General features: G+C 33.7%; 11 protein-coding genes and 5 non-coding genes across 20 annotated transcripts; 10 read left to right on the top strand and 6 right to left on the bottom strand.

The window, feature by feature from the left end:
* Positions 1–1,111: 1,111 nt before the first annotated feature.
* LOC128179730 (swi5-dependent recombination DNA repair protein 1 homolog) lies at positions 1,112–4,499 on the bottom strand. Its single transcript, XM_052847275.1, has 4 exons — positions 4,360–4,499; positions 2,929–2,984; positions 2,069–2,560; positions 1,112–1,522 (listed from the first exon to the last, which is right to left on the bottom strand). Exons 1-4 carry the CDS (start codon positions 4,493–4,495, stop codon positions 1,331–1,333), a joined length of 876 nt encoding a protein of 291 aa, XP_052703235.1. The 5' UTR covers positions 4,496–4,499; the 3' UTR covers positions 1,112–1,330.
* A 166-nt stretch (positions 4,500–4,665) lies between these two features.
* On the top strand, positions 4,666–15,855 carry LOC128179727 (armadillo-like helical domain-containing protein 3). The gene is made up of 27 exons (XM_052847271.1): positions 4,666–4,761; positions 5,203–5,329; positions 5,618–5,674; positions 6,158–6,223; positions 6,338–6,418; positions 6,754–6,861; positions 6,979–7,071; positions 7,266–7,340; positions 7,554–7,640; positions 7,824–7,880; positions 8,113–8,156; positions 8,366–8,426; positions 9,104–9,150; positions 9,864–9,939; positions 10,155–10,236; positions 10,382–10,486; positions 10,652–10,710; positions 10,834–10,899; positions 11,005–11,074; positions 11,215–11,275; positions 11,466–11,554; positions 11,684–11,769; positions 12,028–12,154; positions 12,526–12,601; positions 12,857–12,935; positions 13,092–13,208; positions 14,634–15,855. The coding sequence occupies exons 2-27, from the start codon at positions 5,204–5,206 to the stop codon at positions 14,721–14,723; spliced, it is 2,085 nt and encodes a 694-aa protein (XP_052703231.1). The 5' UTR covers positions 4,666–4,761; position 5,203; the 3' UTR covers positions 14,724–15,855.
* A 222-nt stretch (positions 15,856–16,077) lies between these two features.
* On the bottom strand, positions 16,078–32,398 carry LOC128179729 (protein RFT1 homolog). Of its 2 annotated transcripts, none has more exons than XM_052847274.1 (14): positions 32,139–32,398; positions 31,060–31,145; positions 28,740–28,856; positions 27,324–27,513; positions 26,657–26,758; positions 22,220–22,351; positions 21,739–21,817; positions 21,588–21,638; positions 20,779–20,894; positions 18,891–19,035; positions 18,200–18,305; positions 17,766–17,894; positions 17,363–17,483; positions 16,078–16,513 (listed from the first exon to the last, which is right to left on the bottom strand). In XM_052847274.1, the coding sequence occupies exons 1-14, from the start codon at positions 32,199–32,201 to the stop codon at positions 16,349–16,351; spliced, it is 1,602 nt and encodes a 533-aa protein (XP_052703234.1). In that variant the 5' UTR covers positions 32,202–32,398; the 3' UTR covers positions 16,078–16,348. The 2 variants fall into 2 exon arrangements, with proteins under 2 accessions (XP_052703234.1, XP_052703233.1); XM_052847273.1 differs by lacking the exon at positions 20,779–20,894 and adding an exon at positions 19,469–19,599 and having other exon boundaries at positions 32,139–32,397.
* A 161-nt stretch (positions 32,399–32,559) lies between these two features.
* LOC128179728 (T-complex protein 1 subunit eta-like) lies at positions 32,560–40,335 on the top strand. The gene is made up of 12 exons (XM_052847272.1): positions 32,560–32,617; positions 33,252–33,405; positions 33,630–33,736; positions 33,866–33,991; positions 34,495–34,547; positions 34,653–34,824; positions 35,260–35,424; positions 35,537–35,670; positions 36,762–36,914; positions 37,057–37,208; positions 39,471–39,659; positions 39,771–40,335. The coding sequence occupies exons 1-12, from the start codon at positions 32,612–32,614 to the stop codon at positions 39,989–39,991; spliced, it is 1,632 nt and encodes a 543-aa protein (XP_052703232.1). The 5' UTR covers positions 32,560–32,611; the 3' UTR covers positions 39,992–40,335.
* Positions 35,761–35,838, top strand: LOC128182612 (small nucleolar RNA SNORD35). Its single transcript, XR_008243440.1, has one exon. It is a non-coding gene; the product is annotated as a small nucleolar RNA SNORD35 (small nucleolar RNA).
* LOC128182611 (small nucleolar RNA SNORD35) lies at positions 36,517–36,595 on the top strand. The gene has a single exon (XR_008243439.1). It is a non-coding gene; the product is annotated as a small nucleolar RNA SNORD35 (small nucleolar RNA).
* A 2,025-nt stretch (positions 40,336–42,360) lies between the features above and the next one.
* LOC128179841 (protein FRA10AC1 homolog) lies at positions 42,361–53,295 on the bottom strand. The gene is made up of 13 exons (XM_052847497.1): positions 53,212–53,295; positions 52,235–52,293; positions 51,711–51,797; positions 51,484–51,529; positions 51,256–51,332; positions 51,012–51,089; positions 50,679–50,763; positions 44,763–44,808; positions 44,423–44,536; positions 43,964–44,006; positions 43,031–43,131; positions 42,667–42,772; positions 42,361–42,424 (listed from the first exon to the last, which is right to left on the bottom strand). Exons 1-13 carry the CDS (start codon positions 53,245–53,247, stop codon positions 42,382–42,384), a joined length of 921 nt encoding a protein of 306 aa, XP_052703457.1. The 5' UTR covers positions 53,248–53,295; the 3' UTR covers positions 42,361–42,381.
* An 80-nt stretch (positions 53,296–53,375) lies between these two features.
* On the top strand, positions 53,376–56,388 carry LOC128179842 (exosome complex component CSL4-like). Its single transcript, XM_052847498.1, has 8 exons — positions 53,376–53,517; positions 54,908–55,029; positions 55,161–55,232; positions 55,468–55,556; positions 55,775–55,808; positions 55,931–55,981; positions 56,084–56,165; positions 56,253–56,388. Exons 1-8 carry the CDS (start codon positions 53,490–53,492, stop codon positions 56,366–56,368), a joined length of 594 nt encoding a protein of 197 aa, XP_052703458.1. The 5' UTR covers positions 53,376–53,489; the 3' UTR covers positions 56,369–56,388.
* Positions 56,389–56,713: 325 nt separating this feature from the next.
* Positions 56,714–62,948, bottom strand: LOC128179840 (uncharacterized protein C6orf163 homolog). Its single transcript, XM_052847496.1, has 4 exons — positions 62,708–62,948; positions 61,745–61,947; positions 59,364–59,566; positions 56,714–58,440 (listed from the first exon to the last, which is right to left on the bottom strand). Exons 1-4 carry the CDS (start codon positions 62,838–62,840, stop codon positions 58,023–58,025), a joined length of 957 nt encoding a protein of 318 aa, XP_052703456.1. The 5' UTR covers positions 62,841–62,948; the 3' UTR covers positions 56,714–58,022.
* On the top strand, positions 61,197–70,693 carry LOC128179839 (peroxisome proliferator-activated receptor gamma coactivator 1-alpha-like). 2 transcript variants are annotated; one of them, XM_052847495.1, is made up of 11 exons: positions 61,197–61,452; positions 64,739–64,876; positions 65,493–65,561; positions 65,831–65,873; positions 66,073–67,134; positions 67,370–67,450; positions 67,553–67,679; positions 67,777–67,898; positions 68,103–68,161; positions 68,615–68,701; positions 68,943–70,693. In XM_052847495.1, exons 2-11 carry the CDS (start codon positions 64,768–64,770, stop codon positions 69,065–69,067), a joined length of 1,884 nt encoding a protein of 627 aa, XP_052703455.1. In that variant the 5' UTR covers positions 61,197–61,452; positions 64,739–64,767; the 3' UTR covers positions 69,068–70,693. The 2 variants fall into 2 exon arrangements, with proteins under 2 accessions (XP_052703455.1, XP_052703454.1); XM_052847494.1 differs by lacking the exon at positions 61,197–61,452 and adding an exon at positions 63,132–63,215.
* LOC128182615 (small nucleolar RNA snR60/Z15/Z230/Z193/J17) lies at positions 65,040–65,123 on the top strand. Its single transcript, XR_008243443.1, has one exon. It is a non-coding gene; the product is annotated as a small nucleolar RNA snR60/Z15/Z230/Z193/J17 (small nucleolar RNA).
* LOC128182613 (small nucleolar RNA snR60/Z15/Z230/Z193/J17) lies at positions 67,209–67,292 on the top strand. Its single transcript, XR_008243441.1, has one exon. It is a non-coding gene; the product is annotated as a small nucleolar RNA snR60/Z15/Z230/Z193/J17 (small nucleolar RNA).
* Positions 67,944–68,027, top strand: LOC128182614 (small nucleolar RNA snR60/Z15/Z230/Z193/J17). The gene has a single exon (XR_008243442.1). It is a non-coding gene; the product is annotated as a small nucleolar RNA snR60/Z15/Z230/Z193/J17 (small nucleolar RNA).
* Positions 70,694–73,826: 3,133 nt separating the features above from the next.
* Positions 73,827–90,557, bottom strand: LOC128181938 (sodium- and chloride-dependent GABA transporter 3-like). 2 transcript variants are annotated; one of them, XM_052850522.1, is made up of 15 exons: positions 90,426–90,557; positions 84,647–84,791; positions 82,285–82,419; positions 80,638–80,776; positions 80,475–80,507; positions 80,128–80,260; positions 79,129–79,347; positions 78,721–78,827; positions 78,277–78,401; positions 78,038–78,141; positions 77,351–77,491; positions 76,508–76,604; positions 76,221–76,300; positions 75,412–75,603; positions 73,827–74,852 (listed from the first exon to the last, which is right to left on the bottom strand). In XM_052850522.1, the coding sequence occupies exons 2-15, from the start codon at positions 84,771–84,773 to the stop codon at positions 74,670–74,672; spliced, it is 1,815 nt and encodes a 604-aa protein (XP_052706482.1). In that variant the 5' UTR covers positions 84,774–84,791; positions 90,426–90,557; the 3' UTR covers positions 73,827–74,669. The 2 variants fall into 2 exon arrangements, with proteins under 2 accessions (XP_052706482.1, XP_052706481.1); XM_052850521.1 differs by lacking the exon at positions 90,426–90,557 and having other exon boundaries at positions 84,647–84,870.
* Positions 90,558–92,844: 2,287 nt separating this feature from the next.
* Positions 92,845–110,011, bottom strand: LOC128181653 (uncharacterized). The gene is made up of 4 exons (XM_052850127.1): positions 109,737–110,011; positions 105,840–105,979; positions 98,163–98,212; positions 92,845–94,354 (listed from the first exon to the last, which is right to left on the bottom strand). The coding sequence occupies exons 1-4, from the start codon at positions 109,814–109,816 to the stop codon at positions 94,226–94,228; spliced, it is 399 nt and encodes a 132-aa protein (XP_052706087.1). The 5' UTR covers positions 109,817–110,011; the 3' UTR covers positions 92,845–94,225.
* Positions 110,012–124,703: 14,692 nt separating this feature from the next.
* LOC128182385 (cytoplasmic dynein 2 intermediate chain 2-like) lies at positions 124,704–133,987 on the top strand. 2 transcript variants are annotated; one of them, XM_052850991.1, is made up of 13 exons: positions 124,704–124,846; positions 124,963–125,047; positions 125,774–125,912; positions 126,035–126,114; positions 126,274–126,326; positions 126,791–126,972; positions 127,265–127,407; positions 127,565–127,644; positions 127,978–128,162; positions 128,492–128,521; positions 131,188–131,345; positions 131,860–132,083; positions 133,745–133,987. In XM_052850991.1, the coding sequence occupies exons 1-13, from the start codon at positions 124,704–124,706 to the stop codon at positions 133,875–133,877; spliced, it is 1,635 nt and encodes a 544-aa protein (XP_052706951.1). In that variant the 3' UTR covers positions 133,878–133,987. The 2 variants fall into 2 exon arrangements, with proteins under 2 accessions (XP_052706951.1, XP_052706952.1); XM_052850992.1 differs by lacking the exon at positions 128,492–128,521 and having other exon boundaries at positions 124,761–124,846.
* Positions 133,988–143,833: the final 9,846 nt, after the last annotated feature.

Genomic DNA, 143,833 nt, shown 5'->3' with positions numbered 1-143,833 from the left:
GTAAGAGAGAGAGAGAGAGAGAGAGAGAGAATACACAACTCTGACTCGTTAATACAAATGTAAAGTATGGAGGTTCTAACTTCATCAGAATGGGCATCAGAAAGTTTGATACGTGGTATATAATTGAACTATGCAAATCAACAAAGTTCATATTCTAAATTGTTTAAATTGTGACATTTGGACTAATATTGGGGTCCCAAATAGGAAATCAAAGTATATAATAGCAATACAGTTTAGATTTTCTTTGAATTGTTCAAACCATAGCCTTCCTAACTAATACTGGGGTCTATGGAGATGTTAAAAAACATGTACCAGAAAAGTCTTTAAACACATTTTCAAGATCTTCAATGGAATACTATTATGTATTATAGCATCTTGGTATTGTTATTGTTCTGAATTGTTGAAAAACAACACTGTTGCCTAAAGTGGGATAAATGATTAATATACACAAATACCTGGATATAATCTAATTCTTCGTTGTTTATATACTCCACTACATCATCCTGATATTTTTTGTATTTAACTTTATAAAGCTGCTTTGATGAAAGTTTTGACCATTGTCAGGTGAGCGATGTGGCCCCAGAGCCTTATGTTTATATAAACAAAAAATAAAAGAATTATAACTCTGGTATCCAGGGGTTTTAAAAAGATTTAGCATGTCTGCTGTGTTGAACTGAAAATGCAGAAAATGTTTTTAACAGTAAACAGCATGGTCAAACAATTAATGGTATGTTAACATAACTTTTTAATAATTGATTTTTTCACAATTAATAAATGCCGAATTTATTTCGCGAAAATTAAATTTAAGACTTGCCCAAAATTATTGATCTAGATACCGTTTATCTTACCATAATTATGTGTATTCATGAATGATAAAAGATCTCATATATATTAAACTCAAAAAGAGAACTCTATAGATGTATGCATTTTTTTAATAGAAAAATCATGCACATCATACTGGAGTCCATATTAACACTACTGACTCTTATACATGTACCCTAGTCATACTGAGCATTCAGTGATGATAGGTATATAAATAATTGTAGTGAAAATGAAAAAATCTACACTTTTCAAAATGCATGTAGTTTTTTCTTGGAACTATTTACTTGTACTGAATAATTTATACGTCAATCTTATCTGTCAAAAAAAATAAAAACATGAAATTTTTCTTCTGAAGTAGTAACATTTTCTTTATTTGTATGCACGTAAAATAATTAACAAATTAAAAAAACAACAATGCACAACAACAAAAAAATGAATCAAGTCAAGTATTTCATACATAAATATAAAAAAGCTTTCTCTGCAGTGTGGGACATGACAGTGGCCATTTTCATTCTGTGTAGGCAGTAAATGATTGGTCCTCCTTGTTATAGCCAATCATACTGTGGTCTATGCCCAGGTGATCTATCAGCTCTGTCAGCTCGGGGCGGGGCTCCGGCATCAGGTTCAGTAGATCCACTAGCCCTTCCTGACAAACTTGGTACCACTTTCTTATCAACTCCTCCATCTTTCCAAGGTCATGCTAAAAAAAACAGAGAAAAATTAATATAAGTCTATTTCTGCAATGATATATCTATATTAAACAAATTCAACCATGTATTAAATTTATTAAACATTAAATTACAGTGTGCATGAATGGGGGCTGGGGGCCGGGGGTTGGGAATTTTTAAATTACAGTGTGCATGAATGGGGGCTGGGGGCCGGGGGTTGGGAATTTTTCTGCCTATAATGACTTAATATATAAGTGGCTATTATTGCATTTCAAACACAATCTAGCTATAAGCTAGACCCCCTGATTCCCCTTCTACTTGTTTATTTCTTCCTTCTACTTCAATTTCTAGAGACAACCAGTATTACTGTTACTGTATTCACATATCATTGAGAACTATCTACCAAATAACAGATAAAACTACTAGTCTCTTGAGCCAATTGTATTAGAATGAAATTCAAAAGCTAATTTGACAACTTGAAAACTTACAGTACAATTGCCCTTTTGTGAACTGGCCTTGCTAAAAGCAATACACATTAATTCAAACAATTTCAAGCAGTGGCCTGAGAAATTACAAACCTTGTTTTCATAAAACTGGACAAGTCTCAGCTTCCTCAGCACATCTTCCTTTTCCTTTATTGCTGCCTGAAGCTGTTGTCTCCTTTTACCCTGCTCCTGTGTCTCACTGTCGGCAGACTCATTCATAATACTAGAGGAAGCCATCTTGTCACAGACCGGGTGATCCTGGGAAAAGTCTAATCTGTGTGGTCTAACTAATCCCGACACAGCGGTCTTGTGTCCAGAATCAGGATCAGAGGTGTGAAGTTTTTTTGTGTCAAGTGAACAGTATGAAGGACTAAGGACATCCATAGATTTAGAATTCGCACTGACTGAAACTTGGCTTTGTTCTTCACCTTTTTCTTTCTTAAGAGTCTGTTTGGTGCCATGTTGCTCAGCAGTGGCTAGCAGAGGGGAGGTGAAATGTGTCCTTCTTTGTGCATTCTGTCCCATCACTGGAGAGGAATGGTATCTGCCACATCGTTTTAATCTTTCTTTCAAACCAGAGCTCATCTGAGAACATCAATGGAAAAATCAGATCATTTTTACAGATTATCATACAAAATATAGGTAAAACATACCAAGTAGTGATAACAAATACAGTAAAACATGCTTATAACGAAGTCCGAGGGACGGGTGATTTTGCTTTGTTATAAGCATAATTCGTTATATCCGTCCAGTTTACAACAAGTAATCAGGTCACAGGGAATAAAAATCACTTCGCTGTAAGCATCAATTCATTATAAGCATGTTTGCTATAATTATAACCATGTTTTACGGTTACATTGTTCATTTAAGTAAAAACATTGTACATGTTACATGTACATCTGTTTATAATTGTAACATGATTATTCATAGAGGCATACATGTCAAAAGACTACCTGAGATGCGGAGCGATGTGGGGTCAAATGGTTTTCCTCTGTCATTATGTTATCTTCTGAAAAAAAGATACAATTATACAAACTGCCTGCTATGTAATTATCTACAGTATCATCATTCATCACAATTTAATTTTTTCCACTATTCATGGTATAGTGTTGTCTACTGTTTTTTTCCGAATTGTGCAGTTAAAGATATTGGGAAGGACTCTCTAATTTGTCAATTAAGTCTGGTATGGCAATACTGAATACAAGTTAAACTTATAAATTGGCTCCAAAATTTCCATTCTGATTGCTAATACGGTATATACTACAAATAAAGAATTAGAAAATGACCAAATTCCCTGATGCAGTAGTCTTGTGTAACGAAGCTTAGTAAGTTGAAAGCTGTACCATATGTAAAGGTAACATCCAAGACTTTTTAATTAATTGGCATGCATGTTATATATGTGTATTTGCATGTTCTCCTACTTTTTGACTAATCTTTTCTTAAGCAGTATAAAAAAAATAACATACAAATGATGTTTCAGGCCAAATGTATACCGTATTATACACTAAACAAATGAGTGCAATTGTTTTTCACTTGACCAGATTATAGGAATATTGACAGTAGAGTCCAGAAATGAGGCCATGTTGTATTTTAAATAAAATTGATCTTTTTGAAGACAGATTGAAACATAAATTCAATGTACATTAATGTATGTGACTTTTGGCATGTATTTCATTTCAATCTTTTTTTAAAATGTCCCATCAAGAAATGTCAGAGTAACGTTACTCTCCCCAGTGGTAAATATCATGCGCTTAAAGCCTTTGTCTTCAGAAAAATGTAATCACAAATGAACAAAAAATTACTTCCATATGGTGGTAAAATACACGTAAGTATACCATAAAAGTGTTTGACAATCAAATGGGGGTCAAACCACCAAACAGCTCTGCCTAAACTGTTTCACCTGTGTTATTTTAGGCCTACAACGCTTGCAAATGGCTTCGCACAGTCTTATCAATAAATTCGCCCAATATTCAGTTGTATTAAAAGAAATATAAATTTGAGACATTGGAATTCTTAAATTCACCGCTGACAACGAAAGCGAAAATTAAACGGGGCGAACCTTTTCCCTCTATATACAAGTACAAGCCAATTTGAACACAAACATACGATTGACTGACTTCTCCCATCTAGAAAATCAATCCAGTCTGACATATAAAACATTATACTAACGTCATGCGTATGGCTGGTGTCACAAAACTCTCACAGCATATCATAGTATATTTGATTACATGTTGTGTATGTCTGATAAATTACATCCATGACATCTGTAGTATATAGTACATGGCCACAATTAGCCAGCTGCTTGGTGTTTTGACCAATGCCTATTGGCGTTCGAAGATTAAACTCATTATGCAAAATTGTGTTTTGAAATGTATCTTTCTAACCTGTGCATTCTTTTTGAAATATTCGATGTTGAAATCTGTTTTCATTTTTGACTTTGCCGCAAAAATCAATGTTAATATGAAACACGTTAAGTCCATTATGCATGGCCTTTTTCAAAACGTTTTTCTGACGCCACATTTTCGATGATTAAAAATCATCCATTAAGGGTATTAAAAACACAATTTTCTAAGTAACTTACTACATGTATCGCACAACATCACTAACTGTTTATATATTGTTTATCTTTGATTATAATTATTTTATTAGGAAATGTACCGGAAAACGTTTTTCCGTATACAACACTTTAATTTTAGAACATCCTCCTAGACAGGAAGTTGCAGATGATGCAGACACCTAAGCCAAAGAAAATCATTTAGACTTTTGTTTTAAGAAAATTCTTATATGTAAGTTTAGTTATAAATAATCTGCTTTTAGAATAGCTTTTCTTTTGCATACGCCTTCCAACCAAAAGATTAATGAGTTTCTCTATGATCCAATTTATGCCTTAGAACTGTAGCATAAGACGTGTTTTGTGACTATTTAAGTTTATGATAATCATAAATACATAATTTCACACCGGCAGTTGTTGTGTATAAGAAAGTTAAATCATAGGTATTTTGTAATTTGTACAAAGTCTGTACCCAGTTATCAGATCATCCGCTACACTGAATCTAAATTAGACTGTAAACAGGTAAAGGAGTATGGTCATTATTTATCAATTTATGTTAAATATCTACATACTGAAGTATAACGTTACAAAGTGAGTTATAGTTTGGAATTTTGATTTACAATTTCTCACTTAATTTCAAAGCATGTACAATTTGCAAACATTTGAATTGTTTAAGAATGAGTCAAGAGGCTACAACGGACCTTAAACGTACCCATGGACACGCAGCACTGTTACGCAAAGGCTCCTCAAACAAAATGGCCCTGAAGGAGAAAATTGTTCAGATATATGAAGCATTCTTTCAGGTATTAGTCAATTTCTGATGTTACTTAAGGTATTGTTGTTTTTATAATTTTCAATCTAAAGTTACAAATCATTTCATGACAAATTAATTTTTCATTTTAAATATTCTTTTAACTTTAGATTGAAAATTAGTAAAGAACAAGATTTAGAATCAACACTTTCATTAAAAAAGAACAAGAAACTGATTGATAGATCTGATTTTTCAGATTCATACAACCTTCTAACTTAATTTTAAAGAATATGATTACATTTAATTCTGTAATATTTATTGGTTTCTTTGCTGGTAATAGGGAGAGGACCCTTCTTCAGGCAACCCCAACTTCTGGGATGAATTTTTCTTGCTTAAGGTATTGTAAGCTATGTCTAGATTTTAGTTTTCATAATTTTTTTTATTGTTTACTATAGTTCTTCATCTTTTAAAATTTAGCAAAAGAATGTTATAACTCTTTTCGATATTCATGACTATTTGTGGTAAAGACAGCATTAAAGACCAAATGTTTGGATAAACAATACTGAATATATTAACAAAATGTTTGTTATATGAACAATTATTCAGATAGTAATGTCTTTCATGCAGACCTTGTAATATACCTGCAGATAAGGGGCCATGGGTTTTTTTTTTATTCTGGTGCAGAGAAATTTTAACTGGCACTGAATATTTTACTGAAGTGTGGAAAAATTTTACTGCACTGGCTCCTGAACAGTGTACAAAGGCTTATAGAGAACAATTGTTTAGAGTTGAATTTCTTGCATTATTTCTCTGCATGAATATATTAGAAATTGGTTGCTTTTATCTTTCATACAAATTTAATTCCTCCCTTGATTTACAGCCAAACATTCCATACATTGAAAGCGAATTTGACAAAGTCAGTGGAGAAGGACTCATGATGTTAAAGGTGAAGTATCATTTCCACAGTAAATCAATTAATGACAGAATATTTGACCTTTTCCTACTTCGTATTTCTTTTGTGTATATGCAATAATTGTAAAACATTGTTTATTTTTTGCAGGAAAATCTGAATGCTCTGTTTTACAGAGCTGTGGAATCTTTAAAGGAAGACAATACCATACGAGTAGTCAATGCAATTTATGTAAGTAATTAAGTCATACAAAGGATTATACAACATCATGAAATGATCTTAATCACTTCACTCAGATACTGGAATGCATTTTCTTGCAATGTTCATATCTTTTAACATTACATGAACTATTATTGTTAGAGTTGATACCTACTGTGCAACTATTATGCATGCAAAAATTACAGTGAGATTGTAGTACGTGCAATGAGCACGAAACCAAGTACATGTATGGGAAAGCTGTGTGAAGACATACTTTAGATTATTTGACATATAAAACAATAGAAAGATTAATGAGGGCAGTTATAACTTAAAACTGATTTTCCTGCTGTTGTTGTTTTTCTTTCCAGACAATGGCGGCATTAGTTCGTGGGGTATGTAGAAAGAATTTTGGAGATTTTGGATTTGATGTTATCAATATATTGATTGGCTTTGATGCTGCAGAAACTGTTATGCAGGTAATTTCTCCTTGATTATGGATAAGATAGAATCATGCAGATGGATATTTTTTTGTGATTTACACCTTGGGTCTGGAATCATTCATTAACACGTGTACTTCTTTTATTTTATATAAGGAATTGGTTGAAAATTTGAATCAAATCCTCAATGGAGAATATCCAACAGCTTTAAAGCAACAAGTTCTCAGATTCATTATGGTTTTAGCAACAGTAAGTGTTCAGATCTTTGGAGATAAATCTTAATTAGGAAATTGAATGAATGCATGTTGATGAGAATTGGTTAATATACCTTTCTTGGAGGACTTTGAACTATACACACATTTTAAATGCTTAATTTTCTTGTGCACATTGTGTGTACATGTACACACTTTCAATCTGTTTATATGAAATTCTTTCTTTATTAGGCAGCTGATAACATCAGTCTGAACACTTTACTGGAGTACCTCATGATTAACAGCGTCTTCGAGTCCCTAATACAGGTATCACTACAAAAGTACATTGTAGTACTTCCTGTGAAGGAAAATGGTGGTCTGATACTTTATTTCATAAGGTTCATAAATTATGGCACAGTCCACTCTTCTGTCCTTATCATGTTTATCACCATATTGTATTGACTTTGCGAAAACCCCAACAGATTAGAAGAAAAAAATATGTCTGTGTAGATCGACTTTTACATCTCCGGTTTCCATTAGATTTTAGGAGATGTTAACCTGAGACAGATGCTGGGAGGTGATGCTGTGCAGGTCCTTACTCTGCTGGTGCAGTATAGGAAATACGAGGTAAACGTTAATCACTGAAACGTTTATTATACCTGTACTGGGGTAACTAATTTCCTCTTTTCAAGACTTTATAAGGATATAAGACCCAGATCATACCCAGATCAAATTGTCCACATCACAAGCTTTGGGATTTGCAGTAATCAGTTACATACTTAAATTGTGTCTTTTTCATCTTTATTTCAGTCGGCAAATCCTTACATTGTTAAACTTTCCATTTTGGATGACGAGTTAGCATTGACTGTGAGTATGCATGGACTAGACCTTTGTTAATTTTGGTTTTCATTTAAGTAATATATTAAAGGAAAAATACACACCAAATAGCTATATTAAGTGTAAAATTGCAGTAAAATGCTCATGGTAATAGTTTTGAAACTTTTCTATTGTTCAGCGACCTGAAATTATATTTTACATGTATATAATATTCCATTTTTTGTTTAAAAACAAAACACTAATTATTTGCTGTATGTTTCAGGGTTATGCCCAAGTTGTACTGGGAGCTTTATCAGACTTTAACAGGTAGGTATATTGCACACATATTTGTTTTGTACATGTATAAAAAGTTACTGTGCTTTCAATATATTTTTAAAATAAATGCCAACTTAGATGAAATAATTTGTCATTTAATTGAAATTTTTTATTGGACAACATTGGAAATGTATGAAGATATTACACGTGAAATACTTTGGTACATACCAACATATACCGATATTTATTTTCAATTACAGGGAATACCACTGTCATAGTACCGAGGCTCAAGCAGGCTGGTTTTCTGCATTTGCAAGCATGGTAATTAATTTTGGTGGCAAATTGTGATGAAATTATTCTATTAATTTCAGGTTGGGAATAAATTATCATTTTGATAGAGTTATTGTTAATGAAGGTTCTGTGTTGAGTCAGAAGGTACACATGCCTAGCGTAACAAGCCGGCGGCATGTCTCATGCATGGAGCATGTCCCCACCAGTCATCATGTAACAGAACCAGAAGGTTTCATTAACAAGCAATCAGTGGTGTCATTTCTGGTTATAAAATTTTTGACATTTATTTTCTCATCAGGAGGAATAATTAACATATAGGAATGCAAAATTCAATTTTTTCTGAAGAATTTTCTGTCAATCATACCAATTATGACATCAGAATACACATATTCATACAAATTAAATTATGGTTGAAAAAAGTGGCAAAATACTTGAAAAATGAGGAAAGTTCATTTAATTTTGGTCATTGAAAGATCTGTATTAGCAAAAAACCTGAACCTTGATAATGTTATATGAAAAAATCAAATTTTATTTTCTCATAAAGTTTTGATTAAGTCTAAGTTTATTGGGATTTTATTTTAATTACATTTTTATCTTTTGTTTTTAGATGTCTACTCTCTCTAGAGATTACCAAAAAAATTGATTTAGAGGATGTCGAAGTCTTGGTTTTCTGACAAGGGAAGTAACTCTTAAAATTGTCTTTGTAGGTTGGAAACATGTTTGTACCAGATGAAAAGCATATCTCAGCTGTAAGGTATGCATTCTTTTTATATGTATGGTACATTTACATCTATGTACTGAAAATAACTTTTATTTGTTTTGAAGATATACCTATGTATGCATATCTTTGACTTTCGTGTTTTTGATACATATACATGTATCAGTTAGTACTAAAAAATTGCTTATATCGTAGTTTTAATTGACACCCTTGGATAAAAATGAATAGGTTGATTTCATCTTTATCTTGATAACAAATACATTTACATGTATATTTAATTTCATACATAAATGATTTTTTTTTTTGGTGAAATTGCTTTGTATATGTATATAAATGATCCTTTAACATCTATGAATAAAAAATATATACCGGTATACGGTATTGAATACACCAGAATTGAATTGTTGGCCAGTAAACTCTGTTTGAAAGAAGAATATTCATTTGGTAGTATTTTCATCAGATTTAAACACTATCTTTCAGATAATATAAAATTACTGTATTGTTATATAGATATATCACTCCTTAAAAATTGTAGTCTTTAATAGTTATTTTTTTGGCTTTCTTTAAAATTTACAGTATTTTCAAACATTTTTAGTTTCCTCAACTCAAATATGATCAGAAATCCATCAGAGGTGCATTGCTGTTTAATATATGAAAAGAGAATACCAACTTGATAGACAGAACTTGAAGAAATTATAAAAACACTGGAAAGAAAGTTTATTTAAGATCAGTTTGTTTTTTCTTTGTAGGGCAAACGATTTAGTTCTACTAGCACTGTATGAAGCCATTCACCTAAACAGAAACTTTATCACAGCTCTCACTCATGTAAGAGGATTTAATTGATTCAATGGCACTGAATAAATATCAAAATTCACAAGATTTTATAGTTATATATCCATATTTTTTATGACTATTTAATGGAAAGTGACTTCTTAAAGATTATAAGTAAAAAAAAAAAAAAAAAAAAAAAAATTATTGCATTGCTTGCATGTTTCATATAGCTGTCATCCTTTCATGTAATTTTTTTTCAAATTTTTCAGACTCACACCCCATCAACACCGACCACACCCCCTTCCTCCCCCACGGTCCCAGTGTCCAATCCCCTTAACGACCCCGCCCCAGGTAGGAACAGAGCCATCCCATTCATCAAATGTTGTGATTGAAAGACATTTATATATTGTAATACAACATAAAAAATTAAATGCTACAGTATTAGTAAATGCTACATGTACGGTAAATGGTTTGTATATTGTTGTGTTTTGCTTAGAACTGCATAAAATTGACAAAGCCCTTCTGGAACAGTCTAGTCACCCGACCAACCTATTGGTGACGTTTCTAGAGTACAGTTCCATCATGATGCAGGATACAAAAGGTCAGGCATAAAATCTTGTACATACAAATTGAAATCTGTGTAGATGTTCTTTATATTTTATATTAATGCATCCTGCTTTTTATGCATAATATTTGTGTACATGTAGTTCTGTGATTTTGGTTAATGGAAGATCTAGACTTGACAAAATGGTGGGTTTTTTTTCAGATGAAACAAAACACAGCAATGCCAAACTTTGTCTAGTTATTCTAACATGCATTGCAGAGGTAAGAAAAGGGGTTTTTAAATAGATACCATTACTGATCTTTGATAATATAAATCTGTTTTAAGTATTTTCATAATCACTGAAGACAAACTACTAGTACGGTAGTTTTCATTTTAAATTTTAGGACCAGTATGCTAACTCTCTGATGCATGATGTAAACATCAATTTCCGGGTCACATTACACAGAATGGTGGGTAGATTATTTACAATGATAACACTGTCATATCAAATACATGTACAAAAAATTGGGATATCAAACAATGAGAGGGCTTATCTCAAAATTCTTGACTTTCAGCCAATGAGACATCGGAAAATGAAAGTGGAAAAAGACACACCCTCTCGCCCACTTGTTTGTGCCCTATTAGGTAACAATACATGCAATTATTTCAACAATCACTTTCCACATCCAAGTAGAGAGTTAAGAATTTGCTCAAAAAGATAACTGAATTTAAGATGAAATATTGCCTATAGGGTGTTTCACTGTTTTAGTTTTAATTTGTTCCAGATTTAATGGTTGAGTTTACCATGAGTCACATGATGAAGTCATTTCCTTTAGAGCTGTACAAGTAAGTGGATCATATTTGATTTCTTATTACAGAATAAAGCCTTGGGTTTTTTTTGCATATTCAGTTGCAATCATTTTGTTAAAACTGAGATTTTCTATGAAATTTACCTTATCATATCAATTGGTTGGCATAAAGAAAAGAACATACTTATTACCAGTTACGCCCAATACATATGCATGATCTCTTTCAGCCGATGTTTGGGAATCATACAGCGAGTCCTGTGTTATCAGAAGAAGTGTCGAGTTCGTCTGCAGTATCCCTGGAAAGAGCTGTGGACTGGTGTGTGTTAAAGATCTTATTTCAACTGTTATAAATGTTGGCTCAGCAATTACGCTAAGTGTAATGACCTAAAAAAAATCATTTTAACATATCTCAGTTTGTAAAGTATAGTCGTACATTTGTTTTCAGCTCTTATTAATCTCCTGAAGTACCTGTTGTCTAACGAGTCCAATCTCCTGAAGAAGCATAATAACATTTTTCACCTGTCATCCAAGGTAAACTTCTCTCTTGGTAAATTACATTTTGTTGTCAAAATTCACAAACATGTACTGAATAGTTCATATTGCTTTTATCAATATATATGTTATTGTACCATATTCAAAAACTTTACATTTGTATTATACATGGAAAATATACACATTTTCATGGGGAAAATTATACACATATTTGTATATAAGATATTATAGAATTATTTTTTCTTTATTTACATACAGTTCAGTGCTCTTGCAATTGAAATTGTTTCACATCTATAGGTAGTTAACATCTTCAATTTGTTCATCACCTATGGTGACACCTTCCTGCCAAATCCCAACAGCTACGATGAATTGTATTACGAGATAATCCGGATGCACCAAGTGTTTGATAATCTCTACTCCATGGGTAAGCACCATCATAGAAATTATTTTGCACAACTTTAAACAAATACAATTATAAACTTTACAATAAATGAGTTCAATAGCATTTATTATGAATATCTTTTAGTTACATCCTTATTGGATATAATGCTTTTAAATCCATACTCGATAACTTTTAGTAACATCATTATTGGATAACATGCAGTTACATCCTTACTGGATGTCTTTTGGTTACATCCCTATTGGATGTCTTATGGTCACATCCTTATTAGTAATTTTTTTTAAGTTGCTTGTACATCCTTACTAGTTATCTTGAAAAATACAGGTGTATTGATAAATGATAGATTTGTTGTTTCTGGTCATATTATTTTAAAGTTCTGTTTGTCTTTTTTACAGCATTAAGGTACACCACCAGTGATGGCGAAAGCAAAGAATCTGCTGCCCGACTAACCAATCACCTGGTCAATGTCAAGTTAGTTCAGTTTGTGTTATATTTTTTTTTTTTAAAAAGTGGTTTGAACATTCATATTTAAAAAAACTGTTCAAGAAAATATCCAAATATTTACCATGTAAGTTCAACTGAAATACATGTAGTAAATATTTTGATAATTTCAAGAAAACCTGTTGGACATGCAGGTATAATTTGCTAAGTGTCTATATAACAGGAGAGAACTTCTCAAACTGCACTTGTACAAAATGTATTACTGCTTCATAACTTTCTTCTCAGGGCGATCATCAACCACTTCTCTCCCAAGGTTGACTCCTGGGCAGCAGCCAATCAGCTCTCCTCTCTCACCGAGGAACAGGTAAAACCAAGTGGTGGTTATCAACAACATTACTACTTGTACTTTAAATGTTAGATACAATATTTTATATAAAGTATCCCTGGAAAATTTTTCTTCAATAGTTACTTGCATTTCTTTGATTATATTTTGTATGGTACTTTTATTATTTGTCACAAGGTTCTTGATGTGGTGAGAGCCAACTATGACAGCCTTACACTTAAACTACAAGACAGCTTGGATCAGTACGAGAGATACTCGGAGAAACCAAGGGAAAACGCTTTCTTTACCAATCTAGTGAGTCAAAATCTTTTCATTATAAAATTGAGGATTTTTAAAAGCTTATTGTTGTGTAATTTTCCTGATAGAGTTGTTCAACAAAATGATCGTTACATTATATAATAATAGACTGTTGGACACCAAACGTGGAAATTGTCTTTTTTTTTTTTTTTTTGCAGTTAATCTTCATTTGTTGATTATAGTTAAAACATTAAGGGTAGGAATGGGGGGAGCAAACTATGACCTACTGAACATGTTAAATATGCATGTAATATGGTACATTATTGCTTAAGGACGTTGTTTACTCAGGGTTTGAGTTCTAAAATTCGGATTCTTACAAAGTTCAATGTCATGAGTAAAATTTGTTCTAAACACTAAAAGTTTTCATGAAATGAATTATTATTGACAAACCATTTAGTATTTTTACTACATTATGCAATTAGGCTCAAACAAAGTTTTACTTTTAGCAAAACAGAGGAAATTCGGACTGAAATTTTCAGATTTTATTTTTCACTGAAATTTTTTTGGTAGTACTGTCATATTGAAAGTGAAGATTTTATCTTTTAGTCAACATAATTTTGCACATTTTCTGCTGGTTTTATCTCACTATTTTGTTTAGATATTCGAATGGCACACACTACAAAAATATTGAAAACTGCTTAAAAACGATAAAATACACCATATCCCAAAATTTTGATCATTGACCTCATATAACTTTTATGCCTGCAGAGTAAGGTCAATGTACCTAGTTTAATGCTATTAATGTTTTAGTATTATCATCATTCAGTTTTTCGTAAAATTGAATCAAAAAGGTAAGGAATTTGAAAACTGATAGAGGAAATTCGGACTGGAATATTCATAAAAATTGTGAATGAAAACTTAATGCTTTGTGTCTGTTTAGTGTTACTGATATTCATAAACTGTATTTAATTTCTAAAAGAGTTTAGCAATTTGTATTATTTTCACAATTAAGAAAAATTCAATGATACTCAAAAAGTTTTAGGGACTTTACTTAAAATATAAAGAAATAGTCAATGGCCATTATCTCAAAAAGTAGGTCATTGACCTACTTTTTTGAAAGTGAAAAATAGCACTACCATGATAGGTCTTTAACACACAATAGATGGTTTTTCATTATCATCAGTGGAATTTTTTTTCATTCTGAGTAAACGTATACCTTAACTGAACATGTACTAGTAATGATCCTATTGACCTGGTACAGATGATGTTGATAAATCACTTGTAGCACATGCGCTAGTAATTATTACGAAGTTGATAATTTACAAGGATTATTATGTGCTGATTAATTACCTGTAGTACATGCTTTGTTGACTTTCGTACATTGACTATAATGTGCTGATGAATCACTTTAATGACATGCTTTAGCAATTAACTCTATAGAGCTTGTACACATGTTGTGATGTTCTGATTGATTCCCTGTAGGTGCGAGCGGTCGTGATGGATGTGAGGAAGAGTGTGAGCAACCTAAGCCAGTATCATCAGCACGTCTTACAGAGTGTGTCCGAGATGTGAGGATCCAAAAAAATAGTGGAAGATTGTCGGACTGGTGGGATTGGGCGAGATGTGAAGATCCGCACAGAAAACGGTGGATGTTTGTCGGACGGTACAATAACAATAGCATTGTTCATTAAATATTTGTTGGGCTTCATTATGAGAGAGAGAAGGATGACTGTTTCATATTTATTTTTCTTACATTGCACTGTACATTTTTTGTGTATTGGGGTTTCAACTATCGGTGCCATATGTACCTAAAGAATTCTGTTGATGTTGGTATCAAGAAACTGTATCAATAATAGACAAAACAACTTGGAATATCATCAAAAGATGTAATAATCAATACTGTTATAAAGTACCACAATGTCAAAACTTGTTATTTTTACTGTTGTATGTATTTAAACGAAATTTAATGGCCATTATTGCTACCAATGTTAAAGCAAAAATGTTACAACCTTCTTAACATTTTGTGTACATACATGTAATTGTATCAATTAAAAACAATGTACATTCTAATCAGTGTACTAGTCTGTACATAGTTACAATACTGGAGAATATAAGACACATAGACATTGCATATTTACCATTGGGCTTTCAAGCGGGTCTTTTCTTCTCTTTTTGTGATTCCTATTTATGATTCAGATTGTATGTGAATTGTACCTTTGATAGTAATGAAGTACTAAACTTGTTTTCTATGAAAACTGATACTGGATTGATAGAAAATGTTACTTGGAAAATTCAGTTTACAGGTCATTGCTTTAATAATATACCTGTACTGGTAGTTGTTATTTATGAAAAATAGTTCAGAGATGTTCATTGGTTTATGTATGTTTTTTTTGTGAGTTATGGCTGTTACAGGTTAATATGTAAATAAATGCATTTACATGTACATTAGCTTTTGACTCTGTTGACTATTCATACATGCAAATCTTATTCACATCTGGTCAAACTATGAATGGGAAGCACTCTGTATTATATTATGTAGATGTACATAGTATTGAATCAACCTGTCTTTATTTGTTATGCATGGCAGTAGGCTGTCTAAATACATGTATGCATAAATGTATTGTGATATTGAGACTGATAATATTAAACCTCAGTGCAATAGATAAAGTCTGTGGTCATGCATGTATTTTATAAATGTTGATGAGTGTAAAAGTCTCTATTGTTTGGTTCAAATGTTAGAAGGAAGATTAGTTGTAGATATACATGTACAGTGTACCGGTATATAGACAGGCTAAATCTAAGTGGTACCAAGTCCCAGATTTTATTAACCATAAAAATGTTCCATTCTGTTTGATTTTGCTCATTTAAATTGACACTTTCAACGTACATTTAGTGCAGTGTTGAAGCAAGAGAAGAAAAGAAAACATTGAAAACTTAAGAGCCATTTATTAACTTTTCTCATACATGTATCCAATTTAATACATGTTCAGATATATTTATTACATGTATTAATTCATGTACTGTTACTATACTGAATGCTGGAATTCTCAACTGAGGTTTACATGTATGAACTGACTAGATTCCTATTGGTAAAGCCAACGACTATCATCTCTGATATCCTGCAGAATTGGCAGATACATTCCTCTAGTTTTGTACCAGTTAATTACACCAACATAAGAACCTAAACATAAAATTTGTTAGTTTGTCTTTCCTATTTTGCGTCCCCATAACCGTGTTGTCACAAATTGTACAAGTTCTCTCTCCCTGATTACTATGGTTACCAGAACACACAACAGACACAGTCCTCCGATGGCAATGTGTAGAAGTTTGTAAAGATTCCCACCATCACAGCAGAGGTAGTACTGTAAAGAAAGCGTGTACTAGTCAGTCTTAAAATAACGCAAAACTTTACTATGGTACTAGATCTTTAAAACAGTAATGTCACTGTTAATTTTCATCACATTTACACCTGCTGTGATATTCCCAAGACAAGGGTTTCTGATCTGCTCTGCTCTACATAAAACCTTGACCAAATAGGCAGAGTCTGATGGAGTTAAAAAAAATTTAACCCTGTTCTCTGGTTGGTCTTATAAAATTCTGCATGACTCAATTCAAATTAGAAATGTAGTTTCAAGAATGATATTGTGTTTTGATCAATGTTGAGCCATTGTCAAATAAATTTGACGCATACCAGTAATTGACTTACAGCTATTAGTTTTGAGTACAGGTGAACCCATCTTTTTTTTTTACAGATTCAATTACTTTTAACAACTTGTTCATTGGAGCTGCTATATTGCTTTAGATTTGTTTAATAGGCATTTTCTGATATAAACAGTTAAAAAATCATTACTCTCACTAGATGACACAATTGTAAACCTGCACATTTTGTATGTTAGGTCAAGGGTTGATGTAGAGCCCAGCAGATCAAAAACCCTGGACTTGGGGAAAATAACCTGCTCTCAACAAATTTAAAATGGAACTTTGAGTTGCAACTGTGTTGGGGTGACACCAAATTTTGAGTAAACGTAAAATGATTCTGTATTAATCCTGTATTGTTTAAAGTAGTCAATCAGTCTCAATCTACACACCAATGAAATGGCTTTTAGTAATCTTTTGTTTTTTATAAATCAATTTGAGGAACTAATAATACATTTACTTGTTATTAACTAATAATACATTTACCTGTTACTCTTGAGTATGAGATAACGTACCTCTGACAATGCTGTTGTACAATAAGCAAGAGCCAGGGCTCCTAGTACAGAGAATGAAGGGAGAAATCCCTTCAGTGGCTGGTAACTGCTGTCCTTGTAGAAGTTATGAATAAACCAAACACTGAAAGGGAAAAAAGAATTGTGTCTGAGCACAAATTTTAAAGAAGTTGCAAATGTAACTCAAAAACACTAAACACATGTATATCTATCAAGCAAACTGTGCTAGGTAATAGGATTGGATTTCAACATCAATATCATTCAGGTAACATATTCAATATCATTCAGGTAACATGTTCAATATCATTCAGGTAATATGTCAATATCAATCAGGTTACATATTTAATATAAATCGGGTTATATATTCAAATCAATCAGGTTACATATTCAATATAAATCAGATTACCTTTGAAGAATTCTACATCCTATATTAATGCTGTTTGCTAGAACAAATCCAACACTGCCAAAGATCTGTGTTAGGAATAGGGAAGATCCCAACAGAATGACAGAGAACAGCAGCATTTTGTGGTTATAGCTGTAAAGACATGAATTCCTTCATTAATATCTATTGGATCAATGAAATCTTTAAAATATCTACAAAATAACAAGATCAGCAAACTCCTTGTTATAATGGTCAAATATGTTCATAATTTTTTTTTAATGTAAAATAGTGAAAAACACAAGTGCAAACATTTTTACTATTTTCACAGGAGTTGCACATTGTTCCTAATTTGGGTATTTCAAAACCATCTTTGATCCTACAAATGCATGTATACAATTAACAGAAATGATTCACATTATGATTCTTTCCCCCATTTTGCACATGCAAACACTTTTTACCTATCAATTTCCTCTTTACTCATAATGGAGAAGTAGAAACACTCTGTGATGCCATTGACTGCCAGCAGCAGGACATACAGACAGTACCACCTCAGTAACAGGGGACCTGCAATAGATGCTCCTAAACTGTACAATTTATAGCAACACAGATACAGCAACTTATAAACATTGATAGCAACATGGAAACAGCAACACAAAATACTAGTCTCGTACATGACGGTACATTTATATAGCAAAACAGATACAGCAACTTATGATCCACAAAATACATAAAGTGTACATAAGCAATTCAGAAACACAATCTCGTGAACATTAAGAAATAATTCAACCCATGAACTGCAATAGTAGCAGCAACTCATGAACAGCAGAAAAAAAAGAAACATGGGAATTGCAAAAGACACAGTGACTCATGGACTGCAAAATATAACGTAGAGCAACTCATGAACTGTGATAGTTAGAGCAACTCAAGAACTACCGGTACAATACATGTATATAGAGCAACTCCTGAGCTGCAATAGTAAAAGCAACTCATGGATTGCAATAGTTTTAGCAACTTATGAACTGAATAGAACTTCCTGTACAGAGTTCTAAGGACTGTTACAAACAAATAGGGAGTAACTGCTCCAAATAAATAATCATGTCTAGTCACCATGTCCCCTAATCATGATACTACAGATGATAAAAAACACACCAGCCCCTGAGGAGAGTAGAGATCCTCCATACAAATCGAGCGCTAGGTAGGCGTAGGGCTGACCAAACACCAGGATGATACAGCCAATCAGAGTGACTGTCTTAAGGAGATGTTGGAGTACACTGGTCACCAACTCTATGGAGTCCTGTAATGCGGACAAATGCTCATTGAATTCCTTGTTCATAAGTCAGAAAAATTAATTCTTATGAAAACATGAACAAGTAATAAGTTAGCATCTGAACATTTAAAACAAGTGCATTTGTATATTTTCATGATACATTTGACATGTGGTAAAAAAGAGAACGGACAAAAAAGTGAATTTTTACAATGAAAATCTAAATTTCCAATATTCAGACATCAAAATTATTTTTATTTATTTCATTATTTCATTTGCTTGTGACAATTGTCTTCTATCAAATGGACATATATGTTGCATGCCACTACAAATTAATAGTACATTTATATAATTGTGCAAGTAATTTTTCAATGCATACAAGATTTGACAAAATATATGTATAATACATGTAGTAATATTAATATAAAATAAACCACGAAGATTTTAGTCAGAACCTACATACTTTGCTTTGTAGCTGCAGACTTTGACCTCGGGTAAACAAGCTGGAGAAAAAGAGACGGCCGCTCTCTTCTATTGGTTGAAAAATAAATCGGGGAGCCAGGGAGCCCAAATTGTTAATGATGTCATACACCCCTACAAACAAACATACCACCGGTCAGCATGCCACATTCTGGGAGTAAATTTAATCTGTACTGTCACAGATTCAACAGGTCACAGGTCAAAGTCACCTGCTGGGAACAATATTATAGCTTCCAGGATTTAGGATGCTTTATACACTGATGAGGAATGGGGGGAGGGGGGGGGGGGGGCTTCTGCTATGATCTTCACCTCTTCCCTAGAAACTTGATTTTAGGTCATATAGCACATATCACATCTAACTATAATTCTTTTCACAACAAAATATGAAAATCTTACATTTGCAATGCAAATTGCAATCAAAGTTATAATGAAAGATGTACTTCCTTCTATATTTGCACTCATGCATAATTTTACTGTATATGCTGGAACAAACTGTGTATGTATGTACGTAATATATTTCCATACATCTTGCTATACAATTTTCATCTATTCTAAAAAATACAATCAAAACAAAATGTTTTATTGTGTTACATCTAACCTAGTTACTTCTACCAGACATGAACCAGTATATGTACCCCCTTCCCCTTAGACACATATTGTTTATTGTTTTCTGTACTGGTATATGATATACAGATATACCTTGTACTATACTGTGGAATCATTTAAATACCTGAAGACCAATTTTCATGGATTGAGTTTCTTTTTTGCTTATCTGTGGGGATGCAATTTCATGGATGCCTCAGTTTCAGAAAGATAACTTTAAAAAAAGTTTTTAAGGTTAAGGGGTTTTCGTAGAGGATGTAAATTCGTGGGGGTGGGCTACCCACAACTACCACAATAATTGAGCTACCATGAATTCTTATGATTCCAAAGGATCTTGATTGTATTCAACATCAATTACATCAATGTAAATGGCAGCGAATTACAATAGAGAAGAAGTTTCGGGGGGGGGGGGGGGGGGGGGGGGGGGGCTGCCACTCTCTTTCAAATAAAATATTATGAAGAACTGGTACACAAGTCTTTAATGCTTTTGAGTACTGAAACTAAAATAAAGTGAAGAGTCTGTGGAATACGCCTTTTCTTTTTAAAACCAGAAGTTAACTTAAGTCTGATCAATATGTCAATTCATGATAGATTTATGCACACTGTATCGCTTCAAGAATCAAGACATTCACACAATACAACACAGAGCAGGGTGGTCATGTTAGTGAAGCTTTGATCCGAGAGACATACAGGTGGCTGTGATTGGTGGGGCAAGCCTCGCAGGAGAGCTGGGTAGAAGAAATACTGCAGGGAGTCATCCAGTTCCCTGAACACCACGCCGGTGTTATCAATGATATCATATAAACCTGCAACGTAGACCACTCTCGTCATTCTAAGCTCATCCCTGCCCCAAAAATCTGCTCATTTTATAAGAGTAAGGCCAAAAATCCAATTTTTTAGTTTATTGCTTAAAAATCCTTTTTAAAATATAGTGTATAGCACAGCATGCAGGTATTTTATTTCTATAATTCTATGACAAGATTTGAAAAAGGGGAAATACTCAATTTAATTAAAATTGACAATAAAGTTGAAACAGTGCTGTACGTAGCACAGTGTCTGAGAAACTATAGTCATTAAAATAAATTCATTTTAGCTATTTTGAAGTACATAATTACGTTTCATTGATTTCTTCTGATCGATGTTTATAAAGTATACAAATTTTTTTTTTTTTGGCTATCACAATTTTAAGCTACCACAATGTATGCACTTGTCTATGCATGACAATAAAAGTATGCCAATTTCGTTCTAACAAATGATAGTACATTAAAGCATTTACAAAATCGAAAAATTGCATGCACACCATTTAAAAATGCATTTTTCATTTGTTAGAATATGGCAGATGATAGATTGTTTTCCTCTGATTGCATGACAAAAATATATATTGTACCATTGATAAAAAAAATCTCCATGTACTGAATAGTAATAAAAGGTAAAAAACAAATGAAAATAATTTTTTTTAGACATAACGTGCATATAGATATTTACACATGCTGTATTACCTTGGTCTCCAAAGTTAAAAACTCCAAACACTGTCATCACATATTTTTCACCTGATAAAAAAAGCAAAGAGAATATAAGCATGGTTTGAACATTGTAAACATAATTATGTAACGTAATTTTGACCTGAACGCTATACACATACTAGAATACCTTCTGTCAGTATTTGTTTGAAGATAGACTGCTTAAAGAAACTGCCCGTTAACGATGCTAGCCGCTGATCAATAAATGGCTGAAAAGAGAACAAATAAAGAGATACTCTGCCCGTGTTCTACAGCACATAAACAATAAACATTTCCTGTAAAAGCATATACATGTATATTAATTTGAAAATATCATCAAAATCTAATTTTCTTTAAACTTTTAATATGCATTGTTGCCTATTCTAAAATATCTGGGGGTTGGGGGGGGGGGGGTTTAAACAACAATGCTACTACTGAAAATACATGTTTCTTTGAAACCATCTTTAGATTCATTGAATGTTTAAATAATTATTGCCAACTGTTTTTATCTTCCTCAAAACGCCCAAGCAAAGTTTCGTTTTAAGAGATATACCTCAGTTTTGAAATGACTTAAATTGACCATTGACGAAAAAAAATAGGGGCGACAATTTTTAGCCATCCAGTAGACTTACTTTATCAGGTAGGATTCTGGGAAAGAAGTCCCTGACTGACTGAAATACGAACGTCTCCTCCAGGTCCTTATTCTTAATCATCATGTAAAACACCGCGTAATATATGGCGGAGTAACTTATCGCACAAACCAGCTGAAAAAAACAAACACAAAACACTGTGTGTATCATCACAATATCTACACAAAATTCTTATAATAACACAGACTTAATTACTGAAAAAGTTTGGAGAATTTACTCCTGAATTGGGTTTACCGAGGCTTATACATGTACCTTAAGATTTTAGTGCAGTGTATTTTGATGTGTGTTTTTGTACCATGTAGTTTTATAGTACCAATAATATATCAGTATTAATAATTGGCAAAGTTAGTACAGTCATGTATTAGTCCTGTAATTGTTGCTCATATACCTATCATTCTTTGACTGTTGTGCCCACAGCCTCACTTTTACAAAAAGGATAAACATAGCCGTCCAATAGTATGAAAGTGAGACTGAGATCATAAGTAAGCTTGTCTAAGATGTAATAATGACAAGGTTGTAAATCTTTTCAGCTGACATCACCTTGACCTTCCACCAAGATACTGTTCAAGGTCACTGCATGCCCACACTTTACCCACAAGAACTGTGTGGGTGTGAGCCAGATTGGGTCAAAAAGAGTTTTGTCTGGACAAGGATTTTTCACATGTCTTCTATGATTTTAACCTTTGACCTAACACCTAGTTCAAGGACAAAAGGCACTCAGTGTATGAAGTATGAGTAAATAGTCAAAAAGAAGAGAATATATGTCTCAGACAAGTGATGTCAAAAAAGAAGGACAGACTGATAGACAAACAAGGCTGGATGGTCAAGGCCATTTTGTTTTTGACCAAATCTATCTCCTTTAAAAGAGCTCCATATAAAGATACAGGAAAACATCCAAACTTTATATCTAAATTATTTGGATTTTTCCCTTATTAGTTGATAATTTATGGCCAAAAATATTATACTTTTAAATCTGAAGCCATATCTAATGTGTAATTTGTTGACTATCCAGCTTACTTTTATTAATACCTACAAGAATCTGATAAGTAAACTTAAATTCAGACAATGTAACAAACTTTTGATCGGTGTTCTACACAACAGAATCATTCAACAGATCAATGGAAAGTGCTTAGTCAAGCTAAGATAAATAAAGAGACAATGAAATTCAGAAAATTTGAATGATAAAAAATTGATTTATAAGTCTTTTTATGATCGGCTTTGGCCGATCACTGTTGTGTCCATATGAGGCATCCGGCAAATGCTTCCACGTGCGCACACATTCCGTTTCCATAAGTAGTTCTTATAAAAACTTGAAGTTTGGTTTAGTATTTATGTAACATTTTACTCAGTTTTATTTCAATGCAGATCGAGATGAAAACATACATAAAATACATAAAATAAAATACATAAAATACATAAAATACATAAAATACATAAAATACATAAAAACATACATAAAATACAGTTCGACCTGTTAATTCAAGAATGCACATTTTGTCTCATGCGTAAGAATTTCGATCGAAAGATTCATTCAGTAATGCAGTTGACCTCCATGAACTGACCTCAATCATAAGAAGATGCTCCATGAACTGACCTCGATCTATTGATGTTGCATAAAAGTAGCTAGGAATACGGTTTGATTTTTAAACAAGGTTACATTATAATGCGACCTCAATAGCAAGTTATGATGGCATTCAATGTTTTTCAGTCGCATTAATACAATTAACTCTTTCTTTGTATACGTGTTAATGCTCTTTGAAGAGCCCTACTCAGTATTCTGAAGAAGAAGAAGAAGAAGAAGATACATTAACATTTAATAATTACGTTAAAAATATAAAACTAGACAAGGAGTTTACGTTTGGCTTTCCCCAAATTTATTTCAAAAATAAATTTGTTGATGGTTTATAATGATGAAATTATGGTGTACAGATTCAAATAATTCTATATTTTGTAAAAATAAAGTACTTTTTTAATTATTTTACATCAAACTGATCATGTTGATTGCTTCTAGCTATCAATATATCATTATTGCTGATCATCCCTTTAAAAGGAATGCTTGTTTTTTCAATCCTATCAATTTCATTACATCATCAGAGACACAAATTTTGTGTGATGTGTATTTGATCAGATGGTATCATCAAACCCAATGACAGAATGGCCAGCTAACGTGTTACATGTGATGTGGATGTACAAATATATACAGCAGTCATTGTTTTCCCATCAGTTACACTGGGACAGCTTTTATCTAAAATTTATTTTTTTCATTAATTTATGATAGTGCAATAAACTACTATGTAACCGATAAACATTCGTAACATGGTCAGTTTGTAAAACATTTATCAAAAACTCAATATTTCAATTAGAAACCTTGAAAAAATACATGATGTCACTTTTTTTTTTTACTTTCATATGCATTGTGTTGATGTCGAACATAATATATATTTGAATTCGATGATGACTTTTGAAACCATTGTATAGCCCCTCCTTACCACTGGAAGTTATGGTTGTAACAAAACTAAATATACTATATATACATGTATTTAAAAAAGAAACCCATGGGCCTTATCGGTCACCTGAGTAAATGCAGTGTGGCTGTGGCAATGTACATTTAAGTGCATTATAATTACAAGGCTAAAGAAATCATTTTTAGCCGGGCTCTGCTGAAAGCAGAGTCCTGGCTATAGGCAGGCCAATCAGCAATGTTACTATAAATAGCACAAATAAACAAAAAACCAAACAGCGTCAAGGTAAAGCTTCCGCTATACCAAATAGTTACACATAGTTACACGTTTTGTCAAAAGTGTTGGCATTTTGTGTCTTTTTTTAAATTTCGAATGAATTGTCTTTTTTTTTTAGTTTTCTTATTAATAACGTGTTTTTAAAACATTTTTAAAACATTACTATGCATTTTGGACACATACAATGCGCATGAATTTCCATGAACTACTTTGCTGCATGATGAAGAAACGGGGATTGAATATATAATGCTTGTTGCAAAATTCAAGGCAGCAACTGTTGAACTTTTTAACTTCTACTAGACAGACTTATTTTTTGTTTATAGCCGCTTACAAAATTTGGTCGCTCTCTGATGCTTTGCCGACATTAAAAGCATGAGAGAGAGAGAGAGAAAGAGAGAGATATATATATATATATTTTCAGTCTTTACTACACAATATGCGTAAAGACACACCAAAAGAGCCCGGCTTTCAGTACTTCAGTACTTTGATTAACATTCTGGGATTGTTTAAACCAATAACATTTCTAAATTCTAATAAAATTTTCAAAAAATTGTAGCATGCCATACAGTGACATAATTGAACAAATCTTTAGTACAAAAAAAATAATTGGTCAAAATAACACTACCCACACACACCCTTCCCAAACACCAGAGCCCCTGTCCCAGGGGGATGAAATACATAATTTTGGTAGAGGCATTCTTCTCCATCATAATTATGTACTAAGTTCATGAGCTTAATATTCAGGAGAAAAGGAGAAGATTTTTGAAGAATTAATGTAGTTTTACTACCGGTATATAATTATTAAAGCCCCTACCTAACACCAGAACCCCTGACCCAGGGGCCATGGAATTCAAAATTTTGGAAGAGGCATTCTTCCTCATCATGACTATGCACTTAGTTCTTCTGCTTAATATTGTCCAAGTTTTGTTATTTTGGCTTTTTTAGTACCTGGGAATTTTTTGTTTTAAATCCACCTATTTCATTATTTCCTAGTTATCTCCACTGGAAAGGGGGTCTGACTCTATATTTGAAAATTGATAAATAATTTAAAAGCCCTTTACTTAAGCGTGTTAAGGATGCTTTGAGCCAAGTTTGGTTGCGACTGGATCAGTGATTTTGCAGAAGTCAAAATGTGTAAAAAGTTTTCAGACAGAATGATAATTGGATGCCGGACAAAAGCTAAATTTACCTAAGGTGACTTGTTTTCTTTTTTTTTCAAGTCAATTCAAAATATGTTTATATTGATATACATGTACATGTATTAAATTAATTCTTTATCATGCTTTTCATTTTTCCTCTACACTAACAGGTGTCTAAATATTACAGATTTTATACATGTACAGAAAGCAATAAAACTTTATGGTTTTAACTCTGCTGAGCCTTAAAAATTCAAAGAATGTTACCTATATTATGTACATAATCTGAATATTAATAAGGTCATAGATAAAAGCATAATCAACTCAATTCTTATGGAACTTAGCAATTTTAATTATATTTTAATCAAGATTCTTTCACCCCCGAAAATGAAACTGCTGGGATTATCATTAGGATACATCTGTTACACAGATTAAATATCAATATCAGGTTCTTTATCTTTTAAATGATAAAAATTCCACAAAAAAGAGTTAATACCTCTCTCTCTCTCTCTCTCTCTCTCTCTCTCTCTCTCTCTTACACTTACTTGAGCAATGCAGAAGTTAATTAAGCCCCACTGTGGAAAATAGATGACAAGGAATGCAGCAACAACACATTTCAACAGTTCTGACAATGCCACAGATACAACCTGTAATTAAAAACATATAAGCGCATCTCTGATTGTATATATCACAAATGCTTCACAAACTTATATTAATAATTATCATATAAAGCTAAGAAAAAAGATGTTTGATTTGTTGGTGGAGTAAGTAAATATATGTAACAATTAAGCTGTTCCCTGGGAGGTGGAAAGTTTAAAAATTTAGTTTGTATCATGATAAGCTCTAATACATGTACAAAACCCATCTCCAAATATCCAATTTTTAAATATTCTATAAAGTTATATATATATATTCGATAAATGTTCCCACATTGACTTATGAAAAAAAGTATTAAAAGGGTACTATAAATGCATGTATTGATAATCTTGCTTAGTATAACTTTATTTTCCATGAAAAATCAAAACAATTAATTTGCATGATACAAAATTAATTTTTCCAGCAGTATATCAAATCACATGCAAAATTAAAATTGCTAATCTCCAAGCAGCTAAAATATTGAAATACATGTATCAAATGGTAGTCAATTCTGTCTAAAGTATGTTCCAACCATTAGAAACATGTAATTATGAATGCTTGTAATAATTGACTTACCCTGAGTCTGTTAAACAAGTGGCACTGTCCAATAATGAAGTGGGGCCTGGCTAGTGTAGTGATTATAGTGTTCAAACAGAAGCACAGGACACCAACTCCATAGTAAGGAATGCTCTCTGGATCCGGACTCTCCAATCCATACATCCAGATAGATCCAAATATAAAACACACAACGATACTCATTGGAAACCTGAAATAGAGATAGTTAGAACATAGACATCATACATTCAAACTCTAAACAAATTAGTTCTTGACTCATATGCTGATTAATAAATTGGGGCTGCCATGGCCAGGGTAAGTGTACAAGTACATGCAATCTGTAAGTGCAACATCCACACAACTTTGTTCCATGTAAGTTTAACCTACTGAATATAAAATATACACCACAACATACACATCATTAATTCATTAAAAACTCAAAACCTATGAAAGTATTTTATTTTTAAACGTTAACATAGTAAAAGCTTTCTTTGAACAAAGTTTCAACTATATAAAGAAGGCACCGTAATGATTTCCCTCGAACCAGCATCAGGCTCCTACTATCACTTACTCACATCAGATTGACTATATATATAGCTATCACTTATGTTAGCCACATCAGATTGACTAGCTATCACTTACGTTAGCCACATCAGATTGACTAGGCTATCACTTACGTTAGCCACATCAGATTGACTAGGCTAAGCTATTACTTATGTTAGCCACATCAGATTGACTAGCTATCACTTATGTAAGCCACATCAGATTGACTAGCTATCACTTACATAAGCCATAACAGGTTGACTAGTTATCATTTACGTTAGCCATATCAGATTGACTAACTATCACTTACGTTAGCCACATCAGATTGACTAGCTATCACTTACGTTAGCCACATCAGGTTGACTAGCTATCACTTACATTAGCCACAGCAGGTTGACTAGTTATCACTTATGTTAGCCACATCAAATTGACTAGCTATCACTTACATTAGCCACATCAGATTGACTAGCTATCACTTACATTAGCCACATCAGGTTGACTAGCTATCACTTACGTTAGCCACATCAGGTTGACTAGTTATCACTTATGTTAGCCACATCAGATTGACTAACTATCACTTACGTTAGCCACATCAGATTGACTAGTTATCACTTACATTAGCCACATCAGGTTGACTTGCTATCACTTACATTAGCCACATCAGGTTGACTACCGGTAGTTATTACTTACGTTAGCCACATCAGATTGACTAACTATCACTTATGTTAGCCACATCAGATTGACTAACTATCACTTACGTTAGCCACATCAGATTGACTAACTATCACTTACGTTAGCCACATCAGATTGACTAGCTATCACTTACGTTAGCCACATCAGATTGACTAGCTATCACTTACATTAGCCACATCAGATTGACTAGCTTTCACTTACGTTAGCCACATTTGATTGACCACTTGTCGCCAGTCCTTGTTTTCTATCTTGCTGAGGCAGGCCTGATCGAAGGACTCGGTCGCAATGAACAGAGTGGTGGTGTATAGGAGAGTCAATCTGAGAAAAACAGAATACATAACATTACATTAATCTGTATATAAATATAACTATAGATTGACAGAAAAATGACAAAAATACCATAATTAAAGACCAGTAGAAGGTATTCACCCTGCCTTAAAAGAAAAACACTCGGTTAAAAGTAACGTTACTTTATTTTAATATTTCAAGAGAAGGACAAAATTTGGAGCTCATCATGAGTAAAATTATTATTCATTAATAAATTAGTTTCTTTAAATTGCTCATAATATTTTAAATGCAATATGGTATTAACAATTGATAATTTATAGCATCCCGATAGATGGAGGAGCCCAGAAAAAGTCTAACGTTTAGTAAGGGTACATAAACAACAATATTTTATCTTAGGCACCTTAAAGACATAAGCTAGGGCATTACAAAATACCAAATCTAACTATAGTTTAAGTAATGTTGATTTTTACCCAACAAATAAAATAAATTGAGTTTTATTTTAAAACTCAGCTCAAGAATACACTGTGAAAAAAGTAATTGCTTCCAATTTTAGATAATGCAGAAGATTATATTCGTTGGTTTTTTTTCCTGCTTTGCTTTTTGTGTGGCATATGTACATCATGTATGCTATCTATCTGAATTATAACATAGCAAACTGGCAAGTTGTTTTCATCAAATAAGCTTCAATTTCTGACATTAAAATGGTTGCCTGATAAACCCGTACTGAATGACACATATTATTTAGAGAATTTCCCTTCAAGATGTAGACATGTATGCTTTTAAGAACATCTTTCAATTTGGAAGATAGATAGTTTATTTGTATGTGTGTCAAGACCTTGAACCATACTTCTGGGTTGAATAAACTTATAAAAAATGAGTGGTGTAAATTGTCATCATTTTGTTGAAGATTAATATTTTCATCCATGATTGACAACAAACTTTCTGGGCTGACTATATATACCGGTAGTAATTCAATATCAATCACTAAAATAATCACAATTACTAAATATATGTAGATATGTATTCACTGCTCAAGCTTCTAATACAAAAAAAAAAAAACCATGCGCATGATAAACAAATATATTTATGCTGGGTTTTTTTTTTAAATTCCCCCAAAACATAAAAAAAAACAAAAACCAGCATTTGGGTTTTTCCAAACTTGTGATAGTGATCTCAGCTGTTTTGCCCCAAATTGCACTGATCTGCTGTCAGACTCTTAATAGTTTGATAAAACATGGGAGTTCTAAGATGCATCCTAAATACATCAGGTCATAAGTAATGTCTAACTTTATAAGACTTATATTCATATACTGTGGAATCATTAGATTTCGTGGTGGCTCAATTTTCGTGGAATTCGTGGGTACCTCTCATCCACGAACTAACATCCTCCACGAATTTATAAATTAGGGTAATATAGTCATATTTCCTTTGTAGGTTTTAGAGAATACACGAAATTACGTCCCCACGAACCAATAAAATTTAAGCAATCCACGAAAATTGGCCCCCACGAAATTTAATGATTCCACAGTACCAGGTACTTGTAGTTACTCTCCAAACTCCCTCGCAAAAAAAAAGTCAAACTGTCAAAGAATAGTGTGCACTTAATTTGCCTCACCAGTGCCCATAAGGTAACAAGGATTTTTTTTTTTCTGTCTTTCTGATTCATTTTCCAAATTTATTACGGAAATAGTACACTTTCAAAATGGTTTCATTCCACAGGACATACTTAGGAGCTAAAAAAAATTATCAAGAGTATGACTATTATTCCAAATGGATAATTTTACTGGCATATCAAACAACCATGCGGACTAAATATCAAGTTAAATGTGGGCATGTAACCTAAAAAAAAAATTGATATGGGTACATTGGTCCATTTCATGCTTAAATTCTCAGGTCTAGTTCAATGCCTTTAGAGTAGGCAAACACAACTTAGCTATTAAAGAATGTGTAATTGTATCTTTATGTTAAATTTGTAATATTTTTTTTAATCAACTGGTTCCAAAACTGAAAAAAAACTATTCTTTTAGTGACCATTGCCACAGTGTAAGTCTAAATATATCTATTGATTATTGTTTACTACATGAAGACACTGCGTCTGCAGGTTCAAGATTCCACAAATACCACCTGTTTAAACTGTATCATTGATGGACATGGAAAAGCTCTCTCTCTCTCTCTCTCTCTCTCTCTCTCTCTCTCTCTCTCTCTCTCTCTCTCTCTCTTTCTCATATATTACCTGACATTGACCACTCCTAGCAATTCCTTGGAAATATACCTCAGTACAACTCCATTCAGAATAAATGTCATCATTCGAATACATAACTGAAAAATAGGATGAATCAGTAGGTCAGGATTAGATTCATACACTTCTACTCTGCAATTATTTTCGGTCAAATTTTTTCTGAATTCATATAACAGTGGCATTACAACAGCCTCAGTTTTTTACAATTGAAATCCTGATATAATTAAAAAAAACTAAACTAAAGAGGTCTACCAACATTTAATTCACTACAGACTGGGACTTCACATTTTAATTTTCAAAAATGAATTATATATGAATAATAATAAAAAAAAAAAATTCTTACCAAATAATCTAAATTAACTGTATATATATATTTACTATATATAAGGTATATAAAACTATGAAGCTATATAAAAACATGGAGTGCTGCAGAATTTATTAGGCTGTTCAATAAGTTTATAGAGATAAAAGCACATAGGTACAACACTCTACTTCAATGTACATCAATATTTTTGAAGCACAATTTTTAGCACTGAAGTGGAAAAAACCAATTCAAACTGGTTATATAAATAATTAGCATTGAACACAACTTGCTTTGTTACGCTGTTTTGTGTTTTGTATCTTGAAATTTAATTTATAATCAGATGAAAACTACAGCATCCCTCATCATATACCACAGTATATATTCATATCATTCACAACCCCCCTCCCCCATGATGTTTTCTGTAGGTAAACTGTCAACTTGATAATTATATCATTTCTCCATTTGATCTTAGTAAGATATCAGCACTCACTTTAAAAACATACATCCCCATAGGATATCTCTTGAAATGAGATGCATATTCGAACAAATACTTTACAGCCAAATATATATACCATAAGATGTATTTTAATTCATTAATTTAAAAAATGGTTATTAAAACTGTAACAATTTATTTTTTAATTCAAAATATTTATTTTCTGCTAAAGTAATATCAGTGTATAAATGTGTGAATTTTGAGAGAAATGTTGATGCCTATTACTAATCTAAAACTTGCGTTAAAAAGGCTTATTTATAAACGATTCATTCTCACCTGCAGTGCCATGTTATAAGTAGCCGCTCTGGCTGCACCAGCTAAAAGATCCTGTCCTTTCATATTTTTTTTTTTTAAATCGTGCTTGGATAAAATTATCACAGCGTTAAAAACTACACACTATGCACCAACAATAGCCATGCAAGGTAGAGAAAATCCTTCGAATTTCCTGACATTGCTTTTCTTTGGTGAATGAACTACCAATGACTGCTGATCCAGCTGGCCGATGCCAGCAACGTCGACTAAACTGAAAGTGAAACTACAGGTTTGAACCCGATCTTTAGATAAAATCAGGTAAATAATATTATTTGAACATAATGTTCTTTATAAAATAATAAAATAAAAATTAGTGAAAATTTAATTATTTTTATTCAATTTTGTGGGTTATTTCATTCATCAATGATGATTTTGACATCAACAGTTACTCCCCTTTCTGAAAGAGCTCTTCAGTGTGTTATGGTTACCAGTCGAACATGATGGTAAGTGAAATTGTGTTGTCTTAAAATCCATCCCCATCCTCGATTAGCTTAAACTCTTTATCAAATATGTACATTGTTCTGAACTGCATGTATTGTGATGGTTGAATGTGATCACTCATATATTAATTTTAACCTTAGCTTAGAAAATGATTTTAATGTCTGTTTTGGAAAATATGCAAGTAATCACATGTTGTTCTGGAATGTTCAGAAAATGACTAACATGACGCTGCAATAGTTTAACAAAACTAAGAAATCTTTCTGCCATAAAGAAATTTTGAAATTATTATCATATCAAATGTAACATAGTTCAGCATGCATGAATCCCCAGGAATCACAAGTTATTTTTTGAGAAAATAGTTATGATTTGAGCTGAAGCTGAAAAAAAAAATACATTCCAAACTGTAAAGAAATTAATGAATAACCATACTCAAGAGCTTGTTATTTATCATTTTTGCTGCCTTCTTAATATAATGATAGGAAATGGATTTATATGCAAATATACAGAATTGTGGGGTGGGGGGGGGTTAATAGTATGCATTTCAGCTGCATCAAGTCTTGTTTCAATTATACTTAAAAGTATATTTTTACTTCAAAACAAGGATAATAATATTTTTACTATTTTTTTTAATTTCAGCAACCACAGATCATCTTGCTGAAGGAAGGAACTGACTCCTCTCAGGGGGTTCCTCAGATTGTCAGCAACATCAATGCCTGTCAGTCCGTAGCTGATGCCGTCCGAACAACCCTGGGCCCAAGGGGAATGGACAAACTTATCATCAATGATCAAGGTGCATATTAGTTGGAATAGCTTAGTGTGTCTCAGACAAGCCCTTCATCACAGACTGTAGTTGCAATGAAGCAAATTGGAGTGAATATGCTCCAAACTGATTTTGAAGAAAAGAGTTCAAACTATGCTGCAAAAAAATTCTAAATGTATCTTCACAAATTTTTTTGAGCTTGTGTATTTATATATGTCCCAACATGTGACATACATGTATTCTTTGTTTTGCAGGAAAGTCCATAATATCAAATGATGGAGCCACCATTTTAAAAAATTTAGACATTGTACATCCTGCTGCTAAAACTCTAGTAGACATAGCTAAATCTCAAGATGCTGAGGTTAGTAAATTTCCTAGTTTGAATTTTCTAAATTTACACTTCTTTGATTAAAATATGAAAAGTAATGGGTCTCATTCAGCTATGTTAAAAAGGCCAAATGCATATATAAGTTTATTATTTGATTTATAGGTTGGAGATGGTACAACATCTGTAGTGTTATTAGCTGGGGAATTTCTTAAACAATCCAAACCATTTATTGAAGAGAATGTCCATCCACAAATTGTCATTAGGGCCTTTAGGAAAGCAACAGATCTAGTAAGTTCAGATCTACATATATAATGTTACTGTAAATCCAAAGAAAAAGAAATTTATCCCTGGTTTGCAGCACAGTTCAAATTCTTGTGTGCTTTTAACTGTTTAAGACAAATTTTTGTCTTTAGAGTTAAAAGAAATACCTCTATGATTTTGGGCCTGCTTCAAAGAGGGTAAAGTAATTGAAGTCGTGAGACTGGGTTGACAAACCATGTTGACTCAGTTCGAACTCCTTTGAACACTTGCAGAGATGTGAGATTGTATTGCATCTCGCTTGTGATTTTCACCGGATTGTTATATGTTGTGTGTAATTTAATGGTCGATTCTTATCGCGATAAAGATGTGGCGTATTTTCTGCTTCCAGCATGTCTCTCTACAGCTGGTTTCAATTACTTAATTCATGATTACTTACAAAAAAAATCCAATGTGCTTTCTAACTTTTTACAATTCAGCAATTTGACAAAAAATATCATTGCTCATTGATATTGTATTCCTATTTTCAAAAGGCTGTTCAACGAATCAAAGAAATTTCTGTCAAAGTCAAAAAAGATGATAAAGGGTAAGTAATTTGTGTAAAAGCTTGGAAGATGATTTTGAGGAAAAAATGTTTTGAGTGAGCGCCTACCAGTAGTAGTTTTGATATTTTTAATATAAATATTAACAGGGAACACAGAGAGCTTCTAGAGAAGTGTGCAGCCACAACATTGAGTTCAAAGCTTGTCGCTCATCAAAAGGACTTCTTTGCAAAGATGGTAGTGGACGCTGTCATGCATCTAGATGAATTGCTTCCTTTGAACATGATTGGTGTAAAGAAAGTCACAGGAGGGGCATTAGAGGTAAGCTAGACTAATGATTGTCCAATGTTAGCTATAGTAATATTTTGAGGGAAAGAATGCAACAGATCCACCGATAAGTCAACTACAAGATTTGTTGCCTATACTTGTGGTGTTACATCAGTGGAAAATAAAGAGCTACTACCTCTTGTATCAGTCTCTGGCTGTTTTAGTCAGGATAGATATGTTAGGGGTACAGCTTTCTTCCTTGAGAGTTGGTCTTGTGCTTTTCTCTGAATTAGACCATAGCTTGTGAAGGTACACTCACATTGAGTAGATTATATACTCTGTGCTATTGAAATCAAACAAGTAGTTCATACCAAGCAAGTTTTGAATATAGCTGAATAGATAGGTTACTGGTCATGAAACATGATGTGGAGGAAAATTAGTTTCTTATAAGATGTATTTTCATCATTGCTGTGTATCGTTACTTTATAGGATTCCATGTTAGTTGCTGGTGTCGCTTTCAAGAAAACCTTCAGTTACGCTGGTTTTGAAATGCAACGAAAGCAGTATGAGAAACCCTTGATAGCTTTACTAAATGTGGAACTGGAGCTGAAGGCAGAGAAGGAGAATGCTGAAGTCCGAGTAGACAATGTTCAGGTAATCTATCAATACAAATGTCAAACATTGGTTGATACATGTATTAAGGTAGTGTTAACAAGAAAATGAATCAATGTACTTGTACCTACATGAAAACTCTTTATAATTTTAGGAATATCAGTCCATTGTTGATGCAGAGTGGAAAATTCTGTATGAAAAATTGGACCATGTACACAAAAGTGGAGCCAAGGTGGTGTTATCCAAGCTACCTATTGGAGATGTAGCCACGCAATATTTTGCAGACAGGTATTATTTATTTGGTGGGAGGGAATGTTATGAGCAAACACTCAACTTCTAAGGGCAAGGTTTAATAAGAATTCATTCCAATGAGACAGCTGCAATGATGTTCACTCACGATGGTCTTCTGAAAAATTAACTTGAAGACAATGCCTTATGGCTTTACTGAGCTTGACTGTCTTAATATTAATTGTAATATGGTTGGATGGCTTCACATGTTTGACTGCCAATTTCAACTATTGAATCATAATTTGAAGAATGAGCAACTATACGCAATGTACAGATGATGTACAGATTTGTTATATCATTAGTGTAGTAACCAATCAAGCAAACAAAGTTTACACTTGACTATTAGATTGGTATTAGATGATATAAAACAAAACAACGATAAAGCAGCATGGTTATTGGTAGTTTTTCTAGACATGACAGATGTTCGAATACTTTTATTTTTTGCAACTCTTGGGGTGTTGTAAAATCATTTAAGGAAATTCCTGGTGGTTCAATAATCATGGTTTTTATCGTCATTCCTTGCTTAAAAATTCATACCTTTCACAAATCATGAAACAGTCTAACTCTTTATTCAATATTCATACATGTAAATCCACAAAATTATTTTCCCATGATTCAGTGAAAATTTTACAGTCCTGAAAAATTTGGCCCAAAGAATTTAGATATACAGCACAATAGAGAAAAAAAATGCATATTTATACTGATGATGAAACCACACAAATGGAGAGATCATATTAAAAGATTTGTAAAATTACAAGTTGTAATGAAGTGATAAAATTTTAGACAAGTATGTAAAATAATTCTAATGTTCAGTGATAAAATCATTGAATGGAATTAAGGCAACAAATGCAATGATGTTTACTCACGATGGTCTTCTGATTTGAATTCTGAAGACAATGCCTTATGGCTTTGCTGAGCATATTTGTCTGCTACATCTTTCAATGAGAACTTGTTTTTCTTAAAAAGTTCATCACAAGATTCAATTGCTACTCAATGTACAATATTTTAATTTGATAGTTCTTTGATTTCAATGGGGAAATAACTGTAGTGCACTTGTATGCTCTAATCTAAGTTTACTTCATGTTATTCAGAGACATGTTCTGTGCTGGTCGGGTGCCAGACGAGGACCTGAAGAGAACATTGAAGGCATGTGGAGGATCCATTCAGACCACCTGTCAGAACCTGGCCAGCAACGTGCTGGGGTCCTGTGAAAAGTTCGAGGAAATTCAAATCGGTGGAGAGAGGTAGATTCTTTTGATGTCAAAAGTGATGACTTGAAATTATTTGTAATATGTTATTTGAGTAGTGAATGCAGCATATACCGGTAATTGCCTCACTTTCAGCCATCGTTGTATCATGTTGTAAACTGGTGATTCTCTACTTCAGGTACAATTTGTTCACTGGCTGTCCTCAAGCAAAAACCTGTACCATGATCCTCAGAGGTGGTGCAGAGCAGTTCATTGAGGAAACAGAAAGATCTCTTCATGATGCTATCATGATTGTCAGAAGAGCCATGAAGAATGATGCTGTTGTTGCAGGTGTGAATGTTTGAAAATTTACAATGTAATTAATTTTTAGCTCATCTGAGCTTCAATTAATTGGAATATGGTAGCAATTTTGGACTTTCTTGTTATTGCTTCCAGCTTTCCTTCTGAAATACCAAGTGGAGTCTCTTGTTAAACTGTATGTTTTTCAAGTGCTAATAATCTTGGTGAAAGAAAGTTCTCAAGATTTATGCATGGAATGTCATTTGTATGTGCCATTCCATCACCATATCTTTAGACAGATTAATTGTAAGCTACCATATTTTGTTAGTTGTTGTTAAAGAAAAATCATCCTCCTTGTCCATGTGTCAGTCAACACATTACTTAAGTTTTTAGTATCAACTTTTTAAAGGAAGAGTTCCTTTAATGGAGTGGTTTAGCAAACCAACCGGTACGCGTACTGGTACGTTTAGGTTTCAAGGTAAAAATACACATACTAAGTTCACATTACTTTTCTTGTTTGGCAGTTATTATTTAACGCATACTTTTAAATGTTTTAAATTGTAACTTTAAAGTACTCTCCTTTTACCCTGGGTATTGATAATCGCAGTCGAAATCGGGAGATAGCAAGTGATATTTTTATTGAAAACATTGTTTCATATGTATTTATATTTGTTTGTGTCAACAGTGTGTTTAATTACAGATGATAAAGAGTCATTGCATGGTTTAGCAAGAAGCGATGTGTATTAAAACCTGAACAACACAACACATTTCAGTGAAAATATATCATTGAAATCTTTATATTAGTAGTTGCATTAAATGCTAAGGCTTTAGGAAAACAAAGGATTTTGTTCATATAAATAGCGAACAAGTCAATAGAAACTACATGTTTGATCCTACATGTACTTCTTAATCTTCATTTATGTTCATTCATGTACATATATGCATGTAGAAATTTGTCAAATGTTACAAAAACTGATGACATTCATAATGCAAATGTATTCCTTTGCACACTAACTTGTAGGCGTTGGTTTGCTAAACCTTACCATTATTTCATGTGATGTCTTCCATTGTAAAAATCTACCATGATTTTGATGAATTTTAAACACGAGTAAAAAAGAAAAAAAAAAGAAGACATATCCTGATGAGTGTCAGTAATAGGAATTCTTTTTAGTGTATACGAATACCAAATGGAGTCTCTTGTTGAACTGCATGTTTTTCAAGTGCTAAATATCTTGGTGAAAGAAAGTTCTCAAGATTTATGCCTGGAATGTCATTTGTATGTGCCATTCCATCACCATATCTTTAGACAAAACAAGTGTAAACCAACAACTTGTTAAATATTCGGGAAAAAGGAAGCCCAATACAAATCGCCTTTGTCCTTGTGTCCCTACTCCTGTTCATTCATGGGTCAGTCAACACTTAAACTTTTTTGTAACACAACTACCAGAATAGTTCCTTATTATGATGAGCTCCAACATCATTTCAGTGACCACTTTTTATAAGGCCTAACAAAAAAATAGGTTTGTTTCCGCTTTCAGGCTGAAAAAAATTAGGGTCGGTAGGTCGGCTTTTTTTTTTTTTACTTTCACCCTGAATCTTACATTTCTCGAGCTCAACTGGAACGACATGTGCTGCCATTTGTAAATAACAAACATCTACACAACACTGATGACATCTAAATATTTGATAAAGTTCTATAAGCGTTTTTACGACTTAAATTTAGAGGACACATTAAATTCTTAAATCAGATAAAAACGAAATTTTAACAAAAAACGGATATAAACGGAAATTTACGAAAAAACATGAAAAATTTTTTTGGGGTTGGCGGGTTTAAGTTAGGGTTCGGAAACAAACCTACTTTTTGTTAGGCCTAAGAAGACTTCAATAAAAAATATTCTGCTATAATTATGACAATTTTCAAATGGGAGTAAAAATAAATTTACATTCCGATTTCAAGTGTCAATGATTCGAATTGATTTTAACTCACCTGAGCTTGAAAGCTTAAGTGAGCTCTTCTTCAGTTTCCTTATTAAATACCAAGTGGAGTCTCTTGTTTAACTGCATGTTTTTCAAGTGCTAAAAATCTTGGTGAAAGAAAGTTCTCAAGATTTATGCATGGAATGTCATTTGTATGTGCCATTCCATCACCATATCTTTAGACAAATTGAGTCATTCTTTAAGGTTGTTTTTAAAAAAGCTCAGGTGTGCGCTGGCCCATTTTGCTGCTCGTTAAGAATCTGCTTGGTGTGGTTTTCTGTTCTATGAAATGTTTTTGCAATATAATTCTCATACAATATTTACTCAAATTTGCAGGTGGAGGAGCCATCGAGATGGAACTGAGCAAGTACTTGAGGGATTACTCGAGGACCATCGCAGGGAAAGAACAACTCATGATCAGTGCAATGGCCAAAGCATTGGAAATCATTCCCAGACAGCTCTGTGATAATGCAGGCTTTGATGCTACAAATATACTAAACAAACTTCGCCAGAGCCATGCTGAAGGTAACTTTAGTTTTGAGAGACATTTCTATTGAAATTTGCATAAATGTAAGTTAATTTATCTAAATTATGTATGTGCTCATGTTATTGTGACACATTACTGTCTGTCTACAGGAGCACTATGGTCTGGTGTCAACATAATGAAGGAGGACATATGTGACAACTTTGAGGGTTTTGTGTGGGAACCAGCAGTCGTCAAAATCAACGCTATCACTGCCGCCTCGGAAGCAACGTGTCTCATCCTCTCAGTGGACGAAACCATTAAGAACCCCAAGTCTGGTGGAGACGCCCCCGGGGATCCAGGGATGGGGCGTGGTAGGGGAAGGCCCATGTGAAGACAATCTAACCCTAGGAACAAATTATGAACAAAAGGATTCCTGTCGTTTAACTTGGCAAAGTAGATCTGCAAAGTGGTGATTTATTTCAGAAGTGTATTCAAAATTCCTCCAAAATGACATATACAAATGGAAACGTGAAGTATTCCTGTGTTCAACTGTTCATCTCATCACTGAACATTAACAGCCCTGTTGGGCTCAGTACTTAACTCGTGTGAAATCCCCATTGTGAGAGACTGAAAATTCTGTGAGAGCTGTGATGTACATTAGATTAATGTATGAACTTTTTTTTTTAATTGTGCTTTATATATTTATTATTTTGAGAATAAAATCTACTGAATATATACAGCAACTGAATTATTGTGTACCAGTATGTAAGGAAGCTCCACAGCTCTTAACATATTTGGAGTTAACCAGTGTCATTGCATATTTGTTGTAAACTCACTGGACATATACCTCTTTCACAAAGGTTATTGTGCTAAAGTTAAAAGAACATTAAATATATGTTAATTTAATGGTGTGGTAGGATGTGGAGAAGGTAAAGATAATCTAGTCCCAAGTTGCTGAATTTGAATCGATAAAAATTTCTTTATCCTAATTTGTGTCCCATATATATACAAACTTTCGATCAGTGATTTTATTTTTAAAATGTCTGGTGTAATTGAAGGGTTATGGTTTCAGTACAAGGAATTCAACCTAGCAGCCAACGAAATAAAATTTGATTGGGAATGAGAGGGAATGAAAATGTATTGGTAGTATACGTGCATTGTACCTGACTTAAAATCTTGCATTTTGAAATGGTAATAATGAATACTATAAAGGAAATGTTTGTGTTTAAGCTTCCTGTTATAAATCATGATACTGATGACCTCATCTAGCATGAACTGCCTTAATATGGTGTTGGCCTCTTCATAAGACAGAAGGATGCAAGGAAACATGTCAATGAAGGGAGACTAGCTTGAATAGTTCCTGGCTACTGATAGAGAATTAATGTTGGGGTTTTGTAGCATTTGTTAAAAAGGATCTTGCCATGAACCTTGTTTCTGGGCTTGTGAAGGTGGCTCACTACACTGTAAAATATTTTCTCAAATCAGCAGAAAATTACTTGATTATGATAGATATCATAATGGATAAGAAGTATTTAAGTCCAATAGGCAAAAAAATTTGCAATTTTGGATAAAAAATTACATTTTCAAAAATTTAATTCAGTTAACATAAACAATAGCTCAAGGCAGATTTGAACTCATGATCTACGGTTCAGAAGCCCAATACTTTAACCACTGGGCTATGACGGTATACAACCGAATCGAACGATAAAAAAAGTTAAACATTTAAATCGTCATTTTGTGACGTGGTGTCTTATAAAGTATAAGTCTAGGTGTAGTGAGGTACCTTAAAGATGAAAACTACTAGATTAAAACCATTGTCTGTCTTATTAGGGCCCTGCTCTGCAGGCACCCTACAGTAATCAGTCCATCTGCTTTTCCATTTGTCCATCCAAGATCGCTTGTCCGGAGCATATCTTCTCTCCCCTTGGTCCAATCTGGCTCATACTTCACACACAGCATGCATGTGCAGTGACCCTGAACCATGTTTCTAGGTTGAAGCTAAAGGTCATGGCAGAATTATATGAAAAATCCTTGCCCAGAGCAAATCTTTTCTCTCTTTGGTCCAATCTGGCTCACAGAGTGCCTATGATCAAAGGGTGTGCAGTTATCTTAAATGATGTTTGTAGGTCAAGTGTCATGGTAGTGTTGGATCACACTAAATTATTTTTAAGACCACGTATATTCTAGCTCTCCACTTGGCCCTATTTGGCTCCTACTTCACATTAACAGAGCTTTTGGGTTTAAGATGTGCAGTGACTTGAAAATTTGAACCAAGTCAATGTGAAGGTCATAGTGGATCTCTTAATAATCGGTTTTAGACTGTAGATTATTTCCCATTAGCTTAATCTTGCTCAGGTTGAAAAAAATGCTTGTATGTTTTTTTATAAGTTATAGGTCAAGGTCAAAGAATTCTCTGAAATGCTTTTCATCCTATTGTCCATTATTTCAGTGGGGACTTTTAAGATGGTCACCATCTCAATGTTGTCTAGATTGTCATCCTTTGCCCCTATTCCTACAACTTCTATATAATCCTCTTGCCTTTAAACTGTTTAAAGTATTTTGCTATACAAGTCTCAACTATGTGTATCTACAGGTCTGTAGCTCCCAATCACTGTGTGCTGAAACCTATTTTATGATTTCATATTGATCTGTTGTTTATGTCCTTTTGCATCATAAATCGTGATAATTAATGTGTCCACAAACTGGAACTGTACAGATTACTTCTAACTACTGTAGTTTCCAGCAGAAAAAGATAATATACAAATTGTATTAATATTTTAATCATAAAAACATATCTTCAAAATAATCTTCAAATTCTTCATCCCTATAAAAAAAAAAAAGATACAATGTACTTAAAAAAATAAGTAGTATACAAAAATATACTTAAAAATATACTTAAAATTATTCATAAGTTAATTCATAATGAAATTTCTTTAAAAAATAAAATAAAAACATATAATAAAACTTGAAAAGTTTTGAGCACATGGCAAACATTATTTATATAACTTGATCCCTGTTCAATAACTGCAATAATGAAGTGTGAATCGTTTTAATATCACAAATTACCTAGATTTCTCTTCTGACACTTTGGCTGGACCACTCCAAATGGATTTCTCATCTTCACTAGATGTCTCTTTTTGTTTACTTGAAGAAGCTTCTGAATTGTCTTCATCTAAAATGAATTTAGTAAAATTATATTATACAATATGATTATTATTCCTTATATGCTTTACATTATTAAATAGATTGTATTTGTGTACAAGTTAAACAATTTGCAAAATGTAATCTTTTGAATTTGTAACAACTGTCAATGGATTAATTGAAATACAAAGTACCGTACACATATTTATTGCATCAGTTCAGGAACAAGCTACTTAACCATTTTTGTAAAGGGCATGTAAATTCAGCACCATGTTGATGAGAGAAATACCTGTATCTGGTGTGGGGCTTTCATGGCGAGATTTGTGTTTCTTGTTCTTGGATTCACTTCGTTTGTCCCTCTTCCTTTGTTTTGGAAGAATTTCTTTCTTTCTAAAAATGCATGTAGAAAACTCATACAATGTTTTTATATAAAAACCTACAATTTTGGTGATTTTTTTTTTTTAAGATTCAGTTCTCTATTTTTTAACATGGTTTTTTTTCATTTTTAAAATAATTAGTCTTTTGAATGAAGTAGCCATACAATTATTGTTTGGATAAATGAGTAGATTTTTCAAGTCTAGCTGTCGTGTACAGTTACATGTAGATCTGGGCTGCGTTCAAGATAGTGGCTGCTACGTACACTCTAGCTTTTAAGTCAGATACAGTATCGATCAGACCCAACCTAACACCAGAGTAAACCCCAACTAAACCCGGGTTTACTTTGGGTTTACTCCAGGTTTACTTTTTGAAAATTTGGGTCCACTCGGGGTTTACTTTGGGTTTACTCGGGGATTACTTTGAGTTTACTCAAGAATTGCTTTTGGGGTCAACTGTACGCACTGAGGCATGAAGCAGACCTGTATTTTATCTTACCATAACTGCTTGTAATTTCTGCCCTTTGTATATTCCGAATACACATGTAGTGTCTGCTTTCAGAGGTATATACCGGTACTGATCAGGGTTTACTCTCTGTGTCCACTCTGGATTTACTCTGGGTCCACTCTAGTAAATCCGGAGTAAACCAAGGGTTTAGTTGGGGTTTACTTTCTGTAAGGTTGGGTCAGATCGGTACTGTACATGTACATGTATCTAAGTCCTATTGAATGCACTGAATGAATTAATGCTGTTAATGCTAAACTAGCATATCGTTCACAGAGCTAGGTAGCTGCCACAATCAAGCATGCAGCCCTGTACACATTCAATTGTGCCATCTTCAACTTACTTGTGGTGGTAGTTTAATCTGTATGAACAATCTGGACACAGTCCTAAATAAACAGCAAGTACATGTCAATCATTCTCCAGTAAGTAAATATAAGGTACAGTAAAACACGGTCATAGCGAACACTCTTATAACGAATTGACGCTTACAGCGAAGTGAATTTCATTCCCAAAGACTCTATTTCATGTTTTAAACTTGACTGATAAAACGAATTACGCTTATAACGAAGATAATTTGCCCGTCGCTGGGACTTCGTTATAAGCGTGTTTTACTGTACATATATTTGTTTTACATTTGCATCTCTTGCTCCATATTTCTATAATAAGTCATGAAATTTAATGGTGAAAATCTTTAAGAACATTGAACTTGCCCAAAATATTAAATCTGAACTCGTATAAATACAGTATATGAACAATTTCAACAATGTTGAACAATTCATTCCAGTATAAATCTATAACTTACTTAATTTAACAAGTGCGTTTTTCTTTTCGCCGCCTTCAACATATGCAAAATTAACCTCCCAACTTCGCAGTCCATTCTTTTCATCACATTTTCTGTTTCCACAACTAAAATGACCTACATGTGAAAACAATTCAAAGATGATGCTTTAAAATACATTTATGATAAATACCCTTTTTTAAAAATCACAATTTTTTTTAACAAATGGAAAATTGGCTTGCAACATAAACAAGTATCATCATCATTACTTAAATGTGTCAAATAATATGGTCAAAATATAAAAAGAATTCTGCTTCTATCAATTAAATTGTACAATTAGAGAGTATGTTCACAATGTTTTTACCTTTCCCTTCAACAACTTCTTTTTCAATTCTCCACCTCATGGCAACCTGAAAAGTAGATTACAGTGTATTGAGATCCAAGAAAATACAATTAGAATTTAACTTAATTGACATCTCTGCTTTAGTTAAACTTAATTCTGCTATGACTTTGATATAGAACATGACTCAAGGTTACTGCACATCCTTTACCTGCAGGCAGTCTTTTAATAAAGTCTGAGCAAGAGAGGGCAAAATAGAAAGAAAACACTGTCCAGACGAATTTTTTTTCAAAGATCTGCTTTGAACCTAATTACTGACCAAAACAATTAGTTAAAGTTCACTACACATCCATTTCCCACAAGAGGTATGAACAAGTTTAGGCCAAGGGTAGAGCATATATGGTACAATCGCTGATTTTTCAAAGGTTTTGGTTTAAAGGGACATGGTCACAATTTTGGTCAAAAATTATTTTTTCTATTTTATTGTATACAATGCTTCAGTAAGGCATTTTTGATAAGCAACCAAATTTGGGTATCATTTTTTGGGTCATGAGCAAGTTACAGAGCATACAATTCTTTGCTATGTAAACAAAGCTTTTGTTTACATTTTGAATGTTGAAGTGAAAATTCCAGTTCTAGAACTAAGATTAATGTGTTAAACATTATGAACTGTTTATTTATGCTTATAAATTGAATAAGAAGATAGAAACAAGAGGCCCATGGGCCACATCGCTCACCTGAGGAACAATAGGTATAATAAAATCAGCTTAAGGGAGTCATAATTAATACAAACTATCTGGTCAATGTACAATAATACATGTAGATCCTGTATAAATAAAATCCATTTTTCCTCTGGATATTCTTATGTTTATAATTATTAGTCCCTTTTCTAACAGGATGATTTTATAGTCATATCATATGTTGAGTATTGCAGTTCTCAACAAGATCCTTAACAATAGTTTATATATGGGATATAAAGCTACATCAAACTCTGAACCTTCTTGTAAAGCCAAAGAATTGTCCTGGGGCCAAAGTCTTGACAATTATAAAGAATCATCTGGCTGATAAGTTTCTGAGAAGAAGATTTTTAAAGATTTACTCTATATATTCCTATGTTTAATTTCAACCCCCCATTGTGGCCCCACCCTACCCCCGGGGGTCATGATTTTCACAACTTTGTATCTACACTACCTGAGGATGCTTCCACACAAGTTTCAGCTTTCCTGATCTTATGGTTCATGAGAAGAAGATTTTTAAAAATTTACTCTGTATATTCCTATGTAAAAGTTCGACCCCCCATTGTGGCCCCATCCTATCGCCGGCGGTCATGATTTTCACAACTTTGAATTTACACTACCAGAGGATGCTTTCACACAAGTGTCAGCTTTCCTGGCTGATTAGTTTCTGAGAAGAAGATTTTTAAAGATTTACTCTATATATTCCTATGTTAAACTTCAACCCCCCATTGTGGCCCCACCCTACCCCCGGGGGTCATGATTTTCACAAATTTGAATCTACATTACCTGAGGATGCTTCCACACAAGTGTCAGCTTTCCTGGCTGATTAGTTTCTGAGAAGAAGATTTTTAAAGATTTACTCTATATATTCCTATGTTAAACTTCAACCCCCCATTGTGGCCCCACCCTACCCCTGGGGGTCATGATTTTCACAAATTTGAATCTACATTACCTGAGGATGCTTCCACACAAGTGTCAGCTTTCCTGGCTGATTAGTTACTGAGAAGAAGGTTTTTAAAGATTTACTCTATATATTCCTATGTTAAACTTCGACCCCCCATTGTGGCCCCATCCTACCCCCGGGGATCATGATTTTCACAAATTTGAATCTACACTACCTGAGGATGCTTTCACATAAGTTTCAGCTTTCCTGGCTGATTAGTTTCTGAGAAGAAGATTTTTAAAGATTTACTCTATATATTCCTATGTTTAATTTCAACCCCCCATTGTGGCCCCACCCTACCCCCGGGGGTCATGATTTTCACAACTTTGTATCTACACTACCTGAGGATGCTTCCACACAAGTTTCAGCTTTCCTGATCTTATGGTTCATGAGAAGAAGATTTTTCTTGGCTGATTAGTTTCTGAGAAGAAGATTTTTAAAGATTTACTCTATATATTCCTATGTTAAACTTCAACCCCCCATTGTGGCCCCACCCTACCCCCGGGGGTCATGATTTTCACAAATTTGAATCTACATTACCTGAGGATGCTTCCACACAAGTGTCAGCTTTCCTGGCTGATTAGTTTCTGAGAAGAAGATTTTTAAAGATTTACTCTATATATTCCTATGTTAAACTTCAACCCCCCATTGTGGCCCCACCCTACCCCTGGGGGTCATGATTTTCACAAATTTGAATCTACATTACCTGAGGATGCTTCCACACAAGTGTCAGCTTTCCTGGCTGATTAGTTACTGAGAAGAAGGTTTTTAAAGATTTACTCTATATATTCCTATGTTAAACTTCGACCCCCCATTGTGGCCCCATCCTATCGCCGGCGGTCATGATTTTCACAACTTTGAATTTACACTACCAGAGGATGCTTTCACACAAGTGTCAGCTTTCCTAGCTGATTAGTTTCTGAGAAGAAGATTTTTAAAGATTTACTCTATATATTCCTATGTTAAACTTCAACCCCCCATTGTGGCCCCACCCTACCCCCGGGGGTCATGATTTTCACAAATTTGAATCTACATTACCTGAGGATGCTTCCACACAAGTGTCAGCTTTCCTGGCTGATTAGTTTCTGAGAAGAAGATTTTTAAAGATTTACTCTATATATTCCTATGTTAAACTTCAACCCCCCATTGTGGCCCCACCCTACCCCTGGGGGTCATGATTTTCACAAATTTGAATCTACATTACCTGAGGATGCTTCCACACAAGTGTCAGCTTTCCTGGCTGATTAGTTACTGAGAAGAAGGTTTTTAAAGATTTACTCTATATATTCCTATGTTAAACTTCGACCCCCCATTGTGGCCCCATCCTACCCCCGGGGATCATGATTTTCACAAATTTGAATCTACACTACCTGAGGATGCTTTCACATAAGTTTCAGCTTTCCTGGCTGATTAGTTTCTGAGAAGAAGATTTTTAAAGATTTACTCTATATATTCCTATGTTTAATTTCAACCCCCCATTGTGGCCCCACCCTACCCCCGGGGGTCATGATTTTCACAACTTTGTATCTACACTACCTGAGGATGCTTCCACACAAGTTTCAGCTTTCCTGATCTTATGGTTCATGAGAAGAAGATTTTTCTTGGCTGATTAGTTTCTGAGAAGAAGATTTTTAAAGATTTACTCTATATATTCCTATGTTAAACTTCAACCCCCCATTGTGGCCCCACCCTACCCCCGGGGGTCATGATTTTCACAAATTTGAATCTACATTACCTGAGGATGCTTCCACACAAGTGTCAGCTTTCCTGGCTGATTAGTTTCTGAGAAGAAGATTTTTAAAGATTTACTCTATATATTCCTATGTTAAACTTCAACCCCCCATTGTGGCCCCACCCTACCCCTGGGGGTCATGATTTTCACAAATTTGAATCTACATTACCTGAGGATGCTTCCACACAAGTGTCAGCTTTCCTGGCTGATTAGTTACTGAGAAGAAGGTTTTTAAAGATTTACTCTATATATTCCTATGTTAAACTTCGACCCCCCATTGTGGCCCCATCCTACCCCCGGGGATCATGATTTTCACAAATTTGAATCTACACTACCTGAGGATGCTTTCACATAAGTTTCAGCTTTCCTAGCTGATTAGTTTCTGAGAAGAAGATTTTTAAAGATTTACTCTATATATTCCTATGTTAAACTTCAACCCCCCATTGTGGTCCCACCCTACCCCCGGGGGTCATGATTTTTACAAATTTGAATCTACATTACCTGAGGATGCTGTCACACAAGTGTCAGCTTTCCTGGCTGATTAGTTTCTGAGAAGAAGATTTTTAAAGATTTACTCTATATATTCCTATGTTAAACTTCAACCCCCCATTGTGGCCCCACCCTACCCCCGGGGGTCATGATTTTCACAAATTTAAATCTACATTACCTGAGGATGCTTCCACACAAGTGTCAGCTTTCCTGGCTGATTAGTTTCTGAGAAGAAGATTTTTAAAGATTTACTCTATATATTCCTATGTTAAACTTCAACCCCCCATTGTGGCCCCACCCTACCCCGGGGGTCATGATTTTCACAAATTTGAATCTACATTACCTGGGGATGCTGTCACACAAGTTTCAGCTTTTCTGGCTGATTAGTTTCTGAGAAGAAGATTTTTAAAGATTTACTTTATATATTCCTATGTTAAACTTCAACCCCCCATTTTGGCCCCACCCTACCCCCGGGGGTCATGATTTTCACAACTTTGAATCTACATTACCTGAGGATGCTTCCACACAAGTGTCAGCTTTCCTGGCTGATTAGTTTCTGAGAAGAAGATTTTTAAAGATTTACTCTATATATTCCTATGTTAAACTTCAACCCCCCATTGTGGCCCCACCCTACCCCGGGGGTCATGATTTTCACAAATTTGAATCTACATTACCTGAGGATGCTTCCACACAAGTGTCAGCTTTCCTGGCTGATTAGTTACCGAGAAGAAGATTTTTAAAGATTTACTCTATATATTCCTATGTTAAACTTCGACCCCCCATTGTGGCCCCATCCTACCCCCGGGGGTCATGATTTTCACAACTTTGAATCTACATTACCTGAGGATGCTTCCACACAAGTGTCAGCTTTCCTGGCTGATTAGTTTCTGAGAAGAAGATTTTTAAAGATTTACTCTATATATTCCTATGTTAAACTTCAACCCCCCATTTTGGCCCCACCCTACCCTCGGGGGTCATGATTTTCACAACTTTGAATCTACATTACCTGAGGATGCTTCCACACAAGTGTCAGCTTTCCTGGCTGATTAGTTTCTGAGAAGAAGATTTTTAAAGATTTACTCTATATATTCCTATGTTAAACTTCGACCCCCCATTGTGGCCCCACCCTACCCCCGGGGGTCATGATTTTCACAACTTTAAATCTACACTACCTGAGGATGCTTTTACATAAGTTTCAGCTTTCCTGGTCTTATGGTTCATGAGAAGAAGATTTTTGAAAATTTCTCGAAAATTTTCATAAATTCCTAATTATCTCCCTTTGCAAAAGGGCGTGGTCCTTAATTTTCACAACTTTGAATCCCCTTAGGCTAAGGATGCTTTGTGTCAAGTTTGGTTAAAATTGGCCCAGTGGTTCTTGAAAAGATGTTGAAAATGTGAAAAGTTTACAGACAGACGGACAGACGGACGGACAGACAGACAGACGGACGACAGACAAAATGTGATCAGAATAGCTCACTTGAGCTTTCAGCTCGGTGAGCTAAAAACAGTTTGAAAAAGATTTTTACTGGTATATAGAACCTATGTAAACAAAAACAGGGCACGAGCCTTGTTTACATGACAAAGAAATGTGGGCCCTGTATCTTGCTTATAATTTTACGATTGACTCTAAAATTTTGGTTGATCATTACAAATGCATTCCTAAAGCATTGTAAATATTAAAAACAGAACATAAAATTTGACCAAAATCGTGACCATGCTCCTTTAAGGTCAAGCATTGAACACTTTTTACCCTATGGCACTCTGTAGGGAAAGTACAAGTCAGATTGGGCATATAGGGAACAGCTAGAAAATATGCTCCATACAGTGATGTTGGACGGACTGATCGACGGAAGAACAGATTGTCACCAAAGGGCATTTGCAGAGCAAGTATCATTTCCATATAAGGTATGTACATTGACACTTTATAGTACATATAGTTTTACTATCAATTAAAGTTTGTTTCTGTTTTTTTACATCTTTTTCTAGTTATATGTGTCCTTTCACTTGTTTGTGTGTAGCCGAATACACTGTACTTGTACCTTGTTTTCCTTGTACCTGCTGAGATCTGTGATGCAGTATTCTTTGAATAACTTGTCATAGTATTTCTTTGCCAACCTTTTCTCCCTGAAATATGTATAAAACATAGCTGAGACTTGATTACACTTTCCCATCCAGGAAATGTCAACAGTTTTAACTGATTTTTTCTGCTTTAAGAATGAAACTTTGATTTTTTTTCTCATGCCTATTTTATACACTATTTGTCCCTTTAATTAACTTGTTATTCAGAAATTGTAAAACATAAAAAAATTATGCAAATGAGTTTTAGAAAATTTCTAAAACACATGCAATGTTGATTATGTCCCCTGACTCACCAAGTGTCGGCTTCTTCATCGTCCCACAGAAATTTATGGTTTTCTTTGATCACGTCCAAGTCAGTTTTGTCTTTCGAACTGCATGTATATAAAAAAAAGAATATCATTTCCTTCGTTATGCAGACGTTGAATTATATATATATCTCATGTTACCTAAGTAACCCATACAACAATCTTATAGTCATAATATTTTCATATACATTTATTAATTAATCTAAAGATCTGTACATCTACCGTACATTACCTATCTCTTTTGAAGAATTTTTCTGATCCTCCATAATACTGGATGTAGTCATTGACATACTTCTTATGTCGTGTGTACTAGTCAAACTAAGGAAATTGAATGTCAGCAAACAAATGATACCATTAAAACATCATCTTACCCTATCTTTGACATGCATAAGGGTCAGCAGTTTAATAACATTGAATATGAAATGTTATGATTATATAAAGCAGGAGAAGAAAAGGATACTGCATCCATGCTAAGAATTTGCATTCTATGAATTTTGCCTTCTTCCCTGAAATGGAAAATTAAATTGTGGATGGATGGAACATCTTATTATATTATTATCAAAAGCATTCAAATGCCAATTTGTTTACAAATCAAATATTGTGTATTCATTTCTAATATATGTCATCTCTGAATATAACCACTTAAATTTTTTTTCAAGACAAAAGGTAGCTTATAAAAGCCCTTACCTGCCATACTCGTCCTCAAGTTCCCGTTTGTTTGCGACTTTTTCTGTAGTTTTTGTTTGCTGTGGAATCAGGTCATACCTTTTGGATCTGCAAAGTAAACATGAAAATGCATCAAACATATATATATAGCTGCAGAACTGAACCTCTACAGGAAATTTTGGATAGACAGACAGTAGAGCTACAGTTCAATCCATACCAAAAACTATATTTTATTAGTCACGTACAGTGCACAAAAACTTGCACATGGGTTCTGACTTACATGTATTAATCTTTCATAGTATACCAAAAAATTTCTGAGACATTTTTACTTTACATGTCATTAATTTAATTGCCTCTGAATATCTTTTAAACACCCTCACCAGCCCTTAACATGATACCGTGGTTTGCTTACAGGTAAAAATGCCAGTCCATCAAGTTGAACCTGAATTTCCCATAGAGGTACAATTATGCTGCTACAAAATTTATTGTGAATTGCTTATTCAATGTTTTAAAGATAAAAGTAACTTAAAAAGCATCATTCCTACCTTTTATCCCTCTCTGCATCGGAATCAAAGTCTGAAGAATACCCTCCACCTGTGTGGATCTTTAGAAGTAAAATGACCCAAAAAAAATATATCATGAAAGTTAACCTATCAAAATTAAAGAAACTGGTGCAAGTTTCTAAAAAAAATTTATTTGTGTTATTCCTATTAAATGCCAATTAAAATCTAGTTTTTGTATGACAGTTTCACAGGTTCCAGAACTGTTTCCAATTTTCCTGAAACTATATTACTGTAAACGTATCATATTTGGCGTGTACAATATTTAGCGGAAAATAGTTTTTGAACAAGTTGGCGTGGATTGGAATTAGCGTATTCCTGAATGTGATTATTCTTATACAAATATGCATGGCATTAAGCGATGTACCTGACTTAATAGAAGCCGCATTCTGCCAAAAACGCTAAATAGAATACACAGCCAAATGTAATATGTTTACAGTATATTCAAACATGTGCAGTCATAAATACAGGGTTATCACAATCTGTGAATGAAAAAAATTGCATACCGTATTACTATTATAATCATGACATGGTTCGTCTATCATACCTATACATGTACCTATACACGTATCAACACATGTATGTCTATAATATCCTTGATGGATGTTTCTTTCTATTTTTCTTTTCATCAATAAGTTCATCAGAAAAAATGTTTGCTCGAGCAGTCTGAATTTGCAATTTTTAAGACAGAACAAAAATAAAAGTACTTTTATTTCATTTAAACAGATACCGTGCATATTTATGAGCAAAGACCCACGCATCTGTGGACAAAACAGTACCATGCAAGTGTAACTTCTAAATGGGTTGTGACAATTACAGTAGTCTAAGATTATTATCATCATTCGTGTGTGATAAAATGCCGTATGATTTAAATGCCAACAATACGAAAACGTTTGGAATCGATGTCAAATTTTAAAAAATCATGAAATCATTAAGAATCTCTTGGAATGTTGTAACCATACCCGTGAGAAGTCTACGCTCTCTTGTTCCTCTGACATGTTTACAAAGGAAGTGCTTTGGGTCTAACTCATTAAATTTGATATGTTAGTACAAATTGTCCGAAACTTTTTATTTATGACAACAATCCCTTAAATATATCAAACTGATAAAAATGTACATAAAGGAATTTTCCTACACATAAAATTTGGGTTTTAACTCCAGAATAAGGTCGGTAAAATTGGGTAATTCGTCATTCGTTTGCCTGTACCCCCTGTATGCAGACGAGTTCATTCAGTTCAAGATGGCTGCGCCCACAATTTGTGTTCCAGGTAAAGAAGCAATACTTCATGTCAACTTAATTTTGATATACATACGAAATAATGTTCTAGTTATCTCATAGATAATTGATTGTTGGAATAGAATCATTTGAAGGCAAATATTTGATTATTGATGAATCCACCGGATTCATGATGTGTTTTTCTGTTCATGGGCATGGGGCCTAGATGATTGCTTGTATGTCAAACCCGACTTGAAGGGACAGGGTGTGCTGCACAGAGTTTATAAAGAATACAAAAACATAGAATAAGGGTTTTCAAAGTACTATTTTCAAAAATACCTTTTTTCCAAAACTATACATTCATCCACTAGCATGAAAAAAAGTTCAGAAACGCCTCCTCTATTCCTTCAGTTTTTAACACACAACCAAAAATTAAAAAAAAGGATTTAATTTGCATTGCAAACAACATGAAAAGTATCCTTATGATAAGGTTGAAAAATTGTGCGATGTGTCCTGAGTGTTTTGGAATGGAGATAAGATAAAAACATTTCACATTTCCATAATGAGAAATCTTGGATTTTCCCCTTGTGTCGTTTTCCATTGTACTCCTGAGACAGGTATCTGATGCACTGTATTCTTGTTGAATGACAGGAACAGTAACCTGAGACAGACTGTATCCTGGCGTGATTTGTTCCTTATTTTCTCACACTAAACGCTACCCCTAATGATTGTCAACAACTTTAAAAACTATACTATTTTCAACCTTAGACACAGCATCGAAATTCCTGCCTCAGTGGGGAAAGAACTCGAGATGATGATCTTTGAGTGGAAAGTTCCTTTAAAGAAAGGGGGGGTATGCAGTTTTACTTGTTTAATTGCCAGCTCCAGATAGCTTAGTTTAGTTGGGAGAGCACCAGACTAGAAATTCTGAAGGCATGAGTTCAAATCCTGGTCTGCGCATTCATTAATTCTCCCATACAGTTCATGTACATATACCAGTACATGTACTAAATATTATATGTGATGCTATTGTTAATAAAGGTTGACTGCATATTTTACATATTTAAGTGACTGGATAAAACCTGGACTATATTCATGTAGATAAATATTTAATATAGCCTACTGTAAATCAAATTTGTTTCACAATGTACTAGCTAGTGATAAAGCATTTCACAGCAACTTTGTCTTATCTAATAATGGAAAAACATTTGAGGACTTGTAAGTTGTTCTTGGCAAGAAATCCCAGTATGATAACTTCATAATTTTACAAGATTTATCAGATGTAAATAAATAAAAGTTCAAACACCCCAGACCCACCCGGTAGATCTGCGTATGTAGACTAATGTACATTTTCCATTCAGTAAATACCCATGTATCAGTACTGTAACGGTACACATGTAATGGAAAGTGAAATGTGTTGCACTGTACCTTTGCGTTGATAGGTCAGAGGATATGCCGCTTGGAGGAGACTTGTAAAGAAGGAAATGGAACTTACCTTAGAAATGGCTACATCTACTCAAGTCTAGCAGGGTATTTACATACTTCTGAAGGTGAAGGTGGAAAGGTATTTGCCATAGTGCTATTTTGTACAAGTACTATTTTTTTATGTGTCAATAGCTTCAATTATAGTGATTATGCTTTTTATAGTGTACAAGTTATAATAATTGTTCACGTTTCGTTTTTTTTAAATTCCAGACCCTTATTGAAGTGAAAACACAGGAGGAGCAGAATGTTGTACCCTCAGTAGACGCCATAGTAACAACAAGGGTATGAATTTTGTGATATTTTAAACTCATATGTACAAAACAAAATGCAATATTGTTAAGAGAGTTATTTACTGACTTTATCAAAGCAAAGAAACAAAAAGAGAGAGAAAAAAATTAATACATGTACATGTACAATTTTCAGTTGATAATCCAATAATCTAGCAGAAAATACATGCATCAGTATTTGATTAATATAACAGCACATAAATTATGACTGCTTGCTTTATCCTTTTTAGATAACAAATGTCAACCCTAGATTCTGCAAATGTTTAATTCTAAGTGTAGGAAAGATTCCACTGAGAGAGCCATTTCGAGGTCAAATAAGGTTGGTAGAAGTGGTCCCAAACAATTGCATTAACATGTTACCACCTAAAATATATAAATAATTTTTCAAGCTATTATCATTATTTTTTTTTAATCTACAATTTTAAAATTGTTTTAAAATTCAATCAAATTTGAATGTTATCACTTATTTTTTTATTTTCCAAGAAGTTTGAATAGGCCGAAAGGGGCATAAATATCCATGTTTCTTTATATTTTTAGGAAAGAAGATGTTCGAGCAACAGAAAAAGACAAAGTATTTTTCTCAATATTATCACACATCCTAACATCCAGTATTACTATATAATGATATTTTTAGTTTTTTACAATACAAAGTACTGATACTCATAGCGATTCACTTTTTTCTCTGCATTCTAGGTTGAAATGTACAAGTGTTTTAGACCTGGAGATATTGTTGTCGCAAAAGTTGTATCCTTTTAATTTAAATCATAGAAAATCAAGTTCTGTATCAAAAAAACTTTACAAGTTCCATGCATCTATATTTTAAAAACATTCCTCAATTTATGATAGCTTTCACTTGGAGATGCCCATTCTTATATACTCAGTACAGCAGAAAATGAACTAGGAGTTGTCATAGCAACAAGTGAAGCAGGTGAGTTTCAGAACAAAGTTTTCAGCGTTATGTTGCTTGTATCTTTATCAATGAAATACTGTTTCTAACCGTTTTCTTTTATTTAAGGTGCTACATTGGAGCCCATCAGTTGGTGCAAGATGAAATGCCCCAAAACAATGGCAGAAGAATTTAGAAAAGTAGCCAAAGTACAGCCAAAATATGTACAATACGCAGGAACGTAATAAAAGTTAATAAAAATAAACAGTGTTCTGGTTGGTCAAACTACCGGTATACCCAAAATAAAATGGTGTTAATTCTTTTATTCACCAGTCTGGTCTCATTACAAATCCAGAAAATACATGTAGAATCTGATTTTTCAAGCTGATGAATTTGAAATACATTTCAGGATTTTTAGAAAGACTGGATCGATTTATTCCACCATTCTTTTAACTCATCAAAAACCAATTTTCATTTTTTTTGAACTAGCAAATTAAAATGGATTATGACCAAGACTTGTGAATTAAAGCATACTAAAATGAAATTATAAATGAATTTATAATAGTTTTTAAAATACCAGAAAACAAAAATTAAGAGATAAAGAGCTTTTATTGCTTTGGTGTATAAATTACATGTAGAAAATAAAACAAGTGTATAAAAAATAGTAAACCTGTGACTTAATTGATCAATGGGTTCAGTAAGGCAGGAATACATGTACATCTTGCATGCTGCAATTCACCTACTTGAAGGTAATATTTCCTGAAGTGAACCCATGTAAATCTTAATACAAATCTTAAATTAATACATATCAAACGAAAATTCACAATCCAAAATGAAGAGGCAACATGCTGTACCAAAAAAGTTAGAATATGATTCACAGTTAATGTCTCAAACTTGCATCCACATATGGCAATTATCACAAAAAGAGATGACAGTAAATCAACATTCATAAAACAGGACTTAAAAACTGTTATAGTCTCTTACATCTTTTCATCTTTCTGAAAATCATGTAGTCCTGTGAATTAACATGATAGATCTGAGTGTTCATTTCTGAGTGATCTTGTACCTCAGTTAACTCTTCTATGGCAATTTCAACAATAAATCAAAAGGGAACAATTAAAACATTGTCATCTGATATACATGTATGTTTTTGATGTATCAATAAATAAATACATGAACTGTCATCATTTGTTTATCACAGCAGTATATTGATATTTAAAATATGACTATATATGAAATATATAACAGATATATGAAAGTGACCTATTAAGGCAATCAGCAGTTGTTTAGGTTTTGTATATTAAAAGTGCAAATGATAAAATCAAACATGTATCTCATTAAGCATATTGTACATAAATAGACTTTAGAAAATACAACATCATCAGACATACTTTTATAGAAAAACAATGTCAAATGTACAGGAAATCTACAAGTACATACCAGTACATTCACTTATAAACAAAGGGGAAATAAATAGACAATTAATGCAGCAAACCCTGACCAAAGACAGAAAGATACACGAGTATTATCATTATTCCTTTTCCAGCTTGATATTGTCCGATTTGTTGAAATACAATGCTCTTCTATTTCTTATTGAAGATAATGGCCTTAGGATCTATCTTGACCATTGATGAAAAGTAATTCATGGATAGTTGAATGAAGCAATCACAAGTTAAGACAATTAACATCTTTATCAGTATCAGTTAGTAAGTTGCTCTCAAATAATCGACGATACATGTATCCTAGACAAGACTGCTCATTAAGAATGTTTTCCCCACATTTAGACTCGATACATATTTTCCATGTAACGTTGATTTTTAATGGATAGATCAATAATTTTTAAGGAGAAAAAAAAGACACATAACAGCAGATAGTTGAACCTTTTTCCTCAGAATGCTCCTATATGATGGTAGCCACCCTGCCGATCTCATCAATGTATATAGGTCGGGTCATGTATCCCACCTGCCCTTTGATGGACTCTGGCAAGCGATCAATAAAATCCTGAAAATCGGTTTTCGTATCGTGAAGCACATCCTCCACATTTTTCTTTGCTTTTTCTACACAGATGATCTGAAGATTTAACTTGTCTATGATATCCAGTTTCCCTTTGATTTCCTCTTTTAACCTGGCATTGATCTGCTCGTATTCCTTCTTTAGTTTCTCCAGTTGTTCTGCTGCAATCTTTTTCTGTGCTACCTCCATTTCAGCCACCGCCTTTTCTCTCTCTTTATTCTTCCTCTCTTCCAGTTCTTTCAGAGCTTTCTTCTTCTCTTCTGCTGCAATCTGGATTGCTTTTTCAAATTTTTCTTGTGCAGCCCTAGTAAATAAATCAAAATGAAATGTCATTTAGCCTTGCCCTTTTTTTATCAAGTAATTAAACTACTGTAGATTCCTTATTTTGTGCGAGTACTTAATTCTGCAATTCAATGGTTTTGCATCAAATCACGAGAATATAATATCATGAATGCCAATTTTTCATCATAATTCCAAAGAGTTTAGATCTGTTCGAAAAATTAAGAAAAAAAATAAAATCTGCGGGAAGTGTTTTTTGCAAATACACACAGATATTAGTTCCTCGTGTTTAATTAGGAATTTACAGTATTGTATCCGAGGATCATTAAACTTTGATCTTCATTAAAGAACATTAATTACAGGTAATTAAAAGGTCAAACTACATGTATGTTAGGATTAGGTAACAACCAACCCAACTGACATAGCCTTGTTAAAAAAAATTATCAGTCCTCTCCTAACTTTGTTAAAACTTAAGACTAGGTTGATAGAAAACAATTCAGCATTTACTCACAAGGTGTAATGGAAAAGTGAACATCACCCCTTTAAACCTTTCAAAACAGATTTAAACCTTATTCTTTTGAATACATTTCAGAATGGTACTTTAATTTTGGACAGGAGACGGCAGACATCCAAAAAAGTTGCCTGATCATTAGGCCAAAAAAAAAAAGTTGTGTGTTTAGGGTAACTCGACCTAACCTACAAAAAAGCCCCGATCCTACCTTTTTTAGGTGTCTGTTTTTATCCGATTGTGAATTTTATATTATTTCTATTAAAAAATCTAATTTTAAAATATGACACAAACAAATATTCTTTCGATTCATGCAGAAAAAAATATGATAAAATTAAGAAAATCCCTACTATATCAGTATTACCCTAAACACACATTTTTTTTTATAGGCCTTACAGGTCAATTTAAGATTTACAGAGAAATTGTTAACCATTCCATACTTGGCCACTTTGACAGCCTCTGCAGCAGCAATCTTCCTCTCCTCATCGCGCGCTTTTTCCACTGCTTCCACTAGCTCTTGATGAGCCCGGACCTCTGTTTTCCTCACCGCTTCTTTTAAGCGCTCTTCAGCTTCTGCTCGTTCCTGCTTGACTTGCTCAATAGCCAACTTTTGCATTGCCATCTCAACTTTGAGAGCCTCTTCCTACAAGACAAATCAGTTACTATTACTCATCTTGCTATTACTTAATTTACACAAAAAAAGTTGGTGGTGTCTAATGTTTATGTGTCATTTTCAATATATTTTGAATAATTTAAATGAAGAGTTCAACAACAAAATGAAGAGTTCAACAACGATTTTCAGAAAATATTAAATCTTTTAACTTTCAGCATTTTCTCTGCATATTGGTACATCAGGACTAAAATGTTTCAACTGGTATGGAACAGCTGTCGATATTAATGTGGATAAAAGTATAATGTAATTAGAATATTTTCACTGGTTTAGAATTTAAAATTTTACCAATCTGAATAAAATCAGAACCTTGATGCTCACGCTTTTATGATATGTAGCGACATATTATCAAAACGAGAGCATCGCAGATCTGATTTTAATCAGATTGAAATTTTACATTTCAAAAAATATTTGAAATTTTTGGAAAGGTTAAAATTATTATAATATTCCCAGCAGAATTCAACTCGTGACTTTGAGATTCGAAGTTAACACTCTACAACATTATGCTAGGCTGTTAGGTAACAAATTTATGAAAGAAAAAAAAATCATAACATATACTTGATTTCATCGTTATTTCCATAGGAAGTACTTCACAATATACCTAGTCACTGACCTAAATTTAGTTAATGTATCTTTGAAAAATGACATACATTTTTTACTCTTTTGTATTTTAACCAATTCAAATGAAAAGTATCACACTGAAATTGGAGTGAAAATTTACAGAGCTACAGTATATTTCTGTGGACTGACCGATATGATTTTCCCACTCTTAGTACATGTACCACAAGTGTACATTTGTTCAAGTGAGACCATGACCCTGACATGACAGGTGCAGAAAAAATACAACCAGCCTCATTTTAACAATTTTACATTTTCACTGATATGTATCATTCTTTATAATAGTATGGTCATTTGGGTACTTTTTAATTATGGCAGTAATTAAAAATACTAATTAAAACTTCACATGTACTGTATAATGTGCACACGACATCATGATATGGACTGTGCAGTGGAAATTTCCACCTGCATCAACAGCTACATGTGCATTGTACATGACTGATTTTGTTTACTTTGGCAAAATACAATACATGTACTTCTGAGCAGTAAATTATTCTCCTCAGGGATTTTGAAAAAGGGCAAATATAATGTAACAGATGAGAAGTCAATTAGATAAAATCTGAGTGACTTCACCTATTTGACTCAATTCAAGAAGTTTTAACAAAGTAAGTTGCACAAGGTTATCTCATGGAAAATTAACAAGAAGTCCTTCAAACGGTCACTCAGCTTCACCATACCATGGTTGTCACCTGAGTTTCTTTATCTTCAGGTAAATTAGACTTTAGACACACAGATAATTTTTTGAATAAACATCTTTAGCCCCATGCATAGTAATATGGTCGGTTCAGTGCATACATTCTAGATACTGACTTCATGGTTAACCTGTAGCAACTTGACTGTAGTACAGTGTTCAAGTTGATAAAAATATATATTTCGTACCATTAGTCCTGGGTTTATTGAACTCATTGAGACCTTAATCCAGGGAATGACAGTAAAGAAATTTGGACACTGCTTCACTGACCGACGGAGCATGTAGCATCAATAATACATGTACAAAATCATGGAACAACTGACCTAGTTAATTGATAAACACCTTTATCTGATAAAACAACTTGTACTTGGTCATTCAATGAATTTGTGTAGCAAGATAGCTCGAGGAGGTGATTTTGAGGAATATTGTGGCATGAAATACAGACTGGCAAACAGACAATGATTGTCACAGCAGCAGCTGGTTACCTCTTTAAACAAGGCCTTTGGATTATGCAGTATGATTTAAAACCTATCAACAAATTTTCCGCAGGGTATGACAATGTTTAGTTTAAATTTTACTCTTAATGACAATTTATGTACTTAAAATTGCCCATGACATTAAGCTGAATCCTATCTTTCAAAATGATTGGTGCTTTTTTATTTTGAATATCAATTTAACAATCTGTGTCAGCTTCAAATAAAAATATTGGTTTATAGTAAAAACATGTACATGTACATATTAAATACATGATTTTACTGCTGTTAATTATAAAGATTTTTTTTTATCACACATACAATATGAATAACCAAGCATAATACTAGATGTGTATTTATATCCAATACCTTGAGTGCTTTTTCGTGCTGTCTGTTGATCTTCTTTATTGTTCTCTCCATTTCTATGGAGGACTCGTCCCTAGATTTTAATACAGCTGCAGCCTTCATTTGTTCAGCTTGGGCCCACACAGCTTGCTCTGCCTCTCTAATTGCTCTCTGTTTCTCTTCATCATACTTTTCTTGTACTCTTTTCTCTAAATCACGTCCAATTCCTGCATAAATTTGAAGTGACTGTGTATTAGAATTTTAAAACTTAACTCTTGACCAATGGTGCAGCAATTAATGCATAACTAATGGCATTATTTACATGATTTAGACATTTACACTATCAAAAATTGTGGATTATAAATTACTTTTTACTTATTGGTATGTATAATGACAACATGATTTATGACTGCAGATTCCCACCTTAAACTTCTCTTCTAAATGCAAATATATGAAAAGTGTTCTTTTACCTTAAATAAAAAATGAAAGTTCACAAAAAAAATTTTTGGCTAGAACTAGACTTGGGGCAAGTACACATTTTCTGATTATTTGTTTGTATGACACAAACTTATCAATTTAGTACAAAGGTTTTTAATTAGGCCTACATTAAAATCTTCCTTAGCTTCAAAGATGTCATCATACACAAATACATGTTTTTCATGTGTTGATAATCGATATAATCATGACTACATGCATAGGCACCTGAATTTTTATCATTACCTAATAAGTCATGTATCAAAAAATTTATACCTACTATAAAGTGTATTTATATATAGTAGGGGTAGAAATTTTCGTTATATGACTTAAATAAAAATCCAGGTGCCTGTGCTTCATACTTTTGATATTGTCTTTCAATCAACATGTCATTATATACAGAACACAATACAACATCAAATATAGTTGGCATTCATTAGTTTTACTAAATCAACTAATTATGTAGGCAATCATTTCATCTCTGCAGTGTAAATAACCTTTAAGCGTATTAACCTAAGATTTTTCGATGAGCGTGTCCCTGAATAAAAACTGGTCTTGTTTCTTCGTATCTCCTTGGTATTCCCTTATATCTCACTACACCACTCGAGGATAAAGCAGGTAAACTTAACGAAACTGGATCGGCCATTGCCACTTTTCAATTATCTTAAAATAAATATATTGTCGCTATTAATTTCCAAAATTCATGGTTTGTCTTCGAAATGGCATGCCTTACAACACAGAAGGATGTTATTGCTCATTCATAAAATAGAACCTTGTAAGAATCATTTCATTAGTTTACACTCATTTGACTTCATTTATTTGATAATTTTACTTCTTGATACAATAGGTTAACTGTCAAGTTAACAGATGATTTGGAATCAGTCGTTCAAATCACCAGAACAGATATATTGTTATCGCGGATGAATATATTTTAGCGTGGTTTGTTGCTACTGGAGAAACCACGATTTTCGCGAGAACTCGCGAGATATTTGACGTCATTTTTCTTTGGGAACTTGCCCTGGTAAGTCACAAATAATGGAAGGGTAGTGTTCGTCTTTATTGTGTCATTAATAGGTATGATAGATATACGTTTTATCATTCAGTTGGTTTTTAGACTTTTGATTTAGTCGCATTTATTCTTTTTCCATGTCTCTAGTGTCATTTGTAGTACATTATTGAACAAAGATGTCTTTTGAACCACGTGGCCAGTGGCCTCTTTCCAAAACAATGTGTTTCTTTTTAAATTGTTCATTTTGAATTTGTGATCAATATTGATTCAACTATTTTCAAAAGATTGCAATGTTTTTATGGGCTGTCATTTGAGAATAGTTTCATTTTGCTTTTTATCAAGCATGATTGCAGCTTCTTGACATGCCATGCCCACGTGCACGTGGTTCATGCCATTGCATGGGCCCCTTGCTAAATGATTTGGTACTTCTCTCTACATATGAAAGAAAAATCGTAAGGTTGAAATACATTTATTTTGTTTTGACATTGAGCTTTACAGTGAACAATGTTTGCACATAATTCATAATTTATGTATCGTTTTGTTTCAGTTTTTATCATGGTTGAAACACAGGGGCTCGTCACGAAGTTTTTTCAACCTTTTATATATACCACCTCTATACTATAAAATACACAAGGGAGGAATCAAAACTCGAAAAAATCGCTACCTCCCCATTTCGGTCTCCTCGTATTAATTCTTCTCGGACGTTAAACCCTGCACTCTAGGTATCATTAGATTGGGAAAGGACCATAGTTTTTAGGAATACCTGCAAAATTTGAACATTGGCAACAATTTTAGAAGTTTTCACGCATTTTCTTCCAGTTTACTCTCCGGTGACACTTTCTTCGATCAGATGTTGCGCACCAAATTTATTCATGCGCTCTCATTGGTTAATTTTGTTGATCAAGATAAATCATACGTTGACTCGTATTTTAGAGGGATATTCAAATGATGAGTGAAGAAGTTCTTATTACGTGGTGAGTATATGTATTAATTTTCATATTTATGTAGAAATATTTTAACCATACCTCGGACATTCGGTAGGACGTGACTATGTATTTCTTGCATCAAAGCAAGTTTGAATATCGTTTGAAAATCCCTCTAAAATACAAGTCCGCGTACGAGTTATCTTGAGCAACATTGAATTGACCAATGAGAGCGCGACATCTGATCGAAGAAAGTGTCACCGGAGAGTAAACTGGAAGAAAATGCGTGAAAACTTCTAAAATTGTTGCCGATGTTTAAATTTTGCAGGTATTCCTAAAAACTATGGTCCTTTCCTGATCTAATGATACCTAGAGTGCAGGGTTTAACGTCCGAGAAGAATTAATACGAGGCGACCGAAATGGGGAGGTAGCGATTTTTTCGAGTTTTGATTCCTCCCTTGTGTATTTTATAGTATAGAGGTGGTATATAAAAAAGGTTGAAAAAACTTCGTGACGAGCCCCTGTGGTTGAAAAGTATTTTTCAAAAATAAATAGTTATAAGATAAATGCCAATAAAATATATTAAACAACAGTTTCTGAATCATGTTGCAGGTAATACTCAGACACTGCCAATATTGAATATGGAGTTAGATCCAGACATTAGTTCCGCCATTAGCTTGGCAGAACTTGACTCAGACTTTCAGCCAATTGAATTTCAACTCAATTTTGACATGCCTGATTTGTTGATGGGTAAGAATAATGCATAAAGAAATATAAAAGTGTTGTAATTTTATTAAAAATTATGAAAAATTTTAAAGGATTTTTTTTTAAAGCTTTATATAACCTTTGAAAATTAAGGCTTAATCCATTAGTGTTATGACAATTATTAGAAATTTTAAGATATATATTGGCAGTGATGTAGATGATGAGATCATAGTTCATCAGATTTATAAGTGAAGACCACACAAATGTCTTTCGTTCCTAGCTGATGCACACTGCCAAAGACAAAAAAATTCAAATGTGGAGTGAAAACAAGTTTATGATTTCTCACCAAATTGCATTTTAGGGTTTCATTCCCCATTGATATTGAATTCCATGGGATCAACTATGGCTTCTTTCTTATCATGTTTAGTACTTTGTTTGAACAGATCGATAAATTTAAATGATTTTGTTTTAAAAACATACTATAATAATATCAATACTGACACCATGGAAATAATCAATATTTATGAAGTTGCTGAAAGCTTCATATGGAAATTTGAAAACTCTTTTACCCTATTAAAATCTTTAACCCGCAACTACCAGAATCCTGTTTAGATTGCATGATGGTTTTATCTAATGTAGCTTTTCTTTTAAATATTTTCAGAAAATGATGGTCAAGATGGTGGTATAGAAGCAGCAGATGTGAGTAGTCTTCTGGAACAGTTTGAAGAAGGTTGGTGCATTTGATTCTTCTTGTCTGTCTAACAAGTTATGTAAAAATTATTAGATACAATGTATTCAAGAACAGGTTTGCTATTCTAAGAAGTCTTTAAATGATTCAGGATTTTACTATAAATTGCATAATAGACATGCATTTGAAAGATTTTAGACTTGTGAGGAATATATTAAATAAACTTGAGATTATTTTATTTTGAAAATTGATGGGTTTGTTTTAGATAAGTCTTAATTGTTTGATAATAGTTGTGAATCATTTGATTTCAGCATCAAATTCTATATCAAGCATTGATGATTTAAAGACAAACAAGTAAGAAATGATTTTCATAATTTTTTTCTACCAAGTGTATATTTCTCAAGGCATTCTTTAAATTTTAGGGGGATGACAAATTATGTAGAACTTGTGCTCAGTCACGTTTTACAGTATTGCAAAAAAGAATTTTTAAATCAAACATTTTAAAGCTTCTTCTTTCTGATGCATATAAGAGTAAAGTTATTTTAATTTTCAGTGATATAAAAATTCCTGAAAAAAATATGTTGGTGGTACCTCTGATTGAATCTCCACATAAAAAAGATGTCTTGGAGAAAATAAAATCTTCAAGTAAACGAAAATCAACTATTTTGCTGCCAATGGGAATGCCTTCAAAAAGAGGCCGTGGCCAAGCCATTGCTCTGAAACCTAGCAGCACCACTCCAAGACTGCAGAGAATACTACAGAAATCCTCTGCTGAGATCAGTCAAGATATACTACTTACAATGGAGGAATATTCCCCAAAAAAAGAAGCTGCTTGCATTTCCTCTGATATTCTATCAGAGGAGAAAAATACAGTGAACAAAAATTACTATAAGGATATCTTGGACCATGATTATTGTCAAAATGTTCCAAAATCAGAGGACAAATTACAGGCAGGTTCACCCTCACATCCAGTTGAAGTCTTAGAATTAGAGGATGGGGAAATACTGGAGGAATTTGAAAAAGAAGAAAATAATGACATCAAAAACAAGCATTGTGTTTCTCAAGCAAAAAAGAGTGAATCAAATAAACCAGGCATTTCTCAACAGAAAGGAAAGAAACAAGGTGGCAGGAACTACCGGAAGAGGGATGAGAGTCCAGTATGTGAAAAAGATGATAAATACTTTGACAAAATTCCATCCTATTACACTGCTTTATCTCTAAGTGGTGCAAAACAGTCCAAATCTAAAAAGGAGAATATAGTGCCTAAAGAAAATGTCAATGGAGGTATCAGAATACAAGACTTCTTTGAGCCAAACCCAACTCCTCAAGGAGACAACACCGTTTACAGCAGGCTACCAGCCTACCATAGCTGTTTCACTAACAGTACCAAATATGACACTAACGACGTCTCTTTAGAAAGCAAGTCAAGCAGTGGTTATTCTAGTCGTAGCAGATCTCCAAACCTGAGCAGGCGATCAAGTTCAAGGTCACTCAGCAGGAGCTCAAGTAGGTCAAGGTCAAGGGACAGGAGAGGAAGGAGGAGGAAGAGGAGTGGAACATACGACTCCATCATATCAAGATCTAGGTCAAGGTCCCGAGGCTCCTCTTATTCAAGGTAACACTTTTACTCTTTTGATGACTCGTCCCATTTTTGTAACAACCTTTACAATATATTTTTTAAAATTGACAGTGATGTAGATGATGAGATCATAGTTCATCAGATTTTTAAGTGAAGACCACACAAATGTCTTTCGTTCCTAGCTGATACACACTGTTGAAAACAATGAAACTGTGTAAGAAGTTGAATGCTCATAAGTTCATTAATTTTTAAAACCATGGTTGTTTTCTAGGTCATCTCGTTCAAGGTCCAGGTCATATTCCAGGTCCAGATCATATAGATCAAGGTCAAGGTCATCATCAGTGTCTAGCAGGTAATGACTTCTCATAATGTAAGTGTTGTCTTAATTCTCTCCTCAATGAAATGTGTATGTTTTTGGAAGAATTCTGGATTATTTTGATATCTTTTATTTCAGGTCTCGCAGCAGAAGTAGGAGCAGGAGTTACAGGAGACGCAGTAGGTCAAGAAGTAGGAGTTCAAGTATGTCTCGACGTCACGAAGAGCGACAAAGACTTAGAGAGATTGAAAGAGCCCAAAAAATGGTAGGTATTATTATAACTTCCAAAAAAAAATTCAAGTCTCCATTATGTGTAAATATTAAATCCCTGGATAATTTTGTTGTCTTTGATATTATTACAGAAAGATAGAAGAATTATTTATGTTGGAAAAATTCCAAACAACTACACTAAAAAAAAATTGAGAAAAAGATTTGAATGTTTTGGAGACATTGAAGAAGTTAGTGTTCATTTCAGAGAAAGTGGGTAAGTTATTTGTTTAAGAATTTTTTGGATATTATATAAATGGCAGTGTCATAGATGATGAGATCATAGTTCATCAGATTTTTAAGTGAAGACCACACAAATGTCTTTCGTTCCTAGCTGATATGCACTGTTCAGAATCTGAAATAATACATTGACTATAAAATCTTGAAACAGTCACAATATTGTTGTTTATTTTTATTCTAGGGACAACTATGGCTTTGTGACATTTGCATACACTTGTGATGCTTATGCAGCAGTAGAAAGTAAGTTTTAATTGCAGATGTTTAGTGCTATGGTTATAACTTGAACTAGCAAACAATACCTTTCTGATGCGCCAAAGCATAAATTTTTTTTCCAATTCTGAGCCAGAAAATTTCATTTATATAACTGCTGATAAGCAGAATGCTGTGAAATTGTTGGTTTCTTATTGTAAAACAATAATTGAGTTGACTTTATATTTTCCCTTGTCTATGAGAAAGCATGTTATAGAGATTGCATTATAGACAGTATAGCGGCATGTGATATTTACGAGGATAAATATAAAACAAATGGAAAAAATGAAAAGTCAATATTTTGATGTGTAAAATAATGAATATTAATGTAATGAATAATTTTTTAAAGTAAGAGGTAATGATTGTTAAATGAATAATGATACAATTCCAATTTATTTCATGGCAACATTATTGAATTTATTTGAAAACTTGCTGTAATTTCAGAAGGCAATCAGGTACCTGGTGAACAAGAGTTTGACCTTTGTTTCGGAGGCCGAAGGCAATTTTGTAAAACGGAATATGCTGATCTAGGTAAAGAGATAGTTGCAGTTTTCTTTAAATCAAAAAATCAGCATTCGTTTTCTGGAAGCTTTCACATGGATAACATACTATTGGCTATAGATTCTACACTAACCTTATCCAAAGCAACAGCATTGAATTATGCTTTAGAAGCTTTACATAGAATTCTCAGTGAAATAAAAAGCATTACTGTTTGTACATTTAATCTGTTTTCATGAGGTTATACAATTGTTTTCTTTTTAAAAATTTGTAGATGGAAATAATGAAATAATTGAAGAGTATTACCCACTTGTGAAGAAAAGTGATCCATTGGATTTTGACTCTCTTCTCCAACTCGCAAGGAAACAAGCAGAAGATAAAAAAAAGAAAAATGTTTGACGAAAACGCACATGTTAAACTCGTGATGTTCTCAAAAGCCAAGTCTTTCAAAAACAAATTGACAGTTAAATTTATCAGGGAAGTAGGCCGTTGTGTTGTATTACAATGTACTCTCAAGAGATTTCTGGTAGTTGATGTCTCAAAGACAGTTGCAAAGATCTCTGTCCTACTTGAGCAAGTGTTGTGTGAAATGTTATGCTTCATGAAGTGGAATTCATTAGGTGCTCAAATATGAAATGCTTACAACATTTATAATGCAGTTATTTGATAAATACATGTGGTGGGATTTTGTTTACATGTGATGATACAAAGAGTCATGCACTGTTCATATGTACAGTACCGCGGTATACAGGGAGAGTAAAATCACTTTGTTATAATTCAGTCTCCCAACCAAGTTTGGAGACTGCATGATTTTTGTCTTTTTTTGTTGGTCCACTCAGAAAACCATTTTCAATTTAGTGCACTTTCCATTTGTTTTGTTTATTGTTTTTCCAATCTTGAATTTTCATTAACTGTTACGTGACTTTGGATGCATCAGACATTTTCATCATACACGGGTCTGCCTTTGATCTATTCTTACAACATCAGGTATACATAAACCCTGTGTGAATGTTTTTCATTAGAGATTGTTATGTTATAGGGTGGTGTTTGTCTTTTGTTCTGAAGAAATAGCTGACTTTTAAAGTAAAACTTTGGATGTGTCCTCATTCCGTGATTCATTGCTTTTGTACATTCTGAATTCCCAGCAATTGTTAATTATTTTCTCCAGAATGCTTACAGATAATGTAGTGCCTAATTATCATCCATATTTCTTTGCCTTGTACAAAAATAGTGCTTGACAGATCCTGTGTTCTAAGGAAAGTTAAAGGGTATCGTGAAGGTACAAATTGTGCAGATTTATTCCATATTTTGTATAGTGAGGGTGTTAAAAACTTAGTACGGACTAATTTTGAACCAAGTTTCATCATCATTATCATATGAAGAAATATAAGAACTTTGAAAGTTTTCAGTGAACATACTTGTTGGGCATGTAATCTTTTTGTTTCAATTTGATAAACACATGTAATATTAAGTAAGCTCTAAAACTTGAGGGAAACCCTCCATCTTTTGTACAGTTTTCCAATTGTGTAAATTGATTGCTGATTATTACAATGACTAGTTCTCTTGTATTTGTTTATTGTTAAGCATATTGTCAAGATTTCTTCATCCAAAGAATTTGACTTAGTGATGATTTTTTACAATATCTAAGATGAAGACTTGAAATACTTTTTATTTCATAAACCTTGTTTCAAATCAGTAAAATCACTATATTGTCAAATGATCATTTGGCTCTGTAAGTTCTTAAAGCATTTTATTTTTTCTGTATCATTGTTCACACCTTTAATATCTTTAATCATTATTAATGCCAATGGTGTATCTCCCTCTGTACAAGTATTTATAACCTTGTCAATATTAACATTTGTGAGTAATTGTTAGTTTTGTATATACTACGGTTATACATACATGTACATGTGTAACAAAACCATCCAGTTTTCTTGTATCATGCCAGGATACAAATTCTTGTCTGCACTGCATTTTTTTTTTTGTGCAATATCCGAGATGAAATAAAACTTAATGATTATTCAATTTTGTCTTCTCACCTGATGGCAGTTATTGACCCAATGATGTCAAAGATTTATATATCGGTTAATGCTATAGTGATGTTATGCAAAATGTATACTGTATCAAAAACATACATGGTGTAGGTACGTATTAGAATCTGTTGATTTGGTACAGAATTGAACTGCTTGAAAAATTGAGCAGTTTATATTATTACGGGAAGTTGTCTATCACCGATTAGTAAAATAATGTGAAACTTTATCAGAAGTAAAGTTTTCTTTTTATAATTGACTGCTTTATAACAATGAAATTGCTTAATAGAAAGATTGTTATTGACTAAAATAAAAAAGGTCGACTAAATCTATGTTGAGAGCGCAACATCTTGAGGTGGATCAATTTGCTTAATTCTTCTCCCCTTCTTAATCGCTAAATTTTTACCTAATATGAATAGTCTATTACATATGCCGAGAATAATATCATAATTACACATGAATTGATAATATCAAGCCATACTGCTCTAAATATATTTTTTTCTTCTACATTTTGAGGAACATCACTGAAGATTTTCATTTGGATGCATGTTTATACAATATATTAATTTAATAGAAGTGTAATCCGAAGGACTAAAGTGAAGCTTGTAAAGTATTGAATTGGATTACATGAAATCTTAATGTCTACATAAATCAGATATATATATGTATATATAACATGTAAATGAACTGTGTGATAGTCGAAACGAGGCCCATGGGCCACATCGCTCACCTGGGCAACAATGGCCAATTTAATAAGATATCAGATATATGGATTCAAATCTAAAAAAAATCTGGACAATGTAGGAAAATACTTGTTCCTGTATAAAAAGTTTTCAAACTTTTCTCTTAATTTTCTTATGTTAATCATAGAACCTTTAATGACATCCCAATAGTGATATGACTACGAAATCATCCCGATTTCGTAGTCATATCACTATTGAGTATTGCAGTTTTCAAGATCTTAAATAATTGTAAACCTACATCAAATTTTGCGCCCCTGTTAGGGTCCTAAAATTGTCCAAGGACCACAGTCAAAGCAATTGAGAATCAATAATATGTCAGGTTGCTTACTTATAAGTAGACATACCATGTACATTTAAGTTTTTGAAAATAATAAGAATTTTTTTCCTATGTAAAAATTGGATCCCCAACCCCAGATGACCGCCATTTTGATAATCTTGAATCTACACAATCTATGGATGCTTTCACAAAAGTTATAGTTTTTCTAGACGCTATTTTTATGTAAAAGGTGGCCCTTAATCGAGACCCAAACCCTACCCCCAGGATCATGAATTGAACAAACTTGAAACTACCCTACCTGAGGATACTTCCAAACAAGTGACAACTTTTTTGGCCGAATGGATTTTTAACCGGGTTTTCCGAAGGAAAAATCCGGTTATTAAAATGGTGAAAATGGCGGGCGGGCGGGCGGCTGCCAAAAGGGTACCCTCATTGTACGGATAACTCCTCCTACAGTTTTTAAGATAGGAATATGTTGTTTTGCAGATCAATTGTACATATATCAGAGGTGTGCATATTGCTAGGATTTTGATTTCCGAAAATTTATGAAAAAAATACCAGCTTTTGAACTTAATCATTTTTTGGCAAAATATTGCATATAGGGTACCCTCATTGTACGGATAACTCCTCCTACAGTTTTCAAGATAGGAAGTTGTTGTTTTGCAGATCAATTGTACATATACCAGAAGTGTGCATATTGCTAGGATTTTGATTTCCGATAATTTATGAAAAAAATACCAGCTTTTGAACTTAGTCATTTTTTTGGCAAAATATTGCATATAGGGTACCCTCATTGTATATAACTCCTACAGTTTTCAAGATAGGAAGTTGTTCTTTTAGAGATCAATTGTACATATATCAGAGGTGTGCATATTGCTAGGATTTGGATTTCCGATAATTTATGAAAAAAATACTAGCTTTTGAACTTAATCACTTTTTGGCAAAATATTGCATAGGAGTACCCTCATTGTACGGATAACTCCTCCTACAGATTTCGAGATTGGAAGTTGTTCTTTTGCAGATCAATTGTACATATATCAGAGGTGTGCATATCGCTAGGATTTTGATTTCCGATAATTTATGAAAAAAATACCAGCTTTTGAACTTAATCATTTTTTGGCAAAATATTGCATATTGGGTACCCTCATTGTACGGATAACTCCTCTTACAGATTTCAAGAAAGGAAGATGTTCTTTTGCAGATCAATTGTACATAGGGTATATCAGAGGTGTGCATATTGCTAGGATTTTGATTTCTGATAATTTATGAAAAAAATACCAGCTTTTGAACTTAGTCACTTTTTGGCAAAATATTGCATATAGGGGTACACCATTTCACTGGATATGGGTTGACATGGATTATGGATAAAGTTCACATAAAAGAAAACCCGGTTTGCTGTCACATTGACAGCTTTTTACTTCTTATACATATTCCTTAGTAAAAATTTAAGCCTCCCTTGTAGTCACAACCTACCCCTTGGGATCGTAATTTGAACAAACTTAAATCTACACTACCATAGGCTGCTTCAAGTTATAGCTTTATTGGCCAATTGGTTATTGATAGGAAGATTTTCAAAGATTTTTCCCTGAATATTCCTATGAAAAATTTGACCCCATCCTCCCATTGTGGCCCCACCCTACCCTACGTATCGTGATTTGAACTAACTCAAATCTACACTACCAGAGGATGCTTCAACATAATTGACAACATTTCTGGCTCATTGATTTTTTTTTCAATATATGTTCCTTTGTAAAATTTCGACCCCCCCCCCCCCCCCGAGGATCATGCTTTGAATAAACTTGAATCTACACTATCTGAGAATAATTCCACACAACTTTCAGCTTTTCTGGCCTAAAAGTTTTTGAGAAGTTTTTTTTTTTAAATACAAACAATTTTCAAGCATTTTTAGTTATTTCCTCTTGAAACAGGGCGTGACCCTTCATTTAACAAACTTGAATCCCCTTCTCCCAATAATGCTTTGTGCCAAGTTTGGTTGAAATTGCCTAGTGGTTCTGAAGATGTCGAAAAGTAAAAAGACGGACGGACTGACGCCGGACAAAAAGTGACCAGAAAAGCTCAGGCGAGCTATAAAATAGGAGAAAACAAGATTGATGAGATAAAGATTTTATTTCGTGTTTATATATCACCCATTGCAATGGCATTTTCTCACAAGACAAAACATTTACTGAAGCTTTTAGTTAGACTTGCTTAGGTCTCTGTTGTTTTAATGTTTTATATTTCTTACAAATTTTAACGTTGTTAAGAAATTTGAAAGCTCTATCTACCATACTCAAATGGCATTGAACACGTTTGACATCATCAGGTATAAAAGAATGTGTCTTGGTATTAAATAGAGAGACTTGCAAGGCTAGCTTTTAGTTCATTTCGTAGAATACAAGTAGCAAAGAGATCAATGTCTAAGCAACAACCGCACAGCCTATGATAGAGAAACTAAATGTACCAATAAAATTTGTGCGATGTACAGTCTCCATTTACAAGCTTAAATGAACATGTCTGCAACAGTTAAAAATATAATGGAGTATTACAATCGACCACTTTCTCCTTCATCCGTCTCCAGCCATCGTCTCGAGCCACGGCCCGGAGTCCGCACAGCTCTCTCCTACTAGATGGGAGAAGATCGTACAAAATTAGCCGTTGTTTGCGACGATGTACGTTAATACCCGTGCTTTTGTAACCAGCATATCAAAATAAAATCAACACAACCGTAATTAATGTAAAAGAGGAGTTACCCAAAGATACACAAATAAACCCGTACTGTAAGACTCTTCATTATCTGAAAACTCGCTTTCATTTGCAATACACACATAACAAGTCGAACTTGCATGTTTGCTATGAAAGAAAACTGCAACGATTTGGTCAACGTTTGTAAATCGAAATTCCAAAGACCATATATGATAATACAAAAAAAAAGAATTCGAATTGAACGTTTATTACACTTTGACTAAATCTGAGGACAGGTCTTGGTTGTCGATCACAACTTCTGTGTCTATTTTTGACAACGTGACGTCACTGTTGGATTTTGACGACGTTGTTTGTGGCGTTTTATCCGATACGTCATATTCACTGCTGTCTGCCGTTTGTAGACTGTCCGATTTCAGTGCCCGTATGCATCTCTAAATGGAAAGAAAATTAACAAATTTACAACAATAAGTTAATCAAACGACCCTTTACCCTTCATATAGCAATAACCCCCACCAAAAAAAGCGTTGAATTCTTTTTTTTTTTTCAATAAACAGGTATAAATTAATGTGTCTGTTTAACCTATACGTATACATCATTTACATGTGCTACAGCGGTAACTTATTACTACACTAATCGTTAAACAATGAATCATGGGATTTTTGTCCGTCCATCTAAGATCCGGTATAAAACGTGTAAGGAAACTAGATTCTTTAACCTTATGTAACTAATGCTTTAATCAGGAGACAACGTTAAGGAGACTGAATGATCAATAAATCGACCACTAGTCCTTCCAAACATTTTGAAATATGATTTGTTGAGCTATAAACTATAATTATTTAGTAAAGAAACAATCCACACATTTTATCTATTTTCCTATATTTTCAAATTCAACTCTTCTTCTAAAGAAGAGCAAAATAGTCTAAAAATGGCATCGACCAGCAAACACAATTAATTTGTACGGAAGCAGAAAAAACAATGGTAGATAGATACCTCGGTAAACGAGCCCTTCTCGGTGTAGACGGCGTGGAAAGCCCCCAGTATGAAACCAAAGATGACGGGCCCGACGGCTACAAACCACCCCAAGCACTGTCTGTCGTCACTGGCGACCCCCTCAGCTTTAGGGTCCCTAATGGTGGCGGGGAATGGGTACACGTACACAGCAAAGTAATAGATCAGCATGGCCTACAAACAGGAAAAAAATAATTCTAATTAATTAATTAAGTAACAATTTGTAGATCATCATGACCAGTGCAAAATAAATGTAAAGGCTCTTATTGTATGAACAAACTCAATTAAAAAACAACATTGCCTACAAATTAATGGTATAAACTGCCAAGACCTCAATAATATCAAACTGTCGTATCAATTAAATACAAGTAACGGGTCATATTTTGCACTCCATGCCAGCATTTAAAATGCAAGTACATTATAATTAATAACAACCGTGTATTGTACAATGTATGTATAAAAGATTTACATGTAACAGAAACAGGAGTTATATAATGATATTTACATTCATCAGTGTCTTTGCATGTGTACGTTTGATTTTGTACTATACAGTCCAATAAATTCAAATGCATATAAGTGGGGCGCAAGCGGGGTTTGCTTTTTTATATCTAAATATTTTATCGAACAATTTCTGAAAATTATAAAATCTATCATAAAGCCCTTCGGGCTTTTTTGGATTTGATCACGCCCCGACCGAAATTATCACCTCATAATAACCAAAGAATGATTCCTTATTCCTTAAATAAAAAAAAATCAGAAAGCGTATAGTAAATGTTGACTCCGTGACTGACCGCTATAACAAGAGAGGAGGCTCCATACCACAGACTCATCAGGGCGCGCTCCAGTAGCAGGTACATCAGGTTCTGTTTGACTGCAAGGATACACGATATAGTACTGAATATTCTATGGTGTTATATGCATTGTTAATGTTTCTGTGGTGTTATAATGTTAGAAAAGGTTAATTTTGTGGATGCTTAATATTGTGGTCATACCGACTGTGCATAGCCAATGACTGTGGAGCGGATATGGTTTTATGCTGTTATACACAGTCAATATTGTTTATATTAATTATACTAACTGTAGCCGATGACTGTGGGGACGATACTGACGATGATCACCGTGAAGATCAGACGGTCCAGGTAACTGTTGACCAGCATGTACAGGTAAACGCCGCTCTGGAAAACCATACAGGTAGCAAACATTGAAACTTAGTGACCTGCTTGCTTGCTCTACCACCAATATTGTCTAAATGCGCATGTTTTTTTTTTATTTTCTACTAGTAATTTGCATTATTATAATATGATATGAACTATGCAATTACTGCACAAAACTAGTGTATTTTTGCAAAAGCCCTTCGGAATGTTTTGGCTGGAAAAACGCCATCGTCGGATACCCACGGGTGATCGCGTCTTTTACTTATCACGTGATAAGTAAAAGACGCGATCACCCGTGGGTATCCGTCGATGGAAAAACGCATGCACAAAATAACTACAACATTTGTTCAGAGAAAAAAATTGCACTACAATGAATTTGCATAATGGTCAACATTGCTAGCAAAAGATTATACACGTACTATAAAATTATTCATCACAAGTTTTGAAAGATGTTATGCAATTTCCTATCTGCTATGATATTACCTTATCTCTGTGATATTAGATCTGTAACTCCGGGTCTGAAAATTTTGTTTTAAATTTTTTCAGACCAGGAGCTACAGACCTGCAGCTATTATATGCAATACCACGAATTTTACATTGTAGAAAACAATAAAAGCAAGGAGAAAATCAATCAATCCCTTTCTGAACCCGCTTTTCTGTTACTAACACTCATTTTCTCTAGCTTTAAATTCTCTTTTTTTAAATGGATGAGTTTGTTTTTATTTATACCAACCATAAAAAATACGAAACTACTATGTCAAACAAACCTGGAAACTGTATGGAATGCACAATATGAAAGAGAGGAAGGACAGTATTGCCACCAACGTAGACCTTCTCCGGAAGAACTGCAGTATACAGGTGGGCAGAGAACACAGCAGGGCCTCCCAAATCACAGTCAGATGCAGCACCTGCGTGATTCCGTAAAAACAGTTTTACATATACTATAGTATATTGTGGGGAAAATTACATAATGATCCTCTGTAATGTAGTATTTTTTTTTATGACATGGGTTAAAAAAAATCTGTAAATTTATATAGAATATAAATACGCAACAGGGTTGGGATCGATTACTTTAAAAAGAAATCGATTAAATTACAATTACTTTGTAGACTAAAATCAATCGATTACATTCAACGTAAGAAATAATAAATTTCCTTCTTGTAATCATGATTACTTGTGATTACTTTAGATTACATTACCAGGATTTGTTTTTTCCCCGTTTTTCTTAATTTAAATGTTTAATGTTAATAGGAAAGAAACAATGCATTTTTACTGGAGTATTTATTTTGATATCAAGTCATTTTTCACAAGCTTTTTCATTCAATTTTATCATCAACATTTTGATGAAGTTTTGTATGTGTGTGTGTCCAGTGACATTTTTTTTCTAAACATCTTTTCGATTTGCAGAAGTAGAGAATTGTTTCAAAATTTATGAGAAAAAAGCAATAATATACCATGTGAAGCATCCCGAGGAGATACACTCCTAAGTACAGGCACATTGCAATGCCGGGCACGTGGCGGATTTTACCAAACATTCCCAGAAGAAGGAGACCCAAACCTAGAAACAAATCAACAGAAGTTGTACAATGTTAATTAGCCATTAGTCATTTATGAATAATTCAATACATAGATATTTCGCTTTATCTGAAAAATATTATATCATAAAAGTATCTGAAATATGCGTCTTTATTACCCGGTTTCAGTTTTTCTCCGTATTCAAACATGCCATAGTTTGAATTAGTGGAAATAAATGGAATGAAAGCAATACCGAACACCACGGGTACCAAGCCGTATACCAGGAATAGGATCACGTTAGCCCTGGGAGACGAGAGGAAGAAAAACTAATAATGTTTGTCTTATAAATGATTTAAGAAAGTAAATACATGTAAAGCATACCAATCCGGCAGATTGATTCATAATTCATATGAGGTTTTGATAATATGGATCAGACAAAAAAAACACTGTGTATTGGTTGGTGGGAGGGTAAAAAGACGGTCGTATCAGTAAGCAAGAATTCTTGCACATAAAATGCCATATTTATTTTCCATATTTTCTTTGTCAAAACGTATTCTTTAGTGCTTAAAGAAAAAGAGACTTTTGTAAAAGAAGCTCTCTATAAGTTTTAATACGCACTTACCTTACAATCGTGGTTTTGTTGTTGTAGAGATGGGCGCCGATGGTAGGGAGGACCCCAGACCACAGCCCCAGGGAATAGATGTGCAGAATCAATGCATTCATCCAGGGCTGAAAAAACGCAGAGCAATATAAAACTGGAACAAAGTAAGAAGGAGAATCAACTTTCGAATATTTCCGGAACCTTGCGCAAGATTCTCCAACTTCCTATATTTCAATAGTAAATTATATGGACACTGACTGTCCCGTATTTGATTGTTTAGACAAGGAAATTACGGCAAAGGAAATAGAAGTTTGTATTCACAAACTCAAAACAAACAAAAGTGCAGGGAACGACCAGCTAATCAACGAATATTTTTCCGAATTTCAACTTTTGTTTCCTAACCGTCGTGACTTCTTCTCCTGAGATTACCTGGGGTGAGTAGAGTTTGGCCAGGGACAGGCTCCACACCCCCAATTCTTGATCTTCCTGTTCCTCGTCGATGTTTTTTTCGTGGTAAGAGAACGAACCATTGACCTCCACAAGACTCCCAAATGGCTCAGAGGGGGCCACCGGAGGAGGGGCCACCCAACCATAAACGAGCACCACCAGCAGAAGAATCAAAGCCGTGGGCGATAGGACGAATGCCAGCTGTAATAAAGTGGGCGACATAATAAAGGATAGCTGTAACAGAGTCGGCGATATGATAAGGACCAGCTGAAATAAAATGGGCGACATAATAAAGAATAGCTGTAATAGAGTGAGCGATATGATAAGGACCAGCTGTAATGGAGTGGGCAATATACTGAAGGATAGCTGTTATAAAGTGGGTGATATTATAAAGACCAGCAGTAATAAAGTGGGCGATATAATTAGGGATAGCTGTAATAGAGTGGACGATATGATAAAGGTCAGCTGTAATAAAGTGGGCGATATGATTAAGAATAGCTGTAATAGAGTTGGCGATATGATAATAAATTATGTAATAAAGTGGGCGATATAATAAAGGCCAACTGTAACAAAGTGGGCGATATAATTAATTATAGCTGTAATAGAGTAGGCGATATCATAAAGGGTGGGCAATTTGATAAAGGTCATATGTAATACATGTACTAGTAGTTTGGCCGATAGGCTAAAGACCAGCTACAGTAGAGTGTACATCAATGAATGGAGAGAACTTTTAATATACACCTTGTTTAAGAAGTCAGACTGTGGAGTAAAATGTTTCAGATGTCTATTTATAGAATTTTTTTATAGAGATATCTAATTAAATATGGAATGTGCGTGTATATTTCTATTCTATCATTCTTGATTGATTCATTTTAAAATGCAAATGATATACATGTAGTATTTTTATCGTACGGGTACGTAGTTTTTAAAAGTAAATATGCATTGCACATTGACGCGTATCCTCTGCATTTTTTTTTTTACCTTGTTCATAAACGAAGGTTCTTTAGCTGTGCACATGAAGAGTAGAAACCACGTGACCAGTAGGGCAATGGCCAAATACCACACCATGTTACCTTCCTCGGACAGTCCATCGGAAATCTGGAGAAAATACTCCCTGCAATGAGAGCTAATGATTTGAGTGACTTCATGTTTTTCAGGGGAAAAAATACACAATTTTTTTTTTCAGTAAAACGTCATGAAAAAAATAATATACTAGTACTACAGAATCAATCTAGCGTATTGTACAATTATTGACAATTAAGAATGATAAACTTCCGCATGATGTAGAATACTATAGTATGTTTGTATTTTAAGAAACAAAATCTTACTTGAAGAATACAATTGGCCTCTGGTGACCAGACCTAAAGGAATAAGACACGGGTGAAATTTGCAAAAATTAAATAAATTTTAATGAAACATTCCTGTTACAAAGCAAACAAAATTAATTTAAAGAACAAAATCACAATGAAAACCGAGCTGCGAAATCCATACATTTCCGAGTGGTTTGGGTGAGAAGATTCGTCATACGGGGAAAAGAAGGAGGCGAAGGCATAGTAGAGACAGTAGCTGAGTTCTAGACTGCCCGTCAGGCTCCTGATGTAGGAGAGGATCAGGATGGTTATAGCACAGCCTGTAAAATATCGGGGGTGAAGATGGTTATAGCACAGCCTGTAAAATATCGGGGGTAAAGATGGTTATAGCACAGCCTGTAAAATATCGGGGGTAAAGATGGTTATAGCACAGCCTGTAAAATATCGGGGGTGAAGATGGTTATAGCACAGCCTGTAAAATATCGGGAGTGAAGATGGTTATAGCACAGCCTGTAAAATATCAGGAGTGAAGATGTTTATAGCACAGCCTGTAAAATATCGGGGTGAAGATTGTTATAGCACAGCCTGTAAAATATCGGGGTGAAGATTGTTATAGCACAGCTTGTAAAATATCGGGGGTGAAGATGGTTATAGCACAGCCTGTAAAATATCGGGGGTGAAGATGGTTATAGCACAGCCTGTAAAATATCGGGGGTTAAATTGCTAATTGCACAGCCTGTAAAATATCGGGGGTTAAGATGGTTATAGCACATCCTGTAAAATATCGGGGGTAAAGATGTTATAGTATAGCCTGTAAAATATCGGGGGTTAAATTGCTTATTGCACAGCCTGTAAAATATGGAGGGGTAAAGATGTTATAGCACAGCCTGTAAAATATCGGGGGTTAAATTGCTTATTGCACAGCCTGTAAATTATCAAGGGTGACGACAAAATGCCAAGCTAAAAACCATTTCTTGTTGACGGCTAATGCGTTTCTGTCCTATTTTACGTTAACTCTGCAATGAAAAAGCCATTATGTGAATACTTTTTGAAGAGATAAAAGGAGTTTTGTTTTTCTTCGTAGATGACATTGCTAATGAGATCTTTAATGATAGCAGTTTGTTTTCACAAATTGAAGATAAAAGGCGTGTAACAGGACGTTGATAAACGATTTTCCTTTCCACCGACATTGTGACGTATCGTGACAGGAACCGGTTGTCCTTTACATTTTTCCCGAAGAAAATCAATGAAATTATGACACATAGAAACACGGAAACATAAGCTGGATGTCAAATATTCTAATCCACAATACAATACTGGTATAAATCAAATTACCGAACGTCTTTTGAGAAGGATATCTTTTATACTGAACATCTAGATGTCGTGGAGAATATCTTTAAACAAGCCTCCATGGGATCACTGCATTTCTGAATGCATTCATTATTCAATTATTCACATTGATTCTGAAGTGGAGTCGTAGTTTACTTATGCAAAAACTTAATTGGCTGCATTGTACATGTTAAAGAAATCGATCGTTCTATGAGCAGAATGCATGAGGAAGATGATTTTAAAATCACCTAGACGACATGGTTTTTTCTTTCGATTTCTTCGATTATGCTCACCATTTTCTAACTACTGAGTACCCAATTTCTAGAAAGCAAAAAAAAAAAAATCATTACACGTATAAAGTAAAAGGATGAAATGATTAAAAAACCTGGCAGAACACTAATTTCAACAAGATTACCTAAAATGCATGTCTTATTTGCTCAAACGCAACAAAACCAAATTATTCTGAGGTTTCAAGTTCAAGGAATATTTTATGGTTTACCTTTCAGAATGGGTATGAGCAAACTGTAGATCCCGAGGATATTCTGCCGATAGATGGCGCCGAGCTTTATTTGGACGTAGCAGATTGGTATACAGAAAGAGAGCAGTATGATGTAATGAGCCAGAAGGTACGTCACTACAAGGAAAACGTAACGCAACGTTAGACATTCTATGTGAACATAACGAGATGTTCGCAAACACAGAGAGAGAGAGAGAGAGAGAGAGAGAGAGAGAGAGAGAGAGAGAGAGAGAGAGAGAGAGAGAGAGGCACCTGCTCAGCAATGTGATAGAAGCATACTTTTTTCATTCGCATAATCAATGATAAAAGTTTTTTAATTAGTACATGCATACCAATATCGCAAAAGTCCATTTGTAACAAACCTCTGCCCGCTTAAGGTTAAAGCAGGGGCATTGTCTGCAATTGCTGAACAAGTTAGAAGGATGTTTCGGAGATTTTTTTTTTTACAATATACCGCTGACGAACTTTTAAAGGTTTTGAAATAATCAAAATTGTTTTAATATCAGTATCACATTGACCTACATGTACCTCTCTGTAACTATATGATGAAATAGGCCTGTGATTGACTGTTGATCAAATCATTAACTCAGAAAATTCACTCAACAGTCATCGAGATATATATTGACCGACGGTAGTAAAATATTAACTTTGATATTGACAGCCACAAAAATTTTCACTTGTCGAAACATAGCAGACAAAGCCCCCCCCCCCCCCAAAAAAAAATAAAGCAAACGACGACCGCCATGATTTCAAGAGTCGCCCGCAGAACACCCATTATATTTTTCAGCCGCCGGCCACCTTGAGGCCTTAGGGTATACTGACGTTCGAGTCGTGTCTTTTACTCCACCCCCCCCCCCCCCCCCCCTTCATTGAGCAATAAGTACTCAGAAGGACGGGATGCTAAAATAAAAATAAGTAGCGCGTTGAGTGTCTTCATTCTGCCATGTTGATGAAATAATTACGTTATTACGCGGACATTTTTGTTAGAACAGTTCCGGACGTGCTTGCTTCAATCCAAAATTCTGGTAATGACGCTCAAAGTTGGGTCTATTACATAATTAAACTGTCTGCATTGGAAATGCCAAAAGATGGCTGGGTTTGATAATAAAACATTGACATTAAGGTTCTGAGAAACAGACAATAGTGATTTAAAATGCATTAAACCAATACTCACTAGATGAGGGATGAAGCTATGCGTTTAACAGTCAAAGATCGGAATAACAAGATGAATTGCAAAGATATGGTGCTAACTTCAGGATATCAACAGTTTTCTCTTCGAGCGTCTATACCAAATATACATGTATTTATGCTTCACTGGGGATTTTTAGATATCGCACATAATTATACCGATTTTGATAATACTTAACAGTATATGTATTTACTAGTATACTCGGCAACATGTCATGTAAAGCAATATCTAATTACCGGTAGATATTAATTAAATAAAACGTAGTGCATGTATACAAGATAAAACTAATTTGAAATAAATATATATATATATATATATATATATATATATATATATATATATATATATATATATATATATATATATATATATATATATATATATATATATATATATATATATATATATATATATATATATATATATATATATATATATATGCCTTTCATTTTATTATTTATCCAGAATTATTTCATTGGATAAGGTGGCTCACTACACCTAGACTTATACTTTTTAAGACACTGCGTCACAAGATGGCGATTTAAATGTTTTGTTAAACTGTTTATATCGTTCATTTGGGTTGTAAATCGTCGTAGCCCTGTGGTTAAATCATTGGGCTTCTGAACCGCAGATCATGAGTACGAATCCGCCTGGAGCTTTTGTTCATATTTACTGAATTAAATTTTCATCCAAAGTTGCAAATTTGTTTTTACCTATTTGACTTAAATACTTATTATCCATTATGATATTTATCGTAATCAAGTAATTTTCTGCTGATTTGAGAAAATATGTCAAGGTGTAGTGAGCCACCTTTTTTCAATTTCAAAACAACTTATTTGAATACTAAAAGAAAGATTTTCCATTATTCTCCATTAATTTTTATGACCATATATTTTAATCATTTTCATTGAGATTTTGAATTCAAGCTTTTTCCAAGAGCAGTAACAATTCACGGTTTCAAGATAAAATACAATATGCTTAAATAACTCGAAAACAATCAGCGGAGACGAATTAATAACCTATCGATTTTGCGACAAGAAATGATTCAGCATCAGTGATGACTAAGTCTCCAATCTCTCTGAAACAACACCGATTTATAATCAAGCACGGCAAAGTACAAACAAAAAACCACCCTCAAGTGCATGTCCAACTTACCTGAGTATTTCACCAGGTAATATGGAAGCGAAATACTAGCATGTAAACCGATGGAATAAAAGCAAACCATGCCATAATTGAAGGTGTTCCATTTCGGTATCCCCGGTCCATTCGGAGCGGCTTCCATGATCTCTTGTCTCTCCTTCTGTTCAGATAAAAATAGATACTGAAGCTGTGGAGCATAGGAGCCGTAATGAGCCGTTCTCCGCAGGCATCTGACGGTGTCGCCAGGATTAAACTTTTATATGGAAAATCGAACAAATCTTTGTTAAAATGCCTCACAGAGCTCGATCCACAACTCTCTCTTTCTCTTTTAACATTTTCGAATGGTTGGATGAAGAAAGGTATATTATGCTAATTTGAGAAACATTTTGCTTTTGAAAATGATATTTAAAAAATTTGAAATTTGAAATTCATTCTGAAGGTATCGTTTGCCTGCATTTTGATGGTACGATTTGCCTTTTAGAATGAGAAGTATCTATGAAATGTTTGTTCAGACAATGGAAATATATTACCAATTTTCTCTGAAAACAGCCAAACTATTTTTAACACAGATTTGTTATGATCAGTAAAGATTGGAACTTCGTGCATGTTTTTTTTTTAGGGGGGAGGGGAGGAACCCTTTTAAAAAATTCTAAAATCTAAAATGAATTATATGTCTGTATTGCAAAATTCTTATAACTGTGTTCCACAATAACACTGAAATTAAACCCGCTCTCTCAATATGATTTATCATTATTTAGCGAATGCTACACAGCAAACAGTGCTTGCATGCCAGTGGATGCTGTTCTTATTTTAGATTTGACCTTTCGTTAAATCTATTTGCATTATCAAAACGGAAAAAACAATCGATCACTCCCGATGCTTTTTAATTAATGATATCAATATAATAATATATTTATGGTTTTAATTCACAATCACGAAGATACATCCGTAATATGATGCTTTAAACGTGACAACAAATCGATTGAAGCACTATTCACATTTCTTTGAAAAATAGAGTTACACTTCTTGATCTATGTATTTGTCTAAAACAATTCCGCCAGAGTCCGTTTATACCAAACTCTCAAATTTCGGTGACACGCAAGGAATCATGGGAAGACTGCGGTCTGGGATGGCAAGTTGTACAATATTGTAAAACTTATTCTTCACTTGGTGATCTTTTTTTTAAAACATTCTTGATTCAGATGAAGTCGATATCTGGAGGCTTTAAAATCAGTCAGAGGAATTTTTTGTCTAAAAACTATTTTGGTCATAATTTCTCAAGTTGCGCAAGTTTACTTACTAATATATTAATAGTTACTTCTTTTAATAAGAGCAGTACGTGTGTATAACCTATTCAGCAGTCCACTTTTACTATGCGGAAATGTTACAGCTCATTTCAATAATACTGTTAATAATTATATCATTTATAAGAAAACAATTACATTGGTAAAACCATTTAAAGATAAAAAAAACTTTAAATCGTTTGTAAACATACTTAAGACATACCATCGATCTCTACTGGTCGCCTAAGTTTTGGTTAAATTGTCCTGTATAGCTAAACCTCCTTCTAGTTACGGACATAAAGAAAATACTCAAGTTCTACTCAAGTTACATGTATGTCTTAGATATAAGTACATGTATTACCGTTTATGTTACGAGCCCCAGCTGTATTATTCAATTTCTATTGAAAGCTTTGAAAACATTAAAACAAGAAATTAATATTTGACGATTGTCTCAACAACGTGTGTTGAATGAATTTTGGAACCACACACACAATACTTTCATATATACCCTACTTTCATCAATATTTATGAACTGATGACGCAGGCGAGGACAGTACTGACATAATGTAAGCATATTTCATCGTGTTGTCAGCATATATATTGTATTGTTTATTAGTCAACAGCTGTACAGCTCATAGACATATACAATTAATATACACATGTTATAATACATATACTGGTCACTTGAAAAAGGCAAGTTTATACATGAAGTTTTCTGATTACAAAAGCATTCTTAATATATTTACCTAAATTGCACAAATCCTTTACATTTTGTGTTGACAATAATAGAATTAATTTAAAGACAGAGGGTTTAATATAATAAAACTTCTTAAGGAATTTTTCTCTTAAGTTACAGTAATAGGGACATTTCAATATAAAATGATATTCATCTTCTATATCTAAAGTACATAGAGGACATAAACGTCTTTGTAATGGAACATTGTTATATCTGCCAGTTTCGATGGTAAGACAATGGGATGATAATCTTAATTTACATATAAGTTTCTTATATTGTAAAGGAATTCTTTTTGTTAGATATGACTGCAAGGTACAATGATCAACTAGATATCTATAGATTGTACATTTGGAAGAGGCATTTATGTCAGTTAGTAAAGACTGTTTAAAATTATCAAAAATACGTTGCTTGGCGATCGTTAAAATAATTTCTGGCTTTTCAAAAAATTGGTTTTCCCATAAGTTCATTAGCCCAATACTTGTTAACATATTCTTGATCTCTGCAGCCCAGTTTTTACATTTGTTTTTACCTAAAGTTTCATTATACATACTAAGTATTAACATAACATGAATTCAAAATGCAATTTCTTGATGATAAAAGTTTCATCCAGTATCTTAAAATACGTATTTTTCTGATACATTGCAGAGGCATTCTGCCCAATTCACAATAAATAACTGCATTAGATGTGCCCCTTTTAACATTAAGTATGTTTTTACAATAATTAAGATGAATTTTTTCTATATCTGGGGCAGAATGAAAGCCCCAGACTTCACAACCGTAGTAAGCAATGCTTCCTACATAAGTGTCAAAAAGGGACAAAAGCGTAGTAAAATTAAGACTCATATTACAACATTTCCTTTTCAGTGCAAAAAGCGCCTTCATACATTGTAATGACAATTGTTTCTGCGTAACATGAAATTTGCCATTGTAATTCAACAAAAGTCCTAGATAACAAAAACTGTTCACTACTTCAATTTGTTCACACTTATAAAACCACACATCTTCTGTTCGCAAAATTCCCCCATTTCTAAAAACCATTATTTTTGTTTTGTTTACATTAACCGTTAACGACCATTTCTCTGTATAATTTTCTAAAGTATTTAACATCGACTGTAAGTCAGCAGCAGACTGAGCAAAAATAACCATGTCGTCTGCGTACATCAGTAAAAATAAGGATAGCTCTTGTAATTCAATTGGAGTATTTCCATTGCTTAAAAATTCCATTTCGCAATCATTGACATAAAGGGAAAAAAGGAGAGGGGAAATTATTTCCCCTTGTAAAACACCAAGATTATTCACAAAAAAATCTGATAACTTACCATCTAATAAAACACAAGACTTAATATTATTATAAAGTGAACGTAAAATCTTCAGAGGTTTACCTCTGATTCCATACATTGAAATTTTATTCCACATTTTAACCCTATCCACTGTGTCAAAGGCACGCTTGAAATCTACGAAGCCGCAATACAATCTACATTTTTTCGAGAGATATTTGTTCACAATTGTTTGTAATGCAAAAATGGCATCAACAGTACTATGAAATGGTCTAAACCCGAACTGTGCGTCTGTAATAACATCATTTCTCTCGGCCCTTGACATAAATCTCTTATTCAAAATTGAAGTAAAAAGTTTTGTCATACAACTAATTAAACTAATTCCTCTATAATTGGCAGGATCAGTTGTCCCACCCTTTTTATATATTGGTACAATGAGAGACTCACACAGTATATGTGGAAAATGACCTGTTGTAAACATAGCATTAAAAATTGTGTGTACAAAAGGTAGCAAAATATCCTTGAATTCAATGAAATATTCATTAATTATACCATCCAGTACATGACTTTTACCTGGTTTTAAATTCTTTATAGCATCTTCAATTTCATTTAAAGATATGTCACTTTCTAATTCTTCAAAAATTACCTCTTTTTAAACTACGACTATGTCATTTCCCACAGCTGTATGATCAATAAAAGAAAGGGATTTGAAATGATTGTGTAAATCTACAAGTGAAACATTTACTTTGTTAACTTTTCTCCTACTAAATTTCGAAAAAAATACTTTAGGATTAGATTTCCTTATTGTTTCTAATAAATTGCCCTCTTCATTAAGATATTTTCTCTTGATTCTTCGTTCCAATATTTTATATTGCCTTTTACTTGATTTTAATAATTCATGATTTTCTAAAGATTTACTTTTGTTAAAGTCAGCTAGCGCTTTACGATAAATATCATATAATCGCTTACATTCAGCAGTAAACCATGGTCGGTCATGTCTAGGTTCAACATTATCTATTTGTCTACTACTCTTATTGACATGACGAGGACTGGGCACCTTATGAAAGTCAGACATCAGAAAAGACAATTCATTTACAAAAGTTTTGACACCGTTTTCTAACCCTGTATTACTAGATAAATCATTCTGTACTAAACATTCCTCTAATCTATACACATTTTGCTGCAGTGACAATTTACTATCATTTACTAAATCTTCCTTCCAGCGATATCTTACGTGATCATGACTACTGAATGAATTCCCTTCTGACTGATTCAATGCTATGTTTATACCCGTTCTTAGTTCGATGTGCAATGGTGCGTGATCAGAATAAGTGTTAAAATTACAAACTATGAACTTATAAAAGTAACTAAAGATGTCAGGTGTGCTCAATACATAATCAATAACACTACATCCATTGGCACCACAATATGTAAAATCGTTAGCCATATTATCTACATGTCTGCCATTTAGAATTCGTAACCCACTTTCAATACACATCTGAATCAACTTAAGCCCATAGGCATTCACTGCTTTGTCTGGACACACACGGTCACTTAATCTATCGTCCTCCTTGTAATTACAGATAGGTGATATAAAATCAGAGATTTGTTCATGTACATTATCACATTCAATATAATCATTTAACACCGAGCACCTACTATTCAAGTCTCCGACAATAAATACTTTACCTTTCTCGGAGTATTTAGCAATTTGATTCTCTAATTCATAAAAAATATCACAGTTATATTGCTTGAAAAATGAGGATTTATCCGGCGGAATATAGATACAACATATGTATAAACATTCATTAGACTCTATTACATCACCGTTAATCTTTAGCCAGCAAATTGTGTCGAAAATAACATCAGTTATTGTTATACTTTCATGTTAAATACTGAAATCTGATTGGTTAAGACGCAGTTAATAATATTTACTATTACCCTCAGCGTTAGCAACGCACTTGGCAACGGGTAACATTAAAAAATGTTACATGCGCGAAAATTATGCGCGTACGGTTCGCTGTAGAATTCTCGTTATTCCTATATAAAAGCAGTAAAATTTTCTTAAAAATTTAAAAAAAAGACATTCAGTATAACAAAATAAATAGTGCCTGTTTGGGAGGATAACAGTTGAAATTGACACCCCTCGAAAACCATTGTCAACCTCCGCTTCGCGTCGGTTGACAATGGTTTTCTCGGGGTGTCAATTTCAACTGTTACCCTCCCAAACAGGCACTATTTATATATTGTAATATGTTTCCGAAACTCATCCCTTATACATAAGGCCATCCCACCTCCTTGTTTAGATCTAGAAAGTGATCTTGGTATAAATCTACAAGTAAACCCCGGTACATTAAAATCAAATTCATTCTCTATCCAACATTCAGACAAAAATATAACATCGTATGTACATATAAAGTTTAAAAAAGCAGGGTCGTTAAGTTTTTTCTCGAGTCCCCCATTAATGTTCCAACTAAGCAACTTTAACTTAAACTCACTCTCTGTACACGTTGGTCCTTGGCCCTCTTGTCTGTCCTAACTGGATCCTACCCTCGGGCGTTTGCGATCCTGGCGGTGGCTAGGCGACACAGTGGGTTGATGCGCGGGTTGGTCGCGTCCTTCGCTCGGTGTATACTCGATTCCGTCGATAAAAAGTCTGTCCCGCATCAACCGTACTCTCTGGTTCCGTCTGCGCGCTTCCCGCATCACTGGAAACAGGGCTCTTCTGCGCTGGTCGATTTCGACAGGAAACTGTTCCTGAACATAGAAGTTGGTCCCCTTCAGAGTTTTTGGAGCCTGCTTTCTCACCAACTCTCTGTCCTTAAAGTGCGAGAATTTGGCGACGATATTGCGTGGTCGCGCATTTGGGTTAGAAGGTTTTCGTCCAATTCTGTGCACTCTTTCGAAATTAATATCTTTCCGGACACGCATCTTGTCGCACATGAACCTTCTCACCGTTTCCTCACAATCCTCTGCTTCTTCTTCCGGTATGCCACAGAAGAGTAAGTTGTCTCTCATGGAACGGCATCGAAGATCCAGCATATCCTCCTTTAGCTCGTCACGTACCTCTTCCAGCTCGGCGTTGATACGGCCTATCTAATCACTATTTGAATTTAATTTCGTTTTCACATCCGTCACATCCTTCTTCATGTTTTTTGTTTCTCCTTTTACTTCTTTCTGTATTTCCTTATATATATATAACCAATGTATAATTATTTATTTTCAATTTTTACTAATTCTCATCCATTAGTAATTTAATGCTCCTACATTTATGCATTTGATATCGTACATGCATCGTATAAATCGAGGGAACATAAAAATTATATAGGAATAAAACGTACGGCAATGTTATTGAATTTGCTTTTCACATGATAGCACAGGGGCCAAGCCCGTTTTAACATTAATTATTTATGGTTACATTGAAATTAATGTTAAAACGGGCAAGGCCCCTGTGCATGATAGAACCATTTAAATTTTAATAAGACCTTGGACTTTCGGTAGGATGTAACAATCTTTTTCGTTCGTCAAAACAGTATAAAAAACGCTGGTTTCAAGTGAAGTATACACAGATTGCATAGTCTTAGCTAGAAAGCCAGACAAATCTTGTTGGTTTCAAAGAGCCATGGCTGGGTGACTAGCGATAAAATAGACACACCAACGTCACAGTGCTGTTTGACAAAACTACCAAAAGTCCAAGCTCCTGTTAAAACGATTCTATCAAAAGTATAACACTAATTACTGCATTTGCAAATCCCTTCAGTTTGAGGAATGTTGAATAACGGGACAAAAAAAAGGTCTATATTTTTTGTGTAATCCTGGTTCAATGACGTTGTTAGGAAATAATTTTTGTTTTAGTAAAAATCGAATTAAAACTCATTTTTTTTTTTAATTTCTTCAAAAAGATTGAACATATTTATTAGTGCGTTAACTGGAACAACAATACTTATGGTCCATTTATGTTTTTGTTCTTTTCTGGGCGAATCAATCCATAGCCTCTAAAAAAAATTTACGCCATCCACGTTCTGAAATTCTTGGATCCGCCAATGTTTTCTGATTAGCCTTTCAGTATAGGTATGAATATATATATTCATATTCTAAGACATCGCTTTCGATCATGAAAAGAAACTATGCATTTGCCAATGTCAATGAATTTCTCTCGGAGTTGTGATTCTTGATTTGCTGGCGATTCATATATACGTTAGTTAGGCTGTTGGTCAGGCTGTCCAAAGTTGATTCAATGTTTAACGTCACCCAGGTTTAGAGCTAGAAATCGTCGTTTTCAAAATAAAACAAACCCAAATTTTCAATTTTATTTTTTCTATTTTGATCTAACTTTCTTGCAACTGAATTACTGCAACCTGTAGAAACATGAAATTTTCAGGGTACATTATGGATAAAACAATGGATACCAATTAAATGTATAACTGACGGGGAAATAAAACTTAACGTGTAGCTTGCATGCTCATTGTATATGTGTGAATGTAATTTATTAAAATCATATGTTTAAAAAATTTGTTTAATTTGATTTCATAGCTCTTCCTCGTTGGTTTGGTATTTTGAAGATGACGTTAAACGTTTAAAAAATTACTTTATGAAGCCTAATAGGTGGTAAATATTTTTTTTTTTATCTGTAACAGTGTTACTTGTAGAAATACACTTTTAGCTTCGGACTTCTACAATGCACCACTAGTGTTTCATCCACTGACTCTTCAGAACTGATATGTAGTCAATGGAATACAATTGTTACCTTTCACATGAGAAATCTTTTCTACTGCAGTGTACGTGTACTTTGCATAGCCAGTCTCTCTGCAAGCAAGTCGGAATTTCTCTTCTGATGGAAATTCATTAACAGACTTTGAGGTTTAACTTATCAGTGCCCGTGTTAATTATTCACAAACAAAAGAACAACTCCAGATGCTATATATAATAACTTTTAATTACGTAACAGTAAATTACAAAAAGAAAACCAAGTTCAGCTAGCCCGAGTACATGTGTACCGGGATCATAAAGTGGGATTGCCTATGGAACTGTTTTCATTACGTTTTATGATCACATATTGTATTGGTGTTAAAACCTTGGCACTTAAAGAGTCATGCAGTGTTATGATCCTACGTTCAAGAGGTGTAATATGATTATTAAACTTGGGAGAGAAAACGATAATTATGCGAAAATAAAGGGTACATGAAAATAGTTCCTCGGCGGCATCATATTTACAATGATCTCTAACAATGATTTATAAAACGTCAAAGTTCGCCTCCACAATTTATGCAAAACTTGTCCACGCTCTTTTCTCTCTCTAACCTCAAAACTTGACTTTGGATAATTAAATTGCCATTTTATAAAAACATGATGCTAAAATACATGTATTTCAAACTTTTAAAAAATGATGATTTTAAAGACCTCAATATAACATGAAGGACATGGTGTTATATTTTCTACCTTCCAAGCTTAAGAGTAGTTCACGTGAGAATATTTTAAACAAAATTTGGGGAAAGAAGACTATTAATTAAAGACTAGATATTGCAGAAAAAAGATAAGCTTCAACACTAAGAAATTCAATTCAGTTATATACATGAATTTTGGTGACCATACAATCTTCAAAAAAAATTTAAATTACATTCAACTACAGCTAAAATAAAACAGATTTGTTACTTATTGCCTCTATATTTATTCTGAATATACAAAACTAAAACAAAAAATGGTTAAATACATTCAAAAAGAAATAAAATTTCATTTCTTTTTAAAAAAGAAAAATGAATGAAAAAGATTTTGAAAAACACAACAGCAAAATGATTGGATTACATAATGTTTTGAAAAAAAATATGAAATCTAAGTTTTTTTCGATGCTTATTTGCAAATAAGACTGACTATAATGTACTTTTTCTCCAAGCTACACGTAAAACTAGCAGTTATAGAATAAAGATTAAAACTTATACGCCACGTTTTATTTTTCGTAGTTTCTTAATTAATATATTCCCCTTTTGTTAATCAATATAGAAAAAAGCTTTGATCAGCAGCAAAATACATGACCGATTATACATGTATATATACAAAAAAAAAAAAAATAAGTAACTTACATCATCATGGTCCCCAATATATACAGAAATCAAATCGGCCTAGTGTTACGTCAGAATTATAAAAACAAAATGTTTTTTAATTTCCCTCAAGTATCCTTTAAAAAGCAAAATTTTCAAAAATTTGAAATCAATGAGTTGATATTACGTCTTTTCATAGTTATCACAGATTGCGGGAAAAAGTTTTAAGTATCTCTATGGCTCTTTTGATAAAATTTCTTTTATCAGTTGGGTACCAGCATTCCGTCGACGGTCAGGGTGTTGGGGGCGCCGTCACGTGTCACAATGCGCCCCTTATGTCCATTCATTGCAAAATCGTACGTGCAGCTGCAATCTTCCTCCGCAAATGTTTCCTAAAAATGAAAAAAAAAATACAAAATCAACAATTTGACCATAAAGCTTAATATAATCGTCCCAAGGTAGTCAGTTTTATAAAAAAAAAGATTGAGTGTTTAACAGCCTTTGAAAAGAACAGGACAAATGCAATTTAAGTCACTGGGTGAAGGATTTCATATTGACAACTCGGCAATGCATGTTTTTTTAATGTGATATTATAGAAATATAGTTTGGTTTTGTATCATTTAACCCTTAATTGGTGTGATTTTCAAAATAATATCAATGTCAAGCAATTAACATTTGAAAATTGACCCAAATGACTTTCCAAAACTTGCACACGCCCATTTCAGGCCACATGCCAATAATCGGTTTATTGAACCTTTGAACAGAATTTGATCGTTATGTTATATCTAAGACAAAGCCATTATAGAAAATGTAAATATTTTGTGATTAATCGAAACTTTAGCTACAATGAGAGCACAAACTGCAGGGATCCCGTGAACTAAATGTCGGACTTTTTCCATCATTCGACACCCCTCGGATTTTAAGGTCGTTTACAGTTTAGTCTCGTTCAACCAGACGCTCGGCTGTCTCCGTAAAACTCCGACAAGCTCGTCGGAGATTGGAGATTTACGGAGACAGCCGAGCGTCTGGTTGAACGAGACTATTTACAGTTTTTTTTTTAAATTGATGTTCGAATAAGCCGAGGTGTACCGCGTGATCCTTCCATGTAAGGAAATATTGGCTGTTTATTCTATGTACGGTACTGTTCGAAAGTATTTATCATGTATATTTTTTCTGCTATGCTCGCTACCGCATAAACAGCCAATGAAAACATTTTTGTTTCATAGATATCTCTGGACCGAAGGAAAAGTAAAATATTATACAATTATTTAATGCTTGAGCAGTCAATAGACCAGATTGTTATACCCCTGTAAAACAGTTACTATATAACTCTATACGAAAAAAAAGTCCAGCATTTTGACTGTTGGACTGGAACTGTTAGATTGGAACTGTTAAAATCGACTGTTAAAAAAGACTGTTGACCGGTGACGTCACATTCCGCGAAAACGTGTTATTGGTTAGAAGGGGTATAACAAAACAGTTGTTGACTGTGTCTCAGGCCTTGGGCAACAGTTTGCGAGCCGGTCCGACAGATCAACTGTTGCCCTCGACCCCAGTAAACAACTGTATAAAATTTTTCTCTTGGTGCAGGGAACAGCTCAGTAGATCATACTGAGCTGTTCCCTACACCAGGGGAAAAATTCTGCAGGCATGTTCACGAAACTTTCCTAAGATATGAATTAAGTGTGTTCCTAAGATATGACTTAGGAAAAAAGTTAGGAACATCCTAAGATCAACTTAGGACACGTCTTAAGATGTAGCTCGACGGTTACTAAGGAACATCTTAAGTTAGGATATCCTAACCTTCTACAACCATTCTTATTTTTCATAATTATTCATTCAGATCGAATGTGAAAGACTTGTGTAGGGATGAATCATTTAATATTTTGCCAGAGAAAATAGTACGTCTCGGTAGTTAACACAAAAGGCCTAAAACCAGTAATTTTGATTTATGCATTTTAATAATTTTACAATTACCTAAATATATATCAGTTACCAATAACAATTTAGTTTCCTTTTCTTTAAATGAACACCCCCCCCCCAAAAAAAAAAAATTAAAATTAAAAATATTACAAGCCCCCAAAAATTCAAATAACTGTTCTTTTAAAAAAAGAAAAAGAAAATATTTATCAGGACAGAATTGGCTTACAGGCAGATAATTATGTAAACAACACGTGTGTATTGTCATTTCATAATTAACATTAGAGAATCTTGTCATTCAAGTATATGTAATACATAAACACGCGATTTTCATAGAATTTGAAACGTTACGTGAGGAAACACATGTACTCGTACAAACCCAACCAATTTCCCTTTAATCTGCAATATACCGAATACACGAACATGTTAAATAAGAAATAAGTTGTAATATATCTCGAAAATATGTAAACACAGTTCATTCAACATTACAAATTTTTTAAAGATTATTTTTTTTTTCAGAATAAAGTGATAAAAATTAGGAATGATCACGCATGGTATATGTAACCCGATGTAAATTTACTTTTTATAGCAAAGGACATTTAAATAATTGTTATCAAAAATTATTATAATCAAAACAATGAATGTAACTCATTTAGTGTACAATGTAGATAAAAAAAGAAGTGAATAACTTTCATTCGTCCAACAGAGATAGTATTTGCGAAAAAAAATCTTAATTTGTCATCAGCTCCAAGGCAGGCATATAGCAACGGGGAATTGGTGAGAGTTTGGGGTCCCCCTCCACATCATTTTGTTAAAATGAGCATACATGATAGAATAATTAACTACCCCCCCCCCCCCCTCCCGGATTAGGAATTTGATGTTTGTCGAAAATGCTGGAACTGTGGAAATATTGCCTTATTCTGCCAGTCTTAATAAAAGGCTTCACAACATCCCAATATCCCTAAAAACGTGATTTTATAGCTTTAGGGTGGTCTTAAGACAAGGTAGATGATGTCTTAAAGTTAGGACAAAGTTATGGCGGTTCCTAAATTTAGGAGAGCTTCGAGAAACAGACTTAAGACTAAGACGTATCCTAAGATGTACTTAGGACGCACCATAGTCCTAAGATAGCTTCGTGAAAATGCCTGCTGGTCTATTGACTGTTCAAGCATTAAATAATTGTTTTATTACCTAATTCCTTTTTTAGTGTTCGGGGTTTACTATTTGCATATTGCAGATGGTTTTCGTGCCATGATGCAATATACTCAGATTTGTTTTCATCTTTTACATGCACAAAAGCTGCTGCATGCATTACAACATCTCAATTTAATGTTAGTTTACACAAAGAAGGGGGGGGGGGTCTTCAACCCATTAGATTTTAAATAGTCTTTTACCTTATATAAGGCTTTAACACTGTTGATTATTTGATACTCCATTTTGATAACATTGAATTTGGTTTCACCAAGTACTAAGAACAGCGTCTATGTAAAGGAATATACATTCCCTGAGAACTATCGAAAGGATATAACATTTAACATACCCGCGTTCTGAAATACGTTGCAGGTTCAACATTAATAGATCGCAGTCTATTGACCGGCGGTCCAATAGATAGAAGTCTATTGACCGGCAATTCAAAATAGACGCAAATATTTAATTTGTAATAAAACAACAAAATCCCTTTAATTAGATAAAAAAACCAAATATTTGCTTCATTTAATTGAAAAATGATGATTAGATTCTTTGATATTATCAGTTGTCTGAAACCAAAATATAGTAATAAAAAAGCCAAAGAAACTTAGTTTGTCAGACGATATCTTTAACTCAACTTTCATATACGATTGCTTTCTGAAAAGAATTGTATGCAATGCTTCATAATATGACACAATAAGTATGGTTTTCTCCGGCAAATTTCCTGCAGCCAAGAGCTGGCCTAAACTTGAAAACATGCTTATAGAAAATGGCTCACTCTTAACAATACGTGTCAAAAGTGAGCATACAAATTCTATCCAATTGTTATTAGCTACCATGCAAGTTTAGACTAAAAAATAATCATTTTTTGTTTTCAGTAACTGCAGAGCAAAAGCAGAAAGTTAAATCACTATTGATTTTTATTTCTTTCAGGGGACATGGTAACAAATGAAACCGATACATTATTTAGCGCAGGGTATGGATTTTATGCATCTGAATCCTGCTTGCCGAAGAAAAGGCCAGGAAAATTATACTAAAACGTTTTCCGCAAAGTTGACAGAGACCCCTAGGGGCCGCGTGGTGTTTACTTACCATAGCGTCCATTTTTTCTCCATTGCAGAACACCTCACCAGTGTACATTCCTGAAAATAAACAATTTGAATGAACTTTTTGGTCAGTGAATTTAAACGATACTCCTAGCGATAGAGTAGCTTTCCTCATACACACTTTTCTCTCTCTTAATATATACTTGTACATGTTAAATCTTTTGCTGGTTTACAATAATTATTTACTGTATATCGAAACAATAATATTTTTTACTCAATATCCATACATGTTTATCTAATTTAATTACCACCCCCCCCCCCCCCCCAAAAAAAAACACGTTTAAAAGCTAAGAGTTGAAAGTTAGGATTTCCCTCCCCCCTTTCCCCCGATAAAGTTAGGATACCCCCCCCCCCCCCCATATAAGAGAGTTACATTAACTCTCGAGTACAGGTATTTCGTACAATGATGGCATATGATCTGCCTCTTTGATATGTTAGTAATTAAGAGCTGAATAAAACTAATGAAGCGCATTTCCATCAATATCATATCGGATATTTTCTGCCTGGCTTCACAAACATTGCCAACTAAGAGATCGTTATAGTTCATAGTGTTAGTGCAGAAAAGTCCCCAGATTTATTATCTTCAGTCTTGGACATTTAATATAAAACAAAAGTTTGCTGTAAACCCCCATTTCTTTTTACACAGTAATATTCAATTGACTCGTTTACCACACGTAGTTTCAAAGTCAGGAAGTTTAGGTTTAAATCAGTTTAATATGCCAGACTCGTTCGACTCAAACATTCTCGTAATCAGAACATACAAGAAAAAATAAAAGGTTGAATACCTGTATGTTTATAAAATAACGTAATAGTTCCGACAGCAAACGAGATGATTTCTTTCATAACTATCAGTCATAACCACAATTTTTGGGGTTAATTACAAAGATCTTGCACGTTATACGTTTTCGCTGGTTATGCAATGAGAACAATCAGATTCTAAAGATCCCAAACCCTGACTGATTTTTTGGATTAGAACCATTCTAACAAGGCCTTTGACTTTCCGTAGGACGTAGCTATCACTTCTTGCGTCAAAACATGTAAAAAAATGACGCTGGATTCAAGTGAAATATGCACCGATTGCGTAGTACTGAGTGGGCAGCAATGAAATAGACAGGCATACGTGGCATTGCTGTTTCACACAAAGTCCAAGCTCCTGTTATAATGGTTCTATATCTTTAATGTGGTGACCGTACAGGTCACGTGATATATACACGTACGTACATGTACTTTTACAAATCTTTGGGAGTGAGTACAACTTTTCCGGTAAATCTGCTTCCATTTTGTGTATATTATTAATCAATGTAAATAAAGGTTTTTTGAACATGGACACTTTTTATCTAAATAGTTAAATGTGTAAAAACAATATCTGCATATCTGCATGGAGATAGTGATTTTATCATAATACAGTGTACATGTATCTGCAGTATTGGTTAGGATTTTATTCTCCCACTGCTGCGCTGCATTTGGCCTTTTTAATATGATTATGAAGTGCACTGTCATTTTTTTTTTATTCAGGGGGGGGGGGGGGGGTGTCTCCAATCTATAGGACCCGGAAGGACTGCCTCCCTTTTGTAATGTGCACAAACAGGTTTATTCAAATCGATATAATTCCGAGGTATTCAAGTTTGTACTAAACATTACATTATTTATTTGGTAGACATGAACACTTGGTTTAACATTTAATTTTATTATCATTTTAAATCAAACATGTCATGAATTTCATTATAATGTGTATTCAATTTTAATTCCCCGGATGTTTTTCATTGTCAAGGAAAATAAAAGAAAACCCCAAACGCAACCAGTAGTTATTTTTAGCTCTTTGAAAGTGGAAAAAATGGTTATTTTTGTCCGATCAAATAGCAGCCCTAATGAGGTGACATTTGACTTTTGTTGACATTTCCGGGAAAAATCAACATACCACCTGCAATTAGGAGCGAGAATGTGTTTTTGAAACAAGCTTTTACAAATAATATTCTCCCAACAGTTAATCGACTGGGTTAAATTGATAATGGACTTCGGTGGAATCTTAACATTTTTTGTCATTTACATGAAGAATATATGTTGATGTTTTGGGTTTTTCCCCAAACAGATATTTCTACAATTGATTCCTTATATTTATTCTTTAATCTTTATTATATTTATCAATGTCGTAGCATTTGCAAATTGTGATCTACAAATTCTGAATAGCACAACAATTTTATCATCATTCGCGTAGGTGATGCAATAAACGTGCACATTCAACAATTTTTGAAAAACGAAGGTTCTCTTCTACGCCAACAAATATACTTAAATAAGACTTAAATTTTGAAAGGTTACTGTTAACGAGCAATTGCTAAGTTCAATAGTTGCGAACTACTATATGTTTCATTAATGATATTCAACTCTAAATTACATAGAAGCTTAAGTTTCTTATTGCCTCCAAAGTTAGGTTATGCTAGGGAGAGGAAAAAAAATCATTTATTGATTACAATTTACCGATTCTAAGCAAAACAAGTTTCTTGAACGTTAAGAATTGTAAATATTATCTCGTGAAACGATGCTGTTGTTCAGGGTAAAATTCCTATCGTAAACAAATATTATACAGTTTACACCCTGCACGAGGTTAGACTCCCCGGCGTCGGTACGTTTCAGTGTACACAGAATTCCCCCACACGATACCCATTTTATATGATCGACTCATTTTATTTTCTCTGGTATACATGTAACTTTTTCAAATAGTTTCCTCAATGTTGTCTTCTAGCGGGTCAGAATTTGGAGAGAGAGAGAGAGAGAGAGAGAGAGAGAGAGAGAGAGAGAGGTGTATAATATTGTTCACAGAAGAATAAAGTAATAATGGCAGTGCATGATGACATCTCGTACCATTATATTAATATGACGTCATTATCAGGACACCAACGCTTCTCTCAGAGAGAGAGAGAGAGAGAGAGAGAGAGAGAGAGAGAGAGAGAGAGAGAGAGAGAGAGTAGAGCTTAATGTTCTTGCGCTAGTTATCGGATTGTATTGTGACATTACTACAGCAAATATATCCTAGTAGTGCCTTTCGTGACAGAATGTACAGTAAACAAACAAATGACAGATTTACAGCTATATTGTATTATCACTGGTAAAATACAAAGCAATTATAAATGTTTGAAGAGGCATTTAAACATGACATTCAATACAGGTCTAATCACTTTAACAATACGCTGTTGCCAATCGATATTACGTTCTAAAAGATCCAGGAAATCAATATAATAAAAACAGTCTTCGTAGGTTATGTTTCAACATCCAACATCTAAGACTGTTTGTGTTTATTTGAATGACTATAGCTTAAAGTTTACATTGGGGTTATGTTTCAATTCAATATAACGATTTTAATTCCTAAAAACAGTTTTGAAGTCAGCGGACAAAATTGTTGAATTCGATTTTTTTTTTCGTCTATAGAATTGTTATTGTTCAACGTAAAAACGCACTCACTGTAAAATCATTAAAAACGGATTTTCTGTATGTCGAATTCTGGATAATGATTCGGTTCAGACATGGACACAATATCATTGCATCTTCAAACAATCGACCGGGGAATGGTAGCAATGTCCACGCAAATAGCTGCGAAGAATTCCAATATCCTATATCAGGAACCGAATCTCGCTTCTTGCCAGTAATACACTTTACATTAAACCCTCTGTTTATACAACGATCAAAATCGATTGGCATATTGCGCTTACATAGCCTTTTTTCTCTTCACAAACGTGAGTTCTTTTTCAATTGCTGATAACCGCAACATAGAGCGATCTTCTGATTATCAGGGCTCCAAATAGATCAAATCTATTGCTTTAGTGAGTCTCATTCAAGAGGGACATTTGGGTGTTGCATTTGCATCTACTAGCCCATAGTTTTTTTTTTAATAGACGTAGAGCATTGTATCAATTTTATTAGACATCCTGTTGACGTGATGATAAGCTGAATCCTCTATGGTACAATATAGAGTTTTGATTCTAAGAAAAAAAATCTGATAACATAACACATTTATTGATAAAGTCGATAGGAAGATTGACCAACCACATAAAAGTGATGTTTATTGAGGCTTAAGGCCGAGGTGAATGTATCACTTCGATAAGTTTGTTAAACAAAATTAATCATTAGTAATACATTGTTCCATGAAACAAGTGACAGTCTAATCGACAAGAGTTTTAGAAAGGCAGGAAAGAGGAGTGATATTAATCAAATCTAACAGCTGGGGTGAATCTATCATTTCTTTTGGGTTGTAAAGCGATGTTATTAACATTATAATTATTATTAACGTTATTAATGTTATTAACGTTTAAATTATTTAAAATTAAGTGAATCTATCACTTCTTTTGGGTTGTAACGCAATGTTATTAAAGGGAATAAATGTTTAACGAAATTAAATTGACAATAAAAACAACAAGCATTTTAGAAAGACGAATGAAAATTAAATAAATGCAATACTCTTACAAAAAGTAGGGTTTTGCAGACCTCTGTTGTTTTATGGGCAAAAAAAGAAAATCTAGCAAGTTTTCATTCTCTTATTAGTATTTTAATTATACGTAACCATTTTAATAATTTTGTACATATTTTATCATTGACACAAGCAAAAATTGTGAAGTATCAAATGATGTGTGACACGTCGCTCTAATCAATCATGAACACAGAATTTGTTCACTTCATTTCATCATTGAATGTCGGTTAGTGTGATAAAATAAATGAAGGCCAAGTTTTAACTTTAATTACAAGATAATTTTTAATTGATAGTGATTCTATTCCGCTGACGCATGATGTAGACGGTTACTTAAGTTTTGCAATTACATTTTGTCTCATACACAAATAAATTATGCAAGTTAATTTAATGAGTTGCTATTGTTTGCCAGATAGCGAACCCCCCCCCCCCCACCCACCCACAGTTCCATACACCTAATATGCATTTCATGATTTTGATTCATCACTCAGACGTGGTGAAGTTTTTATTTTTATTTCGACTACAATTCTTTTAAAACGTCGGGGAAAAAAAATCTCTACATGTTCGTTTTTCCGAAAGTTTGTGGTGGAATTGCCTTGTTGTAAATTTTGAATTTACTGGGTGGGTGTAAATACAAAATAGTTGTCCTGTTGTAAATTTTGTATTTACACCCACTCAGTAAATTAATTTACAACATGACATGACAGAATTATTATGTTCATTCTTATTATATATATGTTTGGAGTAACCGTCAGTTTGAAACCAAAAAAAAAAATTATATTTTTTTTATTTATTTATCTATTTGCAAGCTCGTGAAATGAAATTTACGATTTTTTCCTGATGCATTTTGATTTTGACCGCCTGATCAATACCGTTATCTTAAAACGTCATCAATATTTAAACTATTTGATTGAATAAACTTTTATGCAAGATTGGCAAAAGAAAAAAATATCCATGATGTAAAGAAATTGGATTGAATAATTTAATAAATGAAACAAATGCATTTCTTTTATCAAATAAAAATAAGAGTTTTTCAGAATATCAATTGATTAGGAAATGTGTATACTTTCCGTGATGGTACCGTAATAAAAACCCTGGAGCGGAACGAGCAAAAAATTGAACTTTAGTGTTAAGTTTGATACTCCAATTAAATATACTAGGTCGTAGTATTCCATAATCAATACGATGATTAATAAAACGAGTGATGTCGATGATTTAAAAAAAAAATAGTCAATGCCATGCATTACAAGCTGAGAGAGAGAGAGAGAGAGAGAGAGAGAGAGAGAGAGAGAGAGAGAGAGAGAGAGAGAGAGAGAGAGAGAGAGAGAGAGTTTTCTGAATTATTTGATCCCGAAAATCTATATTCTCGGAGAGTAATTGTTCCTTGTATATAACAAATATTAAGCTAAGGGTACTCGGTTTATTAAACCAATGACATTCATTGTCCATTTCTCGCTCTCATTTACACAAGGAGCGTGTTGTGTAAACAATTGTTTGTAAGAACATTATAAAAATCCAATCATTAAATCTCATCCAAATTATGCTGACAGTGCGATTTTGTTTTAAAACAGACTTTAAAAAAAGATGCCAATGCTTTAAATTTTATTCTTCAAAGATCAAAGAATAAAATGAACATAAAATCGATTTATCAGGCAAGGACTTTCAACCTTTGGGTTGAATGGTGGTGTCGTTGAAAAACAAAGTTAATACCAAGACCATAAACTGATAAACATGTAAGTCTATTCGAAAACTTTATATTTTTTATTATTATCATTTTTTTTATGTACATGAATAACAAATGACAAAAGGTCGCCCCTTTGTTTAATTTCATTTCATTAACAGTATATAAACAAATTATTACAACATTATATTTAATTTACATTCAAAATTTTGACTCAACCTCTTTCTCTGTTTACAGTTTTGGGATCGAGTTATATCACTTTAAAATTGTTACCGACCGCCGTGGATTTTGTCGTGTTAAACCGATACACAACATCAAAAATTCAACACAGTGACAACACGTGTTCTCAATCGGGATCTCTGTCCATAAAATTAACATTTTCTCCGCATTAATCAACACTTCGAAAATTTAAGCCCATGAATATTTATGAAAATAATCGCAACCACCTATAGAGCCATCTCAGCTTCCAATTGAAAATAAAAACTAATGAAACACCATACAAAAATGATGAAATTTTGTTTTACCGTCAATATTACAGCTCAGTTAGAATTTATTTTTTAAACATTCCGATTCTCCAAAGAGAAAGGTTCATGCCCAAAAGTTGACAGCAACAATATAGTAATGTTGCAATACAATTGTTCACTAGTATTTGAGAATGGGGTGACTGTAATATATACAATGTATAATTAATGCAGTGGTCCTGAAATCCCCATTTTGAAAATAAAAGATAATTTGATGTGTTTTAAATAAGATTTTTTTTATACAAAAAGCATAAATAAATCAGTGGATAACTCTTTTACGTAAAACTAAAAAATATTAACTTTTTTTAATTTTCCGTCTCAATTGTTAAGAAAATAATGAAAGATACAAGATTTTGTTAATTAGAAACGCGTCTTGCAAAATCCCAAAATGAACATGCAAGGTTTACCACCGATATGTTTAAATACTGAGATCTGCTCGTACATATACTTGAGCGATAAACAACAACTGCTTATATATTACACTATTCTTATGACAATTTGTATCAGAAAGCCTGTGCTCTTGAAAGGAGATTTGGGGATCTAGAACTGACGGCTATTTTTTTAAAGGAAATATTCAAAGCTTTACAAATATGAACTCTTTTCGTATTGAAAAAAAAAATCTTTGCTTTCATATGCTACCATGGTCAGTTGGTTTGGTTTATTGTATCAATATTTTTCAATACTTTTGATGAAAATGGAAGCATGTGTTTCATGGTTTATATTTTGTTGGAATCGTTTTTTATTAAATTTGAAATAAACCATAAAAATTACATATAGATTTTGTTTGATATATAAAGACCAATGAAATATTGTCATTTTCCAGATAGTTAATTAAAAAAACCCAGAAGAAATTGAATACATGTTAGTTATACGAACTAAATTGTACGATACATACCCGATACATTGTATTTCATGGTTGAATTTAGTTTGAATCATTTTTTTCATGTCAGAGAAATTTATTTGCTCCTTTAAAAAAAAACAATCGTGAAATTGTTTAGTACATACTGAAGGAAATGTTGAAGGTTTCTTCAGAAATCATGAAGTTCCACACTGTGGTATCATGACATTCGGTATGCATCGAGGGCATTCCTTGGTCCGCCTGGTAAGCGAGCATCCGGGCTTCTTTGGCCTCACGCCTAGCTTTCCTATCATAAAAAAGTAAAGAAATTAAGGTAGAAACCAAAATATAAAAACTACAAAATTGAAATAATTTTTCATTTAAGTTTGCATATGATATGACCAAGCACTATCTAAAAATAGCTGACCAAGTTTCGGTTGTAAAAATTTTTACCGATAATTTTTGTATACGTATGCGTAAGGCCTAACTTGTATTTATTAAAAAGTATCCAAGAAAAACATATACTTATTTACTGTTAAACATTACCACATAAAAAAGAAATATCAACCTAACGGAGCTTTTATCACCCTGACAGATATTCGACGTTTACATTCATCTTAAGTAGCCTTATTCATGTGAACCTTCTTGACCCCCACCTATCCCCCTTCTCCGGGAATTCACTGAGCATTATCTCCATCTAAATTTATCCATGGTCATCAGTGGTTATATTATGCCACTATACAAGAGCAACTCTACCTGTTTGTTTCCGGAATTTTTTAAAAAGTTTCCAAGTGTAAATAAGCTTTATTACAAAGAATGTAAAAGTTTAGTTTTAATTTATCTAATGTAATTTTAAGATTATGCTATCAACGATTAACAATTATATTATCTTCAAAGAGTTATTCTACAATACAAATTTATCTATGAAATAAGTGCGGAGGTCTGCACCACTCAACATGCATCCGCAGTGAGTGACGACAGCACAGGGGGGGGGGGGGTAATTTGAAAATCAACCCCCAAAAACCTCAATGGTTGTGAAATAGAGAGAATTTATGTTGGCAGTTTAAATGTGCTGCTGCCCGATCCATTAAAGTTGTTTACTGTTGGTAGCTATCCTTTATTTGAGCAAAAGTGTTTATGTAAAATGTATACATTTATGGCGGAGGCAACATATTCTATTCATCGTTAAATTTTTCTCTTCATTACATATTGACTTCTGCAATAGGTAATGGTTATTTTGTTTTAACAGAAGTTGAAACTCCGATACTCATGAATAACTGATGCCTAATGTGTAAGGTCTCATATAAAGCTTGTATCATATAAAGCTTGTCTCCATTACACATCAACAAATATCCCGGGGGTTCCATTGCTGATCGAACCATATCTAATCATCCTTCTCGCCCTCATTTCATTGAAAATATTTAAAGTCAATGCAGCTAAAAAGAATTTGAATTGTTTAAAATGAGTTTTGAATTTCGTGTGATCATTTATACAAGCACCAATATTTTGACCGAAGGAAAATTTTACAAATTGTATCAACAGGTTTTGGAAAGACACTCTTTAATATTTAAAACTGCTGAAAATTTAAATTCATAACCCACCACTTCCCCTTTATAAAGCAGCTGTATTGCTCAGAAACTAAAATTGAATCAACCGAAAATCTTTTCTTCTGGCTAAATAGCTGTTCCTGTGTATGATATCGGTGCAGTGGAAATAATGCGTCTGTATTATCTAATATAAACAATAATCAGCCGAACATTTCTCTAATGATTTCACATTTGCTTACAGCGAAAGAGATGATAAGTTTATTAACTCGAGCTCTTTTCTGACACCGACTCTATGACGTCATCGGCCGCAAAAATTCCGGTTGCGTTCCAAAGTGTTTTCTTTGATACATTTTTTTGATATACATATAATAATGTCGTCTGCGCTCGACTTCCCTTTTTATTGTTGCTTATCAAACACATATTTTGACTTCATTTGCAATGTGTTGTAGAGCTCTAGGATAGTAGCATTATATTTGGTAGGGCTCTTTGAATTCGCTGTCCCGGACTGTTTGAAAACTAACAACATACCTAACAGATGGGTCACCGGAATTTGATCAGATCATTGCTTCTCGCAGAAAAAAAAGATGCATTGCCAATTCTTATCAGTAAGTAATTGAATAAACCTTCAAAAACAATTACACGCACAACATTGATTTCTGTTAATATTCTTCTGGGAATCAGTGATTGAAATCTGTTGTTTTTTTTTGTTTTGTTTCAAATCTGATTGTACATGTACCTTTGAAGTACACTTTAAAATATGATATTTTTTGGCCACGAACTGTTATTAATTGAATAAGAAATCCAAATATTCTAACTTTGATTTTGAACATTTTTCTATATTTTTATTCAGAGCGCTCCGTCTAAGGGAGGTAAACATATAGTCAAAATGGCCACGTCCATAAAGCCCTTTTAATATGTTTAGCTTATATGGTGTATCCACTATCTAGTGCATATATTTCAATTTCTGACGATTTTGTTAATATTCAATTGCGTTCTCATTCTATTTTTTTCCGTTGAAAGAAACGAGTACCCTTCACCTCTTTAACTGCATATTGAATACATGTCTGTATGCTATCTTTAACAGACTGTTTCTATTCACAAAGACACTGATTTTCTGATCAAAACGTCAAGGATAGAATTTATCCATAAGACAGTTTTACACTTTCCCTTTTCCCATCCTATAAAGTCCTTTCCTTTACACATTGTCTCTTCCCCCCCCCCCCCATCCCTCACCAGTGGATGTTTATTAAACTTTTATTTCGCCTTTGTGTATATCCATCATAAGTTTACCTTCGTTTAGTTAGTAGAAGACCTTATATATTTGTAATTTGGTGTCATAAATGTATGCTCAGGGAGGGGTTACAATAACTCATTATAGGTGACATGGTTTTGTTTTTCAATTTGGGTAATGAATATATGTGCCTGTACTTGTATCATAAAATACATGTTTATTATTCATCGAAACGTTTTGAAACAAAAGCTGGTGATTTTTCATGTTTCCTTGTAATGCGTTTTAGATTTTTAATCAATGATGCTGTAGAAACCTGGTTCGTTCGTGCTCGCTGGTACATTAAAAAAGTTATTCAGAAAATGTTCATGTAGTATCTATAATTCATAATGTGAGTGATTTGGTCAATTTAACTGTCATCCATCAAATCAATCATTTAATCTCAAATGTTGAACAAATAAGGAGAATTGGCATAAAATCTTTACGTTTAAAATTATTCCATGAGTCCATTGACGATAATTCATACTGGTCATAAACTACTGATAAAAGGCCATTATTTTGTGCTCTCGTCTTATTTCTTAACATAAAAATCCATATCATATCTGGTCATGTTAATTCCACAAAGCATGTACAGTGGTATGCATATGAGAGAGAGAGAGAGAGAGAGAGAGAGAGAGAGAGAGAGATGTGCGCGTTACTCCCACAAAGTAGAATAATGAATAATGATACAGTTTGTCAGTAAGTGATCCGCGTGTCTCCTCTACAGTACGTCATTGACAGTCAGAACCCACCATTCTTGTTATTACCACGTCTGGTTTCAATTTATCACATCAGTCAGAGCGTTCATCTTTTTTTTTGAAAGCAAAACAAAAATACCGCGCCAATGGTTCTTTTTTATATATGTATATGTATATATACATGTATTTATAAACACTTGTTATGAAACCTGTATATTAGCTTCAAAAGAGCTTTATCGTTTAAAATCTAGAGTATTATTTTGATGTGTTAGGTTTTCCTAATATTCATAAATTACCTACCAACCACATCGTAAAATACTTGCATATAATATTTTTTCCTTTCTGTAATTGTGACAGACGATGGAAGAATACTCTATAATCCAAAGAAAATATACGTTCTGTGAGGGTTCAAATTTGTAAACGATTGAAAAAGGAAAGGTTTCACCATCAATCTTAAAATTCACAGAGCAGTTAACAACACACGCGAGCTCGCCCTAGCGAATCCCGTCAGTAATACTTCATATTTTCAATGAAAACAAAAATAGAACTTACTTATCTTCTGCTTTCTTCTTGAGGGCCTTCTCGATGGCATTTTGCTTACTTTTTCTACAGGCTGTTAGGAGCACCGACATTTTGAATACGGATCGAGTTGGGTATAAATGCTAACTTCCAAGGACTCCAAAAAAAAACCGCCAGAAAATCCAATATGTTTGTTTAACGTCTTTCTAGTAGAATTAATATATCCTCTGCGCTTCTGATCCCGGTATTCATATATTTAATACTGAGGCAGGACCCATTGATTCACTTCGCCTCCCGTTGCTAGGCAACCGAATCGACGAGCAGGTAGATCGATTTTGGCCGTGTTCTACCTATGTCGAGTTTTAAAAGATCATTTCTATTAGTGTTCGATTGCAGCTTCTCTCTGTGTTTACATGTATTCACTGGATATTGAATATTTATAAGACGACAAACATTATGTGTATTTGGCGGGTTTGTCAAGAAGTTCTGCACAATGATATACAAAAGAAGGTCTTTTCAATGCACAAAAAATGTCTATCGAAGATTATGCTACGATGAAATATTTTTACAATGCAGGGAAAAAAAAATCAATCATCAACTCTGTTGCAGGTCCCAGGACTAAGTCTGTCTTTTCAACGCAAGCACTGACCGTTAAACACACTGGTCATTGTTTCTGAATACGGACATCTGTGCTATTCAAACATATATTAATTGTACCTATTGGAAAAGAAACATTGAGAATAAATGGCATAGTTCATGTAATTAATAAGAGTAAATACTAAGTAACACTTTATTCTTTTCTTTCCCTATTTCCGCCCGTTTCTTCCTCTATATTTTTTTAATTCCACTTAAGTATGAATTCTAGCTCAATTTAAAGAATATACGCATTGTAATTACATTTTATCATAAAGATTAGAAAATCATTGTTTGTGGGTTTTTATTATTATTATTATTATTATTTGGCAAAGTTGGAAAACATAAAGAACTCAAAACTGATTATATTTTTATCTGTTTTATTTTGTTGCTTATCAAAAATTATGAAATATTAAGATAAGCAATGAGACATAGGTAAAATGTTATAAAAATGAAGACAATTAATTGTCATGACAAAACTTTCCTTTATAAATTATCAGGATAATGAAAAATCATTCGTTTTTCTTTCAGGAATACTTATTTTCAAAGTTATATTACGACTTGCATTCTAATATATTTATATGAATTGTACAGAATTTTTGACCTTCCATTCATTTCATCTTGTTAGTCAAAGAACAAACACCATGATAATTTGAAATCGCTTTTCCACATATGTATTGTTGTTTTAAAAACAAATATGTTGTATCAAGAATTATACATGTATATAAATTTTGTGATTATTTTACGAGTATGATTACAGCGCAAAGAAAGTTACATGCAAACATACTGTTGAAATCTTCAACTATAACCATTTTAACAAGAGCTTGGACTTTGGGTAGTTGGTGTCAAACAGCATTGTGACGTAGGCCTGTCTATTTCATTGCTAGCTACTCAGCCATTGCTCTTTGAAATCAACAAGATTTGTCTGGCTTTTGAGCTAAAACTACGTAATCTGTGTACATTTCACTTGAAACCAGTGTCATTTTCAACTTGTTTTGATGCAAGAAATAGATAGTTACGTCCTACTGAAAGTCCAAGGCCTTGTTAAAATGGTTCTAAAACTTATGACCACCAAGATCTGGAGCATTATGTAACTGTTTTGCTCTGCTTCTTTTTTTTCTTTCTATATACTCGTATATCTAGTACTCAACCCACTTAAACTTTCAACTATGCACATCTTGCAATTTGGATGCCATACTTCATGTTCAAGGTTTGAGGACCATTTCAGTATTAATCATATTTATCGAGTTCAAAGTCAAACTTGTCATTGCATGTAAATTGCTTACTGTTTACTGTGGCCATGCTATGGGGCATTCATCTTAAGTGTTTGAAGTGGAATTAAATTTTTATCTATACAAAACCGATGGCCCGTCTCAATAATGGGGATTGTTTTAAATATATATGGACAAGGTCATGTTTGCCGAGGAATCCATAATCCCGAAGCTGTGCTTGGAATTGACTTCTTCATCAAAGCCGAAGCGTCGAGATAAGCTTCCGCCCGAAAGCATTCTTTACGATCGATTGATCGGGTACTTTTCAATGACCTTGATAAATTTCTCAAATGCTGGGCTAGATTTTGATAAAACTGATAAAGTAGTAAAGCTATATTCCATATGAAAAAAAAACCAGATGACTCATGATTCTAACATATGAAAGTCAATGGCGTCTAAATCAGATGATTTTCACGTGGGGTTTATTTTAATCCGATTTTTAAAACTGTTTCGTCGGTATCCTTTCTTTTAACAGTTAAAAAAAATCTATATCCCTAGCCTCGAAGAAGGAGCTGCGATCAAAGTGTCCATCTTGCTAACACGAACTTGAAAAATCCTATAATTCTAAAAATTGAAAACAATATCGATTTGGTCAGATCGACTTGAAAATACATGCACCAACATTTTGCTGATGCACAAAAAAAGTAAAAAATTACCCTTATTCTGTTATGCACTTTAAGACTTTGTCTTCAAAAAAAGACTTGTGTCACTTTTTGGGGTCTTGATTCTCAGTATGATTGTTCGTCCTGTTACATTTTTTTCCTGTCTGTTACTGCGGAGTCACTACTACGAAAGACGAATAGGGCCACTTAAAAAATATTTTTATCTCGTAATTACGAGAAAAGATCTCGTTATTACGAGTTAATTATCTCGTTATTACGAGTTAATTATCTCGTTATTACGAGTTAATATCTCGTTATTACGAGAAAAGATCTCGTAATTACGAGAAAAGATCTCGTAATTACGAGTTAATTATCTCGTAATTACGAGTTAATTATCTCGTTATTACGAGAAAAGATCTCGTTATTACGAGTTAATTATCTCTTAATTACGAGAAAAGATCTCGTTATTACGAGTTAATTATCTCGTTATTGCGAGAAAAGATCTATTTTTAAAATGGCGCGTTTCATTATTCTATTCTTTTTATGTAAAGTGTATGAATTACTGCAATGTTTATTAATATACACTTACTTTGCTTAATCATCGTTTAAAACGCATAATTTGATATAAAATCGGACCAAGCAGTTTTAAAGAAATTTCGGAAAAATTAGCATAGCAGATTGATTAATAAATTCATTGAACTATTTGTCAATAATTAAGAAAGATACGTGTAATTTGTTTTCAGACTCCAAAATGTTAATATACAAAATCAATTATCTTCGGGTAAATCCTGTATATCCATATCCATGACTGAAACTATATTGTCATTAAAGTTATCTGTAACTAATAAAATTGTGTTTTTACGACTATAGGACTACCTGGTATTTACTTCGGAGTGGGATTATAATATATATAAGTTGAATAGAAAAATTACATGAAGTTCTTTCCTTTTATTAATATCAGATAAAATGTCAAATCCAATCATTTTGATATGTAGAAATTAATGAATAATGATCGTTGTTATTTTTAAATATTTATTCAAAATTTAATCAACGTTTCTGGCATGAAAAAGATAGACTGAAAGTGTGATCCAGTCGAATCCTTTTCAGAAACGCAACATTTTATATAGATCTTTTCTCGTAATAACGAGAAAATTAACTCGTAATAACGAGAAAATTATCTCGTAATAACGAGATCTTTTCTCGTTATAACGAGATAATTAACTCGTAATAACGAGATCTTTTCTCGTTATTACGAGATCTTTTCTCGTAATAACGAGATAATTAACTCGTAATAACGAGATCTTATCTGGCAATTACGAGATAAAAATATTTTTTTATGTGGCCCTATTCGGCTTTCGTACACTACTGTTAGGAGTACATATTTTGTTTTAGAATGCTCTGATGCAACTGTTTATTCTCCTTATCAGAACAGAATGTTATGGGATTTTGCCAAGTTTTGATATGTTTCCTTTGAATCTGTATTAAAACATAACACTTTGTGCTTGTGTTTTATCCTAACATAAAGTACTCATTATTTAAAGTATTCATTTGCTAAAAATTATTGTGGGTTTTTTTTGCATGTTATAATATTTTTTATTTTCCTTTTTTTAATAGAATACAACAAAATTATTATAAAGTAGTATAAATTTCAAATTTTACATTTCTTTCTATGAAAGTAACAGGATGGACATAATAATTGGGTTGACATATTCAATGACAATATTTACATAATACTATTATTTTCTTTTCTGTATCTGGTTGATTTTCTGTAGATCATTGTTGTGTAATTGAAATAAAGTTGAGAAAATAGTGTTATTTCGCATTTACTTTTCAGAAAAATGTAATTTTGAAAATAGACATTTTTTGAAAATGATCCTACCACCACATTTTTAATTATTTTACTCTATATACTGCCTGGTATGTTACATTATTATTGTTGTTTTAAAACACTATACTTAAAAATCGAATGCAATGTAGAATACATAAAAACTATACATAACATATTGAATATTGAAAACCAAATGCAGCTGGTCCTTTGAATTTTGAGAACTTAGATATGCTGTTGAACTTTTTTTTTTAAAATTTGAATTGTTGAAGTTGGTATACAATAATCAATAAAGAAAAAGTATTCATCTTATCAGTGTACGTGCTGCATTGTAAAAGATCCGACTTTTTTGCACATTGAATCGAAATCTAATTATTTCGCTCGAGCTACCATGGCTTCTATTGAATTATTCAAATGAATGCACCACTTGGTGGTACTCAATGTTCAAAAACGCCTCACCTTAAAGTTTTAATTATCTACTTGAAAGCCCCACATGTACTTTCACCTTGAATTTGTTCTCTTGAAATTCCAATGGATTGTTTTAGTTTCAATGTCGTAAAATATTACAGAAAGTGTTTTTTTAACAATACTCAAAATTATTAAGGTGGCATGGGACACCTCCACATTGTGACGTATTTCTGATCAAAATAAACAATAAAATCAAGCGTGTTCTTTCCCAAAACTGTTAATTAACAGCGTAGCGCAAAGGGTCAGAGGGTTAACTACGAATCTGTAGGTTATGAGTTCCTATCCCACTGGAGTTTTAAAAATGTTTTTATCTTTCCAAAAATAAATTCTAAACATATTTTCGGTCAAATATTGTAAAATTTGAAAATCATCTTTCAAATATATCAAAAGTCAATCTCTTGACAGGTGTATCTTTGTAAAGAGTCGTGACATACAAGGTGACACGTAACAAAGCTTCTTCTCTAGATCTTGCATCTTGTGGATTTGTATTTTTTTCAAAAGGTTTGTTTTGGGTAATTTTTTGCAATGATTCAATACTTTAGATTATATAAATATGCCATAAAAAGATAATTTAAAGAAAAAAAAAATAAGTAAAGTCCCGGGAATGTAGATACTTGGGTAGAGGGATGAAGGGGGGGGGGGATGGGGGGGGGGGGGGTCAGTCCTGTCCTCAAGCACCTGTGCAACAGACAGGGAAATTCTGTCTCAAGATGGACAATGTAGTCAAAGTACTGGAAAATTATCTTTATAGTCAAAAGACAATGAAATCTTTTTGGTAGACACTGAAGTCAATAGACTCTGAAATGTGTTTGTAGTCAGTAGACAACGAAAATTCTAGTCAATAGACAGAAAATTGTATCTTTTAATGGACTTTGTAGTCATTGAAATGAGCATTAATGTTTTGATATAGCTGTAATCAATAGACATTGAAGTGAAATTCTATTTCTTGATAGAAATTAGAGACAAGAAACTAAAGGAAAAAAATTGTCCTTGGAAAGACTCTGTAGACAATAGACAACGTTATTTGTATATTGTAGTCAACAGACAGGCGATATTTTTATTCTCTGGACTTGCTTATGAGCTAGAAGACTTAGAATTTCAAACTAGCTCTGAATATACACTAAAGACATTACACATGAAAATTTTACCTTTGGTGAGTTTATAGTCATTAGGCAGAAAAATACTACCTCTGGGTAGTTATTTGTAGTCAATAGTCAGCTTATTCAATATCTGGATAGTTTTTGTAGTCAAAATGAAGGAAAATTCTATATCTGAATGTTATTTTTACTCAATAGTAAAAGAAAGTACATCTCTACACGATTTTGACATATCATTTTATACATGTACTTATTTGAAAATCTGTAAAATGGTTAAGTATGTGTAAATATTATGGGTTCTGTAATTACATGGCTAAGACATCTGGCTTGCTTCCCCTTTGAAAAACAAAACCACGATGTTTTGTCGTTGACATTCTTAGCAACGAGAACAATCATTTTCACTTTGTAAAACACAAACACTGAACTAATATGGTATTTATTGGGTATTTACAAAAAGGGAAAATTAAAAACAGGATCACAGGACAACAAGTTTGGTGTCGAAATAATCAATTTCTTGTTTTAAGTTATTTTTAGAGGCCTGATCCTTGGTCCAAAAGTGTTCAAGATAACCAGGTATAAAATGTAATCACAAGGGTCTAGGTAATGAATAGAGATACGTTTGATATAGGTTGTCCCTAGCATCAGATAGAACAACGGTGTTTCTCAAGCTTTTTTCCTACTACACAAGATCTATAATGCCTTACAATTACGAAAAAACTTTTTCCTGAGCTCATTACATTTTCATGAATTTGCTACTTTGTCGACAGACTACACAAGGAAGGCAAAAACTCGTTCGGTTTTGTTTTTACATCTTTAGCCAGAAGATCAATCTCTGAAGAAAAAGAATTTGTCTCTGATATGAAGGCGAAGTTTAATGATATTTTAAAAGGTATGGTGTTCCGATGGGGCCACTTCGACCTTCGCACTTTCGCCTTTAGGTCGAAGATGCGAGAGTGCGAAGTTGCGAAGGCGAAAGTGCGAGAGTGCGACGGCGAAGGAGCGAAAGTGCGAAGATGCGACGGCGAAGCGCGAAGGTGCGACGGCGAAAGTGCGAAGGTGCGACGGCGAAGGAGCGATACTACTATCGCTCCTTCGCCGTCGCAACTTCGCACTCTCGCCTTCGCACCTTCGCACTTTCGCCCTCGCCTTTTTGATAGCATTTAGAAAGTCTCGGTCGATTACATAGAATTTGATGCAGGCACCGTACTCGCCAAGGTTTTCCGATTACTCCATGATATCATTGGTACGCATGCGCTAGGCCATTGTGCTTACTATGAATGTTTATAAATATTTTAATATGTATATGTGACATATATATATGTTTACCAGTGCTGGCTATGCCTAATCATTATATACATGTACTCAATATAAAATGTAATGTCCGCCATAATGCATACATATGCACTTCCAGACTCCTGTCACTTACCAGCTGTCTGTTTACCGTGGATCAAACACAGTAACATTCTAATTTCATTATGCGACACTGCTTGCTGATGTATGGATCTAAAGGGGGAGAGGGGGTCCCCCCCGGAGAATTCAATATAAATAACTTCACACATGCAGTAAAGGTGGAGAGGGTCCGGATTTCATTCCCCCGGAAAATTTAATTTTATTAATTATATATAATAAAATCTCCAAAATATGTCTCGGAACATAATTATCCACCCCCCCCCCCCCCCCCCCCAGAAAAAGTTATGGATCTGCGCAGGCTGTTGAAAATAAATTCTAAAAAGTTAATCGTCTGCCTTAGATGTCCTTTTATACAGCTAAAATTGTCTTTAAACGATAGAGAGCTCCACAATTATAAAAAGGCGAAGGCGAAAGTGCGAAGATGCGAAGGCGAGAGTGCGAAGTTGCGATGGCGAAGGTACGATAGTAGTATCGCTTCTTCGCCTTCGCAACTTCGCACTTTCGCCGTCGCATCTTCGCACTTTCGCTCCTTCGCCGTCGCACCTTCGCACTTTCGCCGTCGCAACTTCGCACTCTCGCACCTCGACCTAAAGGCGAAAGTGCGAAGGTCGAAGTGCATGGCCCCATCGGAACACCATAAAAAGGTCTTTTGGTAAAAGTACGTACTAGGCTATTGTTTCTTTCTTGTCTTAAATAACATTATATACGTAAAGGTGTATTAACATTTTAATGCCTTCATCTACTTAAAATCCAAAACACACGACAATTATAATTATTAAGCCAAGTAATGTACATGCACTGGTAATTGTTGCTGTGAACGCATACTTCATCAGATATATGTGAACAATGGACATAATGTATATAGATAAGCGAAAATAATCATTCAATCACTGCGACTATAATTCAAAAACGGAATTTCTTAAGCCCTTGATACGATGTTATTGAGGGCAGAAGTGGGCTTTTTGTAATGCGCACGATGAGCTCTCAGATATAGAAAGGTCAACTTTTCATGCGCACTTGTAGTCCCCTCGAGGAGATGAATTTATCTTAGAAATCTTTGGTACGAATTTAACGACCATTGCGACTAGGCAAGTACAATGCCTCAATGCCTTGTTTTCAAGCGGCCCGATTCGACACACATGCAGAGAAACAGTTTGATAACATTTGCATGCGTCTAAAGGGCATGCATATCTTGCTGGCTAAATGGGACGATCGAACTCCAGGAAGCTTTCAACAAGCGTCTACGTCAGTCCCAATAAAAAGCACCGACCTCAGTGAAAACACGGCGGGGGTGGCCAGCCAAAAATGGATTTTTACTCAAATTCTATCTTGATCAAACAAACACGAAGGCACTAGCCAGCATTCATCCGAATTGCACTACGTGGTGTTCTGATGCCTTTGTACGCTTTTATGATACGCCAATGTGTGGCACTGTTAATTAGTCAAAGGCTTTTTAAATTATTCAAAGGACTTGAAGAACTTGACATATGAACGTATAGACAACATGTCAATTGTTGTATACCTGTACTAGCATATAGGTGTAGATAAAAAAGTAATTTAATAAGTAGACCAGGCGCGTATGGTCTCCCACCCCGTAACCCCCCCCCCCCCCCCCACTTCCCCAAATGACGTGCAATCCAGCGCTTTTTTTGGCAGACGACTTTCTTATTTCCTCATAATGTTATTTTTGACTACTACCCCCCTCCCTGAACATAATAATTTAAATGACGATGAAAGTGTAAATATTAAAGTCAGAATACTAGTCCATTATTAGATTATATTCCTCTCCAAATCTCCACCGCCCGGTTAGGAGTTTAAGGGTTGTTGAAGAATTTATTTCATATTTTTAACAACTTGTAAGATGTTTTGAAGAAGGTCTCTCTCTCTCTCTCTCTCTCTCTCTCTCTCTCTCTCTCTCTCGCTTTAAAAAACAAAGTTACATGTCTATTAAGGAAGTTGATCATGAATTAACGAGAGTTTGATTGAATATTTGTTTTTACCGTCAAAAACGATGAATAACGAATGTTCAAAACACTTCAGAAACTTTTTCAAATTGCATCATTTTTATTAAACCGAACAAATTATATTTGAACGATAGCAAGTGTGTGTTTTTTTTTAATTTGTTTCTACTTCTTCAACGCAGCTGCAGCTGATAAGTCCTTTATGAATTAAGGATTAAAAAAACGAGCATTTAATTGGATGAAAACACCCGGAAGCACATGTTAATTGCCTTCATTGAAAGCCAGTCTTAATGGTAGATTAAATCTAGATTATACTGGTCAATAAAATTTCGTTATCCATTCTACTACTTAATAATCTCTCTCTCTCTCTCTCTCTCTCTCTCTCTCTCTCTCTCTCTCTCTCTCTCTCTCTCTCTCTCTCTCTCTCTCTCTCTCATGTTCAAGACTTTTTTGTCTATATCAAATTTTGGGGAGAAAAAACCCTTTATCTTATGTGTTAAAGGTTAACATTTTCAAAACAAATTTTTATATTTATAGACATTTTTGCATTGTAAACCAGCAAGGCAAACGTTTATAACTTTGGTAATGCCTGGATAACTTAAACTCCTTTTGAATTCAATTCACGAATCAATCTTATCTTGTAGAAAGCACAAATCAGTTCCAAACTGTTAAGCTTCCAGGGCCGGATCCAGGATTCAAAGTAAGAGGGACGCGAGTTTTAGGCAGGGGGTCTGGGGGCCGCCTTGAAGCCTTGAAGTCGGGGGCTAAGCTCCTGGATTCTAAAGATTTTGTAAAGTGAAAATGAAGTTTTCAAAATAAGACTTTTGTTATGTTTCTGTCCCTGATTATAATTTTAAAAAATAAAATTACAAATTTTTAAAGTTTGTAGATATATGCCCACGAAAGCTAATAAATTCTGGAGATTTTGTAGGGTAAAAATGAAGTCCTGAAATTTTGACTTTTGTACTTGTGATTATACTTAAAAGTAATAAAGTTATTCTCAGTTTTTTCCAAGGTTTGTAAATTTGAGAATTGCAGTTATCTTATCAAAACCTCTCGTCTTGCAGAAATATTAGAAATTTTCTTACGAATGGCTGTAAATTAATCAGTTTAAAAAAAAAACAGGTTCAGTCGGACGACGGAAATGAAATTTTAAAAAAGATGACTATAATAAACAGTCGTTAAAACACTAACTAGTATAACCAATTACTTAAAGGTGGGTGACTGGTCACATTTAAAAGAGCGCAACTATAAAGTGGGTTTTTTTTTCTATGTACGCTACACCATTAAACACACGGTCGGATTTTGCTCATAATATACACCATTGAAATCAGTCTAATGTAGAAAAATCCCTTGAGTTTCCCAAAAAAAAAGTTGATAATTAAGACCCACAATATTGATTGTACACAAGGAGTTTGATTTAACTATAATTTGACAATTTTATGATGGCGCACGACGCCCCCCCCCCCCCCCCCTGAATCCATCACTGTCTTCATGGTGCATGTTCATGTACCATACGCGTAACATGTTCAGCTAGGTTGCTTCTGTGACAAGGGAGGGAACCTTTTACTCAACCGTCATATTTTTAAGTATCAAAGCGCAACAGCTCTTCATATTATCAAACTGAACATTTTCTGCACTATATACCACTACGGACGGGAAAGTCTATAAATTTTTTTCATTGCAAAATATTCGGATAAAATGTTATTTAATTGTTACCTATCTCATCGGTTAATATCAAAACAGGGCACACGATACGGGGAAAAAAATCCCCAAATATTTAACTCTATATACAGGGGCGTCATACACAAACTGATTTTATGCATGACAACATTCTAAACAACGACAATGACATTTTCAGGAAATATCATAATTCCCCATAGTATAAAATATAATGATATTAAACAGTTAAATATATTCATTTACTTCTGCAATACTGCCGCATCTTTTCATTTTTTATTCATGTGAGATTAATTTTTTATCCTTTACAAATCAAAATGCAAAGATAGTATTAATTTCACTACTGGCAGATAAGGATAATAATTTTCGTAAGACAGCTTAATTTTGTATTGAATATTTACAGTTTGTATAAAAGAGTATATTTATTTTCAGGAGCTTATATCCTATCTAGGCGAGAAATATGGAGGGTAATCGTGTTCAAAAATCCAAACATGTAAACTTGTAAATCCGAATATGCAATCGTGTTGATGTGTGAGACTGAGTATGAATGAGTGTAATTTTGATCGTATATCCGAAAAAACTCTGGGATAAACACTTTAGAGTTGATCCCACAGACCTTCAATCTAATTTTCCCTACAGATGCTTAATTGCAGCTGTAAAATGCTGTTTGTTATTTACATGTAACCTGCTACTATAATACACACTTTCCATCTCTAATCTCTGCATTTGTATTTCCGTTTTCTGAAATATCACGGCTGACATCTTACAAATTGACAATGTAAAGTCTACAAGTTTGTCGAATTTTGAATGACAATATATGGAAACAGTGACGTCACTGATAAAAAAAAAAGGCTAGCTCCGGGTAAAGGCATGCCGTAATCGCCGGAATAGGAACGGAATAAATAAAAAAAAAATATTAGGTAGTACTTATATTATAGTAGGTGGTACTTATAATCATATTATCTCTGGATAACAACATTTCATAGAAAGTATTATTTTTCGGAAAATTATATTATGAGATTGGTGTACATTTTATCAAGAGAATGTATAAAAGATGCGAGTGAAGAATTCGATCGGCTTCAGATATCCTCTTAGAACTGAAAAAAAATTACATTTAATGACTTTGTTTGAATACACGTGTATAAAGATATATACGCATTTTTCTTCATAGGCGTCGGAACCGAGGGAGGGGGGGGGGTAGGGGGCTCACCCCCCCCCCCACTTTTTTTTGCCAAGTTAGACCTAACCATTAGGAACATAGCTACAGGGAGGGTTCAGCCCCCCCCCCCCCCCAACACACACATACTTTTCCCTCGCAACAAACAAAATTGTTCCTTAAAAGACCTAAAAGAGAATGAAATATTAATAGTGATATTGAAAATTGAAGTCATAGTAGGTACATGTATACTAGCACCCCCCCCCCCCCCACCACCACCACCAACACGGATTAGGAATTTCATGATTTGGGGAAAAAATTGGGCAGGTAAGATTAGAGTTATAGGTATACACCCCCCCCCCCCCCCGGATTAAGATTTTAGATTTTCATGATTTTGGGAATTCTTGTCAAGATTTCTTATGATTAGTTTAGCCCCCCCCCCTTTCAAGTTGCTTCCGACGCCTTTGTTATTAGAGTACATGAAACAAATTGTTAAAGTATAGGCCTCGGCTGAATTAAGAAAATATCTCCAAATGCATCCTTATCGCTAACACAAAGTTGTGACAAGCTCCACCCCCACCCCCAACACCCCCCGCAAAAAGTTACACGGGGTCGGCCAGCTGAGTTGCAAAGTTATCGATAAGAAAAACAAACTATTTAAAGACATTGTTTTTGAGAATGTGAGAAGCGACACCCTCTTTTAAAAAAATGAATAAAAATTCCAAAGATAAGGTAAAATGTCGTGAAATTAAAATGTGTATAAATTATTTTAAGAAATGTTTCTTTGCATTGTCGGCAATATATAGGGAAAAAAGCCTATCATGCAGGTAAAAATTGGCATTTTTTAAAATTATTTCAAGCAATAATTACGCAAAATGAGTATGACGTCCCGAATGTCGGTTCAATACAGACTCACTTTGTGAAGTTGGTTGATTAAAAATTTTCTGGAGAGCTATTATAATACAACTTTACAGCCACTTATGAACTAGCTGCAGGTCTGTAGCTCCCGGTCTGAAAAAATTCAGATGGACTACCTTGAAGCTACAGTGCCTCCCATAGTAAAACTTCAATTTACGGCGCACAAAAATATGCGCTAGTTTTTTGTTATCATTGAAGATTGTGTTATTATTTATATTTCACTTACACTACGAAAAAAAGTATAAATACAAGTAAAGTAACATAAATTTTTTCGCGAAAAATTACCAAATCTTGGCAGGTCGTTTATTCTAACTAATTCGGAAAATAACAAGAGTAAGGATGTCAATGTGACAGCAAACCGGTTTTCTTTTGTGTGAACAGTATCCATAATCCATTTGTCAATCCTGAATTGATTAAAACTACCTATCCAAAGAAATGGGGTATTCTATATGCAATGTTTTTGCCCAAGAATGACTAAGTTCAACACCTGATATTTTTTCATAAATTATCAGAAATCAAAAATCCTAGCAAATAGCATACCTCTGATATATGTATAATTGATCTGCAAAAGAACAGCTTCCTATCTTGAAAACTGTTCGAGGAGTTATCGGTACAATAAGGGTACCTTTTTGACAGCCACTCGCCCGCTCGCCATTTTTACCATTTAAATAATCGGAAACCCGGTTAAAGATTATCTCTCAAAATTCTTAGAATTCAGAAGCAATGGAGTTACATGGGACCTCACGGCGGTCTTAACCCCATGCCGCTCAAAATATATTTACCCCCTTAGGAAATTTCTTGATCCGTCTCATTTTTAGAAAAGAGTACGTATTACCTTATATTCCAGTTTAATTACATGTCAGATTTTTTTTTAAGAGAAACAAGATATTAGGCATTCCTTTTATAATACCATGAGAATTATATTACGGAAATTAGCGCATTCTTCACATCGGCGACGATTTTTTTTCTTCATGAACCTCTTCCTGTTTGGTCCAGTTTCAATCATACCTCATTTTCTTTTTCTAAATATAATTCCGGTGTTTTCGATAGAAAAGGTGTCGTTCATTAAAAGCTTATTGCAACAGTTTAGCTGAATTTCGTCCATTCCGGCGATTACGGCATGCCTTTTCCCGCAGCAAGGCAGATGCCATATAAGGTCATGTCAAAATTCGACAAACTTGTAGACTTTACATCATGTCAGATGTGCTATTGCCGAGCCTGAAGTTACAAATGCAGAAACTACGGATTAAAAGTATGCAAAGTTGAAGGTTTAATTAACTAATGTAAACAATAAAGTTGCAAAATGTGCATCATGCGAAGGAACTGAGTCAAATCTTACACGTGTTTATACCCGAGTTTTATAGGTTACACGATCAGAATTACACATATTCATACTCAGGCTCACACATCAACACGATTGCATATTCGGATTTACAAGTTTACATGTCTGGATTTTTGAACACGATTACCCTCCATAGAGAAAGCACGTTTATCTTGTTTCTTGTAAGCCCATCCTCTAGTACATTAACATTAGAGCCATTTTAACAGGAGCTTGGACTTTGGGTAGGTTTGCCAAAGAGCACTGTGACGTAGGCCTCTCTATTTCATTAATTGCTGGCCATTCAGCTATGGCTCTTCGAAATCAACAAGATTTTTCAGTTTTGCTTTTGAGCTACGATTACGCAATCTGTGTATATTTCACCAGAAACCAGCGTCAAATTTAACTTGTTTTGACGCAAGAAAAAAGATAGTTACAGTCCAGGGTTTTGTTAAAATGGTTCTATCATCATGTATTGGTGTAAACTTACTTGTGCGGGGGAGGGGGCACATATGCATGTAGGATATCAAGTACATGTAGTCCGCGCTAAAAAAAAAATGTAATGTATATGACAGCCCATCCAACCGTCTCCATACGTCAATTTATTCCATATTAATATAAAAATAACATGTAAATCAGAAAAGAGACATAAGCATGATAAATGTCTATCTCTATGGTCAGGGTATTTGTGTTCGGGATCGAGATTACTGAAATCACTAACAACATTCCTAACGTAAACAACAAGATGTTTGCCGACATAACACTAGAGTCCGTAACGTTTAGATCTAATTGGAAGAAAGAAAGGTAAAACTGAATAATTAATAGTGATTTAAGGAATTGGTTATTTTGAAAATACCTTTGTGTTTCAAAATTTCGAAGTTTTTCTAATTTATTTCTTCGTTTTCTGTACCCACATGTAGATCCCTTGCTAGCAGTGGATGTCAAACTTCTGAGCTGGTTGTGGAAGAAGTTGCATGTCAGTCAGTTAAATACAAAACTGTGAAGGTAAAATACATCCCCTCTTTATCATCTGGTTTTTGTGACAGCAAATTTTTAAGATATACATTACTTAAACAGTTAAAATGAAAATTATCTACATTTTGTGTCTATAAATATCATGTGTATTAAATCCTGGGGAGTTTATGATGTCAATAACTCAGTTATACTATTAAAATAAGAGAACACTAAATGGCAATTTAATGTATCAAAATGATATGAAAGATATGAATTATCACTGTCATCTTATATCACTTGTGTCTGTCTGTTAGTAGGTTTCTGGGGCATAGCGACAAAACATACCATTATATTAACATTTATGTAATTCAAAGGAGAAAATGAAACACTCTCTGATATTTTGTTGACTGATTTTTTTTTGTCTTACTGACAAAATGAATTGATTTTTGGATGGTTACATTATCATATATAAGGAAGCTAACTGAAAAGCATTAAATAAAAGGAAGAAAAGAACAATTTGTTACCATAATAAGTAAAAAAATAAGTTTTTGAAAAAAACGCCAGTACATTACAAGAAATAAGCATATTTTTTGTGTTACAACAAGTCTACATCGATTAGTTGATGATAATCATTCATTTATGTGATTGAATGTGTCTTTTGTACTGCATGCTTGTTTTGTATTCAAAGCAACTAAAACAAAATATACATTATACCAGTATTCAAGTTTTTACAAATTACAGATTAATGATCGATCTTACGATTTCTGTTTTTTCAAGACTCAAACAGAGGATGACAGTGATAAGTTCTCAGGCTTTGCAGATGACAACTCTGGTCACCTTGCCGAGTTTTTACGAAGAGTTGAGCCGGCCATGCATAAACAGCTCGAAATGAACGTCAAGAGTCATGCTTTTGACGGTATGTTGGGCTCTTCTTCCTAATTTAACACAATAATTATCTGAAATGCTTACTGAATTTACATACATACAATTTTAAAACTGTCTGCTTTACATACATACAATTTTAAAACTGTCTGCTAGATTACGAGGTGACCTGGGACGAGAGTTCCTCCACAATGTCTTCTATCCACAAACTCACAAACGCTGCTCATGATGGACAGGTAAGGGACCTATGCATGTATTGAGTAGGATATTATTAAAAAGGCAGTTTTAATGGTGCAGATTTTATAATAAGATGAGGATGGGGATTTGTGTACTTTTTGATCTAGTTAAATTTTCAAAAGAATCTTGACAATAAAAGATTGTCTCCTTTTGTTTAGTTTCAGATTACTGGACTGTCTTGGAACTCAACTGGAGCAGTCATTGCAGCTTCGTATCCTTTGAGTCATTAACACAGTATATCTAATGACATTTATTGTCTATTTTAAATATACATTTATTTAGTTTTTCTGGAGTATGTTTTGAGAACATTCAACTTTCCTGTAAGGCAGCGAAAAGATGTCCATAATGCCAATTCAGCTTGTCTACAATGTTATTTGATATCTACTGTACACAGGGTTATAAAAAATTTTCCCATTTTGAATATATCCTAACACAGTTGTGGTTTAGGAGTGGAAGCTTTCAGTTTTCAAGTATCCCCATTTTGATTTACCCACTCTTAATTACGGCAAGTAGGGCAAACATTGGATCTAAAAGAAAGATGATTTCATAATTTCTATATTCTTGATGAGTCTGTCTTTTTGGTTTGACTTTGCTATATTCATTTCCATCTTAGTAAAAAAAAATAGCGTTTTGTCGTTATTCTGTATTCAGCATTGCTTTCCTTACCTAACTGAGCTACGGACGGTTTGACCATGAGGACTGGTGTACCCACAAGACGTCATTATGTACTTGGAATTTAGAGCGCCGAAACCTGGACGAAAACAAGCCAGACACAGTGCTGGAGGTGTCGAGTTGTCTGATGTGTACTGCCTTCCACCCCTCTAACCCCGCCCTCATTGCCGGGGGCACCTACAATGGTGAGGGATGGACATGTGTCACTTTATAGATATCTGTAATCTCCATGTCAGAAAAAAATTGTGTGAATTATGCTTAATATATAAAAATCAACTGAAATTTGGAAAATTCTCTAATTTTAAATGTATATAAATAATACTGTAGCATGTTTTTACAGCAACACCTCTTTCTAAATTTACAACTTAAATTGTACCAGGTTTTGCCTTGATAAGAATTAATAATCTTATCAAAATATTCCAAGCTGTTTTATTCAATGAGTCATTTAGAATATTACACCTTCAATATTTTTTTCAGGTGTGGTAATTGTGTGGGATTTAAGTCGAGAAGATGACATGGTGTTAACATCATCTGGTATTGGAGATGATTCGCACAGGGAACCAGTTTCAAAGGTCACATGGGTACCAGACACATCATCTCTCAAAAAGAACAAATATTTGGTAAGATTGATACATAGTCAAAGTAATTATTTTTCAAATATGCTTAAAAATTCACCCATATATATTCTTCTTGAATTCAGCTGGAATTCTGAACTCCCTGAAAAAATTACATTTGATTTGATCCAACTTCATAAACAATGAATGCTTGTGGTTTCAGCTTGTCAGTGTTAGCAGTGATGGTAAAATGCTTGTGTGGAAAATGGACAGAAAGACCAAACAGATAGAACTACATGATGGGTATTGAGTTTTCCCTACGTTTTCTTTCAGACCTCTAATAGATACCTAAATTATCTCAAAACAATTATACTGTAGAAGCACATATTTTCATTGGGTCGAAAATTCGTTGTTTTTTAACCAAATAAAATTCTGTTGGCATTTAATTTCCTCTTATCGTAATTTCTTTGTATTCATTAATACTTTGGTAAAAAATTCGTGGATTTAATTTCATTGATTTTTACTGCCAACGAAAATAACGAAACTAAATCCTCAATGAATATTTCTGCTTCAACAGAATTGCTGCTAAATTTTATGATTGTCAACAGAAATCACATGAATTAATTTTTTTGCCAGATTTGTTCTGATGAACATGAACCTCCCCACACAGTTACGTAAATCTCGAACCATGCGAGGAGACAAGGAAGTGGGCGTCACTTGTATATCGTACAACAACGAAAACAAGGACAGTTTTATCATTGGTTCAGAGCCAGGGGCGGTGTTTAAATGTTCCATGTCAGCAAACGGGGAGCAACCTGCAGGTAAAAAAAGTGGATAGCTTTTTCTTTCACTTTCCCCCTTTTTCTTCCTTTTCTATTTTTTTTGAGCTCTCTTTCTTTGGGTTCTGTTTCTGGGTCTCTCTCTCTCTCTCTGTATTTCTCTTTTTTCCCTTTTATCTCTCATTCTTTAACTGTGGCGCATGTACAATATAGATTACCTTTCGTTTGATATGCTTTGAATTAATCTACACACACTTTTATAAAAGATCAAATCAAAAGTGTTTGAATGAAGAAAATTTTAAGTTGCCGATAATCTTAGAGTAGAGAAACCATTATACCTTTCTGAAGAGAGGTGTCTATATAATGTTTAGATGGCGGTGAAACATATAGAATCAGGGATGGTAAGGATGCAATGTTCACACCAACATGTATTTAACATAGAATGTACCACAACATGTGCGGATCCAGAAATTATTTTCCAAAGAGGTGGGTTGGGGGAGGGGGGTCGAAGTGATATCTAATTTTGCAAAGGGGGGATTGGGGGGGGGGGGGGGTGGTGAGGTATCTTTTTAGTAATTTTACTATGTAAATTTAAGAATGAATTTTCCAGTGGGGGATTCGGACCTCCCTCCCCCACCTAGATCCGTGCATGTGCCATATTATTCATATGAGTGATTGTATTGTAGTGTATAGATGTATATTTGATAATGAGAGAACTGCTTTGATGTAAATAATACTGTACCTGTACCTGTTGTTAGAATTAGAACATTTGTACATACCTCATTAAAGAAGCAAGTTTAAATTCTAAAAAAAAAATAAGTTTAGATTAAGAAAAAATTAGGTGGGTGGGGGAAATAGATAGCTTCTTTTTAGGAAAAGAAAACTGTATTGAAATATTAGAAAAAGTCAAGAAAATTGTTGAATATGAGTTGACTAAGTACTAGATAAAAAATTTCAAAAATTATCATCAAACATCTGCATTAGATCCAACACTGAAACATGCACTTATAAATCATTTTAATCTTGCTTCCTTATATGTATGTTACAAAGACTTTCAGCATATATTTGTGTACTATATTGATGTTTATGACAACTTTAGTAATTTGTGTGTACATGTTTATATAATATTGTAAATTTATCTGAAGAACTTGATTCATCATCCCTTTTTATTTTTAAAGTTTCAGGCACATTTCTTTAAAATATACAGAATTTTTTCACATATTGTAATGTGACATGACCGGCGATGTTTTCCTTTAATGTTGTCTGTACAATAACTAAATTACAGAACGCTTTTTAAAGGGCGGTCCTTATGCAAATGATCAACACTGTACAATAACTAAATTTTAGAATGCTTTTTTAAAGGGTGGTCCTTATGCAAATGACCAAAACTGTACAATAACTAAAATAAATAACACTTTTTTCAGGGAAAAACCATTTTATTTTTAGAAATAAACAAACCAGCAATGACAAATGAAAATAAATGATTATAAAAAAAGCCTATGGTTTAACAAAATTTATAGTTATAGTGATTAAAATTATGGGACTTTTTTGAGGTCATAAGAACAGCAAAATTTTTATTTTATAAAATGAATTTTTTAACCAAGGCTTCACAAATTAATAGGAAAATATGTGTAAGGTAGACAAAAAACGTTGTACATGTACATACATGTATCTATTTAGGAATTTACATTACAAAAATTTCTGCTTTTAAAGCACGGTTCATAATGAAATGCCTAAATTAATTTTTAGGTTCTCGGTTATAATGCAATTTCATCATCTAAATGTACATTTTGTTAACTCGTTATAACTATAATGAATTATGGATTCAGAAGAGTATATTGACAGATCCCTATAGGACTTAGCTGTAACAAATTTTAATAGTGATGGTGTATGTATTTCTGGTGATGGAAAGTATTTTGCTTTTACATGTAGATGTCACAGCTTGTCTTCAGATGACTCTAATTAACCATGGTTGTGCAAATCTACCGGTAACATACATTATGCCTAAGTACATGTATTAAGCTCTGCTTTTGTTCCATGTTCCTTCTAACGTCTGACTCTTCAGCCATCTTTTCATTCATTTGATCAACAATTTTCATTTGATTAATTAGTTTAGGAAAAGGGGAAATGCACATATACATGTATACTGTGGTTTCATTAATATTCAAGGGTATCATTTTTTGTGGATAAAGTGAAAATCACAGTTTCAAGGATACGTAAATTCCTGGCCAATGACCCTATCAATACAAAGTTTTAATAGAAATTGCACTTCAATGAACACTTTATTTCGAGAATCAATTTAATAACGAAATCCACAAAAATTGGTATTCAATGAATATTGATGAAACCACAGTATGTAGGAATAAGGAATGAAGTTTGTATTTCAGCATAGTTTTCTATATTGGGTTTTTTGTTACCACGCATTTCATTTCACTTAAGGTTTTCTGATTCTCAGCCTCAAAGTATTTTTTTCATCTTAACAATGTTATTTATCCTTCAAACTTTATAAATAAAACAAAAATAAAAATTTGTTATGGTAACCATGCAGGCCACAATGGATATAATGGAATAGATATACAGGAACATAGAATATATACATAGAATAAGGAATTTTAATACAGTCAATCACCTTAAACCATGACTAGAGAGGCTCAAGTAAAGCAATGTAAAGTCAAATGAATAAAAGTTAGTTTACAGTGAACCAAATTTATTTCATGATGACTTTACTCTGCAATTTATTTGTGATGAATTGGTCTGTGAGGACTAATTTTTATGACTGAGCATAAATATATAAATACATGTACAAGATATATGAGATGACTCATTCACAGCAAGAAATATTGGGAATAAGGAAGATCTCACAAGTTTCCTACAAATTTCTTGCTGGCAAAAATCGGTGGTTTTCCTGGAAGTAAAATATTTAAGAAGTTTGATGCAAATAACTCGATCTAAAAAAAGGCTAGGCAAATTTTCAAGAAATATCAAGATGGTATTTGCTGAGCAGAGTTTCATATTTAAAAAAATCTTATTTATATTATAAATTGTTTTGTTGTCTTTTTTTTTGTAGGCAATATAATTTCATCCATTCAGTTGAAATCCCCAGTGACCTTTACGTACGCCCACCATTATGGACCGGTGTATTCTGCAGAGTTTTCTCCCTTTCACAGGAACGCTTTCCTGACTAGTTCCATGGATCAAACACTACGACTGTACAGCATGCTACAGGTATCTCTATACCTAATCCCTTTTACAATGCACAATTGACTCCATTCTCCAAATCCTTCTCAATATTTTAGAATTGACCTTTAGATTTATAGACCAAATGGATTACTTGGTGAAAAAATTGCTATTTTAACTACTGTCAAACAATAGTTTACATTGATTCAGAAGTTTATGGGACTTGAAGATTTATTTCAAATATTAATATTAGCATGTGCCATAAGTTACTGTGGAATCATTAGATTTCGTGATGGCTCAATTTTTGTGGAATTCGTGGGTACCTCTCATCCACGAATTAACATCCCTCACGAATTAATAAATTAGGGCTATAAAGTCATATTCCTTTTGTATGTATACGAAAATACACGAAATTACATCCCTCCGTAAAATTTAAGCAATCCACGAAAAATGGCCCCCATGAATTTCAATGATTCCACAGTATATATAGAGTGCTGTTTGGAAAAAAAAGATGTTTCAAAATTTTATACAGGAATCAATTCACTGTATTCACTTTATTCAGAAACAACCCATCATGACTTTAGAGCCCGGTGAGGGGGTTATCTACTCAACGAAGTGGTCCTTCAGCCGGCCCGCATTGTTTGCTGCCACCACCGACACCGGCCTGTTGTTACTGTACGACCTGACACAGAACCAGCCGGTCCCCGTGTATAAACTGGAGGCTGGGGGACTGATGGGGAACAATGCTCGGGCACCTGTCCTCACCTGTCAGTTCAACCAACATCAGTAAGTATGATTATCAGTCCAACCAACATTAGCAAGTACAATGATCAGTCCAACCAACATCAGTAAGTACAATTATCAGTTCAACCAACATCAGCGAGTTCAATTATCTGTTCAACTAACATCAGTGAATACAATTATCAGTCCAACCAACATCAGTGAGAACAATTATCTGTTCAACTAACATCAGTGAGTACAATTATAAGTCAACCAACATCAGTGAGTTCAATTATCAGTCCAACCAACATCAATTAGTACAATTATCTGTTCAACCAACCTCAATTAGTACAATTATCAGTCCAACCAACATCACTGAGTAGAATTATTTGTCCAACCAACATCAATTAGTACAATTATCTGTTCAACCAACCTCAATTAGTACAATTATCAGTCCAACCAACATCACTGAGTACAATTATCTGTCCAACCAACATCTATGAGTACAATTATAAGTCCAACAAACATCAATGAGTACAATTATAAGTCCAACAAACATCAATGAGTAGCATTATTTGTCCAACCAACATCAATTAGTACAATTATCTGTTCAACCAACCTCAATTAGTACAATTATCAGTCCAACCAACATCACTGAGTACAATTATCTGTCCAACCAACATCTATGAGTACAATTATAAGTCCAACAAACATCAATGAGTACAATTATAAGTCCAACAAACATCAATGAGTACAATTATAAGTTCAACCAACATCAATGAGTACAATTATCAGTTCAACCATCATCAGTGAGTACAATTATCAGTCCAACTTTATACAAATGCTTTCATGGACTGTGACTGAAGTGGCATCGCATTCTATAATTCTTCAGTAAAATTCGGGTTGACATGTCGTATCAACCCGAATTTTACCGTAGAGTTGCAGATCTGCAGCAAGTAATAATTCGTTGCGTTTCTTTTGAGAGACTTGAGAAAGGGTAGGGTTTTTAAAAAAATCCGATCTTTAAGATGCATAAAGTCACGAGAACACCAACTTGTATAATTTACTACTTATCCAAAATAGGGATAAAAATATCTCGAAATTAGTTTTTGGTCTAGTGGTCCAGTGAACATGAAATCAGCATTTTTACTGGATCAGCTATTTGCATAACTTAAATATAAGACATGCAAAATAAAACAGACCTTCTTCAAAACAACAAAGTAATTTTTAATTTCAGCAGTGATTGTACTTAGATGTGTATATGTGGTTTCAGTCTGTTTTAGGTGGTATGGGGCATCTGTCGACATTAATGTGGATTAAAGTACCGGTACATTATGATTAAAATACTTTCACCGGTTTAAAATTTTCAAATTGTACCATAGTTAACTCAAAAATACATTGTAAACATTTTTGGAAACGTAAACATTCTAAAAGCCTCAGCGGAATTCCAACTCATGACCGATCCATAGTGAACTTTCTAATTCACTGCGCTACGCTGTTAGAAAACAGTTTTTGGAAAGAAACTACATGTATTTATAACATTATATTTTATTTTACTGTTTTATTTCGATGAATAATACGTCACAACATGGAGATGTCCCATATACCACCTTAAAATTGTAATCGCACTTGCAGTTGCTATGGGTACTGCTGAAGTATATTAAAAAACGTATTACCCCTGTAAAAATTGTGGCTTCAATAAACCGTAAGAATGATTTTCGTTTCAGAAACAATCTGATCGCCACCGGTGATGCCATGGGGTGTATTCAAGTGTTCCGAATCAGTGACAGCCTCAAAACGCCGCTGTCACGTGACCTGGAGATTCTGGGAGATTTAGTAGACATCACTACCGAGTCCTAGCTCCTTCTCAGCAGAGTACTGTGATATTGATTGATTAAAATCCGTCCTCTCAACTCAATTATTTGTAGTTGGATATTTTGAAAATTTGATAAAAAAAAAACAATCAACAACCAAAACACATTTCGTCCATTACGTGAAAACATGCGGTTTCGATCGCAGAATGAAGGGTCAGAAATGTAATAGCTGCGTTGTGCCTCTCAGTAGAATAGCTATTAAAATAAAATTTACGTTATTTTGTCGTTTTTTAACCGGGTTTTCCAACGGAAAAATCCGGTTATTAAAATGGTGAATATGGCGGGCGGGCGGCTGCCAAAAGGGTACCCTCATTGTACGGATAACTCCTCCTATAGTTTTCAAGATAGGAAGTTGTTCTTTTGCAGATTAATTGTACATATATCAGAGGTGTGTATTTTGCTAGGATTTTGATTTCCGATAATTTATCGAAAAAATACTAGCTTTTGAACTTAGTCATTTTTGGCAAAATATTGCATATAGGGTACCCTCATTGTACGGATAACTCCTCCTACAGTTCACAAGATTGGAAGTTGTTCTTTTGCAGATCAATTGTACATAGGGTATATCAGAGGTGTGCATATTGCTAGGATTTTGATTTCTGATAATTTATGAAAAAAATACCAGCTTTTGAACTTCGTCATTTCTTGGCTAAATATTGCAGATAGGGTACCCTCATTGTACGGATAACTCCTCCTACAAGTTCTCAAGATAGGAAGTTGTTCTTTTGCAGATCAATTGTACATATGTCAGAGGTGTGCATATTGCTAGCTAGGATTTTGATTTCTGATAATTTATGGAAAAAATTCCAGCTTTTGAACTTCGTCATTTTTTGGCAAAATATTGCATAAAGGGTACCCACATTGTACGGATAACTCCTCCTACAGTTCTCAAGATAGGAAGTTGTTCTTTTGCAGATCAATTGTACATATATCAGAGGTGTTGCATATAGTGTACTCCATTTCACTGGATACGGGTTGACATGGATTATGGATACAGTTCACATAAAAGAAAACACGGTTTGCTGTCACATTGACAGCTTTTCACTTGTTTTTTTACTTCAATGGCGTAGATCTATATTAAAAGAAAATCATACATCTGAATTGACACAGAATATGATTTATAGTCATAAATAATAATTAAAATTATCAATTAATTGTAATAAATATCGTAGGTAGAATTGTGACTTCTATATGATCAACTGAGTTCCAAATTTTATTCTTGTTCTTCGCCGAGTTTGATTTTACTGCGTTCGTCTCTGAACTGATTGCCCCTAATATAAGAAAAAATGTGTAAGTATAGTCATGCAAGTTTATAAATGTCTATCTCTTCAAGTAAGTGGTTTTCTGAAATCTCCTTTTAAGAGTTTTTGACGGACGTGCCTATACTGATTCATTCACTTGTCTGAACCAAGGATCCCTATTATCAACGTCACCATCTAGGTCAAGTACTCTTTTTCATTCATAAGGCAAAATGTACATCTACCAAGTGTTATTTCCTCTGTTTTTTTACGGAAACTTATGGTTAATTCATTGCTCTATATTTACATTTTCCAGTATCTTTGCCCGATAACCCAGAACTTCAAATGACGCCAAATTGAGGCGCTAGCGGGGTTTGCTTATTTATGTATAAATCGACGATGGTTTAAAATTATATAAGTAATATGGAATGATTCTTTTGATATTATGTGGTGATAATTTCGGTCGGGGCGTGATCAAATCTATCATAGCCCTTCGGGCTTTATTGGATTTAATCACGCCCCGACCAAAATTATCACCTTATAATACTCAAAGAGTCATTCCTTAAATAGAAACAGCCAGACTCAAATCTACACGCCCCATTAGTCGAAATGTACAGCAGCTGAAACTGACATGAAACTGACAGGACTGAAATTGACACGCCCTGTTTATCGATTGGTAGAAACCTACAGCGACTTAAGAAAAATCACGGACTGCACGATATAGTCGTGATGATGTCGGACTTGAAGTCTCACAGGAGACGATTTGGCTGTTTCTTTTAGCTAACGTACTTCTGTACAGTAACAGTAATTTATTGAATTTTAATAACTTTTCATAATCATGTTAATATAAACACCAGAATGCTTTCTTTGATGATTCATGCGGGTTGTAGTATATGAGTACCCCCCCCCCCCCTTTTTCTTTGCATTATATTTTTGTGTTGAATGTTTGTATTGTTGTGACTAAACTATTCGCAGAATATAGAGAAGATTGTTAAATATGTATTGTGCATTTGTATCAAATGAGAGTGTACACATGTATAGTAATATACATGTGAATATATACTTTGTTGAATGTGCAGAGAAAATTCGAGTTGAATGCATAAATGTGTATCATAACATACATGTACTGTCATCAAGCATCATTGTGATAATTCATTTTGTGAACATACCTATTTTCTTTCCATGGTTTTCTTATTAATTGATTGCACTATTTTTGAGTGTATATCACTGTATATGTGAAGAGCACATTGTTTTCCTTCCCGCATGTTCATTTCCGGTTAAAGATGAAAACGGTATAGTCGATAAATTTAGTTAAAGTTCCGCGGCGCGCATTTATGAATATGTACTATTTCTCGCAACCTTTATTAATGAAAAATGTTAATTACATCGATTTTATGAGTGTATATCTATATGTATGTGTTTGTTATTCAAAACATGTGTTTTCCATTGTTTTTGTATGTCTCAGAATAATTGATAATTATTGTCATAAGTAATATGCGTGATCGTGTGAATTAACCAATGAAATTGTAGGATTTTACATGTAAACCAATAATATTATATTACTGATCAATCTGTTAATATTCGATATTTTCATGTATTATCTGTTGTTTTCTGTGATTGGTTAATATATAAACGGAGACGCTGAGATTTCACGAGAGTCGCCTGCAACTTTTTGGCCTGGTAGGTCACGTAGGGTTTTTTCCGATTTTTTTTATTTATTTATTTTATTTTATTTTACACTATCTTTTATTTGAAGTCTTAAAATATTTTATTTATTATTTTGATAGGAATTAACCGTTTATAGGACAAAATATAGTCCTTTACGGTATATTGAAAGAACTTTAGTCTATAGACTTTATAGTTCTTTTCTCTCTAGATAGGCCTAATTGTATTTTATATTTATTTAAATTTTCTCTTCAATTTTATTTTATTTTTAGTTCATACAAGCAGCGTAGCTATGCTACAAGTTTGTACTCTTTCTCTCATTTTGAGTCCGATAGTTGAGAGATTCAACGAAAGGTCTCATTTATTATTTGGATTTTTTTTAAACGCTTTTTAAACGTAAATTTTTCATTGAAATTTTAAGATTAATATTCGTACTAAAATTATACCTGAAATTTACGGTCCCTTTGCATTTTTCTTAAACAAGTCAAGCCTGTAAATCTCATACAGTACAACTTGTTGTTAGGTTTAACAAGTCTCAAGTTATATATAACTATGACTTGTCCCCTATTAATATGCGTCATTAATTAAAATAATATATTTTTCGGGTTGGGATTTTTATTCAAAATTCGTAGTCTGTTTTATGGAATTTTTTGAGTGTATTCAGCGACTCCATTAATTTTTTTATTGTGATTATTCATTATTTATTCATGTGTGTACGATGAGTGTAAGCTGCATATTTATTCATCAATATAAATTGTCATTTGTTGAAATCGTTAATAAAATTGTTCGTTTAACTTTACAAAGGACTTATATCTTATTCTGCGAATGGTTGAGTTATTTAGTCGTTATTTAATCCAATTATAAATACACCCAGTACTGCTACGTTACATTTTTGGCATCCACGGCGGGATACCCTCATTTTTTTAGGGGTATCCTGTGATACGAACTTTTTGCTGGGTGATTATTTTTGTGATTGGTTATTTTTTAATCGACAATTGATTATTTTTATTGACAATAATTTTTGATGTGTGCATTTTCATAGGTAGTAGTACTCTTACTGAATAAAATGGGAAAGAAAGGGAGAAAGGGTCTGGTTGTTGTAGAAACAGATGTTTTATCAGACGGTGTGAAAGATACACAGAAGAACGATAGACATAGTGTAGGGGAAATTGGCTCAGAAATCAGTTTAAAAACTGGATCTGACATTAGTCCTTTGGGACCCAGAGGTGTCATGAATAGTAATTTAACTGTTCCAATCACCATGCGTACTTCATGTACAAATTTAACATCTGAATTGATGTCTAGTTCATGTCCAATGAACACTCAAAACACAGAAAATACAAGATCATTTACTATAAATGAGCAAGTTGAAACACCTAACAGGTGTAACGGACAGATGTTCGTATTGGGTAGGGGAGATAATCCCCAACAACAATATTCACTTCCAATCCATGATTCCACTGATAGCTCAGAGGATGATGACCTGAGGAGAACTGGAAATGTCAGAATTCAGTCGGCAAAACCACATCCATTATTCCCAAATCAAGGTCCACATTTAGCAAACGAAAACTTAAGTACAGTTTTAGAAGATATGAAGAAAGTATTGAGCTCAATTCAATCAAACATGTCTCTAAAATCAGAAAATCCTACAAAACGTCAGACTGATGCCGTCCAGCCAAAAACCCAGTTTAGACAAAAGGGCAGTAGACGAGCAAAGCGAAGGAAAAATCGAAAACACACAAGACACGCAGAGACAGATTCCACGCTAACTGATGACTCTAGCTGTATCAGCACCTCATCTTCTGATGATGGAGAAAGTATATCTACTTCAATTGTAACGCAAAATAAACGTCAAAGAAAACTCACTCAAAAATTGCCTCCCTTTACGGGCCAAGACAAAGAAAAATGGATTGTATGGAAAGGAAGATTTGAAGAAGTAGCTGAGAGAGGGAACTGGACAGATAATGATAAATTAGATGAACTGTTACCCAGAATGCAAGGCGGAGCAGGAGAATTTGTCTTCGAGCAACTACCAAAGGAAATTAGATCCGACTATAAAAAGGTTATTCAAGAGATGGACAACAGATACAGAGTAGTGGAAACCAAAATGTCACTCGAAGCAAAGTTTAGTAATAGGAGACAGAAACCTAACGAACCTGTTGAAGTATATGCAGCAGACCTGAAGAAGATGTATGCAAAAGCATACCCTAGTCGAGATGAAAATACCAGAAGAGAGGATCTACTCAGAAAATTTTTCGATGGCCTGAATGATGAGAAAATCCAATTTCAAGTTGAATATATTAAAAAAACCCAGACAATATCGATGACGCTGTATTTCAAGTTGTTAATTTCTGCGATCTCAACAAAAGAAGTAATGCTAGAGCCGAAAAACGAACAGTTAGAGCAGTGACAGATAAGCAGACAAAACCAGAAATGAAAAGAAAATCAGGCAGTCAGGAACTACAGCCAAAGAAAACTCAGAATAACACAGAATCCATTACTACTGATGACTATCATGTACAAGATTCAGCATTGTCAACATTCCAAGATGACATGTTAAAAATGAAAGAACAAATACAAAATCTAGAGAAGATGATTGCTGAAATGAGTAGATGTTCCTCAACTGGTTTTCAACAGAGGCCCAAGTCAACACCAAGCCAGAACACTATTTGTTACAACTGTAAGAATGTTGGACATTTTGCGCGTGACTGCCCAACCAAAATTCAACAGTACTACAGAAATCCTTCCCACATGTCCAGATCTCAGCCAAACATTCAGCCTGGAACGGTATCTCAGCAACCTGGAAATTTAAACTTCAGGGGATCGTAACTGTAGGTCAAGAGACGATCCAAGGACAAGCTCCAAAAGAAGACCTACCTGAAAAGAAAAGAAATGACATTTGTAAAGATACATATACTTATGATGTTAAAAGAAATTTTGAAACATGCCCTGGAATTTATGTCAAAGGCAAAATAGATGATGTCTCTGTTGTTTTTACAATCGATACTGGAGCTTCAAGAAGTATTATGTCTAATAAAATCTACAAACAAATGAAGAATAGACCTGAACTTGAACATACTACTGGTGTTATAAATGCTTGCGGTATGAATTTGAATTCCTTCGGCGAAGCAGAATTTACTCTGACCTTTGGAGATCTTGTTATACGCCAGCATATTATTGTAGCTAATATAGATGACGAATGTCTTTTGGGTGTGGATGTCTTACAAAATAAACAAGGTGTCGCTGCAGATATCATCCTTAGTCAAGGAATTTTGAAATTACAAGGGGTAGATATACCCTGCATTCAAATAGAGTCCAATAATAAATGTAGAAGAGTTACTGCTGCAGATGACTATACTATTCCGCCTTATAGTGAAAAAATCATACAGGCCTTTGTTGAGAGAGAGGATGTCATCTCTGAACCTACAGAGTTTATTATAGAACCGAATGAAAATTTCAGTTCAAGATATGAGTTATTGATGGCAAGTACTTTAGTGGATACAGCCAAGAGTACATCAATACCTATACGAATACTTAACCCAACTTGCGACGAGAAACAAATTAGACAAGACGCTGTCCTTGGAATAGCTGATGAATTTCTTTATGAAACTGTTTTTGATGATGATTGTCAGAATGACACACCTCCCATATCAGTCAGATGTTCTGCTGAAAAAGAGAGTACAAAAAACATTAAAATACCTGAACATTTAGTGCAAATGTATGAGAATTCATTAAAGGACAACAATTTTGACCAGACTTCTCAGAAATTGCTTCTTGACTTGCTATTAGAATATCAAGATGCATTTTCAAAGAATGATCTAGATCTTGGTTTAACTCATGTGAGTGAGCATATCATAGATACTGGTGATGCAAAACCTATAAAACTTCCTCCAAGACGAGTCCCCATTGCATATGCTGAAGCAGAATTACAGACTATTAATGATATGGAAAAACAAGGAATAATTAGAAAATCTAATTCTCCTTGGGCATCCCCACTTAACCTGGTACTCAAGAAAAATGGTAAAATCCGACCATGTGTAGACTACAGAAGGGTCAATGATGTGACAATAAATGATGCTTTTCCTCTACCAAGAATACAAGACTGTTTAGATGCAGTATCTGGTGCGACAATATTTTCTACATTTGACCTTACATCTGGTTACCACCAAGTTCCTGTCCGAGAGTCTGATATACCAAAAACTGCTTTTATTACAAAATATGGATTGTGGGAATTCCTTACTATGCCCATGGGAATGAAGGGGAGTGCACAAACTTTTCAACGTACCCTTCAAATGATTTTAAATGGCCTACAATGGCAGACCTGCCTGATTTATCTTGATGATATCATTGTATTTGGGTCCAATTTTCAAGAACATTTGAACAGAGTTAAGGAAGTACTGGAAAGAATTAGAAAAGCTGGCCCAAAGCTGAAACCTAACAAATGCCAATTATTTCAAAAGGAAGTCTCTTTCCTGGGACATGTTATTAACAAAAATGGTATTACACCAAACCCTGACAACATTGCGAAGATCATAGATTGGCCTATTCCTAAAACTCCAACCGAAGTGAGACAGATTATCGGCATGGCTTCATACTACAGAAAATTCATAAAAGATTTTGCCAGTATTGTAAGGCCTTTAGTAAATTTGACAAAGAAAGACATCACCTTTAATTGGACTACAGATTGTCAAGATGCATTTCAAAAAATTAAAGAGCTACTAACAGGACCAGAAATTATGAGCTTTCCTATAATGGAAGGGGAATTTGTACTAGATACTGACGCCAGCAACTATAGTATTGGCGCTGTTTTAAGCCAAGTGCAGGATGGTCAAGAAAAAGTAATAGCTTATGCTAGCAGAGCATTAAACAAAGCTGAAATAAATTACTGTGTCACGGACAAAGAGTTACTGGCAGTACGATATTTTGTAGAGTATTTCCGACAATACCTTTTAGGAAGAAAATTTAAAATTCGAACTGATCATCAGGCATTAGTTTGGTTATTTAAAATAAAGGAACCCAAAGGCAGAATTGCAAGGTGGATTGAAATACTCTCGTCCTATGACTTTTCTATAGAATACCGCCCAGGAAATATGCACGGAAATGCGGATGCATTATCTCGATGTCCTAATCCTAAAGATTGTCAATGTTCCAATTTTGATAACCTAGAACCATTAAAGTGTGGACCATGTAAAAAATGTACTAAGCGTATGGAAGAAACTCCAGAGAGAAAACGATGGCCAGAAAACAAAAATACCGTAGAAATACGTGCAGTCACCAGAAATCAACTAAAAGCAGAAGCAACTACTTGGAATGATATTTATATACCTGTCAATATGGAACAGATACAAAAAGATGACCCGGATCTGAAAATTCTTCATGAAGCTAAAAGAGAACAGAAGAAACCTGATTTTCATCAAATACAGACTTTAAGTCCTGCTACTAGACATTATCTTTGTATATGGGATTCTATTGTACTAGAAGATGGTATATTAAAAAAGAAAAACTTATCTAAAGATGGTTCTTCTGAGAGTCTACAAATACTTTTACCAAGAGTTTTAAAAGATGATGTTTTACACCAAATGCATGATTCTGTCATTTCTGGTCACCTTGGTTATAAGAAAACCACTGCAAAAGTACGCAGAAAATTCTATTGGTTTGAAATGAGACAAGATATTAAAATATGGGTCTCTAAATGCCAAATTTGTCAAATGAATAAGCCTCCTGTTAAGCCACCCAAGGCACCGTTGGGAGATATGAGAGTGGGCGCCCCATTAGATAGAGTAGCCACAGATATTTTGGGACCATTACCAAGAACACCTCGAGGAAATAAATACATTCTAGTAGTTATGGACTACTTCACCAAATGGGTTGAAATTTTACCAGTACCTGACCAAACTGCCATTACCTGTGCAGATAAAATTTTAAATGAGTTTATTGCTCGTTTCGGATGTCCCTTGAGTTTACATAGCGACCAAGGCAGAAATTTTGAGAGTCAAATATTTAAAGAACTTTGTCAACTTTTAGATATTAAAAAGACAAGAACAACCCCTAGGAACCCCAAAGCCAATGGGATGGTAGAAAGGTTTAACAGAACACTAGTAAGCATGATTAAATCCTATATCAAAGGGAAACAGACTGATTGGGACCTCAATTTGGGATGCTTAGCTATGGCCTATAGATGTACGCCGCAGGAGTCTACAAATTTTTCCCCAAATTTTATAATGTTAGGTAGAGAATTAAAACTACCTCTGGAGATTTTATTCTGTCCAAATGAAGATGATGATAACTCTTCTTACGGAGAGTATATCAACAATTTACGTGATAATTTGTATGAAGCCCATATAATTGTCAGAAGAAAACTACAAACGGCAGCAAAAGTACAGAAAGATAGATATGATACAAAAATGTCCTTAAACCTGTATAGTCCAGGAGATCTTGTTTTGATGTTACATGAGCAGCCCCAACTTGAGATGGAAAGCAGGAAACTACTGTTGAAATACCATGGACCATTCCTCATCCTACAAAAGTTGAATGATATATTATACAGAGTTCAAATAGATGAAAAGGGAACACAAAGAATGGTTCACCATGACAAAATTAAGCCATATCAAGGAAACGAATTGGCGTGGATGAAAACTGCTTTGAAGAAATTTCAGAAGTTTACTTAAACTTTAATTTTACAGACAAAATATTATGTACATGATGTATAACATTCTATGAATTATATACTATATATGTACAATGGCATATTGTTACATAAAACAGACTACAACTATGGGTGCATAAGAACATTGGGGCTGTATTTATGATATTTATATATATAAGTATATTTATACTTACCTTTACTATCTGTAAAATTTACAGAAAACCATGGATATTTCCAAGGCAGAGAAGAAAGGAAGGGTTTTCCAGTGCGGCATTTGTGACTATAAACAAATCAAGAAATATGCCATAAAACATTATTTAAAAACACATGTTACCAGAGACCAGGTCCCATTTTCATGTAGTAAATGTGACTATGTTTCTCTTACCTTGAAAG

Source organism: Crassostrea angulata, chromosome 4 (assembly GCF_025612915.1).
Source record: "Crassostrea angulata isolate pt1a10 chromosome 4, ASM2561291v2, whole genome shotgun sequence".
Taxonomy (NCBI): domain Eukaryota; kingdom Metazoa; phylum Mollusca; class Bivalvia; order Ostreida; family Ostreidae; genus Magallana; species Magallana angulata.
This window is presented reverse-complemented; position numbering and strand designations above follow the sequence as displayed.

Bases quoted from the DNA above. Each gene is read 5' to 3' on its own strand.
- LOC128179840 (XM_052847496.1), bottom strand. From the start codon at position 62,840: ATGGCCGATCCAGTTTCGTTAAGTTTACCTGCTTTATCCTCGAGTGGT. The intron at 61,948-62,707 runs GTTAATACGCTT...AAATTTATGCAG, and splicing joins CGCTCATCGAAAAATCTTAG to GAATTGGACGTGATTTAGAG. The intron at 58,441-59,363 runs GTATGGAATGGT...TTTATTTACTAG, and splicing joins GAGGCTGTCAAAGTGGCCAA to GGCTGCACAAGAAAAATTTG.
- LOC128182385 (XM_052850991.1), top strand. From the start codon at position 124,704: ATGTCTATCTCTATGGTCAGGGTATTTGTGTTCGGGATCGAGATTACT. The intron at 126,973-127,264 runs GTGAGGGATGGA...TATTTTTTTCAG, and splicing joins TGCCGGGGGCACCTACAATG to GTGTGGTAATTGTGTGGGAT. The intron at 128,522-131,187 runs GTAAGGATGCAA...TTTTTTTTGTAG, and splicing joins AACATATAGAATCAGGGATG to GCAATATAATTTCATCCATT.
- LOC128179727 (XM_052847271.1), top strand. From the start codon at position 5,204: ATGAGTCAAGAGGCTACAACGGACCTTAAACGTACCCATGGACACGCA. The intron at 6,862-6,978 runs GTAATTTCTCCT...ATTTTATATAAG, and splicing joins CTGCAGAAACTGTTATGCAG to GAATTGGTTGAAAATTTGAA. The intron at 7,641-7,823 runs GTAAACGTTAAT...TCTTTATTTCAG, and splicing joins TGCAGTATAGGAAATACGAG to TCGGCAAATCCTTACATTGT.
- LOC128181653 (XM_052850127.1), bottom strand. From the start codon at position 109,816: ATGTCGGTGCTCCTAACAGCCTGTAGAAAAAGTAAGCAAAATGCCATC. The intron at 98,213-105,839 runs GTATGTACTAAA...GTTTATTTTCAG, and splicing joins AACCTTCAACATTTCCTTCA to GAATGTACACTGGTGAGGTG. The intron at 94,355-98,162 runs GTAAGTAAACAC...TTTCATTTTTAG, and splicing joins GAGAAAAAATGGACGCTATG to GAAACATTTGCGGAGGAAGA.
- LOC128179730 (XM_052847275.1), bottom strand. From the start codon at position 4,495: ATGTGGCGTCAGAAAAACGTTTTGAAAAAGGCCATGCATAATGGACTT. The intron at 2,985-4,359 runs GTTAGAAAGATA...TCTTTTTTTCAG, and splicing joins ATTTCAAAAAGAATGCACAG to AAGATAACATAATGACAGAG. The intron at 1,523-2,068 runs GTTTGTAATTTC...TGTTTTTTTTAG, and splicing joins TCCAGTTTTATGAAAACAAG to CATGACCTTGGAAAGATGGA.
- LOC128179839 (XM_052847495.1), top strand. From the start codon at position 64,768: ATGGAGTTAGATCCAGACATTAGTTCCGCCATTAGCTTGGCAGAACTT. The intron at 67,451-67,552 runs GTAATGACTTCT...CTTTTATTTCAG, and splicing joins TCATCATCAGTGTCTAGCAG to GTCTCGCAGCAGAAGTAGGA. The intron at 68,162-68,614 runs GTAAGTTTTAAT...CTGTAATTTCAG, and splicing joins TGCTTATGCAGCAGTAGAAA to AAGGCAATCAGGTACCTGGT.
- LOC128181938 (XM_052850522.1), bottom strand. From the start codon at position 84,773: ATGGAAGCCGCTCCGAATGGACCGGGGATACCGAAATGGAACACCTTC. The intron at 79,348-80,127 runs GTAAAAAAAAAA...ACTTTATTACAG, and splicing joins AACCTTCGTTTATGAACAAG to CTGGCATTCGTCCTATCGCC. The intron at 76,605-77,350 runs GTTTGTTTGACA...ATGGTTTTCCAG, and splicing joins GCATTCCATACAGTTTCCAG to AGCGGCGTTTACCTGTACAT.
- LOC128179842 (XM_052847498.1), top strand. From the start codon at position 53,490: ATGGCTGCGCCCACAATTTGTGTTCCAG. The intron at 55,030-55,160 runs GTATTTGCCATA...TTTAAATTCCAG, and splicing joins CTGAAGGTGAAGGTGGAAAG to ACCCTTATTGAAGTGAAAAC. The intron at 56,166-56,252 runs GTGAGTTTCAGA...CTTTTATTTAAG, and splicing joins CATAGCAACAAGTGAAGCAG to GTGCTACATTGGAGCCCATC.
- LOC128179728 (XM_052847272.1), top strand. The intron at 34,548-34,652 runs GTAAGTAATTTG...AAATATTAACAG, and splicing joins GTCAAAAAAGATGATAAAGG to GGAACACAGAGAGCTTCTAG. The intron at 34,825-35,259 runs GTAAGCTAGACT...GTTACTTTATAG, and splicing joins TCACAGGAGGGGCATTAGAG to GATTCCATGTTAGTTGCTGG.
- LOC128179841 (XM_052847497.1), bottom strand. From the start codon at position 53,247: ATGTCAGAGGAACAAGAGAGCGTAGACTTCTCACGG. The intron at 52,294-53,211 runs GTATGGTTACAA...TTACTTCTAAAG, and splicing joins AGAGCGTAGACTTCTCACGG to ATCCACACAGGTGGAGGGTA. The intron at 51,530-51,710 runs GTAAGGGCTTTT...TTTCCATTTCAG, and splicing joins CTTGAGGACGAGTATGGCAG to GGAAGAAGGCAAAATTCATA.
- LOC128179729 (XM_052847273.1), bottom strand. From the start codon at position 32,201: ATGAAAGGACAGGATCTTTTAGCTGGTGCAGCCAGAGCGGCTACTTAT. The intron at 21,639-21,738 runs GTATTCTAGTAT...TTTTTTTATCAG, and splicing joins CAAACAAATACTGACAGAAG to GTGAAAAATATGTGATGACA. The intron at 17,484-17,765 runs GTAATCTGATTT...TTTCCCTTTCAG, and splicing joins GGATGTAGAATTCTTCAAAG to TGTTTGGTTTATTCATAACT.